This window comes from Salmo salar, chromosome 01 (genome assembly GCF_965601325.2).
Source record: "Salmo salar chromosome 01, fSalSal1, whole genome shotgun sequence".
NCBI lineage: Eukaryota > Metazoa > Chordata > Actinopteri > Salmoniformes > Salmonidae > Salmo > Salmo salar.
The window spans coordinates 168,885,162-169,017,913 of NC_138291.1; the positions used below are offsets into that span (position 1 = coordinate 168,885,162).

Consider the following 132,752-nt stretch of genomic DNA (forward strand, 5'->3'; position numbering starts at 1 on the left):
CACTTTACAAAGTACACTAACGTCTCTACATACAAAATCACATTGTGGGTGACACTATCAAACAAATCTTAACTGCAGCGAATGAACAACACTGTGGGTGACAATCAAAATAAGTAATGTGAACAATATTGAATGGAATGACTAATCAGTCAGGGATATGGAGTAAATAGCAGGAGCTTAGAGCTACGTAGAAGAAACTGGCAGAGGCATTGGCTGTGCTGTATGTTGAGGCACCCATAGGGAAGCAGCTAACTAGCAGACAATCATTCTGTCAATGAGCAGAGCGCTCTCCTGTCCTGACAGGATAGTCTCTGCTCAGGAACTCACTGTTCCGTTTTTCCTCTCTGGGATTTCACCATAACCCCTGAAAATGCATTCCAAACACAGTGTACACACACACACACACACACACACACACACACACACACACACACACTACCTACCTAAAGTCAGAAGGCAGACCTGCTGCCTGTGACTTAGTACACTCTTCTCACATTGCAAATATATCTGCTGCAATTACAATTGGCACCACACATTGATAGGACAATGTACTATAACTCAACAGTGATATACCAGAAATGCCGAAGATTTGAGAGAAAAGCTTGAGTCATGTCCATGTCAACCTCTCAGCTTGAGGTCCAAGATTCCACTCCATTCTTCTTCCCTGGCCCCTCAGGAGATCAGCGGGTGGGTACAGGATGACCCAGATAACTCAACACTGACAGGATGGAACGCAGATCCACTCTGCCAGTCATATAAATTATTCAGAACAAGAAGATAAGGGCATCCTCACACTGACTACTTCATAATATGCCAGACTGCTTTGTGAGTGCTTTAATGTATGCACTAAACCAGGATTATGTCCTTTAAGTAGGCATATGATTGTGTGTTAGGACCACCAGGGTTGACAGACACTGAGAAACCACATATAGTATATTTTATGATTTATAATACATAATACTTAGACTTTACAAAATATCCAGTAGAGGGCACTCTGACAACAGTTATATATACAGCCAAGGTTGACTTTCTAAAGATTTCAAATTAACCAAAATACAAATGTATACGCCTATTGTATTTGGTCGGAGTGTTGTTATATTGTATTGGTCAGCTCTGACCAGCCCAAAATGCTTCACAGATTGTTGCCACAGGGGGCACTTTCCACTGACATCCTTCTCGTTGAAAGAATGACGTAGCTAATTCCGTGCAGTTGTGCATCATGCCGAGGACGCGCGGGGTCAAGGCAGCGCTCCTGTGTTGGACTCTCCGCTCAGTTAAAATTGCTTGGAGACCGACAGAAACAGTTTCACAAATCGATGTGTGTGCCACAAATCTGGTCTCGTACCTGCAGCGAATTCATCTTACTGACACATGTGAGCAAAGAATACAGGAATAATCGAGGGAGACGCGTTGGTTTCTGGCTCGTTAAGTTGTTTTTTTTTTTACAGCGAGTGAAAATCACTGCTGGTTACGACATGTCGGGGAAAATAGAGAGTAAGCAAGGTAAGCAGCCCAGACGACTGGCCTCTCATCATACCCCTGCACAAAGTCAGGTACTGGTATATCACACATTGGGGATGGGTAGGCCCGGTTTGAGAGTCTCGTTCAGGGGTCTTCAAATGTTGTCCGGCACACATAGGACAAGCTTTTTGCTAGCCGTGCTTGTGTGCAGGAGATTGGTCTTCTGTCTTATCCAGTCGAACAAACGGGTGTTCCGTGCTAAAGATGTGAGTCGGGATAGCGGCGTAGAAAAGCTAGCTAGTTAGCCAACATTCCAGCTAGCCAGTGCGAACTCTTTTCCTTATCTTAAGCAGTAAGTTTATATTTGGCTAAGTAGTCGAAGTAATGACTGTAAACATTAGTTCTCAGCTTCATCAATTTACCCTTTCAGATGTTTCATACCTAAGGTTAGTTTAGCCCGTTGAAGAAAACGGTGGTAATCCGCTGCCTGGATGGATGATAAAAACATTGGGACCACACAGCTGGCAAGCGTGTCTCGTGTGGTAGCCAATTACCCTGCAAGCTGGCTCAGTAACTTTAGCGCTCAATTTAACCCACCAGCTGGAACTGGGGTTTCAATCAAATCGGAGTAATATCACACGCTCCCTGTGTTGTCAGATTGACTTTCCATTGTGAACGTGGCATATCTGCTTTGCAATTACATTTGTGGCAGCGGTGTCTGGCACACTATTGACGGTATATCCACATTGGGATGAAAACGTTAACAGTATGCAATATAAAGCATATCAATACACAAGGTGTTCAGTGCAATGGGATGTAAACAGATGGGGGTCTGACGCCACTTTTGAAACTATTTCCCTACTAGTATCCCACCCCTCCAGTTGTCTCCCGGTTTCACCTCTCAGCCTTGGGCGGTGATGCCTGCAGCTCACTGGGCGGAGGTGTGAGTGTTGTCCATGGAGCGAGTACTCCAAACAGACGTAAAGTTTCCGATTGTTGATCAATTAGTTGTTATGCCAGTAGCCATGGATTAGCTGAGCTGCCGTGATGTGCGCACACAGAGAGAGATATGACTTTAAAGGTAGCATTTTGTCCACAAATAAAGTATAGTCATTGTTTTCTGGCCTATGAGTGAATGCCGTAAGTGGGGGGCTGTCTGGCTGGTCTCTTGGGCTTTTGCTACCTGCTCGTGTTTACCGGGTCACCTGTTTGAGCCTCACTTTCTGTTCCACGTGTGCCCATCGATCCCAGACACTGTATGTCCGTCCCCCCCCCCCCCCCCCCCCCCAGGGGCAACAGACTATGATGGAAACGGGGACTAGGCCTGGCCCGTGCACCATGAAAACAATGGAGGCAGATGCACACCAGTGGCATAAGGACTGGGTGTGTAGCAGAGCTGGAGAAAACTAAGCGTATGTTTTGTTTGAGAGAGAATTTAAAGGAAGGGTTTATGTTGTGTGGGCTCTAAGGAGACTTCAGATAGCTCTGTCTCATGGTTAAGAGGAGATCATTTAACCAATTCCTTGACAGACAGGGCAATACTTGAACTGAAACAGATAGGAAGAGTGTGTGCTTACATATGACACTGGGGTAGTTTGATGTTTCCGTTTACATTTGAGTTCCCCCTTAGGCTAGGTAGGCTGTGTGCCTGATCTGCGTGCGTCTGTGCTTGTGTACATTTCTATCTAGCCTATTATTATTCCGACAGATTCGTTGTCACTGGTATTTGCACTGATGTCACAGGCCACATCAACACGCTCCGTTTTTGCCATGGTCACAGTGTTCTGCTGCTGCTGTCTCAGGCCCAGTGGGTAGAAACACCATCACCTGTTTGGAAATGTTCTGTGTTTTTGTCTGCTGAAGGCACTAGGGATGGCATCCAGAGGGTGGCTGTCCTGACTGCAACCCAATCTTACACACACCACCCCGTTCACTAGGAGGGCTTCAACAGTAACAAATACTGTGCCTCTGGTGTCGCCCAAAAGCTAACAACAGCCGGAAGCCAATCTCACATCCTAGTGTTTTCTTCCCACAGTGAGAAAATGAACTGGGTGGAGGAAGAATTAAGTGTGTGTGTGTTGTGTTCTACTTTTTTCTATTTCTTGTGTTTTTGTTGTACTCAACTTTTTTTTAATGCAGTACTACATTGTTGGCAAAGAGCGAGCAAGAAATGCATTGCACTGTACTGGTGCACGTGACAATAAAACTTGAAACTTGTCTTAGCACTCAGAAGAATTTAGGGTAAACTGATGAAGGAAAGGGGTCCTCAAGGCTGTTTTGAAGTGCTTTCGAATGAATGGGGATCCATTGTACAAGCTGTGTGTGTGTGACGGCTTGTTGATTTTTTCCTTTTTGCACCTGTAAATGTTTGTTGCTGTGACAGTTGTTCTCAAGGCTATATTTTTAGTTTTTTACTATCATCCCTGGGGTGGAGGGGAACAGTGAAATAGGCCAGCAAGGGATTTCAACATCCTTCACCGTATAAAGAGACTTGTAGTTTGGGTCCGGTTTGTCACAGACTAGGTGGGGGTGGTGAGCAGCATTGGGCCGGACCGTTCGTTTGACTCTATCTACGAGTGGGTTGTTTCAGGCTATTTCCCCCATAGAGACAGCTGATATGAGTGGGTAGTAGGACTGGGAATTGCCAGCGACTTCACCATACGATATTATCATGATACTTAGGTGCCAATATGATATGTACTGCGATTCGATAACGTGAGTTTATTGCGATTTGATGTTCCAAACATATTGCTCATATGTCTGCTGCATCCACCACTACCCCCACAGGCTTTATAATTAGCTCAGTGACTTCTTTCTGATTGGACAGAGCCAATGGAGTAGCCGGCCTCAGCGGAACATCAGTTCCTTATTTTAGCCACTCTGCCTGCCTTACCCCCCAGGTAGGTAGGTGTGTGTGCGTGTGCGTGCGTGCACGCCTTACAGGCCAGACCACAAGTCGTCTGGAGGAGCAGGTAGCGCAGCGACTGCTGACTGCATAAAAAAATCAATCACAGTTATTTTGCCTCTTTGCTGCACTATATAGACAGACACAGACAGTATTCTCCCATCTCTAGTGTTCTACAAACAAACGGGGTACAGAGTATCTGTTATTGTTATGACCAGAGTCATGTATTTTGAAGCTCTGGTTATGACTATAAGGTCTCTCACAGGGTTCATGTACATGTTGCTGACTAACAGAGTCCTCGGCTATAAGCCCTGGTGCTGCAATGTTGAGGTTTGGTGGAAATGAAGTATTTTTACTCACCCTTGGAATGAGACTTGCATTTACGCTATAGACCTACATGGGCTATAATTATGTGTTTAGGAGCGCACAAGTGTGTTGAGGGGGAGACCGAGAGGGTGGAGACTGGAGGCCTGGTGGGAATGGAGTTACCAACAAAGGTTGAGACAAACAAATGGATGGAGAGCGATGCAGAGCTGAATACTACATTGGAGGAAAGCAGTCTTTCTCCAACAGAACATTTTCATGACAAATGTTTTCTAGTAGCTATTGAAGGACACACTCACTGTTGCATTGCTGGCATCAGTTGTGGAGCCCTATAATAAATGTTTCCAGGAGTTACAACCATCTTCTCTTTATGGAACCACTCTTGTACAGAAACTTTTAGCACTGAAGTGACTTCTCAAAGGGGTTGTGCAACATCCAGCATCCACCCTTGTTCCAGTGACTTCCTGGTTCTCCGGGGTGTTCTGTCATCTGATGCAGCAGGGCATGTGATTTGATCACTTGTGTTTACATCATGGACCCGGTCCTTGCGACCCCTGTGGTCTAAATGTCAATCAATATTCAATCAAGCCTTCTCTGGACGTCACTGATACAGACGGTCATGGACTAGCTTACCTTGGTGATGATTGTCCTGACTTGTTTATTGAGAAACACTGCTGAAGGAGACGAGAGTACGTGACTGCGGACATATTTCTCAAGACTTTAACTAGATTATTCTTCAACCTCTTGTGATTGGAGGACACTTTTGATCCAGATCATCGTTAAGCCTGTTCTATTTTTGATATTTCCGCCCATGTTATGTGGTCTGAGTCAAGCAGAGTCATGGGACGCCAGTTCAGTGACTGATTAATATGACTGACAGTCATAGACAGAAGATTGGCCAATTCACATTCTAAATGAACTGTGGAGTTCATCACACAGCGGTGGCTTGACTGTAAACAACAGTTGTGAAATGATTTCTACTCTGTAAATTGGTTGGTGATCATCATCTAGCCTAGGTTGCCTACATTCCATTGAGGTGACTGCAAGCAGTGGTTGGACAGAACAAGCTCACAGTTGAATCAAACTGGACGACCTGGACCAAGTGTCTGATCAGAGGACTTCGGGTCTCCTGGATGGGAAACTTAAGCTGGAAGAGCCAAGGCTCTTCTGAAGATACAGAGTCCTCTTTACAGGGAGAACTAGATAAGGAACCGCCAGGTAAACCAACACACATGGTCGCATCAACAGGGATTGCTGTCATTTGACAACTACAGTGACGTGTATGGTTAAATTATGTTTCAGTTTCAAGAGTTTGGCGGTACTGAACACAAGATAAACTCACTGCACATTGATCTGGTACTGTATATAGCTTGATTCTGGTGTATTTTATTCCTTGTTTGACTATTTTTACATACTTTTTTTTTTAGAACTCTGCATTTTTGGGAAGGGCTCTTAAGCAAGCCTTTCATGGTAAATTCTACACCCGTTGTATTTGGCTCACGTGACAAATAAAACTAGATTTGATTTGAAACTCTGACTGACCGTGTTTCATATTGGAAGGTTTTTGCTATCTATATAAAATGGTTGTTGAATGGTTTTATTTTACCTGACAAGTGAGGCAGGTAGCCTAGCAGTTAAGAGCGTTGGGCCAGTAATATAAATGTCACTGGTTCGAATCCCCTAGCCGACTATGCAAAAAAAAAAAAAAATGTTACCTTGAGCGAGACACTTAATCCTAATTGCTCCTGTAAATTGCTTTGGAAAAGTTTCTGCTAAATGACTTAAATATAAAGCCAAATGAAAAATACTTCACCATTGCACCTCAGCAGGCCTATTTGTTCTTGCGCTAAATGTATCCATGCTTGCATTTGTTTTCTTTTTTGGGGATAGATGGACAAACCTGGCTCGTGTGTTATTTTCCTCTCAAAGACCAGCCTGTCAAAGCCATCCTGTTTTAGAGCTTTTATGTAAAGAAAAATAGAAGTGCTGGCAGGACTGAAGCGCTGGGGATATTCCTTCCTAGGTTTTTTGTGTAGTGTGGCTTTTGTGAAGGTGCTCATTTGCTGTGCTGAAGTCTAGGGTGGACCCAGCCAGCCAGAGGAGGCCACTAGCCACAGCTCTCTACAGCCTGCCCAGACTAGACTGCATGGGCCTAGGCTCTCAACCCTGAGTTGTCTCACTGTTTCACCCATCTGTACATCCACCAACTTCAGAAACTGTTTTTTGGTTTAAATTTTGCTTAGGCTATTCTAAAAAAATATAAACTGAAAACCATTGATTTTGCTTGTTCTTGGTCAGCTTTGTTTGGGGAGTCTCAAACTCTTAGTTGGTGGCCTTGTCCATCTGTGTCATGTGAAAAGTAGCAGCAACATTTACAATATTTAGCGCTAGCCACATTAGCCCTATTTATTTAGCTTCGTAATCACTTCCTCTTCGGCTCAGCCAGTTAGCAGTGTGTGAACCGAGAGACCCAGGTGTGCTGCTAGGCTTGCGTGGAGAGAAGAGAGGCTCCATGATTGAGGTGGTTGAGTCCATCGTGTAATTACATAGCACAGAGTGGCGTAATGCCATGTTTTGAAAACGCGCCATCGAGCCTAATGAAACTTTGCTGCTCCGTTTAACCTGGCAGGTGGTAAAGAGTGTCTGAGGACCCCAGTTTGTTTGTTTGTGTGTGTGTGTGCCCATCATGGCCTGTGCAGTCACCTCAGCTGTGGTGATGAGGCTAATTGGGGCTCAGCAGTGTGTGAGTAATAGTCTGTGTCTGACAGACTGGTGGGTGATCTGAAAACCCGCTAGCTAGTACAGTAGTTTGACAGTCACTATAGGCCTCACGGCAACCAAAGCTGAGCCACACAGCAGTACAGGTGGGTCCCTGCCTGCAAATATCTTGGCAGCAAGTGCTGATATAGGTGCATAACCACTAATTCACTTTGTGCTTTTTGCTCAGGAAATGTTACCATTTCTATCACTTTTGACCTTCACCACTCTGTCTTTGGATAATCAGTCATTTACTTGGTTTGGGTCCACATTGAGTGCGCACATACTCTGACTGTACATAACATGAGTTGAGTTGCACCCCCCTTTGCCCTCAGAACAGCCTCAATTCGCCGGGGCCTTGGAATCTACAACGTAGGGCTGGGCGACATGGCAGATATATAGATATCGTAATAATTCATTTTTTTCAATCGATAAAGATAATTATCACAATATTAATCAAATAATGTTTAAAAGGTGCATATCTGCTTCAAACTCAAGAATGCCTGAACAAACTGGTTAGAGCGTTGGGCCAGTAACCGAAAGGTTGCTAGATCGAATCCCCGAGCTGACAAGGTAAAAATGTGTCATTCTACCCCTGAACAAGGCCGTCATTGTAAATAAGAAGTTGTTCTTAACTGACTTGCCTAGTTAAATAAAGGTTACATTTTTTTTAAATGATGTGAGCTACACATAAAATTATACTTGAAGGAAAATTGTTCCATGTTTGCGGCCAGGGAGCACGTACCTGGGGTCAATGAAATTGATAAGCCTCTTGAAACCTTCCTTTTTGACTGTGCTAATTGGTAGCATGTCCTTAGCAATGCAATGCATATTAGCATTTGTGACGTCTTTTCGATGTTTGCTTGTCAGTGTTTGCTTGTCATAAGCGCTGTCAGTGTTGACTGCTTTGGGCAAACATCCCTAGATTGGCAGGTGCTTGAGGGGCGTTTATCAATACCGTGGCTCAAACTTCCAGCATGTTCCAAAGAGTGATTTTGCTTCAGATGTTGAAAAAGGTGTGTCGTATTACCAGACTTCGTAGCCACCTGTCTACGGCACAATTTGCACCGAACATTGCTCTGCTCTTTGTCAGACTTCAAAAAGCCAAACCACTTCCAAATTACTGAAACAGTTGAACCCTTTTTATCAATAATTTCTTCGTTGGAAGCTGCTCTTTCTCCATGCCTATCACTGCCACTGTTTTGGCCTACATCCCTCATTTTTCGTGGTTAACAGTGGCTACTCCATCACTCGAGGTGCTAAGTGGTTTTTAGTGAGCGTATACTTCTCCACGTGCATTTTGTCACTTCTCAGCACGTTCCTGCTGCGTCAGAGGTGAAATGGACTGCTGTACCTAATTATTCTATATCGACATTATCGAAAATGAATCTAAACGTTTTTATATGGTTATTGAGGGAAGTAATTACCTCTAATTATTGATATTGATTTATCGCCCAGCCCTACTACGTGCCAAGCGTTCCACAGCAATGTTGACTCCAATGCTTCCCACAGTTGGCTGGAAGTCCTTTGGGTGGTGGACCACTCTTGATACACACGGGAAACTGTTGAGCAGGAAAAACCCAGCAGCGTTGCAGTTCTGACACAAACTGGTGCGCCTACTACCACACCCCGTTCAGAGGCATTTCAATATTTTGTCTTGCCCATTCATCTTCCAAATGGCACACATACACTCCATGTCTCACTCCATGTCTGAATGCTTTAAAATCCTTCTTTTAACCTGTCTCCTCCCCTTCATCTCCTGATGTGGTTTGACTTTGTTGTTGTCATTTATCCAGAGAGACTTACAGGAGCAGTTAGGGTTAAGCGTCTTGCTCAACGGCACATCGACAGATTGTTCACCTAGTCGGTTCGGCGATTCGAACTAGCAACCTTTCGATTACTTTCCCAGCGCTCTTAACCACTAGGCTACATGCCGCCCTGTATTGATTTAACAAGTGACATCGATAAGGGTTCATAGCTTTCACCTGGATTCACTTGGTCTGTCTGTCATGGAAAGAGCAGGTGTTCATAATGTTTCGTACACTGAGTGTACGTGCCTTTGTTGTCCTGCAGCAGACCCGCCACCAGGATAAAGTGACTAAAAGCTCTGCATGCTTCCCATTCGGAACAGTTCATGCGTATATTATGATGACGTTTTTGTTCATTTTGGTCTTTGGCAAGAGTTTTTTTTCTCCGCTGTTCATGAACACTATGTTTTTTCTCGAGGCAACGTGAAGTTGTGTAGCCAAAGTCTACGCCCCTATGTCAGTCATTGGTCAACAGTAGGGATTATTCAATGAAGTGTTTGTTGACATTCAATGATGGACGACTCGTTTTATGCACATTTTTTTCACTTGAGAAATACTGCACCAAATACTATTTTAGTTAGATGTAAAATCTCCTTGGTAAAAATTAGTTGTCTTAGATTTATTCTGACTATTTTGAAGAAGTGTATACTGACTACGGCATCTCAAGATGGACAAAGTAATATTGCCGCCTTTTCTCAAGCAAAGGTCTTTTAAGGGAGTATGTGAGCGCACTCGTTCGTCTAGGCGCCAGCCGAACCGAAAGCATGCGGAGGTAAGGGGGCAATTGAATTTAGGGAGGGAGTAAAGCTATTGCTGAGGTTCTTGCGTTGGAATTATTGAATTCTGATTAAATCACGCAATACCACAATAAACAAGGTTAAAATGTTGAGACTCCGGGGTCATTGGTTACTGAATAGCAGTTTGGCTTAGAATACCGACACAACTGTGAATGCGAACGAATTAATGTGAACAGAACAAAACAGAGCTACCAAATAGTAGGCCAAGTCAAAAAAATCTCAGCTCGATAAAGGCATGACACAATCTATATTTAGGCTAGTTACATTAACAGTAAACGTAAGGTGAATGGAGATGTAGTCTACAGCCTACTACAGTGAGATGGAGCCTACTACAGTGAGATGGAGCCTAAGCGCAAACCAGATGGTGTATCGCTGCAAAATCCTGTGGTAGCCAGGCTGGTTAAGTGTGCCTTGAACTCTAAATAAATCAGACAGTGTCACCAGCAAAGCACCCCCACACAATCACACCTCCTCCTCCATGCTTCATGGTGGGAACCACACATGCAGAGATCATCCGTTCACCTACTCTGTGTCTCACAAAGACATGGCGGTTAGAACCAAACATCTCAAATTTGGACTCATCAGATCAAAGGATGGATTTCCACCGGTCTAATGTCCATTGCTCGTGTTTCTTGGCCCAAGCAAGTCTCTTGTTCTTATTGGTGTCCTTTAGTAGTGGTTTCTTTGCAGCAATTTGACCAAGAAGGCCTGATTCATGCAGTCTCTTCTGTACAGCTGCAATCTGAGGTGCAGTTAACTCTAATGAATATATCATCTGCAGCAGAGGTAACTCTGGGTCTTTCCTGTTGCAGTCCTCATGAGAGCCAGTTTTCTCATAGCGCTTGATGGTTTTTGTTACTGCACTTGAAAAAACTTTCAAAGTTCTTGAAATGTTCCAGATTGACTGGCTGTCATGTCTTAAAGTAATGATGGACTGTCGTTTCTCTGCTTATTTGAGCTGTTCTTGCCATAATATGGGCTTGGTCTTTTACCAAATATAAGTTGCTAACACAACTGATTGTCTGAAATGCATTTAGAAGGAAAGAAATTCCACAAATTAACTTTTAACAAGGCACACCTGTTAATTGAAATGCATTCCAGGTGACTACCTCATGAAGCTGGTTGACAGAATGCCCAGAGTGTGCAAAGCTGTCATCAAGGCAAAGGGTGGCTGTTTTGAAGATTGCCAAATATAAAACATATTTTTTTGTTTAACACTTTTTTGGTTTCGACATGATTCAATATGTGTTATTTCATAGTTTTGATGTCTTCACTGTTACTCTAGAAAATAGTAAAAATAAAGAGAACTCTTTTAATGAATAGGTGTGTCCAAACTTTTGGCTGGTACTGTGTGTGTGTGTTTTATTTATATATGTGTGTATATGTTATGTTATGGAAGAGAAGCTAAGTCCTAGCCCCAGAGAGCGGGAGATATGCTGCCTGCATGATATGACACTGCCATTAATTTCTTTATACCTGTCAGATAAGCTTCTGCATCTGCTATACAGATATAAGTGTAAAACAGTCTTCCATGCCTCAAGTTCAACTGTCAGAGTAAGTTGGAGTGCCTGTGAGCACTACCTTCATCAGGAATGCAAACTAGTCACCTTTCGGCGAAATTCGCCGTTTTGAATCCAAAATGGGTGACCTACATGATTTGTGTAGATTCGATGAGAAAAGTTTGAGAGGGGGGCTTTGGATCACTACTGGCTCTAATCGAACGAGTGATGCGCATTTGTTGCAATACTGGCTGTATCCAAGGCTCAGCTAATCGTTTACATAACAACAGAATGCAGCACACGACTGAGGAGAGAAGAGACAACCAATTTGCTATTTACAGCATCAGTGCGTGCTCTGGAACGACAGCAGAAAGTGCAAAGTCAGTTTGCCAGTTACAGCAGCGCGTCCCCTGAACGATAACAAAGAGGTAGGTGAGAAGCCTGACCACGGAGACGGGAGAGAAGGCCATGAAGCGTACTTCATGAGCTGTAACCAAAAAACAACTGACATTTTAGAAAGTTTAGGTGAGGGAGAAAGTGTGGTGGAACAAGTTGTTAGCATTATTAAGTATCTTGCTAGCTGGATTGAATTCTCCGTTAGTTAGCCAGAGAAATGTTGAGCAACATTAGCCAACTTAACCGATCAAATAATTGAGGCTAATAAAGTAAAAAAAATACAAATAATAATCTGATGTTAATAACCTAACGTTAGTAACCTAACCAATTCGCTATAGTATTAACGTAAACTCACTCACTTTTGTACATCGCCTTGGTCCGTACAGTTGACCTTATTTTAGCGCCCCAAAAACGTAATACTTCCAGATCAACTGTAATGTCAATACCATTGTAAAGCACAATTTCTTCCCTTTCCAGCGGAACTAATGCGTGATAGTGAGAAGGAGAGATGTCGTGTGGGAAAACTGCTTTTTTTTCACTCCATCTGTCCAACTTATCGCCTCTAAAATGTAAATAAAACACTATAAAGAGTTTATGTAATGTATCATTACATACCTATTTGAAGGTTTGTGTAGAATTTGAATCGGGTTTTTAGGGCGGTGCTAAAGTGATCTTCAGAAGTAAACATTGTCTTTTGAAAGTCATGATCGCTTGCAGTAACAACGCAAAAAATGACTAGGTATCCCCCCCTTACCCCCGTCACTGTCCATTTCTTGTTTTTAAACGATGAGAGAAGTGCTACACCTGGTGGAGAGAGATTGTAAGACAGAAATAGTTGCTTTATGCATGCTGTTACGGCATGACACGTCACGATGTAACTGAGGGTCAGTTTTTTTCAACTTTTCTCCAATACTATAGTGCCATTACCATGTCAATCAACGCTTGAATAGAAACGTAGTTCACACCCCAGATGTTGAAGTCAACACAGTCGCTACAGTCACATTCGTTTTCTTTGCAGCCTGGTTTGAATGTCGCGGTTGGAATGGGGTGAGTTCACGTTAACTGGTATACGACTCCTTGCCATTCCTCAAGTTATAACGCGTTAGTTGCTTTCTGGAACCTGACAATCTGTGTGAAATGTTAACTAGCTAACAAACTTAACTACTATTTCTGAACTAATGTTTTACATTTACATTTAAGACATTTAGCAGACGCTCTTATCAAGAGCGACTTACAAATTGGTGCATTCACCTTATAATATCCAGTGGAACAACCACTTTACAATAGTGCATCTAAATCTTTTAAGGGGGGGGGGGGGGGGTTAGAAGGATTACTTTATCTTATCCCAGGTATTACTTAAAGAGGTGGGGTTTCAGGTGTCTCCGGAAGGTGGTGATTGACTCCGCTGTCCTGGCGTCGTGAGGGAGCTTGTTCCACCATTGGGGTGCCAGAGCAGCGAACAGTTTTGACTGGGCTGAGCGGGAACTGTGCTTCCTCAGAGGTAGGGAGGCGAGCAGGCCAGAGGTGGATGAACGCAGTGCCCTTGTTTGGGTGTAGGGCCTGATCAGAGCCTGAAGGTACGGAGGTGCCGTTCCCCTCACAGCTCCGTAGGCAAGCACCATGGTCTTGTAGCGGATGCGAGCTTCAACTGGAAGCCAGTGGAGAGAGCGGAGGAGCGGGGTGACGTGAGAGAACTTGGGAAGGTTGAACACCAGACGGGCTGCGGCGTTCTGGATGAGTTGTAGGGGTTTAGTGGCACAGGCAGGGAGCCCAGCCAACAGCGAGTTGCAGTAATCCAGGCGGGAGATGACAAGTGCCTGGATTAGGACCTGCGCCGCTTCCTGTGTGAGGCAGGGTCGTACTCTGCGAATGTTGTGGAGCATGAACCTACAGGATCGGGTCACCGCCTTGATGTTAGTGGAGAACGACAGGGTGTTGTCCAGGGTCACGCCGAGGCTCTTAGCACTCTGGTAGGAGGACACAAGGGAGTTGTCAACCGTGATGGCGAGATCATGGAACGGGCAGTCCTTCCCCGGGAGGAAGAGCAGCTCCGTCTTGCCGAGGTTCAGCTTGAGGTGGTGATCTGTCATCCACACAGATATGTCTGCCAGACATGCAGAGATGCGATTCGCCACCTGGTTGTCAGAAGGGGGAAAGGAGAAGATTAATTGTGTGTCGTCTGCATAGCAATGATAGGAGAGACCATGTGAGGATATGACAGAGCCAAGAGACTTGGTGTATAGCGAGAATAGGAGAGGGCCTAGAACAGAGCCCTGCGGGACACCAGTGGTGAGAGCACGTGGTGCGGAGACAGATTCTCGCCACGCCACCTGGTAGGAGCGACCTGTCAGGTAGGACGCAATCCAAGCGTGGGCCGCGCCGGAGATGCCAAGCTCGGAGAGGGTGGAGAGGAGGATCTGATGGTTCACAGTATCAAAGGCAGCAGATAGGTCTAGAAGGATGAGAGCAGAGGAGAGAGGGTTAGCTTTAGCAGTGCGGAGAGCCTCCGTGACACAGAGAAGAGCAGTCTCAGTTGAATGCCCAGTCTTGAAACCTGACTGATTAGGATCAAGAAGGTCATTCTGAGAGAGATAGCAAGAGAGCTGGCCAAGGATGGCACATTCAAGAGTTTTGGAGAGAAAAGAAAGAAGGGATACTGGTCTGTAGTTGTTGACATCGGAGGGATCGAGTGTAGGTTTTTTCAGAAGGGGTGCAACTCTCGCTCTCTTGAAGACGGAAGGGACGTAGCCAGCGGTCAAGGATGAGTTGATGAGCGAGGTGAGGTAGGGGAGAAGGTCTCCGGAAATGGTCCGGAGAAGAGAGGAGGGGATAGGGTCAAGTGGGCAGGTTGTTGGGCGGCCGGCCGTCACAAGACGCGAGATTTCATCTGGAGAGAGAGGGGAGAAAGAGGTCAAAGCACAGGGTAGGGCAGTGTGAGCAGGGCCAGCGGTGTCGTTTGACTTAGCAAACGAGGATCGGATGTCGTCAACCTTCTTTTCAAAATGGTTGACGAAGTCATCCGCAGAGAGGGAGGAGGGGGAGGAGGATTCAGGAGGGAGGAGAAGGTAGCAAAGAGCTTCCTAGGGTTAGAGGCAGATGCTTGGAATTTAGAGTGGTAGAAAGTGGCTTTAGCAGCAGAGACAGAAGAGGAGAATGTAGAGAGGAGGGAGTGAAAGGATGCCAGGTCCACAGGGAGGCGAGTTTTCCTCCATTTCCGCTCGGCTGCCCGGAGCCCTGTTCTGTGTGCTCGCAGTGAGTCGTCGAGCCACGGAGCAGGAGGGGAGGACCGAGCCGGCCTGGAGGATAGGGGACAGAGAAAATCAAAGGATGCAGAGAGGGAGGAGAGGAGGGTTGAGGAGGCAGAATCAGGAGATGGGTTGGAGAAGGTTTGAGCAGAGGGAAGAGATGATAGGATGGAAGAGGCGAGAGTAGCGGGAGAGAGAGAGCGAAGGTTGGGACGGCGCAATACCATCCGAGTAGGGGCAGAGTGAGAAGTGTTGGATGAGAGCGAGAGGGAAAAGGATACAAGGTAGTGGTCAGAGACTTGGAGGGGAGTTGAGATTAGTGGAAGAACAGCATCTAGTAAAGATGAGGTCAAGCGTATTGCCTGCCTTGTGAGTAAGGGGGGAAGGTGAGAGGGTGAGGTCAAAAGAGGAGAGGAGTGGAAAGATGGAGGCAGAGAGGAATGAGTCAAAGGTAGACGTGGGGAGGTTAAAGTCACCCAGAACTGTGAGAGGTGAGCCATCCTCGGGAAAGGAACTTATCAAGGCGTCAAGCTCATTGATGAACTCTCCAAGGGAACCTGGAGGGCGATAAATGATAAGGATGTTAAGCTTGAAAGGGCTGGTAACTGTGACAGCATGGAATTCAAATGAGGAGATAGACAGATGGGTCAGGGGAGAAAGAGAGAATGTCCACTTGGGAGAAATGAGGATTCCAGTGCCACCACCCCGCTGGCTCGATGCTCTAGGGGTATGCGAGAACACGTGGGCAGACGAGGAGAGAGCAGTAGGAGTAGTAGTGTTATCTGTGTTAATCCATGTTTCCGTCAGCGCCAGGAAGTCTAGGGACTGGAGGGTAGCATACAGTATGTGGTTAATTTTCAGAACGAGAGAATTAGGTGAAAATGAGGCGTTGCTTGTTAAACAAGTGGATTCAGGGATCAAGTGTAGCTGGAGCTGGGCCTGGCTTATGCTGGATGCCACTGTAGAGGTGAAAGGAACACCACACACTTTCCCTGTTTCTCACTTTTTCAATACAGTGGATAAAAGGGGTATGCCAGGTGTACTCTCTGCCTGAAAGAGATCAATTATGCCAACAAAGGGTATCATGCTCCGCTGCTGGCACATTATAGAACAGATGTCCACAGGCAGAAAGTGTGCAGTGTAGCCCAAAGATATTGCTTTTGTTGTGTTGAAATTGACAGTAACACTTGTGTGAGTGAGGGGCATTATTATATTTTTTTACTCAGTGAATGCTATTTTTGCACATATGTAGCCTTGTTCACTTGATCGATGTCTACTATAGTGGCCACTATTATAGCATGCCTGTTTTTCATTCTATTTCTGCTTTAAGATGGGTTTTTTCTCCCAAGTGCTGTGTGTGTGTTTGTGTGTGTGGGTGGTCACAAGCGTTCTATTATAATGGCTCTCATGGCTAACTGCTATATTAGTGTATTATCAAGACTTGAGTGTCATTTGCAGTAAAGTCTAGGCAACAAATAACATTGGATTGCTTTATTTACATTTTATATTGATATTTATTTTACAGCGGGCCTACTGATATTTATTTTACAACGGGCCTACTGATATTTATTTTACAGCGGGACTACTGATATTTATTTTACAACGGGCCTACTGATATTTATTTTACAACGGGCCTACTGATATTTATTTTACAACGGGACTACTGATATTTATTTTACAACGGGACTACTGATATTTATTTTACAACGGGACTACTGATATTTATTTTACAACGGGACTACTGATATTTATTTTACAGCGGGCCTACTGATATTTATTTTACAACGGGACTACTGATATTTATTTTACAGCGGGACTACTGATATTTATTTTACAGCGGGACTACTGATATTTATTTTACAGCGGGACTACTGATATTTATTTTACAGCGGGACTACTGATATTTATTTTACAACGGGACTACTGATATTTATTTTACAACGGGACTACTTATAACCATTTTTACAACGGGCCTAAGTCCTAGCCCCAGAGAGACATAGCACTGGCTTAGGCTGACTATGGGATGGGACGAGGCATGTGGGGACGAGGCGTGTGGAGAATGTGGAACTTCAGGGCTCCCTGTTTAGGCATGTCAGAGGAGGGGGTGTGAAAAGGGGTATTCCTTCCTCCACTAATCCATTTCCGAACCAAGTTGAAATAGGAAGCAGAGAAGGGTGTGTGAACTCTCTCCCTCCTCTCTTCCCTTCCCAACCCCACGGCAGCCCTGTGCCCGCTCACCAATCCCTAAGACACCTGTGTCACACAGTATGACACACAACCACGCACACACCTAGTCATCCCATCAGACAGTGCGGAGGTTGGTTGCTTTTAGCCCCTCTAGGCAGTGTGTGGGCTTTCTGCTTGAGTACATCAGGCTTAGCCTGACCCACTTCCTCATGTCCTCTTCCTCTCCTGTTGCAACAGGCCGTCTGGAGGCTAGACCACAGCAGGGATCTCTCCTGGCCAGTCCTGCCCACTCAGAACATCTCATATGTGGAAGGATTCCTGGCTGATGCCCCCTATCTCTCCATAGTCCTCATCTCTCTCAGCACTTAGAGTGTGAGCTGAATGAACAGAGGAGGATTGTATAGGGAGCGAGGGAGAGAAAGAAATAGGCTAGTAGTACTCTCTTCTCTCCAGTGTGCTAAAGGTCATTTACTCATATCATCATCAGTGCTTGCTCACACTTAAGCAGCGCTGAAGTACTTGGCTGATCTGGGGCTGTATGTGCTTTGAGTGTCTCTATCTGAAGAGCTTTAGAGGCTGCCGCTCTCGCTCGCTCTCCACCACTAAACAACAGTGGTTCACGTCATACAGAGCTGCTACTGCCATAGGGCCTAGTGTTTATCTCCCTGGATCAGATGGTATATGTATCTCTGCTCTTAGCTACTGTTAGATCTACTGACAGTATTTATATCAATACAGAAAAGGCCCTAAAGTCCATAAACAAGAGGAAAGATGGCTAAAAAAGTGGCACCATTTCAGAATAAGAGACAAGAAGGACGGGGTCATCACATTTTTCACCTCTCATTCATTTTCCTGCCATGTAGCTGACGTATGGACACTTCTATCTGTAGCTGACGTATGGACACTTCTATCTGTAGCTGACGTATGGACACTTCTATCTGTAGCTGACGTATGGACACTTCTATCTGTAGCTGACGTATGGACATTTCTGTCAGTCTGTAGCTGACGTATGGACACTTCTATCTGTAGCTGACGTATGGACATTTCTGTCAGTCTGTAGCTGACGTATGGACATTTCTGTCAGTCTGTAGCTGACGTATGGACACTTCTGTCAGTCTGTAGCTGACGTACGGACATTTCTGTCAGTCTGTAGCTGACGTACGGACACTTCTGTCAGCCTGTAGCTGACGTACGGACACTTCTGTCAGTCTGTAGCTGACGTACGGACACTTCTGTCAGTCTGTAGCTGACGTACGGACACTTCTGTCAGTCTGTAGCTGACGTACGGACACTTCTGTCAGTCTGTAGCTGACGTACGGACACTTCTGTCAGTCTGTAGCTGACGTACGGAACGGACATTTCTGTTCGCTTGAATTTCATGTTCTGGTTCACTTTTTTAGGACAATGTAAACTCAAAGCTCTCAAGGTTTGATTGTCATTATTCCTGCACCACACACTAGACTACTGCAACACCATTTCCCCTGCCATAAACCCTCACATTGGTGCCACAAAAGAGAAGAAGAAAAAAAATTGGGTATTGATTAGCGATTGTCAAGGACGCACAGACATTTTTAGTTCAGATTATTTGTTTGCAGTATATGTGATCTATATACAGTACCAGTCAAAAGTTTGGACCCACCTACTCATTCAATGGTTTTTCTTTATTTTTACTTTTAATGAAGTTATCCTCTGCAGCAGAGGTAACTCTGGGTCTTCCTTTCCTGTGGCTGTCCTCATAAGAGCCAGTTTCATCATAGTACTTGATGGTTTTTACGACTGCACTTGAAGAAATTTTCAAAGTCATTGACATTTTCCTGGTTGACTGACCTTCATGTCTTAAAGTAATGATGGACTGTCATTTCTCTTTGCTTATTTGAGCTGTTCTTGCCATAATATGGGCTATCTTCTGTATACCACCCCTACATGTCACAACACAACTGATTGGCTCAAACACATTAAGAAAATAAATTCCACAAATTAACTTTTAACAAAGCACACCTGTTAATTGACTTGTTAAACACTTTTTTGGTTACTACATGATTCCATATGTGTTATTTCATAGTTTTGATGTCTTCACTATTATTCTACAATGTAGAAAATAGTAAAAATAAAGAAAAACCCTTGAATGAGTAGGTGTGTCCAAAGGTTTGACTGGTACTGTATATGTGATCTATAGGCTAAGAGCTTCATAAACTCTCTCTCTCTCTCTCTCTCTCTCTCTCTCTCTCTCTCTCTCTCTCTCTCTCTCTCTCTCTCTCTCTCTCTCTCTCTCCTCTCTCTCTCTCTCTCTCTCTCTCTGAAACACAAAGCAGGGCCGGCGGCCAAAATACATGCAGAAAAATGCACCAAACTACAGTAACAGTACACAGAAGGTCACTTGAAGTGTGTGCATTGTGAGCTTGGCGATCCTAGGTTAGTCAGCATGTTGTGAAGCCAGGTAGAGAGGATGGGAGGGAGCCGGCGGGGGGAGGGGCAGGAAATAGTGGCAGTGACCTGGCTGGCGTCAGGGGGGAAGGAACAGGAGGGGTACCCAGGCTGGAATGACACACAACCAGGCCCCACACGCACACACACATGTACATCCAGCTAGAACGGTAGAAAACGTGACCACGTGACAGGGTTTAGGCCTAATCATATCCTTGCCTATGGCTCTGTGGACATCATGGCGTGAAGGAGTTTAGGCCTACATGTATGTAATGTATGGTCTGTCTGTCTGAGAGAGTGTGCTTGTTGTGTTTATGCTAGCATTTGGGTCACAGACTCAATAGTAAAAGCTCTCTGCAAAGGTTTGTGACTGCAGTCCAGTTGGTTCATTCTTTCTTGTATTTTAGTCTTTCTGTTGAGTCAGGATGAATAGCCTCATGAATAGCCTAGATAGGTAGGTGTGTGTGTGTGTGTGTGTGTGTGTGTACAGGACAATTGAATGACCCAGCACCCGTGCTGTCCCCATGGACACCCATACTGCCTCACTTAGCTGGTGGCGTGCCAAGTGTTCCCATAAACGAATACGCCCCTCCATCCCTACTGTCCACGCCCCCCCATCCCTACTGTCCACGCCCCCCCATCCCTACTGTCCACGCCCCCCCCATCCCTACTGTCCACGCCCCCCCATCCTTACTGTCCACGCCCCCCCCATCCCTACTGTCCACGCCCCCAACCATCCCTACTGTCCACGCCCCCCCCATCCCTACTGTCCACGCCCCCCCCATCCCTACTGTCCACGCCCCCCCCATCCCTACTGTCCACGCCCCCCCCCATCCCTACTGTCCACGCCCCCCCCATCCCTACTGTCCACGCCCCCCCCCATCCCTACTGTCCACGCCCCCCCCCCATCCCTACTGTCCACGCCCCCCCCATCCCTACTGTCCACGCCCCCCCCATCCCTACTGTCCACGCCCCCCCCCCCATCCCTACTGTCCACGCCCCCCCCCCCCATCCCTACTGTCCACGCCCCCCCCCCCCCATCCCTACTGTCCACGCCCCCCCCCCCCCCCATCCCTACTGTCCACGCCCCCCCCATCCCTACTGTCCACGCCCCCCCCATCCCTACTGTCCACGCCCCCCCCATCCCTACTGTCCACGCCCCCCCCATCCCTACTGTCCATGATAAGACCTCAACCCAGATCTGATCATCCATATCAATAGATGGATGAACATTCAAGAGAACACAAAGACCCTCAAAAGGATCTGTCTTAAAAAGTACATTTGACATGGATTTTATGTCGGAGTACACACACAATGCCTGGGATGCCCACTGCGCTTGGGAGCATTCAATCCAATTCATTTAACTTTATTGGGAGCATGTCGAAAAGTGTAAAGTCCTTTTGGAACTTTAGTTTCATCCCTGCTATGGAATATAAATAGTTGGCAGATAATCTGACCTAGTGTTTTTCCAGTCAGTTGCATATGGATTGGTTATAGGCCCAGGAGGCTTGCTGTTAGTTGCTGGGCTGGTTGAAAATGCTGGATAGGCTACACAGGACACACACAGGTCTTTCGTTTGGAGCACCAGGCTATTCTCTTTGATTGTGTGTGGAGAGATGCATAGATTTCATGTGTTTTGTGTATTTGTTTTTTTCCTCACCTCCGGGCCCTCGTGGTGTAGTAGTATGTTAATACAGCTTGTGCCTTGCACCATTCAACCATATAATCAACACGCCGTTAGTGAGAAATGACACTCCCCAAGGCAGAGAGAGCGATCGCGACTTTTGTTGGCTCCATACTTAGTTGAACAGAGGAGGCATTGAGGCATGTCTCGGTCAATGTTTATGTGTGCCCCACACAATGTACACACAAGTCCTTATCCCAGCCTTTTCCTTACTGTCAAAGTGCTGCTGTCCTACATTTTACACAGAATGGCTCCTCTGAGTCTGAATAGGTGTTCAAGCATGTTTCTTAAGACTGTCTTGATGATAATACAATAGGCCTGTATTACCCTCAAGCACACGTCTCATAGTTCCACTCTTCCAGACTTATGATTAAATGGGAGCATTTAGTCCGAACACTGTTTATTGGAATGTAATTAGTGGGCTATGGCTCAGTCTTTATACAACATGTAGCTTAAGTTACTTATTTTATTAACCTTATAAAGTTCTGTGGCGGTGGTTTCTTGATGTCAAATAATATATTATCCAAGAGCTTTTAATTTCCTGTTTTAGAGTAGGGATGTGAAAGTTTAAACAATCAAACTTTTTAAAGGAAGTTGGGATCCTTTACGTTAGGAAAAATCCTTAACCGGAAACAATGTTTTTTACTGCCACAAAGTTTAGTTCTGAGTGCACTTATCACAAAACATTATTTTTCATGTTATATCCTAGCTAGACGATAGGCTATAAAGGCCTGGGGAAAGTGGTGTAATTTTAAATAAAACCAGAGGGGAAGAGGTGAACTTTAGGCTACTTTGGTGAATTTGTGAGGCATCAAGACAAGCCATTGTGAGATACAGAGTACCAAGATATTGTTTGTCTGCCCCCCTCTTCTCTCCCTCGCGCTGACTCGGCTGCTCTTGCTCTTTGCTAATGATGCGAGTGTGTGTTCTGTCTTCGGTCGGTTGCGTGTTGAATATTCTAGCCTATTCATTGATGATAAGCTTTGTTTTACTGAAGTTGCAAGACATTGCAAGCCCAAAAATGTAAAGATACAGCATTCCATTGCAAGATACAGCTTTTAATAGGCCTAGTGCACGGTTTTGACTGTCTGTCTGGTGGCCTACCTGCATATACAGTTGAAGTCGGAAGTTTGCATACACCTTTGCCAAACACATTTAAACTCAGTTTTTCACAATTCCTGACATTTAATCCTAGTAAAAATTCCCTGTCTTAGATCAGTTAGGATCACCGCTTTATTTTAAGAATGTGAAATGTCAGAATAATAGTAGAGAGAATGATTTATTTCAGCTTTTATTTCTTTCATCACATTCCCAGTGGGTCAGAAGTTTACATACACTCAATTAAATTAAATCTAATTTTATTGGTCACATACACATGGTTAGCAGATGTTAATGCGAGGGTAGCGAAATGCTTGTGCTTCTAGTTTCGACCATGCAATAATATCTAACAAGTAATCTAACAATTTCACAATAACTACCGTTTACATACAAGTGTAAAGGAATGAATAAGAATATGTACATATAAATATATGGATGAGCGATGGCCGAACGGCATAGGCAAGATGCAGTAGATGGTATAGAGTACAGTATATGAGATGAGTAATGTAGTGTATGTAAACGTTATATGAAGCGGCATTGTTTAAAGTGACTAGTGATACATTTATTACATCCTATTTTTAATTATTAAAGTGGCTAGAGATTTGAGTCAGTATGTTGGCAGTAGCCACTCAATGTTAGTGATGGCTGTTTAACAGTCTGATGGCCTTGTGGTAGAAGCTGTTTTTCAGTCTCTCGGTCCCAGCTTTGATGCACCTGTACTGACCTCGCCTTCTGAATGATAGCAGGCTCGGGTGGTTGTTGTCCTTGATGATCTTTTTGGCCTTCCTGTTGACATTGGGTGGTGTAGGTGTCCTGGAGGGCAGGTAGTTTACCCCCAGTGATGCGTTGTGCAGACCTCACTACCCTCTAGATAGCCTTACGGTTGTGGGTGGAGCTGTTGCCGTACCAGGCGGTGATACAGCCCGACAGGATGCTCTCGATTGTGCATCTGTAAAAGTTAGAGTTTTTTGGTGACGAGCCAAATTTCTTCAGCCTCCTGAGGTTGAAGAGGTGCTGTTGCGCCTTCTTCACCACGCTGTCTGTGTGGGTGGACCATTTCAGTTTGTCCGTGATGTGTATGCCGAGGAACTTAAAACTTTCCACGTTCTCCACCACTGTCCCGTCGACGTGGATAGGGGGGCTGCTCCCTCTGCTGTTTCCTGAAGTCCACGATCATCGCCTTTGTTTTGTTGATGTTGAGTGTGAGGTTATTTTCCTGACACCACACTCCGAGGGCCCTCACCTCCTCCCTGTACGCCGTCTTGTCGTTGTTGGTAATCAAGCCTACCACTGTAGTGTCGTCTGCAAACTTGATGATTGAGTTGGAGGCGTGCATGGCCATGCAGTCATGGGTGCACAGGGAGTACAGGAGAGGGCTGAGAACGCACCCTTGTGGGGCCCCATTGTTGAGGATCAGCGGGGTGGAGATGTTTATTTCCTACCCTCACCACCTGGGTGCGTCCCGTCAAAGTCCAGGACCCAGTTGCACAGGCCGGGGTCGAGACCCAGGGTCTCATGCGTAATGACGAGTTTGGAGGGTACTATGGTGTTAAATGCTGAGCTGTAGTCGATGAACAGCATTCTTACATAGGTATTCTTCTTGTCCAGATGGGTTAGGGCAGTGTGATTGTGATTGCGTTGTCTGTGGACCTATTGGGGCGGTAAGCAAATTGGAGTGGGTCTAGGGTGTCAGGTAGGGTGGAGGTGATATGATCCTTGACTAGTCTCTCAAAGCACTTCATGATGATGGAAGTGAGTGCTATGGGGCGATAGTCGTTTAGCTCAGTTACCTTAGCTTTCTTGGGAACTGGAACAGTGGTGGCCCTCTTGAAGCATGTGGGAACAGCAGACTGGGATAGGGATTGATTGAATATGTCTGAAAACACCAGCCAGCCAGCATGTCTGCGCATGCTCTGAGGACGTGGCTAGGGATGTCGTCTTGGCCGGCAGCCTTGCGAGGGTTAACACGTTTAAATGTGTTTAAACCTGCGGAGAGCCCGCAGGTTTTGGTAGCGGGCCGTGTCGGTGGCACTGTATTGTCCTCAAAGCGAGCAAAGAAGTTGTTTAGTTTGTCTGGGAGCAAGACATCGGGGTCTGCGAGGGGGCTGGTTTTATTTTCGTAGTCCGTGATTGACTGTAGACCCTGCCACATACCTCTCGTGTCTGAGCCGTTGAATTGCGACTCTACTTTGTCTCTATACTGACACTTAGCTTGTTTGATTGCCTTGCGGAGGGAATAGCTACACTGTTTGTATTCGGTCATGTTTCCGGTCGCCTTGCCCTGATTAAAAGCAGTGGTTTGCGCTTTCAGTTTTGCGCGAATGCTGCCATCAATCCACGGTTTCTGGTTGGGGAAGGTTTTAGTAGTCGCCGTGGGTACAACATCACCGATGCACTTGCTAATAAACTCGCTCACCGAATCAGCCTATACATCAATGTTGTTGTTCGACGCTGTCCGGAACATATCCCAGTCCACATGATCGAAGCAATCTTGAAACGTGGAATCAGATTGGTCGGACCAGCATTGAACAGACCTGAGCACGGGCGTTTCCTGTCGCGGAAGGTAGGTTAACAAGGATCCAGAATTTTGCCAGCCTGGGTCGCGCATTCGATATGCTGATAAAATTTAGGGAGCCTTGTTTTCAGATTAGCCTTGTTAAAATCCCCAGCTACAATAAATGCAGCCTCAGGATATGTGGTTTTCAGTTTACATAGAGTCCAATGAAGTTCTTTCAGGGCCGTTGAGGTGTCTGCTTGGGGGGATATACACGACTGTGATTATAATCTAAGAGACTCCTCTTGGTAGATAATGCGGTCGGCATTTGATTGTAAGGAATTCTAGGTCAGGTGAACAACAGGACTTGAGTTCCTGTATGTTGTTATGATCACACCATGACTCGTTTATCATAAGGCATACACCACCGCCCTTCTTCTTACCAGATATCCTGGTAAGAAGAATATAGATACCTTTGTACCTGTTTCCTCCATTATCTTCATAAGGTCCTTTGCTGTTGTTTTGGGATTGATTTGCACTTTTCACACCAATGAACGTTCATCTCCTGAGCAGTATGACGGCTGCGTGGTCCCATGGTGTTTATACTTGTGTAATATTGTTTGTTAACAAGAAACATGGCAACTAATCGTTCCAAAAATACTTAATCTTAGGAGTTGATTCCTAGCGGAATCTTACCTTAGTACTTAGAAATGGGTCGACACCCGGAGTTGACGGACACGGAGTCAAATAATTAATTCTGTTGAGTCGACTCTCCACCACTACGGCATTGTCGTTAACAGTTGGAAAAATGGCAGAGAAAGGCAAGTGACAGCAGCTAAGTCCTGTATGGTAATACTTTGAGAAGGAAATGCTAACTTTGCGAGGTGAAATTGAGTTACAGTAATGGTAGTACAGGTGTAATGCTTAACCATCTGAAAGGGATGCTCCATGAGAGCAAAACCGTTGCTGGCAACAGTGCAGCTGCATTGTGATTTCACGTGGATTTTTTTTACATTTTTCATATTGCTTTAATGGAAACCCCCCCCCCCCCCCCCCCCCCAAAGTATGTTTAAATGTTAAGAACAATTGTACATTTGTCACAGTCGTAGTTTACATTCTGTTTCTTTTTTATCTTGAAACACCCCCTGTTCTTAATGATTACAAGCATACCCATAACATGATGCAACCACCACTATGCTTGAAATTATAGAGAGTGGTACTCGTTAATGTGTTGTATTGGATTTGCCCCAAATATAACTTTGTATAACTTTGCTTTGCCACACTTTTTGCAGTATTACTTTAGTGCCTTTTTATTCTCTGCATGCTTCCTCCTTCTCATTCTGTCAATTACGTTAGTATTGTGGAGTAACTACAATGTTGTCGATCCATCCTCAGTTTTCTCCCATCACAGCCATTAAACTCTGTTTAAAAGTCACCATTGGCCTCATGATGACATACTGTATTTTGCTATCGGTATTGATGCAACTCTGGTGGGTATAATGTCAGTTTTTATAGTTCACTCTGTTTGCTACTTGAGTCAACTCTCTCTTTCTTCTCTTGCTGCTGCATGCCGCTAACCAATCCAAGCACTGCCCCGTCACTCAAAGGGATAGCAGTTGCTCGACCACAGAGTCACAAGCACTTTATTGCCGTTTGCTCTGCATGGTTAGATGGATGCAGCAATGTTGGTGACATGCTGATTTCCACAAGCGTTCTATACACTTAGTTTGTATCTTACTGTCTGCAAACTACTCTTTGCTAGTTTGTCTTTTTTTTTAGCAAGGTGTTGCTAAAATAATTTGTGTTAGCAGCTAATGCTAATCACTAGTTAGCTTGGTAAATGTACTAAGAGTCAGAGCAAGCGTAGCTAGTTAGCTAATACTGACTGGTATCAGTGCTGGTGTAGCCCTAAATAAGCATGTTTGTGCAATGGTATCCTATCAGAGAGGAATATGCGAAGCATGAATATGTTGACTGGCAATCTAGCTAGCTACATGAAGTAAGAAAACGGGATATAACATATAATTGGGGTCACCTGGAAACACTGACCAACACTTTGGTTCCTACCCTGTCAATAATTCCTCCCTGGTTTATTCATTTGTTGTCAGGTCAAACAGCAATGTATTCAATGTGCTGCCCACTATATTCCAACTATTGAATTCGAATAATCCTTATATTTCCATGATTCCAACACTTCACCAATTAACTAGGCTTATATTATTTGCCCTCATCATACAGCGTGGCACAGTGTGGAAATGATAATAAAAGTACAGGAAATTTAGAAATTGATCAATATCCTGAAAAATTATGTTTGTTTGGAGTTGGCTTGAACAGTATAAATGGAAAAAGACCAATTTTTAAAAAATCACTTATTTGTGTTTCCATCCTTGGGTCATGAACTACTCATAAAGCGTATTTAGAATTTTTATTATTCAAGAACTGGCTTCCTTCTTCTCCGGCAACTGAGTTAGGAAGGACGCCTTTATCTTTGTAGTGACTGGGTATATAGATACACCATCCAAAGTGTAATTAATAACTTCAATGTCTGCTTTTTTTATATTTGTTTTATACCCATCTACCAATAGTTGCCCTTCTTTGCAAGGCATTGGAATAACTCCCTGGTCTTTTGTGGTTGAGTCTGTGTTGGAAATTCACTGCTCGACTGAGGGACCTTACAATTATCTGTATGTGTGGGGTACAGAGATGATGTAGTCATTCAAAAATCTTGTTAAACACTATTATTGCACACAGAGTGAGTCCATGCAACTGATGTGACTTGTTAAGCACATGTTTACTCATGAACTTAGGCTTACCATAAAGGCTTTGAATACTTATCGACTAAAGACATTTCAGCTTTGAATTTTTTATTTATTTGTACAAATTTCAACAACAACAAGAATGATTCCACTTTGACATTATGGGGTAATGTGTGTAGGCCAGTGACAAAAAAAAAATCGAATTGTAATCGGCAAATTTTTTTGGAAAAAGTCAGGGCCTCCCGAGTGGCGCAGTGGTCTAAGGCTCTGCATCGCAGTGCAAGAGGCATCACAACAGGTGACACAACAGGTGACAACAGGTTTGATCCCGGGCTGTGTTGCAGCCAGCCGCGGCCGGGAGACCCATGAGGCGGCACACAATTGGCCCAGCGTTGTCCGGGTTAGGGGAGGGTTTGGCCGGCTGGGATGTCCTTGTCCCATCGCACTCTAGCGACTCCTTGTGGCGGCCGGGCGCATGCACAATGACTTCGGTCACCAGCTGTACGGTGTTTCCTCCAACACATTGGTGTGGCTGGCTTCCAGGTTAAGCAAGCAGTGTGGCTTGGGGGAGGGGGGGTGTGTGACCTTCGCCTCTCCTGAGTCCATACGAGAGTTGCAGTGATGGGACAGGACTGTAACAACCAATTGGATATCACGAAATTGTGGAGAAAAATAAAAAGGGGTAATAAAATAAAAGTGGAAAAAGTCAAGGGGTTTGAATACTTTCTGAAGGCAATGTAACTGACAGAGCTGGATTTCCCCCTGATAGTCACATGATAGGCGTACTCCCGTCAGACTTGGGCATCTCCTCTTGTAGACATCTGCAGGCCTTATAGTTGTCATCTCTGAAACTTGAGGTTAGAGCCAAAGCATTTCAGGTTTGTCAAAAATAGATTGTATGGGGACATCACAGCCATAGAGGGACATCAAAAGACCGTAACACACGTGTCCATTATAATATTATACAACGGGTAGGTCTAATCCTGGATGCTGATTGGTTAAATCCGTAATCCAGCCAGTGTCTATTCCACAAGTTACCCCTGACTGAAGCTATGACGTTGAAATGCCTATTTACTCTGTTCCATCTCATTGCGCAATCCACTGTCTCATCAGCCCAGCCAGACAATTTATATCTAGACAATATCTCCCATTTCTTTTAGACTAACATTTAGTTTTCAACAGTGGAGATTTGTATAATCCAAACACTGGCTTCTCGGGCATTATCACTTCAGTACGATAGATCCACACAGTATTAGTAGATCTATCTGTGGTTTACATTCTCACTATGCTCTGTTAGACATGGTCCACCAATCCGTCAGCTCCCAGTGTATTGATATTTACTCGCTGTCAAATGTTGAACTGCATTAATACTCATTGACGAACGGAGACGGTGTGTGTGTGTGAGTGCATGTCACGTAGCCTGCGAATAATGAGAGCGTGTGACGGATGGAGGACATAACAGAGATGGAAAAGGAGAGGTTGTCCTGCACATGTTCTAAAGCAAGGTCTGTATGGGTGTTGTAGTTTGGGTAAATAAATGAAAATGTAGTCCTGAGTTGTTATGGTGCATCGTTGGTAATTCTGTAGGGGAATAGAGTTCACTTACACAGTCAGGGTGTTGTTTTTTTGTTTATTTCAATATAACATTTATATAACCAGGCAAGTGAGTTAAAAACATTAAAGGGGCACAGTCCATACTAAGGGGAGGGATCGAGGAATGGGTAGACACACTGGAGGAAGACTTCCCATTCACATGCCTACAAGTCATTTAGTTGATATGTGGCATAGTCACACTAGTCTCCTTCTCTACTATATGGGAGTGGGTGGAGAGTGGTTGGTCACTGGAGTCCCAAAGGGGTGTGTACCGATGCCACACCCCTTAACACAATCTGACTTCCTGTCTGCACCAGTGCTCCTTCCTGTGGCTCATTGTTCTGGAGCGTGGCTCGAACCGGAAGCCCACCAGGAAAAACCTCACCAATCACTGGACAGGACCCAGTCCTCCATGATCCCTGCCAAGCCTACCCCAATATGAGGCAACACATGTATAGACATCAAAACAATGGTGATGCATAAATCATTCACTCAGCATTCAACTTTTTTGGGGGTCTCACACATGCCTTGAGAAGTCTTGCATTCCATTCCATTTCTCTGTAGGTCTCTTATTTTAAACTTCACATCTGTTACTCGGTGGGGTCTTCATCTGTGACTAGAACAGCTTGAGTCTAACTGCAAATAGCAGCCTAGCGTTAGCCTCTGTTCCACCAGGTCACACAGAACTATTTCAGTAATATACTTCATATATCCTGTAGGGTATCATGATACCCCTATCGCGATACTACGATACCTGATTTTCCTTGGCAAAAAGGAAAACACAAAGTAGACTAAACTCTTTGGTCCTTTAAAAACCCACTGTATGTAACATATGGTGTGCTATAGCTTGGAAAAGAAACATGGGATTCTGGGTGACAACATCAGGCTGCCTGTTACCAGCTTTAGGACTGTTTTCCTCAGGAAATTCAGTACGGGTCATGTTTTGTTTCCTTGCCATGATACCTCAGAGTATCGCAATACTGTTATCGTGACAACCCTAATATCCTGTATTCATTTATCCATGAATATCTATACTGCATGTCAGGTCCATGAATTATGTGGTACACCCATGATGGTAGCATTCCTGTTCTATCCACTTCTAAGAAGAGTAGCGTGTTTATTAAGTTGTGGTGAGAGCAGATGCTGCTCTCGTAACCACACATCTAGCTGGGTTCATTTTCAGCTGACAGACTTTCCCTCCCTCGGCCTGCAACGTTTCAGATCCGGGAGGACGACTGCAACAGCTGATTTATCTTCTCAATAGTCAGAAATAAGAGTGTTTGTGTGTGTAGTCTCGTTATGTCAGTCACTTAGTGAAGCTGTTTTTAATGCTACTTATCGTGGACTTTTAATTATGCATGTTTCTAAATCACTTGTGTTTTTATACAGTGTGACACACACACACACACAGAGAGAGAGAGAGTCTGTAGCTCCCCGAAGAAGAGAACACTCCCCGGGAAGTGATCAGTAACTCTCTTAGTCATTCACCATGCATCATTTCTGCTAATATGTGCTTTGAGGAAATGAAGGGAGTCCCACTTTGTTAAGCAGATGATTCACTCATTTAATCATCACCCAATCCTCTCTACTGCTTTTAGCTGATGTTCTCTCTCCATCTCTCTTCTCTGTGTTGCTTCACTTGCTCTCCTTCCCATTCTCTCTCTGTATATTTGCTCTCGCTCTCTCGCGCTCTCTCTCGCTCTCTCTGTGTGTGTGTGTGGGCTGCTTTGAACTCTTCCCATTATTTAACAGCTGGCACTGAGACTGTGACTTACTGCTGTCATTTAGCCTAGCAACCTCCAATTCCACACATACACTTCCATTGAACATTCGAGTCCGACTGATAAATCGGTTGACTGATGTCATCGGCCGATGTTAGCCTTTCACAGAAATATTTGTATCGGTCTTTATTCCACAGATAAAGCGCCAATTTTATTATATACATAGAATAAACAAATGCGTTTGTTCATTTGCGGTCATTTTTTGGAAATGTTCAATGGTTGCCTGAAGAGGGTAGTTAGCTTAGCTAGTTAGCAACCTGTGTGACTTTTGTGCTAACACTGGACTGGCGCCAAAGTGAACACTCGTCCTTGATACAAAAAGAACACTGCTACTGTCTGGGCCTATTACGTTAGCTGGTGGGATTATTTAGTTAGTTTCTACAAATCTGCAAAAAGCAAGACAGTTGGTGCAGAGCTATCATTCAGGCCATGTGCTTGCATTCATGAGATAAGTAACTAATGTTAATTAGCCGAATTAAAACATGTGACTAAAACCAGTGCTTGCATAAACATTTTCAGAGCATGCAATTTGCAGTTGAAATGTATAGCCAATACATTTTGTGATGAATACATATGGTTTCTGTAAGAAAAACATTGTCGTAATGAACAGATAGTTTGTGCATGTCATAATGTACTCTCATTGCAAGGTTGCCAAAAAGTGTTTATTTACGTGACCTTTGACTGTTGTAAACACTGTAGTAAATCTACTCAAGACAAATCCTGATGCTGACACCTAGTGGTGACATTATGAACGGCATGTTACTGCATTTCAACGCTCATTTGTGAACAGTACCGTTTCAGATTTACTTCGAGACAAATTTTTATTTGTTCATCCAGCCACCCCTTGTGGTGGTTTAGCGCAAACACTTTTGCATACTTCTTATCCACTGCCATAGATGCACATCTTTAAGTTGTACCTATGAAGGTAAACTAAGTTTTACTGTCATTAGTAGAGGATATAGTTGCTTTTTTGGTGGATATCCTGTAAACCCAAAATGTTCTTAATGTTAATTTTAATATTTTGTTAAGAAATAATCTTGAGCAGAATTTGTAAAAATGTACTTTAAAAAAAGTATTTTTCATTCTTTATAAAAAAAACTACAGTTGAAGTCTGAAGTTTACGTACACTTAGGTTGGAATCATTAAAACTCATTTTCTACCACTCCACAAATTTCTTGTCCTAACCGACTTGCCAAAACTATACTTTGTTAACATCTACTTTGTGCATGACACAGATAATGTTTCCAACATTTGTTTACAGACAGATTATTTCACTTATAATTCACTGTATCACAACCAAGTTTACTGTGCCTTTAAACAGCTTGGAAATTCCAGAAAATGATGTCATGGCTTTAGAAGCTTCTTATAGGCTAATTGACATCATTTGAGTCAATTGGAGGTGTACCTGTGGATGTATTTCAAGGCCTACTTTCAAACTCAGTGCCTCTTTGCTTGACATCTTGGTAAAATCAAAAGAAATCAGCCAAGACCTCAGAAAAAAATGGTAGACCTCCACAAGTCTGGTTCATCCTTGGGAGCAATTTCCAAACGCCTGAAGGTACCACATTCATCTGTACAAACAATAGTACGCAAGTATAAACACCATGGGACCACGCAGCGTCATACCGCTCAGGAAGGAGACGCGTTCTGTCTCCTAGAGATGAACGTACTTTTGGTGCGAAAAGTGCAAATCAATCCCAGAACAATAGCAAAGGACCTTGTGGAGATGCTGGCGGAAACAGGTACAAAAATATCTATATCCACAGTAAAATGAGTCCTACATCGACAACCTGAAAGGCCGCTCAGCAAGGAAGAAGCCACTGCTCCAACACCACCATAAAAAAGCCAGACTATGGTTTAAAACTGCACATGGGGACAAAGATCATACTTTTTGGAGAAATGTCCTCTGGTTTGATGAAACAAAAATAGAACTCTTTGTCCATAATGACCATCATTATTTTTGGAGGAAAAAGGGGAAGGCTTGCAAGCCGAAGAACACCATCCCAACCGTGAAGCACGGGGGTGGCAGCATCATGTTGTGGGGGTGCTTTGCTGTAGGAGGGACTGGTGCACTTCACAAAATAGATGGCATCATGAGGGAGGAAAATGATGTGTATATATTGAAGCAACATCTCAAGACATCAGTCAGGAAGTTAAAGCTTGGTCGCAAATGGGTCTTCCAAGTGGACAAGGACCCCAAGCATACCTCCAAAGTTGTAGCCAAATGGCTTAAGGACAACAAAGTCAAGGTATTAGAGTGGCCATCACAAAGCCCTGACCTCAATCCTATAAAAAATCTGTGGGCAGAACTGAAAACGTGTGTGTGTGTGTGTGTGTGTGTGTGTGTGAGCAAGGAGGCCTACAAACCTGACTCAGTTACACCAGCTCTGTCAGGAGGAATGGGCCAAAATTCACCCAACTTATTGTGGGAAGCTTGTGGAAGGCTACCCAAAATGTTTGACCCAAGTTAAACAATTTAAAGGCAATGCTACCAAATACTAATTGAGTGTATGTAAACTTCTGACCCACTGGGAATGTGATGAAAGAAATCAAAGCTGAAATAAATCTCTATTATTCTGACATTTCACATTCTTAAAATTAAGTTGTGATCCTAACTGACCTAAAACAGGGAATTTTTACTAGGATTAAATGTCAGGAATTGTGAAAAACTGAGTTTAAATGTATTTGGCTAAGGTGTATGTAAACTTCCGACTTCAACTGTATATATCGAGGGAGGAATGGGAGGTGATGCAGCTGTCATGTAGAGATCACACCTGTACATACCATGCCAAGAATGTGCAAAGCTCTCAAGGCAAAGAGTGGCTACTTTGAAGAATCTAAAATATACATATAATTATTTTAACACTTTTTTTTGTTTACTTCATGATTCCATATGTGTTATTTCATAGTTCTTATTTCTTCACTCTTATTCTACAGTGTAGAAAATAGTAAAAATGAAGAAAAGCTCTTGAATGACTAGGTGTGTCCAAACTTTTTACTGGTGTGTACTACCGTTCAAAAGTTTGGAGTCACTTCGAAATGTCCTTGTTTTTGAAAGAATAGCAAAAAAAATATTGTCCATTTTAAAATAACATGAAATTGATCAGAAATACAGTGTAGACATTGTTAATGTTGTAAATGACTATTGTAGCTGGAAACGGCTGATTTTTAATGGAATATCTACGTAGGCGTACAGAGGCCCATTATCAGCAACCATCACTCCTGTGTTCCAATGGCATGTTGTGTTAACTAATCCAAGTTTATCATTTTAAAAGGCTAATTGATCATTAGAAAACCCTTTTGCAATTGTTAGCATAGCTGAAAACTGTAGTTCTGATTTAAAGAAGGAATACAACTGGCCTTAAGACTAGTTGAGTATCTTGGATCAAATCAAAGTTTATTTGCCACGTGCGCCGAATACAGCAGGTGTAGACCTTACAGTGAAATGCTTACTTACAGGCTCTAACTAATAGTGCAAAAAAGGTGTTAGGTGAACAATGGGTAAGTAAAGAAATAAACAACAGTAAAAAGACAGGCTATATACAGTAGCGAGGCTATAAAAGTAGCGAGGCTACATACAGACACCGGTTAGTCAGGCTGATTGAGGTAGTATGTACATGTAGATATGGTTAAAGTGACTATGCATATATGATGAACAGAGAGTAGCAGTAGTGTAAAAGAGGGGTTGGCGGGTGGTGGGACACAATGCAGATAGCCCGGCGAGCCAATGTGTGGGAGCACTGGTTGGTCGGTCCAATTGCGGTAGTATGTACATGAATGTATAGTTAAAGTGACTATGCATATATGATAAACAGAGAGTAGCATCAGTGTAAAAAAAGGGTTTGGGGGGGCACACAATGCAAATAGTCCGGGTAGCCATTTGATTACCTGTTCGGGAGTCTTATGGCTTGGTGGTATAAACTGTTGAGAAGCCTTTTTGTACTAGACTTGGCACTCCGGTGCCGCTTGCCATGTGGTAGTAGAGAAAACAGTCTGTGGTTGGGGTCTTTGACAATTTTTAGGGCCTTCCACTGACACCGACTGGTGTAGAGGTCCTGGATGGCAGGCAGCTTAGCCCCAGTGATGTACTGGGCCGTACGCACTACCCTCTGTAGTGCCTTGCGGTTAGAGGCCGAGCAATTGCCGTACCAGGCAGTGATGCAACCCGTCAGGATGCTCGATGTTGCAGCTGTAGAACCTTTTGAGGATCTCAGGACCCATGCCAAATCTTTTTAGTTTCCTGAGGGGGAATAGGCTTTGTTGTACCCTCTTCACGACTGTCTTGGTGTGTTTGGACCATTCTAGTTTGTTGTTGTGGACACCAAGGAACTTGAAGCTCTCAACCTGCTCCACTACAGCCCCGTCGATGAGAATGGGGGTGTGCTCGGTCCTCCTTTTCCTGTAGTCCACAATCATCTCCTTAGTCTTGGTTACGTTGAGGGATAGGTTGTTATTCTGGCACCACCCGGCCAGATCTCTGACCACCTCCCTATAGGCTGTCTCGTCGTTGTCGGTGATCAGGCCTACCACTGTTGTCTAGTCTGCCAACTTAATGATGGTGTTGGAGTCGTGCCTGGCCATGCAGTCGTGGTTGAACGGAGAGTACAGGAGGGGACTGAGCACGCACCCCTGTGGAGCTCCAGTGTTGAGGATCAGCGTGGCAGATGTGTTGCTAGCTACATCAGCGTTTGTGGGTTCGATTACAGGCTCAAAATGGCCAGAAACAAATAACTTCCTTCTGAAACTCGTCAATCTTTTCTTGTTCTGAGAAATGAATGCTATTCCATGCGAGAAATTGCCAAGAAACTGAAGCTCTCATACAATGCTGTGTACTACTCCCTTCACAGAACAGTGCATACTGGATCCAACAGAATAGAAAGAGTGGGAGGCCCCAGTGCACAACTGAGCAAGAGGAAAAGTATATTAGAGTGTCTAGTTTGAGAAACGGACGCCTCACAAGTCCTCAACTGGCAGCTTCATTAAATAGTACTCGCAAAACACCAGTCTCAACGTCAACAGTGAAGAGGCGACTCCGGAAATCTCCCTTTTTCAGGACCCTGTCTTTCAAAGATAATTCGTAAAAATCCAAATAACTATACAGGGACACTAAAGAGGCCTTTCTACTGGCTCTGAAAAACACCAAAAGAAAGATGCCCAGAGTCCCTGCTCATCTGCGTGAACGTGCTTTAGGCATGCTGCAAGCAGGCATGAGGACTGCAGATGTGGCCATGGCAATAAATTGCAATGTCCGTACTGTGAGACGCCTAAGACAGCGCTACAGGGAGGCAGGACGGACAGCTGATCGTCCTCACAGTGGCAGACCACGTGCAACAACACCTGCACAGGATCGGTACATCCAAACATCACACCTGCGGGACAGGTACAGGATGGCGGCAGCAACAACTGCCCGAGTTACACCAGGAACACACAATCCCTCCATCAGTGCTCAGACTGTCCGCAATAGGCTGAGAGAGGCTGGACTGAGGGCTTGTAGGCCTGTTGTACGGCAGGTCCTCACCAGACATCACTGGCAACAACGTCGCCCATGGGCACAAACCCACCGTCGCTAGACCAGACAGGATTGGCAAAAAGTGCTCTTCACTGACAAGTCGCGGTTTTGTCTCACCAGGGGTGATGGTCAGATTCACGTTTATTGTCGAAGGAATGAGCATTACACCGACACCTGTACTCTGGAGCGGGATCGATTTGGAGGTGGAGGGTCCGTCATGGTCTGGGGCGGTGTGTCACAGCATCATCGGACTGAGCTTGTTGTCATTGCAGGCAATCTCAACACTGTGTTACAGGGAAGACATCCTCCTCCCTCATGTGGGACCCTTCCTGCAGGCTCATCCTGACATGACCCTCCAGCATGACAATGCCACACTGCTCGATCTGTGTGTGATTTCCTACAAGACAGGAATGTCAGTGTTCTTCCATGGCCAGCGAATAGCCCGGATCTCAATCCCATTGAGCACGTCTGGGACCTGTTGGATCGGAGGGTGAGCGCAAGGGCCATTCCCCACAGAAATGTCCGGGAACTTGCAGGTGCCTTAGTAGAAGAGTGGGGTAACATCTCACAGCAAGAACTGGCAAATCTGGTGCAGTCCATGAGGAGGAGATGCACTGCAGTACACACCAGATACTGACTGTTACTTTTGATTTTGACCCCCCCCACCCCTTTGTTCAGGGACACATTATTCAATTTCTGTTAGTCACGTCTGTGGAACTTGTTCAGTTTATATCTCAGTTGTTGAATCTTGTTATGTTCATACAAATATTTACACATGTATGTAAATATTTACACATGTATATGTGTCCTAGCCTACCTACCTACGCCGATATCAATCTAGATCAGGATGATCTATTTTGAATTGATTTGAGAAAGGTTGCAAGAGTCCTAGGCTGTTTTTAAAACTGCAGCTGCAATTAAAACATGTATAATAATAATCTCTAGAATTAAAATATGTATAATAATAGTCTCTACAATTAAAACATAAGGTGGCCCCCGAAAGCCAGATGGACATGTGTAAATGTGACACACATTCGGGACTTATTTTACTGTAGAATAGGCTGTGCTGCAGCAAATGTAGGGCCAACCTGTCACAAGAAAACAAGTTCCCATGATGAGATGATAGGTCTACATGCATTGTGAACTGCGCTCCATACTGAAATGGGTTGTCTGTCCCAGCCTGAGCGTTGATGATTGATCATGTAGAGAGAAGGTCGTAGAGAAGCCACATTTAGACATTGCCTATAATTTAACGGTTTCATTTCACGTCAAGCTGTTCATATAAATATTTTTTTATAATTTATTGGTTTCTTGCAGTTATTTGTCCCGGGAAAAGGGAGTGGTTTTGAGCGGTAAATCTCGATAACCAATTTCCTGCCATTCAACACTGAAGTGCGTGTTTTTTTTGTTGTTGACTGGAGGAAAAAGAGACAACACACTGAATGGAGGCCTATGTTCTGCAGTGGTTCTGCAGTGGTTCTGCAGTGATGATGGTCCACAGCCAGATGTCTGTCACTACCATAGAAGTCAAGTCTGGATCTATTAATATGGTCACTACATTGTACAGGGGATTACATCAGCTAGAAGAGCAGCTCTGTCTAGCCTCCATCTCTTCTCTTTCTCTCTCGCCTGTCTTTCTCTTCTCTCATTCATTCTCTGGTTCTCTTTTTTATAACAAGGCTGTTTAGTATTTATCTCCTACCTCTGTCTGTCTGTGTGTCTGTGTGTGTGCAGCGCAGAGATGGAGTTAGAGGGAGAGGGGAGGTTCTCCGGGGGAAGAGAGAAACGGGGAGCACTCTCTTCTCCCAAATATCTTCAACACTCCGGCAGCAGCTTGGGGAAACTCCGCTGAATGACGCTGCTATTATGAAGCTGCTGGCAATTATGCAGCATAAAGCGATTTTCATCTCTCCATCTCTTCTCCCACTAACCAGCCTATTCTCAATGCACAGTGGAGATTGGAGTGTGTGTGCATGTTTTCGTGTGTGTGTGTCTATCTGTCAGCTCCTGTATGTGTGTGTGTGTGTACTCCCGATCTGCCTGGCCTCTCAGAGATAGGAGCGACCAGACCAACAGTAATGTTATCATCCGAGGGAAGTCTGTGGACAGACAGTGGAAATGAGAAGGTGATAAGACCTGATAGCATCTCTGTTGCACCCTCAGCTGAACACAGACAGATAGGCCAACACCAGCCTGCCTGCTGGGCCAATGCTAGTACAACCTCTAGGACCTTCTGCACTGACAGAAACACTGCTACTGCAATGCCATTTTGTCAGGGTTATGATCATTTGATTGGCACTGTCTCTTATTGATCTCCCTCAGACTCTTATGGTTTCTCTATTTTAGCCTGGGCTGTGTTCATTAGGGTAAAGCATTAGATATTGAAATGTAGCGTTTCTCCCCATTTCCGTCTGTTTCAAAACATTTCCTTCCATTTTGTGCTGGGTTTTTCCATGGTTTTTGCTTTAGCCTACTTCTCTGACATTCACTGTGGTGCTAGAGTCCTACATATCTACCAGGCTACTTCTATTCCCCCTCTCTGCCATTCTTTCTCCTCTGACTGACGTCTCATCTCTCTCTTCCTCTCCTCCTCAGACTCGCAGCGCTCCCACCTCTCCTCCTTCACCATGAAGCTGATGGACAAGTTCCATTCGCCCAAGGTCAAGAGGACGCCATCGAAGAAGGGCAAGCAGTTGCAGGTCGAACCAGTGGTCAAGAACCAAGAGAAACCCGTCAACAAGGTGTGTGCGTGTGCGTGTGCGTGTGCGCGTGCGTGCGTGTTTGCTTGCTTGCTGTCGGAAACCCAGCTCTCCCACCTATCCCATGCTCTTGTTTACCTACGTGTGTGTGGTTTTCCGTCCAGTACCTTGCTTTGTATTGTATTGCTCTGCCCTATTGTGTGTGTTTGTGTGAGAGTTTCCTGTGGTTTCTGAGTTGTTGTGAGTGCTGCCTTTGGCTGGGTAACAGGTGCTACCACCAGTAGGTGTCCCCCCCAAATGGCACCCTATCCCCTATATAGTGCACTATTACCCATTAATTACCCTGGTCTAAAGTAGTGCACTACATAGGGGATAGGGTGCCATTTGAGGGACACACCCATACACACATGAATGGAACTGAAGTTGGCCAGTTTCCTGAATAAACTCCTCTCACTCCCAAGGCTTTAGTGTAATGACTTCAATTCCCTGACAGTTTTGTATGTACACTGAGTGTACAAAGCATTAGGAACACCGTACTAATATTTAGTTGCACCCCCTTTTGCCCTCAGAATAGCCTCAATTTGTCGCGGCATGGACTCTTCATGCCGTGACAAACATTCCACAGGGATGCTGGCCCATGTTGACTCCAATGCTTCCCACAGTTGTGCGAGATGTCCTTTGAGTGGTGGACCATTCTTGATACACACGGGAAACTGTTGAGCGTGAAAACCCAGGAGCTTTGCAGTTCTTGACACACTCAAACCAGTGTCCCTGGCGCCCACTACCATACTCTGTTCAAAGGCACTTAAATATTTTGTCTTGTCTGTTCACCCTCTGAATGGCACACATACATAATCCATGTCTCAATTGTCTCAAGGCTTAAAAATACACAGTCCATGTCTCCTCCCCTTCATCTACACTGATTTGAAGTGGATTTAACAAGTGACATCAGTAAGGGATAACAGCTTTCACCTGGATTCACCTAATGTTCCGAATGTTTTGTACACTCGGTGTATGTAGGATCTTAATTTGAGCCAGTTTGCTCCAACAGGAAAATAATCCAACAACAGCGTCAAATGTGAATTATTATGTGGATTATAATTAATATACATTTATTTTAGATTTTTGGACAATGCTAAATTACAATGTTGTTTTCGTCAAAAGGTGTGCTTTAATTTTAAACCCTGGACGAAGCTCTCTTTGGAAATGGCATTTTCTCCACCCATCAATTATTATGTCACATAGACAGCTGATTTCCTCTGAGCTTACCATGTTTCATTGTGTTCGTTAGGGCCATTTTGCAACAGGAAACGACTGAGCGTTTCTCATTGGACAAGTTCAAATAGTACCTCCCTGTTTCACTCTGTTTCCATCCTTTTGGTGCCTACTGAACACAACCCAAGCTGAACATGTCGTTCTATTCTATTTCTTTCTGTTCTGTAGAAGGTGAGTCGGCTGGAGGAGCAGGAGAAGGAGGTAGTGAGCGCGCTGCGCTACTTCAAGACCATCGTGGACAAGATGGTGGTGGAGAAGAAGGTGCTGGAGATGCTGCCTGGCTCGGCCAGCAAGGTGCTGGAGGCCATTCTACCTCTGGTGCAGGTGGAGGCCCGGATAACACACAGGTACGTGAGCTGAGACGGGACAGGAGAAAGGCTAGTGTTCAAGATGGTATGTGCAGTACCACTCAACAAGTTTGGACACACCTACTCATTCAAGGGTTTTTATTTTTTATTATTTTCTACATTGTAGAATAATAGTGAAGACATCAAAACTATGAAATAACACATATGGAATCATGTAGTAAACAAATCAAAATATACATTAGATTTTACATTCTTCAAAGTAGCCACCCTTTGCCTTGATGACAGCTTTGCACACTCTTGGCATTCTCTCAACCAGCTTCATGAAGGAGTCACCTGGAATGCATTTCAATTAACAGGTGTGCCTTGTTAATTTGAGTTTGAGCCAATCAGTTGTGTTGTGACAAGGTAGGGGTGGTATACAGAAGATAGCCCTATTTGGTAAAAGACCAAGAACAGCTCAAATAAGCAAATAGAAACGAACGTCAGTCAATCCGGAAATTTTCAAGAACTTTGAACATTTCTTCAAGTGCAGTCGCAAAAACCATCAAGCGCTATGATGAAAATGGCTCTCATGAGGACTGCCACTGGAAAGGAAGACCCAGAGTTACCTCCGCTGCAGAGGATAAGTTCATTAGAGTTAACTGCACCTCAGATTGCAGCCCAAATAAATGCTTCACAGAGTTCAAGTAACAGACCCATCTCAATATCAACTGTTCAGAGGAGACTGCCTTCATGGTCGAATTGCTGCAAAGAAACCACTACTAAAGGACACCAATAAGAACAAGCGACTTGCTTGGGCCAAGAAACACGAGCAATGGACATTAGACCGGTGGAAATCTGTACTTAGTTCTGATGAGTCTAATTTTAAGGTTTTTGGTTCCAACCACCGTATCTTTGTGAGACGCAGAGTAGGTGAACGGATGATCTCCACGTGTGGTTCCAACCATGAAGCATGGTGTGATGGTGCTTTGCTGGTGACACTGTCTGTGATTTATTTTGAATTCAAGGCACACTTAACCAGCATGGCTACCACAGAATTTTGCAGCGATACGCCATCCTACCTGGTTTGCGCATAGTGGGACGATCACTTATTTTTCAACAGGACAATGACCCAAAACACACCTCCAGGCTGTGTAAGGGCTATTTGACCAAGAAGGAGAGTGATGGAGTGCTGCATCAGATGACCTGGCCTCCACAATCACCTGACCTCAACCCAATTGAAATGGTTTGGGATCAGTTGGACTGCAGAGTGGATGAAAAGCAGTCAACAAGTGCTCAGCATATGTGGGAACTCTTTTAAGACTGTTGGAAAAGCATTCCAGGTGAAGCTGGTTGAGAGAATGCCAAGAGTGTGCAAAGCTGTCATCAAGGCAAAGGGTGGCTACATTGAAGAATCAAAAATCTAATGTATATTTTGATTTGTTTAACACTTTTTTTTTTGTTACTACATGATTCCATGTGCTATTTCATAGTTTTGATGTCTTCACTATTATTCTACAATGTAGAAAATAGTACAAATAAAGAAACCTTTGAATGAGTAGGTGTCTCCAAACTTTTGACTGGTACTTTAGGTAAAAGGAAATGGGTTTTGGTTAGCATTCAGCATTGGTGAGGGATCTTTGGCCCAGTATATGATCATACCGTATTTTGTTTTTATTTTTGTGAGGTTTTTTTGTTAACAAATTTCTATTCACTTTGTTGTTTGTTTTGTCATATATACACTTTTGAGCATTTAGGAGAGACCGTTGGTCATTCCTTACATATTGTTACCCAGTCATAGCCTAGGCATGTTGCCCCTTAGTGAGATGGGCTGCGTACTACATCCTCACAGAATGTTCTTGCTGTTTTGCCACAAAATAATGTAAACAAATGGTGTCTTCATTCCCCAAGACGTTATGTAACAACCTCATTGAAGTGGTTTGATCATCAACTGCTATCTAGTTGCTTTTGACGTGTCCTGTTGGAACGTTGCTCAAAAAGGAGAACGGATGTTGTGACATCATCAGGAGCTACACTTGGTGACATCATAGTGAGACATAATCACCTCAGGCTTCCTGGAGTTTTCAGTGTGAGTGTTCAATCCCGAGTGCTCTGGTATTTCATATCTGGAAAGAGCTCCTGTTATTCTGACTGAGTTAATGTTTACCTATTTATTCAGCACTGTCAACACTTTATTCAACACTTTTATGAGCCACACGCTTCTTATCCACTCGTGCTACAAAGTGTATCGATAGGCTTGTTTTGTTATTATTAGCGGCTTGTGTCTTTTTTAATATCAAGGAATATTTCCTGTTCTTTGGTCATAGGAGTAACAACATGAATTGGTCTGTAAGGTACAAATAATGAAGTGCTAACTCGAGTTTCACCACAAACCGGAAGACGTTGTCTCCTTTTTGGTCAGTCTCCCACCACTGAGACTGACCATCAGATGCAGGCACCATCAGTCCTGTAAAATAAAGAATTAAGGAAATTATTTCAATTTCTACTCACTCAGCTCTGCCCCACAAGTCATACAACGCATTTCAACGTCATAGATTTAGCGGGTGGTAAGTTGTGAAATAGACACCGGCTGGATTGCGGTTTTAACCACTCCGCATTCAGGATTAGACCCACCCATTTTATAATACCAGTGTGATCATATACCTCAAGTTTTGAAATATAATAAAAACATCTGAGAAGAACAACATTGCAATGCCATTGGCAGGGAAATTCAAGCATTGTATTGGGCCTATAGCCTACTGCACACACCATTGCTACAGAACTGGTTTTAATAGGTTAATGTTGCATAGGCTTATGTTTTTTATGTCATGTTTTTTAAATTCTGAGTGAAAGATCTCAGCCTGCGTTTTGACTCAGAAACTGATCTCGGCTCAGAAAAGGTTGGTGACAACCGTCCCAGATCACAACCCGCCTCAGGGACTCAAGTCCTACGCCTCTGCTTCTGGAACCACCTGGGTCCAGTGCCTGTATTCATAAAGTGTCTTAGACTAGGAGTGCTGATCTAGGATCAGGTCCCCACTGTCCATGTTATCTTATTCATTGTGATCTAAAAATCAAATCTGATCCTAGATCAGCTGCACTTCTACTTTGAGATGCTTTAATATGACCCCAGTTGTTATTGCTCAATGGTCTTTTGCTTGGCTCTCTTGCCCACTTAGTTTGTTCATCGTGGCCATGAGCCTTAGCCACAGTCTTAGGCTCCATTTTGCCCATACAGCCCGTAGCTCTACTGTAACAGTATCATAGAAATAGAATCTATAGAAACGGCTTGGAACCTGTAACCCTTGAAATTTGACTGGTAAACTCACGGGGAGGACTGTTGTATAGATGCTATTTCTCTGAGCTGTATCCTGTAGAGACAGGAGGGATATTCCAGAGTTGTGAATCAGCTGCAGCGTGTTGTGACTGGTCTGAACCTCCACCACGCCCTACTGTTTCTCAAAGGTCCATTCAGCACAGCCACATACATCTAGACCAGAACAGACACACATTCTCCACTTAATACCACCACAAACACACTTTTTCCAGTCTCACACACACACACACACTTCCTCAAAAAATGTCCTCAGGGGAGACATTGAGTTAACGCATATGGCTGTCACAGTGCGGGAGAAGAGAGGTAGTCCTTTAGTCTAGCTAGTTGTCCGTATTCTCAATCTATAGAACCTGACATTAAATGTTGTATCCCTCGCTCCTCTTCCCTACACCCCCACTCTGTTCCCCTCTTCCATTCTCTGTTCCCCTCTTCCATTCTCTGTTCCCCTCTTCCATTCTCTGTTCCCCTCTTCCATTCTCTGTTCCCCTCTTCCATTCTCTGTTCCCCTCTTCCATTCTCTGTTCCCCTCTTCCATTCTCTGTTCCCCTCTTCCATTCTCTGTTCCCCTCTTCCCTGTAACACTGCCATCACTCTACTGTTCTACGCCCTCCCCCTTTATCTTCATCTGTGCTTTTCCATTCCCCCCCCAGCCTCCCCTTTCTGTCCATCTCTTCCTTCCTGTCATTTACTGTCACTTCTCTCTCTTCTTTCTCCTCAGTTCGGCTGTGTCGTCGTGTCACAACCGGGTGTACCAGAGCCTTGCCAACCTGATCCGCTGGTCCGACCACGTCATGCTGGACGGCATCGACCTGGATGACAAGGACAACGTGGTCACGGTCACCACAGTCATCAAGGCCGTCCTGGATGGGGTCAAGGTAAGAGGGACAGTCGGTGGGTCTGTGAAACGATAGCTTGCAGCTTTCCACGGCTCTCAGAGAGGGTCATAGTGTCTGTTTCTCCCTTGCCGAGCTGGGGCAAATACATTTGTCAAATAGGCCTACTTTCAAATACGTATGCTGTGGTTTGGTTAGCTTGCCTGGTACAATGGCACCAAATGGAATGGTCCTGAAAGTGCAAATACTTCAAAAGTCTTTGCAACTGAATGTATTTGACCCAGGTCTGCTCTCTGACCACTCAGTTTTTGTCTAAATGATGTAATGAACACATCTTAATCTGATTGAAAACAGTTTACTGTACACATTGAAGCTGTGTGGTTCTAACAGGAGCTGGTCAAACTCACCATAGAGAAACAGGAGCAACCCTCCCCCACCACACCCAACAAACCCCCACCACCGCCTGTCACTACACCAGAGAGGTGAGTGAACGCCCACAAACAACCCTACATACACCAGCCTTTTTCCTGTCAGTCTATCTCTTGTCACACACACTGACTCTCTCTCCTGTTCTGTTCCCAGCAGGTCAGAGTTGCCACTGACAGAACGGGAGAGGGAGATCCTGAGTAAGACCCCGCCCACCGAGGCTGTGACGGACATGGCAGAGGAGGACATAGCTCCGCCCAAACCCCCCCTCCCTGGCCTGAAGATGGATGCGCTCAGGTGAGGAACACTGGACTCCATCTTTGGATATAATCGACAGTGGCATACCAATAGTATGCACCAGGGCCCACTAGACCAGACCGACTCTTTAGGGCCTTTTAGTTTTAGGGCCCAGAGTTTTTCCCTGGGTCTTAAATATGGTGTATTCAACATTTTCAGTTGTAAAGGGCTTCATCTTCTCATCGCCCTGTCCTCATCTGCAATTCATTGAATTGGCTTCTTCCAGATATTTTGAGTGAGATATTTATTTAACTTGGAAGAAGGTGAAGAAATGAGGAGATGAAGCTACTTGAGACTATTGAGATGCACCCATGTAGCGTGAGAGTGGTTTTTCAGTACTGTCCCGCTCAGACTCTCTTTACCTTAGTGAAACAAAAACCAATAATATTTCACTCTCTGCATGAGTTGTCGCACACTGATTTCAATGAGTGAAATTGTCATTCTATCGCTTTCAAGTTCCTGTTTCTGACTGTCTTAAAGCGGTCATGTTTGTTACTGTAAGTTCCCAGTGGAAAGAGAAGTTACCCCTTGTCACAGTAATGAGAAGGAACCTGCAGTCTCGACTGTCTGCAGTCAGAAAAAAAGCAGAAGCGGTCCAGTGCCACATGGTGTAAGTGACCGCTTCTGTGGTGCTGTTGCGTGAGCACTTCTGGAAGTTTTTTCTTTTTAGAATTCTGCCAAAGAGGAAGTGAAGTGAAGTGAAGATGATAAAACTGAAATGTTTGCGCTGGTCAGCATAAATCATTTTTGGTGCTGTTACATGAGAACTTCTGAATGTTTTATTTTAGAATTCTGCCAGAGAGGAGGTGAAGTGTAGATAAACTGAAATGTTGATGCAAGTCAGCATTAATCATTTTTGATTGACATGAGGTCAGGGTCTATTTATGAACTTGGTCTAATTGAGTCTGAAACATTTTATGGTATCTCGCAAATAGCACCCTATTCCCACTTCTTTTGACCAGGGCTGTAGTCTCTTTATCCATCATTTTCAAACAAATTTGGTAGAAAACTTTTAGCTTAAAGAGGAATTGTATTAATCTACAACATACAGTGCCTTCAGAAAGTATTCACACACCTTGAATTTTTCCACATTCTGTTGTTACAGCCTGAATTTAACGTTTTAAATGGATTAAATTGAGATTTTGTGCCGCTGATCCACATACACAGAATTTCCCACAATGTCAAAGTGGATTTTTTTTTTTTATGATTAAAAAAAAAAAAAATTACAAATTATTTAAAAAAATATATGTTTTAAGTCTAACTATTCAACCCCTTTGTTATGGCAAGCCTAAATACATTCAAGAGTAAACATTTGCTTAACAAGTCACAAAATAAGTTGCATGGACTCACTCTGTGTGCAATAATAGTGTCTAACATGATTTTTGAATGACTACCTCATCTCTGGACCCCACACATACAATTATCTGTAAGGTCCCTCAGTCAAGCAGTGAATTTCAAACAGATTCAACCACAAGGACCAGGGAGGTTTTCCAATACCTCGAAAAGAGGGGCACCTATTGTTAGATGGGTAAAAATAATTAAAGCAGACAGTGAATATCCCTTTGAGCATGGTGAAGTTATTAATTACACTTTGGATAGTGTATCAATACACCCAGTCACTACAAAGATACAGGCATCCTTGCTAACTCAGTTGCTGGAGAGGAAGTTAGTTGAATGGCTGTGATAGCAGAAAACTGAGGATGGATCAACAACATTGTAGTTACTCCACAATACTAACCTAAATGAGAGTAAAAAGAAGGAAGCCTGTGCAGAATTTTTTTTTCTCTAAAACATGCATCCTGTTTGCAATAAGGCACTGAAGTAATACTGCAAAAAGTGTGGCAAAGAAATTAACTTTGTCTTGAATCAAAGCATTATGTTTGGGGCAAGCACATCACTGACTACCACTCTTCATATTTTCAAGCATGGAGGTGGCTGCATCGTGTTATGGATATGTTCATCATCATCAAGGGCAAAATCCTAGAGGAAAACCTGGTTCAGTCTGCTTTCCAACATACACTGGGAGACAAGTTCACCTTTCAGCAGGACAATAACCTGAAACTCAAAGCCAAATATACACTGGAGTTGCTTACCTAGACAACATTGAATGTTCCTCAGTGGCCTAGTTAAGGTTTTGACCTAAATCAGCTTGAAAATCTATGGCAAGACTTGAAATTGGCTGTCTAGCAATGATCAAATGATCAAATTTCTTCCATTCATCAAAAATAAATAAATTTGTGTGTAGATAAAAAATTAAATAAAGACAATTAAATGCATTTTAATTGCAATTCGTAACATCAAAATGTGGAAAAGGTCAAGGGGTGTGAATACTTTCTGAAGGCACTGTATGCCTAGAGCAGGTATTCCCAAACTGGGGTACGCGCAATGCCATTGGGGGTACGCCAAATAAAAATGTGATTCACATTTTCAAACAGTACATTTATTTTCCAACTGGGCTATACATTTTGGTGAGTTTTTTTTCTCACCTGAGTAGCCTCGTTTCACTGCCAAAATAAAATTAAACCATCTAGTGTTCAGCGAAATAACAACACAATGTCAAATACAGGTAGCCTAGTCAAACAATTACCATCCAATCACATTAACTGTTACTCTCTCGCAGGAAACCTTCACTCTTGCGCAGACATTTAGAAACTAAACATGACTATTTGAAAAATAAGCCACAGGAGTTTTTTAAGCGAGAATAAAGACGACTTTCGAGTAGTAAGACATGTATAAAAGCAACAGATACCATTAATAAGAAGGGTCTAGAAGTGGTGAGCTACCGAGTGGCTAGGACAGGCAAGTCCCATACTATTGTGGAGGACTTAGTTCTTCCTGCTGCCGCGGATATGGCTGGGACAATGTTTGGGGAAAAGGCCCCAAAAAACTATACAGACAATGCTTTTGTTTTGAAACAATTACTGCTTCGCATACAAGCCAGTGAATTATATGCATTACAGCTGAATGAGTCAACAGACGTGGCGGGCCTGGCACAGCTCCTGGTATATGTCGGTTACGTTTATGGGGGGGTCAATTAAGGAAGACAACCTCTTCTGAAAACTACTGGAGACGATATTTTTAAATTACTGGACAGCTTTGTGACATCAAATGGACTTTGGTGGTCAAGATGTGTTGGTATCTGTACTGATGGTGGAAAAGCCATGACAGGGAGACATCATGGAGTGGTAACGCGCGTGCAAGCAGTTGCTCCCGACGCCACTTGGGTACACTGCAGCATCCACCGAGAGGCTCTTGCTGCCATGGGAATGCCTTACAGCTTGAAAGATGTTTTGGACACTACAGTGAAAATGGTTAACTTTGTTAAAGCAAGGCCCCTGACTCTTGTGTATTTTCTGCATTACGCAATGATATGGGCAGCGACCATGTAACGCTTTTATAACATACAGAAGTGCGCTGGTTGTCAAGGGGCAAAGTATTGACACGTTTCTTTGAATTGAGAGACGAGCTTAAAGTTTTCTTTATTGACCATCATTTTCACTTGTCTGACCGCTTGCATGATGACGAGTTTCTCACACGACTGGCCTATCTGGGTGATGTTTTTTCTCGCCTGAATGATCTGAATCTAGGATTACAGGGACTCTCCGCAACTACAGTGGGGGAAAAAAGTATTTGATCCCCTGCTGATTTTGTACGTTTGCCCACTGACAAAGAAATGATCAATCTATAATTTTAATAGTAGGTTTATATGAACAGTGAGAGACAGAATAACAACAAAAAAATCCAGAAAAACGCATGGCAAAAATGTTATAAAATGATTTGTATTTTAATGAGGGAAATAAGTATTTGACCCCTCTGCAAAACATGACTTAGTACTTGGTGGCAAAATCCTTGTCGGCAATCACAGAGGTCAGACGTTTCTTGTAGTTGGCCACCAGGTTTGCACACATCTCAGGAGGGATTTTGTCCCACTCCTCTTTGCAGATCTTCTCCAAGTCATTAAGGTTTTGAGGCTGATGTTTGGCAACTCGAACCTTCATCTCCCTCCACAGATTTTCTATGGGATTAAGGTCTGGAGACTGGCTAGGCCACTCCAGGACCTTAATGTGCTTCTTCTTGAGCCACTCCTTTGTTGCCTTGGCCGTGTGTTTTGGGTCATTGTCATGCTGGAATACCCATCCACGACCCATTTTAAATGCCCTGGCTGAGGGAAGGAGGTTCTCACCCAAGATTTGACGGGACATGGCCCCGTCCATCGTCCCTTTGATGCGGTGAAGTTGTCCTGTCCCCTTAGCAGAAAAACACCCCCAAAGCATAATGTTTCCACCTCCATGTTTGACGGTGGAGATTGTGTTCTTGGGGTCATAGGCAGCATTCCTCCTCCTCTAAACACGGCGAGTTGAGTTGATGCCAAAGAGATCCATTTTGGTCTCATCTGACCACAACACACTAACCAGTTGTCCTCTGAATCATTCAGATGTTCATTGGCAAACTTCAGACGGGCATGTATATGTATTCTTGAGCAGGGGGACCTTGCGGGCGCTGCAGGATTTCAGTCCTTCACAGCGTAGTGTGTTACCAATTGTTTTCTTGGTGACTATGGTCCCAGCTGCCTTGAGATCATTGACAAGATCCTCCCGTGCAGTTCTGGGCTGATTCCTCACCGTTCTCATGATCATTGCAACTCCACGAGGTGAGATCTTGCATGGAGCCCCAGGCCGAGGGATATTGACAGTTCTTTTGTGTTTCTTCAATTTGCGAATAATCGCACCAAATGTTGTCACCTTTTCACCAAGCTGCTTGGCGATGGTCTTGTAGCCCATTCCAGCCTTGTGTAGGTCTACAATCTTGTCCCTGACATCCTTGGAGAGCTCTTTGGTCTTGGCCATGGTGGAGAGTTTGGAATCTGATTAATTGATTGCTTCTGTGGACAGGTGTCTTTTTTACAGGTAACAAGGTGCGGTTAGGAGCACTCCCTTTAAGATTGTGCTCCTAATCTCAGCTCGTTACCTGTTTAAAAGACACCTGGGAGCCAGAAATCTTTCTGATTGAGAGGGGGTCAAATACTTATTTCCCTCATTAAAATGCTAATCAATTTATAACATTTCTGACATGCATTTTTCTGGATATTTTTGTTGTTATTCTGTCTCTCACTGTTCAAATAAACCTACCATTAAAATTATAGACTGATCCTTTCTTTGTCAGTGGGCAAACGTACAAAATCAGCAGGGGATCAAATACTTTTCCCCCCACTGTATATTCAATGTGCTGGACAAAAGTCAGGCTATGATTAAGAAGTTGGAGCTCTTTTCTGTCTGCATTAACAAGGACAACACACAGGTCTTTCCATCATTGTATGATTGTTTTGTGTGCAAATGAACTAAAGCTTACGGACAATGTTAATTGTGATATAGCGAAGCACCTGAGTGAGCTGGGTGCGCAATTACACTTGTACTTTCCTGAAACGGACGACACAAACAACTGGGTTCGTTATCCCTTTCATGCCCTGTCTCCAGTCCATTTACCGATATCTGAACGAGAGCCTCATCGAAATTGCAACAAGCGTTTCTGTGAAATTTTTATTTAATTAGAAGCCACTGCCAGATTTCTGGATAGGGCTGCGCTTATAGTTTCTTGCCTTGGCAAATCGCGCTGTTAAGACACTGATGCCCTTTGCAACCACGTACCTATGTGAGAGTGGATTCTCGGCCCTCACTAGCATGAACACTAAATACAGGCACAGACTGTGTGGAAAATTATTTAAGACTGAGACTCTCTCCAATACAACCAAACATTGCAGAGCTATGTACATCCGTTCAAGCACACCCTACTCATTAACCTGTGGTGAGTTATTCACAATTGTTGATGAACAAATAAGGTTTTATATGTAAGATGGCTAAATAAAGAGCTAAATTATTAAATATTATTTGTGCCCTGGTCCTATAAGAGCTCTTCGTCACTTCCCATGAGCCGGGTTGTGACGACGAACTCGCACTCATTTTTATGTTTAATAAATGTATCGTATAGTGTGTGTGTGTGGCAGGCTTACAATGATGTCAAAAAACAACATTTGAGAGTGCCCTGACCCTGGTGCTAGAGGGAGTACACAGCTGGAGGTTGAACGTTCGAAGGGGTACGGGACTATAAAAAGTTTGGGAACCACTGGCCTAGATGATCTTCTCCTCCAGTGGAAAAGGGATTGTCATAAGAGGTGGTGAAACAGAAGGTGGTAGACGGGCATTCATTTTCTGTGGGCTTAAGGAAATGGAGCTATGAAAAATGCATAGGCCTTGGACTTAGCCGGAAGATTAGGTCAAAACCTTAAATACTACTACTAGGCTTTTGAGGTGCACTGCTGTCTGTCTCTCTTTACGTTTTCTTCCCCTCTCTCATTCACTCTCATTCACTCTGTCTCTCAACTCTCATTTCATACTTTCCATCCCTCTCTCCATGTTGTCTGGGAACAGAGCACACTTGGCTACTGACCCCACTTTCGCTGGCCAAAGGAGATCCACGAAGACTGACATGTATGTTAGCCAGTAGGGTCATCCCCCTGCATTGTGACATCCTGCTTCCTTAATAACTGTCCAATCCCGTCCCGGAAGAGTCTTGATAGGTGGAGTGCCTGATTGGTGGAATGTCTTGTCTTGCATGCTTGAGTTCCTAATTATGCGTCATTGCATCACGCCGTACAATGAAGCCCTCATCCAATCAGGAGAAAGCTTGGTGCATGAGTGTGTACCAATGATGTCATATAAACATTCATGTATGTATCTGTTTGGTGTGTACATATCATAACTGTCATCACTTTCCCAGTCATGGTCCCACATGTATCCTTGACCTGCTGATTTTATGTGCCTTTAAATCTGCCATTGACTTGTGATGATTGCAGTGTGATAACCTGGAAAGCCCAACTTCTGTTTGGGCTACTCCAGAGGTGATCGAAAAAGAGGCATTAAGCAGGAAATGCTGATATTACCATAACAACCCCTCAGTGTCATATCCCACAATCTTGCTCAAGGAGCAGTAAACTGTGTGTTTTTTTTGTCAGCCTGGTTGGGTATCAGAAGCCTAAAAACCTCCATTCTCACTGATAGTCCTACATCCTACTTCTCTCTCTCCAGTCTTCCTCCAGCTTTGCCCCCAAAGAAGCGTCAGTCGGCCTCGTCGCCCACCCGGGTGGCAGTGGTGGCCCCCATGAACCGCGGCTCCAGCCTGCCCTGCAGCGTCCACAGACAGGTACCACCAACCCACACCAAGGGTTATGGTTGAATAACACCCACTTACTCGATAGTAATACTGTGGTCTTGTACACTGGTCTACGATAGAGCATCTGCATCAGAGTATGATCAGGGTGGATTACCAGACTATAGTGAAATAACGTGATACAGTGATGGATACATAACTAGTGACTGACTAAATCAGACTTGATTAGGCCGGCCATTACCGCATCATATATCCACAAACTTTTCTATTGTTTGATGAAACTGACTGTGTAGCCAACTTAACTGGTTTCTCCTTTAATTATCTGTCTGTGTATATGTGCCTGCCTGTCTCTGTCTGTCTGTGTCTCTGTCTGTCTGTGTGTGCAGCAGCAGGACTATGAGCAGGAGTTCCTCCAGAGGCGTTTCTCAGGGGGCAGCCAGTCGTACGGGTGCGACTCTCCGCGCCTCTCGCCCTACAGCAGCATGGGGAAGCTCAGCAGGTCTGAAGAGCAGCTCTGCTCCATGGAACAGGACAGTGGACAGTGCTCCAGAAATACTAGCTGTGAGACACTGGGTAGGGGCACAAACACATATACATACAATTAGACAGTCATCATAGTCACGGTTGATCTTTATACACTGTCTGTACCGAAATAGAAAAAAAACAACATTTTTGAACATGTGCGTACTTTCTCGCACACAATGAAAATACACACAATACAATGCACACAATTGTTTTAGTAAAGATGGACAGAAATACATAGACTGAACAAACACCCACTTTACATGTCAACAGCCTCACCTAACCACAAACACTTATTTTCTCTACAAATGTCCCCCTCTCTAACCTCTTGTCTCTCTCTTTTACAACACATTTCACTGTACCTATCTGGTGTATGTGACAATAAAAACATATATATTTTTTTCTCCAGACAACACAGAGAGTTACGACCCCGACTATGACTTTCTCCACCAGGACCTCGCTGTCTTCATGGGGGACACCCACCTGCCCTCCACCGCCACCCCCTCAGGGGTCATGTCCCTGTCCCCCCTCCCCGAGTCCCACAGTGAGTGCTCCTCCCCCGTCCCTCCTCACCCCCGGTTCAGGTCACCACCCGCCCCCCACCACCAACAACCCCACCCACCCCAGTCTGAGTACTGGACCCCTCAGCCCGGTTCCCACATCATCCCCTTACAACCATCCCGCATCAGTGCTCCTCCAGCATTACCCCAGAAGAAGCGGCGCAGCTCCCAGGTTTCGCCCTATCAGGACGGGTGTGGCTCCTCGGGGGGCCCCCTCAACGAGAGGTCCCCTTCCCAATACAATAACCTGTCGGAGGAGGAGCTGCTGCACCCCACGCCCCCCTTCCCCCTCTTCACGCCCAACTCGCCCATGCCCCAGAGCAACGGGGGGGTGTTCGTGGCCCAGTACCTGGCTAGCGAGAACGCCGACCTGCCCTCTAGTCCACCTCCACTGCCTGAGAAGAGGAACAAGCACGGTGAGTGGCAGAGAGGGGGGGTGTGCTGGAGAAAGGAAGGGATAGGACTGGAAGAGAGAGGGAAAGAAAATTGAGGCTGGTAGTGTGCGTGTTTAATGTTTCACTTTAATCACTTTTAATCTCCTATGTAATCTCCCTCCAGTCCTGGCGTACATGCAGTTTGTGGAGGACTACTCAGAGCCCCAGCCCTCAGTGTTCTACCAGACCCCACAGAATGAGAGCATCTATGAGCAGAGGAACAAACGCTTCCAGGACGTCTACGGCCTCAACGACTCCTTCAGTAGCACCGACTCGGTCCACGAGCCCCTTCCCATACCCCTCTTCCCGCCCCCCGCCCTGCCCCCCAAGCAGAGGCAGCTGGTGAGTGTGTGTATTCACCATCAAGTCTTCACCCCCCACTCAACCATTTTGGGAGCCCTTATTGGCTACGCCACCTCAGAATTTGTCAATCCTCTGTAGAGGTCTTGTTTCAGAAGGACACTAGAGATGATGCATTGGTTATGAAGGTGGAGCCTGCCAGTGCACACTATGGGAAAAGTGGGAAGAATCGGGGCCCACGGTTCTTTGTGTGAGGTCTCCTCTCCAGGTGGACATCCATGTGGTCATGGTTGAGTTCTGAACGGTTAAATGTTTTACTCGTAGGGGTTTAAGGTTGATGATTTAACACTTCTAACTTAGTTCCATGTCAACAATTAAACATGGTAATCTAAAAGGTGAAAGTTTAACCCCCCTGTGGTGAAACCAAAACAGTGAGGTCATGGTCGTGCAACATTAGTTATTGCCTAGGGGTCAAAGTTGAGGCATCGGATTTCCACGGGGGTCATTTATGCTGTATGACACCCCAGAAGACAGTTGACTGTCTATAGGTCATTTGCAACCAGAACACGTGTCAATGTAGATTAGGGCATGTGATGGAACATGTTTTAAAATGTGGAACAGGAAAGGAAAAGGGACCTTTCTTATTGGACCCTCTCTGTTTCAGTCTTTTTTGAACACGACCTGGAAGAAAAACTCTGAGGTTATTTGTACTCGTCAGGTTGGTTATAGGCTGGTTGGCTGGAAAGGACAAGTCCAAAGCTGCATTCTTGCAGGAAGCCATTCCTCCATCTCTCGCTGGTATCTCGCTGGTTTTGTTCAGTCTGCCTAGTCTCTCGTTCTCTTGTTTTTTCTTCTTGCGCTCTCATTTTTCTTCTTTTCTCGGTCAATCAGTCTATAAAGGGGGGAGCTGTGGGGGAGTGGCTAGGGAAGCCAGATCGATTTTCAGGTTAATGGGGATTGGTTCAACATAACTGGGGATTGAGGTGTCAAGTGGTGAGGTTAGACTATGCATTAACCTGTAGAGATAAAACCTTTATGGTGTCACCAGTTAGACACTTGTGTCATTTGATTTGTCAGACTAGACCTGGGTAGAGGCTAGCAGAGGCTGGTGGGAGGAGCTATAGGAGGAAGGGTTCATTGTAATATCTGTAATCGTATAAATGGAACAGAGTCAAACATGTGGTTTCCATATGTTTGATGTGTTTGATACCGTTCCATTCCAGCCATTACAATGAGTCAGTTGGTTGTATTTTTCCTTCATAGCTTGTTCTCCATCTTTTTAAATAGGGAGCCAATTTGGTTTCAGCACTTTTATTTCCATGACTGATCAAAACTTGTTTTCTCATGACTCTCTTGTCCCTCTGCAGGAGACATGGGTTTAGCAATATGTTTGGAACATCGAACCGCAATAAAATCACAGTATAGAATCGCTATACATATAGAATTGTGAGAATTGCAATACATATCCTATTGGCACCTAAGTATTGTGAGGCAATTCCCAGCCCTAACAGTAAGCTGACGTCACTTCATACAGTAGGACGCCACTGAGAGAGACCATCTGCGGTCTTCTGCCGTCCACTAACAACTCTCTAGTTTAACACTTTCCAGACCTTTGTTTTGATGATTTCTGTTGTAAAGTATTATTTTCCTCCAACTGTATTTCTCTCCATCTCCTCACCCTCCTCCCTCTCTCTCTCCTGGTAATCTGGTGGTGTAGTGGACTTAATGAGGTCGAGGCCCGGGTGGGATAAGCCTGTTTACCTCCTCATCCTATTCCTCTTGTCCAATAAGCCACCATGTTACAGGATTTACACGGCTTTGTGAAAAAAATGCCATTTTGACAGTCTGCCAGTGCCAGTCAGATAAGAAGACTGATGGGGAAGGTGAATCATATTCCAAGTGTGTTTTGGGCCTTGTAGTTGACCTGGTTTCTTTGAAGCTGTAGAGTTTGGACCGTAATCAGACCATGAGAGCTTGGTAGGTTTAGCGTGCCGCAGTCAGATCTGAACACTGAGCGAATGCAGCTGTCTGGACTATTTGGTGACTTCTATGCTTCTGACCCCTAATGATGACCCTAGCAATGCCCTTTGACTTTTGCTGACCGTGTGGCTGAACTAATTACACTGGATTCATGTTCAGAGTCTTCTCCATTGATTCCCTTCTTCTGTGGTAGATTTCTGCATGTCTGACAGTCACCATCATTACTGGTGCTGTCCTCTGCTTAACTCTCTTTTCTGGCTCTGGTTCTAAAACGGCTGCTCCATCTGTTCTATATCTAGGGTAATAAACTTTACTACTTTTCTTTCTTTGTCTCTTCTTAATCTCTTTCATGTATTTTTTCTTCCCCTATTCCTTTTTGCTCCCTATTCTCACTGCTTCTGTCTCTTTCTTATCTATCTTTCCCCATTCCTTTTTTCTTCCATTTTCTCCTTCCTCTCCTCCTCAGGCCTCCCACTCTTCCTCCCCCTCTTCCTCCTCATCCTCCTCTCTGTCGTGCCACCTCCAGCCGTCATTGGTGGTGGCGGCGGAGGAGGCGGGCTCTGGCCTAGGCCTCAGCCTATCGGTTTCTAGCTCCTCCTACCTGAGTGGACATGCCTCGCTGACCACGCCTATGGTGAGTCTACCTGATTGGCCCTGACGGCCCAAATTGGCAGGCCTCCAGGGCTGTGTTGTCTGGATCTGACTGTTGATAGCCCTGAATGATGTGGTTGTGTTTCTCCTGAGGCAACATCCGCGCTGTTATGTTTCGCCTGTTTTGATGCATTTTGTTGTTCGTCTCTGGGCATGGTTCCAACATTGATTATGATAAAGGTGTGCTCATGATGAACAGGTAACTGCCAAAATAATGGAAACACCAACATAAAGTGTCTTAATAAGGCATTGGGTCACCACGAGCCACCACAACAGCTTCAATGCACCTTGGCATAGATTCTGCAAGTGTCTGGAATCTATACCATTCTTCCACCAGAAATTCCATCATTTGGTGTTTTGTTGATGGTGGTGTAAAACACTGTCTCAGGTGCCGATCCATAATCTCCCATAAGTGTTTAATTGTATTGAGCTCTGGTGACTGACACACACACACACACACACTTTAATTTGATGGGATGCTGATTGCTTAATTAAGATTGCGCCAGAGAAGAAGTCTGATGTTTTACGTGTTCCTATTTTTTTTTTTGTTGCAACAATTGTTTTTTTTTTACTTATTTTGTACATAATGTTGCTGCTACTGTCGCTTATGACCGAAAATATAGTCTGCACATCAGAACTGCATTACTCACCACAAACTGGCAGAATCATTTTTTTTCTTTAACAAATCTGAGGAGGCCGACATGAATGACATACTGCTTTCCCGGGAACAGGCCCAGATCCCCATCATTAGCGTCAAGAAAAGGCGGAGAAAAAGGGACTGGAGGGCGGGCTACCTTCTGAGAATTCGTAGGCGATCGAATAAACCCCTACTGCCTTCCATTCTTCTAGCAAACGTACAATCTTTGGAAAATAAAATCGATGACCTACGTGGAAGATTAAACTACCAACTTGACATTCAAAACTGTAATATCTTATGCTTCACGGAGTTGTGACTGAACGACGACATTATCAACATACAGCTGGCTGGTAATACGCTGTATTGGCAGGATAGAACAGCAGAGTCTAGTAAGACAAGGGGCGGAGGACTATGTATTTTTGTAAATAACAGATAGTGCATGATATCTAAGGAAGTTTTGAGGTTTTGCTTGCCTGAGATAGTGTGGTCTACAGCTTATCATGAGATACTCTATCTACCTAGAGAGTTTATCTGTATTTTTCGTACCCCCACAGACTGATGCTGGCACTAAGACCGTACTAAATGAGCTGTATTCTGCCATAAGCAAATAGGAAACCGCTCATCCAGAGGCGGCGCTCCTAGTGACCGGGGACTTTAATGCAGGGAAACTTAAATCAGTCTTACCAAATTTCTATCAGCATGTTAAATGTGCAAACCGGGGGGGAAAAAACTCTGGACCATCTTTACTCCACACAGAGACGCATACAAAGCTCTCCCTCGCCCATTTGGCATATCTGACCATAATTCTATCCTCCTGATTTCTGCTTTACAAGCAAAAATTAAAGCAGGGAGCACCAGTGACTTGATCAATAAAAAAGTGGTCAGATGAAGCAGATGCTAAGCTACAGGACTGTTTTGCTAGCACATACTGGAATATGTTCCGGGATTCCTCCAATGGCATTGAGGAGTACGCCACATCAGTCATTTGCTTCAACAATACGTGCATTGATGACGTCGTCCTCACAGTGACCATACGTAGATACCCCAACCAGAAGCCAAGGTTTACAGGCAACATCCGCACTGAGCTAAAGGCTAGAGCTGCCACTTTCAAGGAGCGGGACTCTAACCCAGAAGCTTATAAGAAATCCCGCTATGCCCTCCGATGAACCATCAAACAGGCAAATACAGGACTAAGATCGAATCGTGCTACACCGGTTCTGACGCTTGTCGGATGTGGCAGGGCTTGCAAACCATTACAGGCTACAAAGGGAAGCACAGATGAGAGCTGCCCAGTGACATGAGCCTATCAGACGAGCTAAACTACTTCTATGCTCGCTTCGAGGCAAGTAACACTGAAAAATGCATGAGAGCATGTTCTGTTCCGGAAGACTGTGTGATCGCGCTCTCCGCAGCTGATGTGAGTAAGACCTTTAGACAGGTCAACATTCACAAGGCCGCAGGGCCAGACGGATTACCAGGACGTGTACTGTGTGCATGCGCTGAACAACTGGCAAGTGTCTTCACTGACATTTTCAACCTCTCCCTGTCTGAGTCTGTAATACCAACATGTTTTAAGCAGACCACCATAGTCCCTGTGCCCGAGAACACTAAGGTAACCTGCCTAAATGACTACCGACCCATAGCACTCACGTCTGTAGCCATGCAGTGCTTTGAAAGGCTGGTCATGGCTCACATCAACAACATTATCCCAGAAACGATAGACCCACTCCAATTTGCATACCGCCCTAACAGATCTACAGATGATGCTATCTCTATTGCATTCCACACTGCCCTTTCCCACCTGGACAAAAGGAACACCTATGGGAGAATGCTATTCATTGACTACAGCTCAGCGTTCAACACCATAGTGCCCTCAAAGCTCACCAATAAGCTAAGGACCCTGGGACTAAACACCTCCCACTGCAACTGGATCCTGGACTTCCTGACGGGCCGCCCCCAGGTGGTAAGGGTAGATAACAACACATCCGCCATGCTGATCCTCAACACAGGGGCCCCTCAGGGGGGCATGCTCAGCCCCCTCCTGTACTCCCTGTTCACTCATGACTGCACAGCCAGGCACGACTCCAACGCCATCATTTAAGTTTGCAGATGACACAACAGTGGTAGGCCTGATCACCGACAACAACGAGACAGCCTATAGGGAGGAGGTCAGAGACCTGGCCGTGTGGTGCCAGGACAACAACCTCTCCCTCAACGTGATCAAGACAAAGGAGATGATTGTGGACTACAGGAAAAAGAGGACCGAGCACGCCCCCATTCTCATTGACGGGGCTGTAGTGGAGCAGGTTGAGAGTTTCAAGTTCCTTGGCGTCCACATCACTAACAAACTAATATGGTCCAAGCACACCAAGACAGTCATGAAGAGGGCACGACAAAACCTATTCCCCCTCAGGAGACTTTAAATATTTGGCATGGGTCCTCAGCTCCTCAAAAAGTTTTGGCAGTGATGCAACCAGTCAGGATGCTCTCGATGGTGCAGCGATAAAACCAAGATGGCGGAGCAGTAAGATGTGCTTGTTTTCATCCCATGTAAATATTGTCTTTTTCGTTTGTCTTTTTGTGTACATTTCATTATCTCAATCTCTTTTTTTCCATTTTCAAATTAAATATACCTTCCTGCAACTCGCCTCACCCTCCAAAAGAAGCTAGCCAGCTAATTAGCTACTAGCTTTTCAGTCATTGTTAGCTACTGTTAGTGGTTTTTATCTTTTAGCTCAAACTCCAGCCGCTTTAGCCTGGATAGTACCTGCCAGTCTGCACAGCATGATATCAGCCCTGAGCATATCGGACTGCTTTTTTCCCCCCACTACATCACCGGATTCCTGCCGCAAGCTCTGGACCATCACACCAGATCTTCGCAGCTAGCTAGTTGCTACTGTGGCTAACACCCTTGTCCAGAAGCATGCACCAGCTAGCCTCAAGCTTGGCCCATTTCCCAGCTAGCAAACGAAGTAAACCAACTACAATACCTCTCTTGCCAATTGGCCTGGACCCTTTGTCAACACGGAGCCCCGCCGATCCATCACGACTGGTCTGCTGACGTAATTCGGCCGATGTGCGCTCAACTGGCCTCCGCGTCGTGGATGTTGGTGTTGATCCATCTGCTAGCCCCAGCCTGCTAGCTTCCTGAATGCCGTGTCTCCTGCTCGCCTTACGTAGTAATCGACTACCGAACGGCTCCCTGTCTCATCTTTGCTCCTCATTGGACCATATGATCACTCGGCTACACAGCTGATGCCTGCTGGACTGTTCATTAACACGGTACTTCATTTTGTTTATCTGTCGGCCCGGCCCCAGCCTTGAACTCAGGGCCTGTGTGTAGCTAACTGAACCTCTCTGCCCATTCATCGCCATTTACCTGTTGTGGTTGTCCTAGCTGTTTACCCGTTGTTGTCTCACCCGTTGTTGTCATAGCTCTCCCAATGAACACCTGTGATTGCTTTATGCCTTTCTCTAATGTCAATATGCCTTGCATACTGTTTTTCAGGCAGCTCTCATTGTTTTATTTTACTGCGGCGCCCCTAGTTCTGCTCAACATGCCTCAGATAACCCCCTTGTCCCACCCCCCACACATGCGGAGACCGCACCTAGCTTAACAGGCACCTCCAGAGATGAAACCTCTCTCATCGTCACTCAATGCCTAGGTTTACCCCCCACTGTACTCGCACCCTACCATACCCTTGTCTGTACACTATGCCCTGAATCTATTCTACCACGCCCAGAAATCGGCTCCTTTTATTCTCTGTTCCCAAAGCACTGGGCGACCAGTTTTCATAGCCTTCATCCTACTCCTCTTCTGTTCCTCTGGTGATGTAGAGGTTAACCCAGGCCCTGTGTGTCCCCAGGCGCTCTCATTTGTTGACTTCTGCAGACATAAAAGCGATGGGTTCATGCATGTTAACATCAGAAGCCGCCTTCCTAAGTTTGCTTTATTCACTGCTTTAGCACACTCCATCAACCTTGATGTCCTAGCCGTGTCTGAATCCTGGCTTAGGAAGGCCACCAAAAATTCCATCCCCAATTACAACATTTTCCATCAAGACAGAACTGCTAAAGGGGGCGGAATTGCAATCTACTGTAGAGAGAGCCTGCAGAGTTCTGTCATACTATCCTGGTCTATGCCCAAACAGTTCGACCTTCTACTTTTAAAGATCCATCTCTCCAGAAATAAGTCCCTCACTGTTGCCACTTGTTATAGACCCCCCCTCAGCTCCCAGCTGTGCCCTGGACACCATATGTGAATTGATTGCCCCCCATCTATCGTCAGAGTTCGTACTGCTAGGTGACCTAAATTGGGATATGCTTAACCTGTTAGGGCAAGGGGGCTGTATTTGCACGGCTGGATAAAAAAATGTACCCGATTTAATCTGGTTACTAATCCTACCCAGTAACTAGAATATGCATATACTTATTATATATGGATAGAAAACACCCTAAAGTTTCTAAAACTGTTTGAATGGTGTCTGTGAGTATAACAGAACTCATTTGGCAGGCAAAACCCTGAGACAGATTCTGACAGGAAGTGGATATCTGATGTGTTGTATTACCTTTAAACCTATGCCATTGAAAAACACAGGGGCTGAGGAATATTTTGGCACTTCCTATTGCTTCCACTAGATGTCACCAGCCTTTACAACGTGTTTTGAGTCTTCTGGAGGGAGATCTGACCGAACAAGAGCCATGGAACGATGATGTCCCATTAGACACATGGCGCGCGAGTTCATGTTGGGTACCCTCGTTCCAATACGTTATAAAAGAGAATGCATTCGTCCACCTTGAATATTATTCATGTTCTGGTTAAAAAAGGCCCTAATGATTTATGCTATACAACGTTTGACATGTTTGAACGAACGTAAATATATTTTTTCCCCTCGTTCATGAAGTGAAGTCCGGCGGGCTTAGATCATGTGCTAACAAGACGGAGATTTTTGGACATAAATGTTGAGCTTTTTTGAACAAAACTACATTCGTTATGGACCTGTGATACCTGGAAGTGACATCTGATGAAGAGAATCAAAGGTAATGGATTATTTACATAGTATTTTCGATTTTAGATCTCCCCAACATGGCGGCTAGTCTGTATCGCAACGCGTATTTTTCTGGGCGCAGTGCTCAGATTATTGCAAAGTGTGATTTCCCAGTAAGGTTATTTTTAAATCTGGCAAGTTGATTGCGTTCAAGAGATGTAAATCTATAATTCTTTAAATGACAATATAATATTTTACCAATGTTTTCTAATTTTAATTATTTAATTTGTGGTGCTGACTTGAATGCCGGTTATTGGAGGGAAACGATTTCCTGAACATCAACGCCACAGTAAAACGCTGTTTTTGGATATAAATATGAACTTGATAGAACTAAAAATGCATGCATTGTCTAACACAATGTCCTAGGAGTGTCATCTGTTGGAGATTGTAAAAGGTTAGTGCATCATTTTAGCTGATTTTATGGTTTTGGTGACGCCTGTCTTTGAATTGGCACAACATTACACACAACTCTTGTAAATGTACTGTCCTAACATACTCTAAATTTATGCTTTCGCCGTAAAACCTTTTTGAAATCGTAAAACGTGGTTAGATTAAGGAGATGTTTATCTTTCAAAGGGTGTAAAATAGTTGTATGTTTGAAAAATTTGAATTTTGACATTTATTTGGATTCAAATTTGCCGCTCTTGAAATGCACCTGCTGTTGATGGAGTGCACCACGAGTGGGACGCTTGCGTCCCACCTAGCCCATAGAGGTTAACACCCCGGCCGTCCTACAATCTAAGCTACAATCTCACACAAATTATCAAGGAACCTACCAGGTACAACCCCAAATCCGTAGACATGGGCACCCTCATATCATCCTGACCAACCTGCCCTCTAAATACACCTCTGCTGTTTTTAACCAGGATCTCATCGATCACTGCCTCATTGCCTGCGTCCGTTATGGGGCCGCTGTCAAACGACCACCCCTCATCACTGTCAAGCGCTCTCTAAAACACTTCTGCGAGCAGGCCATTCTAATCAACCTGGCCCGGGTATCCTGGAAGGATATTGACCTCATCGCGTCAGTAAAGGATCCCTGGTTATTCTTTAAAAGTGCTTTCCTCACCATCTTAAATAAGCATGCCCCTTTCAAAAATGTAGAACTAAGAACAGATATGGGCCTTGCTTCACTCCTGACTTGACTGCCCTTTACCAGCACAAAAACACCCTGTGGCGGACTGCAAAAGCATCGAATAGTCCCCGCAATAAGCAACTTTTCAGGGTTGTCAGGAACCAATATACACAGGCAGTTAGGAAAGCAAAGTCTAGCTTTTTCAAACAGAAATGTGCATCCTGCAGCACTACTTCCAAAATGATTTGGGACACTGTAAAGTCCATGGAGAATAAGAGCACCTCCTCCCAGCTGCCCACTGCACTGAGACTAGAAAACACTGTCACCCCTGATAAATCCATGATAATAGAGAATTTCAATAAGCATTTCTTTACGACTGGTCATGCTTTCCACCTGGCTACCCCAACCCCGGCCAACAGCTCTGCACCCCCCGCAGCAACTGGCCCAAGGCCCCCCCCCTCCCCGCTTCTCCTTCACCCAAATCCAGACAGATGATGTTCTGAAAGAGCTGCAATATCTGGATATCTACAAATCAGCTGGGCTAGACAATCTGGACCCTCTCTTCCTAAAATAATCCGCCGCCATTGTCGCATCCCCTATTACTAGTCTATTCAACTTCTCTTTTGTATCGTCTGAGATTGCTAAAGATTGGAGGCGGTGATCTGCCTCTTCAAAGGGGGAGACACTCTTGACCCAAACTTTTACAGACCTATATCCATCCTGCCCTGCCTTTCTAAAGTCTTCGAAAGCCAAGTGAACAAACAGATCACCGACCATCTCAAATCCCACCGTACCTTCTCCGCTATGCAATCTGGTTTCCGAGCTGGTCACAGGTGCACCTCAGCCACGCTCAAGGTCCTAAATTATATCATAACTGCCATCGATAAAAGACAGTACTGTGCAGCCGTCTTCATCGACCTGGCCAAGGCTTTCGACTCTGTCAATCACCGTATTCTTATCGGCAGACTTAACCTCTATGGGCTAGGTGGGACGCTTGCGTCCCACCTACGTAACAGCCACTGCCAGCCTGTGGCGCGATTTTCAAAACCTTAAAAATCCTATTACTTCAATTTCTCAAACATATGACTATTTTACAGCCATTTAAAGACAAGACTCTCGTTAATCTAACCACACTGTCCGATTTCAAAAAGGCTTTACAACGAAAGCAAAACATTAGATTATGTCAGCAGAGTACCAAGCCAGAAATAATCAGACACCCATTTTTCAAGCCAGCATATAATGTCACCAAAACCCAGAAGACAGCTAAATGCAGCACTCACCTTTGATGATCTTCATCAGATGACAACCCTAGGACATTATGTTATACAATACATGCATGTTTTGTTCAATCAAGTTCATATTTATATCAAAAACCAGCTTTTTACATTAGCATGTGACGTTCAGAACTAGCATACCCCCCGCAAACTTCCGGGGAATTCGCTAACATTTTACTAAATTACTCACGATAAACGTTCACAAAAAGCATAACAATTATTTTAAGAATTATAGATACAGACCTCCTCTATGCACTCGATATGTCCGATTTTAAAATAGCTTTTTGGTGAAAGCACATTTTGCAATATTCTAAGTACATAGCCCAGGCATCACGGGCTCGCTATTTAGACACCCGGCAAGTTTAGCACTCACCATAATCATATTTACTATTATAAAAGTTTGATTACCTTTTGTTGTCTTCGTCAGAATGCACACCCAGGACTGCTACTTCAATAACAAATGTTGGTTTGGTCCAAAATAATCCATCGTTATATCCGAATAGCGGCGTTTTGTTCGTGCGTTCCAGACACTATCCGAAATAGTAAAGAAGTGTCGCGCGCATGGCGCAATTCGTGACAATAAAATTCTAAATATTCCATTACCGTACTTCGAAGCATGTCAACCGCTGTTTAAAATCAATTTTTACGACATTTTTCTCGTAGAAAAGCGATAATATTCCGACAGGGAATCTCCTTTTCGGCAAACAGAGGAAAAAATCCCAAAGCCCAGTGTCCCTTGATCGGCCACTTGAGAAAGGCGATAATGTGTTTCAGCCTGGGGCTGGAATGACGACATTCTGTTTTTTCCCGGGCTCTGAGCGCCTATGGACGACGTGGGAAGTGTCACGTTAGAGCAGATATCCTTAGTAAATGATAGAGATGGAAAACAAGTTCAAGAAATGGTCAGACAGGCCACTTCCTGTAAAGGAATCTCTCAGGTTTTGACCTGCCATTTGAGTTCTGTTATACTCACAGACACCATTCAAACAGTTTTAGAAAATTTAGGGTGTTTTCTATCCATATGTAATAAGTATATGCATAGTCTAGTTACTGGGTAGGAGTGGTAACCAGATTAAATCGGGTATGCTTTTTATCCAGCCGTGTCAATACTGCCCCCTAGCCCTAACAGGTTAACAGCCTTGGTCTCTCAAATGACTGCCTCGCCTGGTTCACTAACAACTTCTCACAGAGTTCAGCGTGTCAATTTCGGAGGGCCTGTTGTCCAGACCTCTGGCAGTCTCTATGGGGGTGCCACAGGGTTCAATTCTCGGGTCAACTATTTTTTCTCTGTATATATCAAATGATCTTTGATCCACCTCTACACAGACGACACCATTCTGTATACATTTGGCCCTTCTTTGGACACTGTGTTAACAAACCTCCAAACAAGCTTCAATGCTGTACAACACTCCTTCCATGGCCTCTGACTGCTCTTAAATGCAAGTAAAACTAAATGCATGCTCTTCAACCGATCGCTGCCCGCACCCGCCTGCCCGACTAGCATCACTACTCTGGACGGTTCGAACTTAGAATATGTGGACAACTATAAATACCTAGGTGTCTGGTTAGAATGTAAACTCTCCTTCCAGTCTCACATTAAGCATCTCCAATCCAAAGTTAAATCTAGAATTGGCTTCCTATTTCGCAACAAAGCCTCCTTCACTCATGTTGCCAAACATACCCTCGTAAAACTGACCATCCTACCGATCCTTGCTCCAACACTCTACTCAGCAAATTGGATGCAGTCTATCACAGTGCCATCCATTTTGTCACCAAAGCCAAATATACTACCCAGCACTGCGACCTGAATGCTCTCGTTGGCTGGTCCTCGCTACATATTCTTCGCCAAACCCACTGGCTCCAGGTCATCTATAAGTCTTTGCGAGGTAAAGCTCTGCCTTATATCAGCTCACTGGTCACCATAGCAACTTCCACCCGTAGCAGGCGCTCTAGCAGGTATATTTCACTGGTCATCCCCAAAGCCAACTCCTGCTTTTCCCGCCTTTCCTTCCAGTTCTCTGCTGCCAATGACTGGAACGAATTGCAAAAATCACTGAAGTTGGAGACTAATATCTCCCTCACTAACTTTAAGCGTCAGCTGTCAGGGCAGCTTTCTGACGCTGCAGCTGTACACAGCCCGTCTGTAAATAGCCCATCCAACCAACTACCTACCTACCTACCTACCTACCAACTATCCCCATATTTGTTTTAGTTTTTCTGCTCTTTTGCACACCAGTATTTCGACTTGCACATCCTCACATCCTCACTACAGTGTAAATTGCTAAATTGTAATTACTAAGCCACTATTGGCCTTTTTATTTCCTTACCTCCTTACTTCATTTGCACACATTGTATACAGATTTTTCTATTGTGTTATTGACTGTACGTTTGTTTGTCCCATTTGTAGCTCTGTGTTGCTTTTGTCGCACTGCTTTGCTTTATCTTGGCCAGGTCGCAGTTGTAAATGAGAACTTGTTCTCAACTGGCCAACCTGGTAAAATAAAGGTGAAATACATTTTTAAAAACTTCTCGGCCCCCCGACTGCAAGGCACTACAGAGGGTAGTGTGTACGGGCCAGTACATCACTGGGGCAAAGCTTCCTGCCATCCAGGACCTCCATACCAGGCGTTGTCAGAGGAAGGCCCTAAAAATTGTCAAACTCCAGCCACCCTAGTCATAGACTGTTCTCTCTGCTACCGCACGGCAAGCGTTACCGGAGCGCCAAGTCTATGTCCAAGAGGCTTCTAAACAGCTTCTATCCCCAAGCCATAAGACTCCTGAACAGCTAATCAAATGGCTACCCAGACTATTTGCATAGCCCTCCACCACCCGCTTTTACACCGCTGCTACGCTCTGTTGTTATCATCTATGCATAGTCACTTTAATAACTCTACCTACATGTACACATTACCTCAATTACCGCAACTAACCGGTGCCCCCGCACATTGACTCTGTACCGGTACCACCCTGTATATAGTCTTGCTATTGTTATTTTACTGCTGCTCTTTAATTACTTGTTAATTAAAAAAAAAAAAAATTTTTTTAACTGCATTGTTGCTTAAGAGCTCGTAAGTAAGCTTTTCACTGTAAGGTCTACACCTGTTGTGTTCGGCTCATGGGACTAATACAATTTGATTCGTTTTTTTTATTAACTCAGGAACCACAGCTTTGTGGAAGCACCTGCTTTCAATATTCTTTCTATTCCTCATTTACTTAAGTGTTTCCTTTATTTTGGCAGTTACCTGTAAGTGTGCGTGTACGTACTACGTGTGCATTTGTTGCAGTGTGTTCTAAGCCACCTCAGGCTTTGTATCATAGGATACAAAGTAATGCGTTTTGACTAATGAAACAACTGACACAGAAGTGGGTGCATACTGTGGAACAAAGTGGAGACAAAGAGGAGTCCCAAATTTCATTCATACAAAGCAAGCTACCTTACGTGAGCAAGTGATAGTACTGTACTGTCTTTGCGCCAGGGACCTCCACAGCAGATGGACTATACCTGGTGATGAATGAGGTTGAGGTGGTTAGCTGCACGCATGATAAACGCGTTTATTTTGTTCTCAATGGCTCCAAGTTTCAACTTTAATGTCCCAGAGTGCAATTGGTTTTGTAGCAAAGGAGCATAAAAACAACTTTGAACATATAGAATCCACAATGACACAGAGTTAAGTCAATACAATGGGCTAGTCCATCAAGTCATAGGGCTGACAGACATCAATACTAGTATATACAGTAGGCCTACTAGTGATAAAAAAAATATATATATTATTTCACCTTTATTTAACCAGGTAAGCTAGTTGAGAACAAGTTCTCATTTACAACTGCGACCTGGCCAAGATAAAGCAAAGCAGTGCGACAGAAACAACAGAGTTACACATGGAATAAACACGCGCACAGTCAATAACACAATAGGAAAAAAAGAAAGTCTATATACAGTGTGTGCAAATGGCATGAGGAGGTAAGGCAATAAATAAGCCATAGTAGAAAAGTAATTACAATTTAGCAGATTAACACTGTGGTGATAGATGAGCAGATGATGATGAGCAGATGGTGTGTAACTAGTGATACTGGTGTGCAAAAGAGCAGCAAAGTAAATAAAAACAATATGGGGATGAGGTAGGTAGATTGGGTGGACTATTTACAGATGGACTATGTACAGCTGCAGCGATCGGTTAGCTGCTCAGATAGCTGATGTTTAAAGTTAGTGAGGGAAATGTAAGTCTCCAGCTTCAGCGATTTTTGCAATTCGTTCCAGTCACTGGCAGCAGAGAACTGTAAGGAAAGGTGGCCAAAGGAGGTGTTGGATTTGGGGATGACCAGTGAGATATACCTCCTGGAGCGCGTGTTATCGTGACCAGTGAACTGAGATAAGGCAGAGCTTTACATAACATAGACTTATAGATAACCTGGAGCCAGTGGGTCTGGCGACGAATATGTAGCGAGGGCCAGCCAACTAGAGCATACAGGTCGCAGTGGTGGGTGGTATAAGGCGCTTTGGTAACAAAACAGATGGCACTGTGATAGACTGCATCCAATTTGCTGAGTAGAGTATTGGAAGCTATTTTGTAGATGACATCGCCAAAGTCGAGGATCGGTAGGATAGTCGGTTTTACTAGGGTAAGTTTGGCGGCGTGAGTGAAGGAGGCTTTGTTGCGAAATAGAAAGCCGATTCTAGATTTGATTTTGGATTGGAGATGTTTGATATGAGTCTGGAAGGAGAGTTTACAGTCTAGCCAGACACCTAGGTATTTGTAGTTGTCCACGTATTCTAGGTCAGAACCGTCCAGAGTAGTGATGCTAGTCGGGCGGGTGCGGGCAGCGAACGGTTAAAAAGGATGCATTTGGTTTTGCTAGCGTTTAAGAGCAGTTGGAGGCCACGGAAGGAGTGTTGTATGGCGTTGAAGCTCGTTTTGGAGGTTAGTTAACACCGTGTCCAAAGAAGGGCCAGATGTATACAGAATGGTGTCGTCTGCGTAGAGGTGAATCAGGGAATCACCCGCAGCAAGAGCGTTGATATATAAAGAGAAAAGAAAGTCTATATACAGTGTGTGCAAATGGCATGAGGAGGTAAGGCAATAAATAAGCCATAGTAGAAAAGTAATTACAATTTAGCAGATTAACACTGGAGTGATAGATGAGCAGATGATGATGAGCAGATGGTGTGTAACTAGTGATAAAGGAGTCGGCCCAAGAATTGAACCCTGTGGTACCCCCATAGAGACTGCCAGAGGTCTGGACAACAAGCCGGATTGCACAGCGGAGAAGGTACGGTGGGATTCGAAATGGTCAGTGATCTGTTTATTAACTTGGCTTTCAAAGACTAGAAAGGCAGGGCAGGATGGATATAGGTCTGTAACAGTTTGGTTCTAGAGTGTCACCTCCTTTGAAGAGGGGGATGACCCGCGGCAGCTTTCCAATCTTTAGGGATCTCGGACGAAACGAAAGATGTTGAACAGACTGGTAATAGGGGTTGCAACAATGGCGGCGGATAATTTTAGAAAGAGAGGGTCCAGATTGTCTAGCCCAGCTGATTTGTACGGGTCCAGGTTTTTCTGCTCTTTCAGAACATTTGCGATCTGGATTTGGGTGAAGGAGAAGCTGGGGAGGCTCGGGCAAGTAGCTGCGAGGGGTGCGGAGCTGTTGGCCGGGGTTGGGGTAGCCAGGAGGAAAGCATGGCCAGCCGTAGAGATGCTTACTGAAATTTTCGATTATCATGAATTTATTGGTGGTGACAGTGTTACCTAGCCTCAGTGCAGTGGGCAGCTGGGAGGAGGTGCTCTTGTTCTCCATGGACTTTACAGTGTCCCAAAACTTTTTGGAGTTAGAGCTACAGGATGCAAATTTCTGTTTGAAAAAGTTAGCCTTTGCTTTCCTGACTGACTGTGTGTATTGGTTCCTGACTTCCCTGAACAGTTGCATATCGCGGGGACTATTCGATGCTTTTGCAGTCCGCCACAGGATGTTTTTGTGCTGGTCAAGGGCAGTCAGGTCTGGAGTGAAGCAAGGCCCATATCTGTTCTTAGTTCTACATTTTTGAAAGGGGCATGCCTATTTAAGATGGTGAGGAAATTACTTTTAAAGAACGACCAGGCATCCTCGACTGACGGGATGAGGTCAATATTCTTCCAGGATATCTGGGCCAGGTCGATTAGAAAGGCCTGCTCGCAGAAGTGTTTTAGGGAGTGTTTGACAGTGATGAGGGGTGGTCGTTTGACTGCGGACCCATAGCGGATGCAGGCAATGAGGCAGTGATCGCTGAGATCTTGTTTGAAAACAGCAGAGGTGTATTTGGAGGGCAAGTTGGTCAGGATAATATCTATGAGGGTGCCCATGTTTACGGATTTAGGGTTGTACCTCGTGGTTTCCATGATAATTTGTGTGAGATTGAGGGCATCAAGCTTAGATTGTAGGACTGCTGGGGTGTTAAGCATATCCCAGTTTATGTCACCTAACAGAACGAACTCTGAAGATAGATGGGGGGCAATCAATTCACATATGGTGTCCAGGGCACAGCTGGGAGCTGAGGGAGGTCTATAACAGGCGGCAACAGTGAGAGACTTATTTCTGGAGAGATTCATTTTTAAAAGTAGAAGCTCGAACTGTTTGGGCATAGACCTGGAAAGTATGACAGAACTTTGCAAGCTATCTCTGCAGTAGATTGCAACTCCTCCCCCTTTGGAAGTTCTATCTTGATGGAAAATGTAGTTGGGTATGGAAATCTCAGAATTTTTGGTGGCCCTCCTAAGCCACGATTCAGACATGGCAAGGACATCAGGGTTGGCGGAGTGTGCTAAAGCAATGAGTAAAACAAACTTAGGGAGGCGGCTTCTGATGTTAACATGCATGAAACCAAGGCTTTTTCAATTACAGAAGCCAACAAATGAGAGTGCCTGGGGACACACAGGGCCTGGGTTAGCCTCCACATCACCCGAGGAACAGAGGAGGAGTAGGATGAGGGTACAGCTAAAGGCTAGCAAAACTGGACGTCTAGTGCGTTGGGGACTGAGAATAAAAGGAGCAGATTTCTGGGCGTGGTAGAATAGATTCGGGGCATAATGTGCAGACGGGTATGGTGGGGTGCGGGTACAGTGGAGGTAAGCCCAGGCACTGAGTGATGATAAGAGAGGTTGCATCTCTGGACACGCTGGTTATACTGAGTGAGGTCACCGCATGTGTGGGAGATGGGACAAAGGAGGTATCTAATGCATGTACAGTGGGACTAGGGGCTCCGCAGTAAACTAAAACAATGATAATTATCCTAAACAACAGTATACAAGGCATATTGAAATTTGAGAGAGACATAAAGCGAGGCATAAAGCAATCACAGGTGTTGATTGGGAGAGCTAGCAGGCATCAGCAATGTAGCCAAGTGATCATAGGGTCCAGTGTACAGCAATAGATGGAACAGGGAAGCCGCGGGGTAGTCGTTACTGTGCTAGCACGCGGGAGACACAGCGTTTAAAGTTAGCAGTCCGGGGTAAGTTGAAGCGCCTGCTCCGTCGTCCGGCAAAGGCTGGTTGGAGGCACAGCTGATGGAATTACGTCTGCGGACCAGTCGTGGTGGTACGGCGGGGCGCCGTGTCGACAAAGGGACCGGGTCAGATGGCGAAAGAGGTATTGTAGTTGTGGTAATTTCGTTTGCTAGCTGGGAGATGTGCCTGGCTCAGGGCTAGCTTCGGGGCTGGGTCACTCAGTGGCAGCTAGCTAGCTGTGATGATCAATGGTCCAGGGTTTACGGCAGGCATCTGGCATTGTAGTGGAGAAAAACAGTCCGAGGCTGGCAGGTATTATCCAGGCTAAAAAACCAGCTGGTGCCTGAGCAGAGGGTAAAGGCCGCTAGCAGTGGCTAACAATGACTAAATAGCTAATTAGCTGGCTACCTTCTGATGAAAGTTTTGGCTATAGGGTCTAAAAAAAATAGCGGATCCGTGTCACATTGAGTGAGGCGGGTTACCAGAAGGTATATTTAATTGAAAATTGAAAAAGAGATTGAAAAATAAATTGGAATATATATATACAAAAAAGACAAAAAAGACAAAAAGTAAATGAGAGGACAACAAATCACGTCTGCACTGCTACGCCATCTTGGAATGATCCACATTAGAAGTAGCACAAAAGTATAGCAAGCCAAAGTTGTGCTCTGTGCATTCTTAGATCATCTGGTCAACAACATATGATCAATGTGCTGACAAAAACATAAAGCAACATCACCATCCTTAACATATTGCTCCTCAATTGTTCATCAAGCGAATCACGGATTCCCATCAGACCAACTCCTTGAATGCCCTACTTTTGAAGTTTTGCAGTTGTCTAAAAACTAAATGTTGCCCAAAACTCTTCCCCCCTTTGTGTACTTTACTGTATTTATACTTGGGATATCACTTTTCAACACTAAAAAAATCACTGGAGGACATCTAACACTTGCTGCTGTTATCCCCTGACCCTTGATCTCTAATGGATATGAGGCAGATGATCTTGGTCTTCGGGAGTGGGCTGACTGCGTATGGCCCCTGGGTGTGGGGGCCACGCTGAGGAGGTCGGGATCTCCCTGTGGAATCACTCCATTTGGACCCGGCCTGATGCAAAACAGATTCCCTCTCCTGCTCTTCTTCTTCCCCCTCTACCCTTCTTCCTCTACCGCTCTTCTCCCTTTCTAAGTCCTCTTCACCTCTACCCATTTTTGCCCACTAAATCAAATCCAACTTCATTTACACGTTAAACATTACAGTACACTTTACAATTTAAATCCACCCTTCTCCCGCTCCCTGTCTACTTCACCCTCCCCCTCCTCTCACTCTTACACCTCTCATGCCTCCCCCAACCCCTCAATCCCCTCCCAGTGTTTGTGCCAATGGAATGTTCACATTCCTCAAGTCCTCGGGGCGTGATGTTTTGGGGGGATGCCATGAGGATGGGAGGTCTGGAAGGAAATAGAAAATATATGCAATATATATGATTTAGTAATTAAATTTAGTGCCAACAATGCCATTTCAGTGGAAAATCTTTCTTCTCCGCTCTCTCTCGTGTGTGTGTGTGTGTGTGTGTGTGTGTGTGTGTGTGTGTGTGTTTAGTAGGTTTTATGGTTGTACATTTGTGGGGAATAGTATGTTGGAACATTTTGTTGGGTGGAAAGAATATAAACTGTCCTTAGTCGTCAGTGGAAACATCCTCATTCGTTCTCACTACACTTTTGCATACCCATGTTGCCTTAGGTTTAGTGTCTTTTATATATACACTGCTCAAAAATAAAGGGAACACTTAAACAACACAATGTAACTCCAAGTCAATCACACTTCTGTGAAATCAATCTGTCCACTTAGGAAGCAACACTGATTGATAATAAATTTCACATGCTGTTGTGCAAATAGAATAGACAACAGGTGGAAATTATAGGCAATTAGCAAGACACCCCCCAATAAAGGAGTGGTTCTGCAGATGGGGACCACAGACCACTTCTCAGTTCCTATGCTTCCTGGCTGATGTTTTGGTCACTTTTGAATGCTGGCAATGCTTTCACTCTAGTGATAGCATGAGACGGAGTCTACAACCCACACAAGTGGCTCAGGTAGTGCAGCTCATCCAGGATGGCACATCAATGCGAGCTGTGGCAAGAAGGTTTGCTGTGTCTGTCAGCGTAGTGTCCAGAGCATGGAGGCGCTACCAGGAGACAGGCCAGTACATCAGGAGACGTGGAGGAGGCCGTAGGAGGGCAACAACCCAGCAGCAGGACCGCTACCTCCGCCTTTGTGCAAGGAGGAGCAGGAGAAGCACTGCCAGAGCCCTGCAAAATGACCTCCAGCAGGCCACAAATGTGCATGTGTCTGCTCAAATGGTCAGAAACAGACTCCATGAGGGTGGTATGAGGGCCCGACGTCCACAGGTGGGGGTTGTGCTTACAGCCCAACACCGTGCAGGACGTTTGGCATTTGCCAGAGAACACCAAGATTGGCAAATTCGCCACTGGCGCCCTGTGCTCTTCACAGATGAAAGCAGGTTCACACTGAGCACGTGACAGACGTGACAGAGTCTGGAGACGCCGTGGAGAACATTCCGCTGCCTGCAACATCCTCCAGCATGACCGGTTAGGCGGTGGGTCAGTCATGGTGTGGGGTGGCATTTCTTTGGGGGGCTGCACAGCCCTCCATGTGCTCGCCAGAGGTAGCCTGACTGCCATTAGGTACCGAGATGAGATCCTCAGACCCGTTGTGAGACCATATGCTGGTGCGGTTGGCCCTGGGTTCCTCCTAATGCAAGACAATGCTAGACCTCATGTGGCTGGAGTGTGTCAGCAGTTCCTGCAAGAGGAAGGCATTGATGTTATGGACTGGCCCGCCTGTTCCCCAGACCTGAATCCAATTGAGCACATCTGGGACATCATGTCTCGCTCCATCCACCAACGCCACGTTGCACCACAGACTGTCCAGGAGTTGCTTTAGTCCAGGTCTGGGAGGAGATCCCTCAGGAGACCATCCGCCATCAGGAGCTTGCCCAGGCGTTGTAGGGAGGTCATACAGGCACGTGGAGGCCACACACACTACTGAGCCTCATTTTGACTTGTTTTAAGGACATTACATCAAAGTTGGATCAGCCTGTAGTGTGGTTTTCCACTTTAATTTTGAGTGTGACTCCAAATCCAGACCTCCATGGGTTGATAAATTGGATTTCTATTGATTATTTTTGTGTGATTTTGTTGTCAGCACATTCAACTATGTAAAGAAAAAAGTATTTAATAAGATTATTTCTTTCATTCAGATCTAGGATGTGTTGTTTAAGTGTTCCCCTTATTTTTTTGAGCAGTGTATATATATATATATATATATATATATATATATATAGAGATATATATATATAGATAGATAGATAGATAGATGGTGTGTACACGCCCGCCTGTGTGTGGTGTTTATCAGTGATCTATGTAGGGTTGACCCCATTTAGTCGATTGTTTGGTTTGTGGGGCGGCAGGTAGCCTAGTGGTTAGAGGGTTGGGCCAGAAACCGGAAGGTTGCTAGATCGAATCCCCGAGCTGACAAGGAAAAAATCTGTCGTTCTGCCCCTGAACAAGGCAGTTAACCCACTGTTCCTAGGCCGTCATTGTAAATAAGAATTTGTTCTTAACTGACTTGCCTAGTTAAATAAAGGTTAAATAAAAACATTAAAAAAATAAAAAATATTGGTTGATGGGCTATTAGTCGGCCGAGACAAAATTATGGCACGTCTTGATTGACGCCTGTCTCAGTGGACTAATTCATTGCTTAGGCTACAGGGCTGGCACCAGTATCACCAGAAGTATACTACCGTTTAAAGTTTGGGGTCACTTAGAAATGTCCTTGATTTTGAAAGAAAAGCTAATTCGTTGCCCATTTAAAATCGCATCAAATTGATCAGAAATATACATTGTTAATGTTGTAAATGACATTTGTAGCTGGAAACGGCAGATTTTTTATGGAATATCTACATATTCCATTAAAATAAATCAGCCGTTTCCAGCTACAATAGTCATTTACAACATTAACAATGTCTACACTGTATTTCTGATCAATTTGATGTGATTTTAATGGACAACAAATTAGCTTTTCTTTCAAAAAAATACATTTCTAAGTGACCCCAAACTTTTGAATGGTAGTGTACATAATTTCTCATCTACAATGGTTGTTTGGTTACTGTAATTTCTAGTAGTGCATTCAATATATTATTATTATTATTATTATTATTATTATTATTATTCCAGTCTTTTACAGTTCTCATTGTCGGAATGGACACGTTGTTTTTAGAGCACACAACCTAGGCTACACTTGTGAGAAACAAGTTTTGATTTATTTCATTCCATGTACGAGTTGTCAATGTATTAATTGTTTTGTTTGGAGCGCTCCCATCAATGTTGAGTAAGAACACACACCTGATTACACATAGAAGTTGGCTACCAGGCCTGCGCGCAAATGTAGGCTTATACATTTGCCCATTTGTGGATCTGATTGTCTTAATTCACCACCAATAATGAGCTGTGCAGCTTCTCAAAATACACATTTTCTTCACCTCAAACAGCAAGTAAACAGTCTGTTTTTACATCCATTGAGAATGACAATAGTTCCTGAATGTTGCCTATTTCAAAAATCTTTCTGTCTCTCTCCCTTTGATAACCACTAGGCGTAAAACCAAAAAACATGTCATGCTTTGATCAGTCCAGAATATTTTATACAATGTTGCAAGTTTGTTAGTGCAAGCTTCCTGCTGGACCAAGTTGATAGTTGATGCAATGTTTCAAGTTGCTTTTATTATATTTTATTTCACCTTTATTTAACCAGGTAGGTCAGTTGAGAACAAGTTCTCATTTACAACTGTGACCTGGCCAAGATCAAGCAAAGCAGTGCGACAAAAACAACAACAACAGAGTTACAAATAAACAAACATACAGACAATAACACAATAGAAAATCTATGTACAGTGTGTGCAAATGTAGAAGATTAGGTAGGTAAGGCAATAAATAGGCCATAGAGGGAAAATAATTACAATTTAGCATTAACACTTGAGTGATAGATGTGCAGATGAGGATGTGCAAGTAGAGATACTGGGGTGCAAAGAGCAAGAGGATAAATAACAATATGGGGATGAGGTAGTTGGGTGTGCTACTTACATACAGGTCACAGTGGTGGGTAGTATATGGGGCTTTGATGACAAAACGGATGGCACTGGGATTAGACTACATCCAGTTTGCTGAGTAGAGTGTTGGAGGCTATTTTGTAAATGACATCGCCGAAGTCAAGGATCGGTAGGATGGTCAGTTTTACGAGGGTACGTTTGGCAGCATGAGTGAAGGAGGCTTTGTTGCGAAATAGGAAGCCAATTCTAGATTTAACTTTGGATTGGAGATGCTTAATGTGAGACTGGAAGGAGAGTTTACAGTCTAACCAGACACCTAGGTATTTATAGTTGTCCACATATTCTAAGTCAGAACCATCCAGAGTAGAGGTCGACCGATTAATCGGAATGGCTGATTAATTAGGGCCGATTTCAAGTTTTCATAACAATCGGTAATCGGAATTTTTGGACACCGATTTGCGATATATATTTTTTTTACACACCTTTTATTTAACTAGACAAATCAGTTAAGAACACATTCTTATTTTCAATGACGGCCTAGGAACGGTGGGTTAACTGCCTTGTTCAGGGGCAGAATGACAGATTTTTACCTTGTTAGCTCGGGGATTCAATCTTGCAACCTTACGGTTAACTAGTCCAACGCTCTAACCACTTGCTTTACATTGCACTCCACAAGGAGCCTGCCTGTTACGCGAATGCAGTAAGAAGCCAAGGTAAGTTGCTAGCTACCATTAAACTTATCTTATAAAAAACAATCAATCGATCATAATCACTAGTTAACTACACATGGTTGATGATATTACTAGTTTATCTAGCCTGTCCTGCGTTGCATATAGTCGATGCGGTGCGCATTCGCGAAAAAGGACTGTCATTACTCCAACGTGTACCTAAACATCAATGTCTTTCTTAAAATCAATACACAAGTATATATTTTTAAACCTGCATATTTAGCTAAAAGAAATCCAGGTTAGCAGGCAATATTAACCAGGTGAAATTGTGTCACTTCTCTTGCGTTCATTGCACGCAGAGTCAGGGTATATGCAACAGTTTGGGCCGCCTGGCTCGTTGCGAACTAATTTGCCCGAATTTTACGTAATTATGACATAACATTGAAGGTTGTGCAATGTAACAGGTATATTTAGACTTAGGGATGCCACCCGTTAGATAAAATACGGAACGGTTCCGTATTTCACTGAAAGAAAAAACGTTTTGTTTTCGAGATGATAGTTTCCAGATTCGACCATATTAATGACCTAAGGCTCATATTTCTGTGTGTTTATTATAATTATGTCTATGATTTGATAGAGCAGTCTGACTAAGCGGTGGTAGGCACCAGCAGGTTTGTAAGCATTCATTCAAACAGCACTTTCGTGCGTTTTGCCAGCAGCTCTTCGCAATGCTTCAAGCATTGCGCTGTTTATGACTTCAAGCCTATCAACTCCCAAGATTAGGCTGGTGTAACCGATATGAAATGGCTAGCTAGTTAGCGGGGTGCGCGCTAATAGCGTTTCAAACGTCACTCGCTCTGAGACTTGGAGTAGTTGTTCCCCTTGCTCTGCACGCCGCTTCGAGGGTGGATGTTGTCGATGTGTTCCTGGTTCGAGCCCAGGTAGGAGCGAGGAGAGGGACGGAAGCTACACTGGCAATACTAAAGTGCCTATAAGAACATCCAAAGGTATATGAAATACAAATCATATAGAGAGAAATAGTCCTATAATTCCTATAATAACTACAACCTAAAACTTCTTACCTGGGAATATTGAAGACTCATGTTAAAAGGAACCACCAGCTTTCATATGTTCTCATGTTCTGAGCAAGGCACTTAAACGTTAGCTTTCTTACATGGCACATATTGCACTTTTACTTTCTTCTCCAACACTTTGTTTTTGCATTATTTAAACCAAATTGAACATGTTTCATTATTTATTTGAGGCTAAATTGATTTTATTGATGTATTATGTTAAGTTAAAATAAGTGTTCATTCAGTATTGTTGTAATTGTCATTATTACAAATAAACAAAACAAATCGGCCGATTAATCGGTATCGGGGTTGGAAAATCATAATCGGTCAACCTCTAGTCCAGAGTAGTGATGCTAGTCTGGCAGGCAGGTGTGGGCAGCGATCGGTTGAAGAGCATGCATTTAGTTATACTTCCATTTAAGAGCAGTTGGAGGCCACGGAAGGAGTGTTGTACGGCGTTGAAGCTTGTTTGGAGGTTTGTTAACACAGTGTCCAAATATGGGCCAGATGTATACAGAATGGTGTCGTCTGGGTAGAGGTGGATCAGAGAATCAACAGCAGCAAGAGCGACATCATTGATATATACAGAGAAAAGAGTTAACCCGAGAATTGAACCCTGTGGCACCCCCATGGAGACTGCCAGAGGTCCGGACAACAGGCCCTCCGATTTGAACTCTATCTGAGAAGTAGTTAGTGAACCAGGCGAGGCATTTGAGAAACCAAGGCTATTGAGTCTGCAGAAAAGAATGCGGTGATTGACAGAGTCGAAAGCCTTGGCCAGGTCGATGAAGACGGCTGCACAGTACTGTCTTTTATCGATGGTTATGATATCTTTAAGGACCTTGAGCGTGGCTGAGGTGCACCCATGACCAACTCGGAAACCAGATTGCATAGTGGAGAAGGTAAGGTGGGATTCGAAATGGTTGGTGATCTGTTTGTTCACTTGGCTTTCGAGGGCTTTAGACAGGCAGTGCAGGATGGATATACAGTTGAAGTCGGAAGTTTACATACACTTAGGTTGGAGTCATTAAAACTCGTTTTTTAACCACTCCACACATTTCTTGTTAAACAAACTATCGTTTTGGCAAGTCGGTTAGGTCATCTACTTTGTGCATGACACAAGTAATTTTTCCAACAATTGTTTACAAACAGATTATTTCACTTATAATTCACTGTATCACAATTCCAGTGGGTCAGAAGTTTACATACACTAAGCTGACTGTGCCTTTAAACAGCTTGGAAAATTCCAAAAAAGGATGTCATGGCTTTAGAAGCTTCTGGCTAATTGACATCTTTTGAGTCAATTGGAGGTGTTCCTGTGGATGTATTTCAAGGCCTACCTTCAAACTCAGTGCCTCTTTGCTTGACATCATGGGAAAATGAAAAGAAATCAGCCAAGACCTCAGGGGAAAAAATGTAGGCCTCCACAAGTCTGCTTCATCCTTGGGAGCAATTTCCAAACTCCTGAAGGTACCATGTTCATCTGTACAAACAATAGTATTCAAGTATAAACACCATGGAACCACACAGCCGTCACTTCTCAGGAAGGAGACACATTCTGTCTCTTAGAGATTAACTGAAATACCTTATTTATATAAGTATTGAGACCCTTTGATATGAGACTCGAAATTGAGCTCAGGTGCATCCTGTTTCCATTGATCATCCTTGATGTTTTTACAACTTGACTGGTAAATTCAATTGATTGGACATGATTTGGAAAGGCACACACCTGTCTATACAAGGTCCCACAATTGACCGTGCATGTCAGAACAAAAACCAAGCCATGAGGTCGAAGGAATTGTCTGTAGAGCTCCGAGACAGGATTGTGTCGAGGTACAGATCTGGGGAAGGGTACCAAAACATTTCTGCAGCATTGAAGGTTCCCAAGAACACCGTGGCCTCCATCATTCTTAAATGGAAGAAGTTTGAACCACTAAGACTCTTCCTAGAGCTGGCTGCCCAGCCAAACTAAGCAATTGGGGGGAGAAGGACCTTGGTCAGGGAGTTGACCAAGAACCCAATGGTCACTGACAAAGCTCCAGAGTTCCTCTGTGGAAATGGGATTACCTTCCAGATGGACAACCATCTCTGCAGCACTCCACCAATCAGGCCTTTATGGTAGAGTGGCCAGACGGAAGCCACTCCTCAGTAAAAGGCACATGACAGCCCACTTGGAGTTTTCCAGAAGGCACCTAAAGGACTCTGACCATGAGAAACAAGATTATCTGGTCTGATGAAACCAAGATTTAACTCTTTGGACTGAATGCCAAGCGTCACGTCTGGAGGAAACCTGGCATCATACCTACGGTGAAGCATGGTGGTGGCAGCATCATGCTGTGGGGACTGGGAGACGAGTCAGGATCGAGGGGAAAGATGACTGGAACAAAGTACAGAGAGATCCTTGATGAAAACCTGCTCCAGAGTACTCAGGACCTCAGACTGGGGCGAAGGTTCACCTTCCAACAGGACAACAACCCTAAGCACACAGCCAAGACAACACAGGAGAGGCTTCAGGATAAGTCTCTGAATGTCCTTGAGTGGCCCAGCCAGAGCCCGGACTTGAACCCGATCGAACATCTCTGGAGAGACCTGAAAATAGCTGTGCAGCGACGCTCCCCATCCAACTTGACAGAGCTTGAGAGGATCTGCAGAGAAGAATGGGAGAAACTCCCAAAATACAGTTGTACCAAGCTTGTAGCGTCATACCAAAGAAGACTCAAGGCTGTAATCACTGCCAAAAGTAAATCAACTAAGTACTGAGTAAAGGGTCTGAATTCTTATGTACATATATTATATATTATATTTCTGTTTTTTATTTGTAATAAATTAGCAAAAATGTATAAAAACCTGTTTTTGCTTTGTTATGATGGGGCATCGTGTGTAGATTGACAGGATTTAAAAAAAAATCTATTTTAGAATAAGGCGTAACAAAATGTGGAAAATATCAAGGGGTCTGAATACTTTCTGAATGCACTGTATTAGCCTTGTTGATGTTTTAAATGTTTAAGTTGATATGTAGCTGGGATAGCAGGGGCAGTGCTCCTGTTGTCTGTGCTGCCTTGCGGTAACTCTGTGCTTCTAAATCACTAGTTTATAGTAAGAGTAAGCTATTTTAAAACATGAACTTGCTTGACCATGCTGCAGGTGATCTGTTTGTTAAATGCAGTATTTGCTTTGTGGACTTCACTGGATAGTCGTTGCTCTACAGTTTTGTGATGAAACAAGCCTATGTGTAGTTGAATTTATTCTGCCACTGTGTGACTGTTGTCTTTTTGTTGTATACCTTGGTGGCGTATGAACGAATGGGTTATAGAGCAAACAACACAATTATCACACCATAGGTTGTAATATGGCTTTTCACTGGCTTGGCTTCCTCTCTGATTTGGCCCATATACCGCTACTGAACATAACAGGGTTGGTAGACAGTGCACAGCGTGTTACAGCAGGTTACTAGCTTTCTGCTTCTCCTCCTCACAGGAATCTGCTCACCTGGTCGCCATGACTACACAATCTCAGACAAACACACACTCTGATTCACACTTACACACATACAGTCACATGGAAGGCATGGAAAGATTGATATCAGTCCATTCATTGTTACAGTATGTTGAACCATACATCCACTTTAGTCCAGGAGAGGAGGTGCTGATGGGGACTTTTTTTCTTTCTACTTTTCAGCTTTGATTCTGCCTGATTTATTTTCTCAAACTGTCATAACACTGTCCTTCTTTCCTGATTCCTGGTTTCCTTTCCTACTTCCCACCAATCGCAGAGTTCAGACCAGGTCGCCTTGACCAATGCCACTATATTGGATGGCAGCAGGGGCGGGCCCAACGGTTCCCTGGCCGACTCATTGGGCTCTGTGGCCGTCTGTCTTCCTCCTCCTGAGACCACTTCTCTTCTAACTGACTCTCTCCTCCGCACCTCGGCAGTGGTGAGCTGACGGACGGACGGACGGAAGGGCGGGCGGGCAGACACAGACAGACAGACAGACAGACAGACGGATAGACAGACAGACGGATAGACAGACAGACGGATAGGCAGACAGACGGATAGGCAGACAGACGGATGGGCAGACAGACGGATGGGCAGACAGACGGATGGGCAGACAGACGGATGGGCAGACAGACAGACAGACGGATGGGCAGACAGACGGATGGGCAGACAGACGGATGGGCGGGCAGACAGACAGACAGACAGACAGACGGATGGGCGGGCAGATACAGACAGACAGACGGATGGGCGGGCAGACATGGAAGGGCGGGCGGGCAGACACAGACAGACAGACGGACGGACGGGCAGACACAGACAGACAGATAAACAGACAGATGTAGCCTGACTCAGACAGACAGGTGATATTGGTAGACAGAGACAGACAGACAGAAGATGATAAAGGGGCGATATGTTTCAGTAATAAGGAGTCATTTTAAGGTGGATGCCCGTCAGACAATAACATTGTTGGTGACTCATTGATTTCCAGGACCATTTATCTTGTCATACCAGTAATCACAAAGCATCTAAACTGTGGACCATAGTGAAAGATGTCCTCCTGTTTTGGTGATTCTTGACTACTGCTTATTGTATTATCCAGACTGATTGTAGTTGTGGGTCTAAATGGAACCCATAGAACTTTTGACTGTGTTTCACCTGTTCACCGTCATGTGTAACAGACACTCATTATACTGAAATACTGTACACTCATTAAACACTAAACATGTACACCAGTGCCACCTGGTGGCCAATTATTGACACTTCCACCCAGTAAAAACCATACAACTCAATGTAGAAGTGCTTCTCCATACCTCACCGTAGCCCTGAGTTTGCTGTCCCCACAGTATGTTATATGCTAAGTTATTTTGTGGCCGTCCCTCTCAACCATGGTGTCCCTCTTCTCTTCCCGTAGAGCGCCGACGAGGGTGGCGAGGGCGAGTATGTCAACCTGTACTCATCCAGCCAGGCCAATGGGGAGCTGGAGCTGCCTCCCTGCCTCAGAGTAAATAACTAATGCACTCAACCTAGTAGGATTGTCACGATACCAGTATCACGATACTACAATACTCTATTTTCCATGGCAAAAAAATGAAAGCACAAAGCAGACTAAACTCGTTGATCCTTTAAAAACCTGCTTTATGCCAAACGTTGTGTGCTAAAGCTTGGGAAAATAAACACATGACTACGTAAGGCAGTTTAGGACTGTTTTCCTTAAGAAATTACAGCTCTAGGATCAGATTTTTTGCAACAATACTAACTGTAACCATTAAGCGGATGAGCAAATATCTGTATCAGTGGTTAATGACAACTTCTACCTATTACATTAGGGGGAGCAAACTCCATTTCAACTCTTTTGATGGAGACAGCCTTTGTGTAAATAATGTGTTGGTGTTCCATGATTACTGCTGCTCAACCTACCTTGACAGAGATTACTCTGCCCCTCACAGCCAATCGCTGCTGACGATGTCATTCAAGACCCCGCCCCACAAATGCACTCCTCCAATAGCAAGAAGGCTCTGGACAAGGACAGGTATGAGATAAAGTGACCATTCAGGTCACATTGCATAAACACTCCCTCTCCCCTTCAGGCGTAATGTCTTTACTTGATCCGGTGATCCTAGAAGGTAAATCCGCAATTGAATGAAATGGATACTGATTAATGACCAATGCTAGGTCTATGTAAGCATAGAGAGAGAATTACTAGAAGAGACTAAGCCCCTTCTGACCAGTGCAATTTGAATGGAACATTTATCATGGGTAACAATTTTATTCTAGGTAATCATTCGATGTCTATGTATGTAAGTTTAGGTAAACAGACCTAATGGTGCTTCCATCGGTCTTTCTGTCAGCAGGAGGCAGAAGTCTACAGACTCGGTCCAGAGCGATGAGGAGGAAGTGGATGAGCTCTCTCTCATCGACCACAAGGAGATCATGTCCCGGATAACACTCAAACAGGAGGTAATTCTGCCTTCATTCATGACTGAACTAACATTATTACCCATGTCTATTGGCTAAGTAAGCATTGTCTCTAGAACGCTTGTGGTTGTCTTTGGCTACAATTTCTTTAAATGCTATTTTGTTCATGTTACATACTGTATGTGAAACTCTGACATAAGAAACCTTCACACTGGTGATATTCACATTTCACTCACATTCCTTCTATCTCTTAGTCTACTACTGACCTCTAGAGGAACTGCAGGGGATGTTTCTCCATTCAAATTATTTTTCCTTTCCTTTTTTCGGTTTGGTGCAGTCTGACAGACGTGTGCGTGTGTGTGTGTGTGCTGGTCCCCATTCTGCAAGGTCAGAAAGGGATAAAGAGAGAGGGAGGTCTGGTTAAACAACAAAGGACAACTGTAGCGGTAAATTAGAGTTTTATTGTTGGGGATCTGTCTGCTTGTGTGATCAGTGTATGTCCTGCGTATAGCAGCCCTCTCCCCCCCCCCCACTCTCTCATTCTCGCTCTCTCGTCAGTGGAGCTGGTGCAGGGCTGGGAGGGAGAGAGAGCATGGACAGAGAGGAGTGAGCTGCATTTTGGACTAGACTGCATTCCTGCCTTAATCCTCATAAAATCTCTCCCTAACCCTCTTTCTCTCTATCTCTCTATCTGCCTCGCTCCCCCATCTCTCTATCTGCCTCACTCCCCTCTATCTGCCTCACCCCTCTCTATCGATCTGCCTTGCCTCCCTTTTTCTCCATCTATTCATCTCTCTCGTTCTCTCTCTCTCTCAGAATGACGATGGTCCTGATGTGCGTGCTGGATCAAGGGATATTCTGTTAGTCCACGCCACAGAGACAGACCGCAAAGGTAGGTAGCATTTATCACCGTTCGACATCAGCCCCTATTAAAATGTGTGTTACTGTGGTTCTGGGTCAGTGGCAGAGTGTGAGTGTGTGTGTGTGTGTGTGTGTGTGTGTATTGTAGATGTAGTTCAAACCAGAGGGATCTGATCATGCTTTTTGTCTGTTAAATTGGTCTACAGTGAAATGTTAAGTTGTAGAATAGCTACAGTATGTCTTGACTTACAGTATGTCTTGACCAGCTTATTTCTCTGAATATCAGAGGTTACCAGAGGTGTCCCATCTATTCATGTCATCCATGTTCTCTAAAGTTGAGATGATCCATCTTTAGTTGTCAACCTCAGATGATTTGTGGTGGACTTTTAAAGGGGTGGACTTTTAAAGGGGTGGACTTTTAAAGGGGTGGACTTTTAAAGGGGTGGACTTTTAAACGGGTGGACTAAAGGGGTGGTGTTCTCCTCTGCTCCCTTACAGATCTGGTGTTGTACTGTGAGGTCTTCCTGACCACATACAGGACCTTTATCAGCCCAGAGGACCTCATTAAGAAGCTCCACTACAGATATCCTTTTTTGGTCGCCTCGAGTGTCTCAACACCAGCTAGAATATTGTGTGTTGGAATACTAACAACTGAATGGATTTGGCTTGTGGTGATGAGATAAATACAGAAAAGGTGTGTAGGTAAACCTGATTGTGTCCCAACTATGTTGTCACCTAAAGTGACTTCTGTGAGAGTGGAAAATATATTCACCGTTTTGTGAATGTGGGACGTAATACTTGAGAGTGCAGGTCATTTCAGTCATTTCTCCTTGACCACAGACCACATACACCAGGTTCTGTCACAGTCCAGACACGTTTAAGAAGCGGGTCAGCAAGAACACCTTCTTTGTGCTCGTTAGACTGGTGGACGAACTGTGGTGAGTATGGATGGACATATTCTATAGAATCTATACAGTACCTTACTCAGACTCTCAGTACAGCCACATATTATATACAGTACCTTACTCAGACTCTCAGTACAGCCACATATTATATACAGTACCTTACTCAGACTCTCAATACAGCCACATATTATATACAGTACCTTACTCAGACTCTCAGTACAGCCACATATTATATACAGTACCTTACTCAGACTCTCAGTACTGCCACATATTATATACAGTACCTTACTCAGACTCTCAGTACAGCCACATATTATATACAGTACCTTACTCAGACTCTCAGTACAGCCACATATTATATACAGTACCTTACTCAGACTCTCAGTACAGCCCCATATTATATACAGTACCTTACTCAGACTCTCAGTACAGCCACATATTATATACAGTACCTTACTCAGACTCTCAGTACAGCCCCATATTATATACAGTACCTTACTCAGACTCTCAGTACAGCCCCATATTATATACAGTACCTTACTCAGACTCTCAGTACAGCCACATATTATATACAGTACCTTACTCAGACTCTCAGTACAGCCACAGAAGTGGCTTTTTACTGTTTAAGCTCCAATTTTTCTAGGCAGTAGATAGCCCTGGGGATCCAACAGAATAGAAATGACTTCCAAAGAGTGTGTTGGAAGCAGACAACCCTCAATGTTAACTTACCTTTCAGTGTTAAGTGAATTAACTTCTCCTCCCTTTAATCTTCTCCTCTCCCCCCTTTCCATCAGTCTGGTGGAGTTAACAGAGGACATCCTGAAGCAGCTGATGGACCTGGTGTTCAGGCTGGTGTGTAACGGCGAGCTGAGTCTGGCCCGCGTGCTCCGCAAGAACATCCTGGACAAGGTCTGTCCAACAACACCACTACCTTCCCCTCAACACCTTCACCTCCCTCAACACCTTCACCTCAACACTCTTAGCAGTTGATGTTATTCTTTAATAACGCAGACCCCAAAGCAAATCAGGGGGAGGAAAATAGGTTTATTGAAAGAGGATAAATCATAATGTTATGCTAAGAGGTAGATGGTCGTTCCTTCCTTGTCCTCAGTGATTCTCTCCAGTGATTCTCTCCACACAACAAAGGGACAGGATGCTCATTATAGCCCAACCCTAGCATGTGTTGGCCAATTACAATTCCTTGCAATAAAACTGGGCCGATGGCCAAATAACAAGTATCCTATTTCAGGTTGGACCAATGAGAATGTGCCACACGTAGCTATGAGTTCAGGACTGACATTCCTAACAGACGTTGAACTGAAAACCCAACTATTTCCATTGATAATTCCCTGTTAACTGTTAGTACTCTATTGACCGTTACTACGCTATTGACTTTTAGCACTCTTGACCTCTCGTCTTCTGCGTTGTGTATTTATCTTCAACATATTCTTACAACACCTTCACCTCCCTCAACACCTTCACCTCTCAACACCTTCACCTACCTTAACAGTTTCACCTCAACACCAGCACCTACCTCAACAGCTTCCTCAACACCTTCACCTACCTCAACAGCTTCCTCAACACCTTCACCTACCTCAACACCTTCACCTACCTCAACAGCTTCACCTCAACAGCTTTACCTCAACACCTTCACCTACCTCAACAGCTTCACCTCAACACCTTCACCTACCTCAACAGCTTCACCTCAACACCTTCACCTACCTCAACAGCTTCACCTCAACACCTTCACCTACCTCAACAGCTTCACCTACCTCAACAGCTTCACCCACCTCAACACCTTCACCTACCTCAACAGCTTCACCCACCTCAACACCTTCACCTACCTCAACACCTTCACCTACCTCAACACCTTCACCCACCTCAACAGCTTCACCCACCTCAACAGCTTCACCCACCTCAACAGCTTCACCCACCTCAACACCTTCACCTACCTCAACAGCTTCACCCACCTCAACACCTTCACCTCAACACCTTCACCTACCTCAACAGCTTCACCTCAACACCTTCACCTACCTCAACAGCTTCACCTCAACACCTTCACCTACCTCAACAGCTTCACCCACCTCAACACCTTCACCTACCTCAACAGCTTCACCTCAACACCTTCACCTACCTCAACAGCTTCACCCACCTCAACACCTTCACCTACCTCAACACCTTCACCTACCTCAACACCTTCACCCACCTCAACAGCTTCACCCACCTCAACAGCTTCACCCACCTCAACAGCTTCACCCACCTCAACAGCTTCACCCACCTCAACAGCTTCACCCACCTCAACACCTTCACCCACCTCAACACCTTCACCTTAACACCTATCCCCTTTAACACCTTCACACTGTGTTGCACTTAATAAAAGTGCTGTGGTGTATAGATCTATTGTTAATGTCAATTAGAATATTCAGGAAAGGCTCTCATTCTGCAGTAGCTTGTGATTGGGAGGCATTTTGAATGTTATGTCTGTAAATGAATTGTTATTGTTTTGAAGGTGGAGCAGAAGAAGCTGCTGCGCTGCACCAACTCGCTCAAGCCGCTGGCCGCCCGGGGCGTGTCCGCCAGGTAGGCGTCAACCAGGGGTTAAGGGTCAGGAGACAATGGGAGGGGCTATGACAACCTCTTCTTGCACCATCCATGTTTACTTTCTGTCATTAAGTGTTTTTGTGTGTGTGACCACAGGCCCGGAACGCTGCATGACTTCCGCAGCCATGAAATCGCCGATCAGCTCACGCTCCTGGATGCAGAACTTTTCTACAACATCGAGGTACCAGAGAGCCCTTTACTGTCCTTGTTTTGCTTCCAATTCTCATTGTGCTCCAGTTATCTAACCCTATATCTCTCCTTCTTTCTCTGTCTCTCCTTAGATTCCTGAGATGTTGGTGTTATTGACTATCCTAACTCTATATCTCCCTCTCTGTCTCTGCTTAGATTCCTGAGATGTTGGTGTTATTGACTATCCTAACTCTATATCTCCCTCTCTGTCTCTGCTTAGATTCCTGAGGTGTTGGTGTTATTGACTATCCTAACTCTATATCTCCCTCTCTGTCTCTGCTTAGATTCCTGAGATGTTGGTGTTATTGACTATCCTAACTCTATATCTTCCTCTCTGTCTCTGCTTAGATTCCTGAGGTGTTGGTGTTATTGACTATCCTAACTCTATATCTCCCTCTCTGTCTCTGCTTAGATTCCTGAGGTGTTGGTGTTATTGACTATCCTAACTCTATATCTCCCTCTCTGTCTCTGCTTAGATTCCTGAGGTGTTGCTTTGGGCCAAGGAACAGAACGAGGAAAAGAGTCCCAATCTGACTCAGTTCACAGAGCACTTTAACAATATGAGCTACTGGTGAGAGCTGGACCTGAGCCTATACTTACAGGCTGTCTATGCTTTACATAACTCCCACCAGATAGACCTTATCACTCCTAAGTCACCTAGCTTTGCAATGGCTGTTCAACACCTCAAAATGGCAAAAGAAATTACACACAGTCTCACTTTCTCTCTCACAGAACACTGTTTGTGTTTGTCCTCTAGGGTGCGCTCTCTAATCATTCAGCAGGAGAAAGGCCAGGACAGAGAGAAGCTGCTCCTCAAGTTCATTAAGATCATGAAGGTGACCAACCTCAACGTTCATACAACCACAGTTCTTCCTGTTAACTAAATATATATATATATATATATATAACTAAATATATAACAAAATATATGTATATATTTATTTTACCTTTATTTAACTATTTATTTAACTAGGCAAGTCAGTTCAGAACAAATTCTTATTTACAATGACGGCCTTACTATATCTAGTTAATGACTAACTCTCTGGACAACTGTTCTTATCCTGTTTCTCCTCTTCTTATGTAGCACTTAAGAAAGTTGAACAATTTCAACTCGTACTTGGCAATACTGTCTGCCCTGGACTCAGCCCCCATCCGCAGACTGGAGTGGCAGAAACAGACATCAGAGGTGAGTCAAACAGTAGTGTATTAAGTCTAACAAACATGTGATATAGCTATACTAGATATCCACACTCACATTTTTGAATTGTATTTCTATGGCATGTCTTTTTAATATACTATGGGTATAACACATTGTGACACACTGTTGGTCTCTCCCAGGGATTGGAGGAATACTGCACTTTGATTGACAGCTCGTCGTCTTTCCGAGCGTACCGGGCGGCTCTGGCCGACGTGGAGCCTCCATGCATCCCATACCTGTAAGTCTGTGTACATGTACACCTGAGCCGGGTGATTTTTCATCACATTGGGTTTTAGTCTACTCTTCATAGGACTGTCTGTCTTTATCTCTCTATTCTTCTCTCCTCTCTAAACTCATCCTCCTCTCTTCTCCCAGCGGTCTAATCCTGCAGGACCTGACCTTCGTCCACCTGGGGAACCCTGATCTCATCGATGGGAAGGTCAACTTCTCTAAGCGCTGGCAGCAGTTCAACATCCTGGACAGCATGAGGCGCTTCCAGCAAATGTGAGTAGAAAGGTCATCCCAGGAGAAAAGCATCCACAAATCTCCAAACAGATAGAGCGCATGGTATAAATATGGTCTATTTCAGGGATGGGCAACTGGCAGCGCCCCCCCCCCCCCCCCCCCCCCTTTGTAGGCTTGCGGAGCCACTGTGGCTCATCATGAGTTCCGATTTTTTTTGTGGCATCCATCAGTTGCCTTCCTTGGTCTATTTCATATCAATCAATAAGACTACAATAGTCATCCCACGTGAGGTAAGCAGTGAACCAAATCTTATATGAAAACCTTCATATTAACCCCCATACAACAAAAGGTGGACCATTTCCAGCGTTCATATTTGTATCGCTTATCCATTGGCATCTAGTTGATCAACTCGTTATGTCTGTCTTTCCGACCCACCCCAGGCATTATGAGCTGAAGCGCAATGACGACATTGTGTGCTTCTTCAACGACTTCAGCGACCACCTGGCCGAGGAGGCGCTGTGGGAGCTCTCGCTGAAGATCAAGCCTCGAAACATCACCCGGAGGCGGACAGAGCGTGAAGAGAAGACCTAGGGGATGTAGGGGCACGGCGTGGTGCCCAAACCCGGGACCAGGTCCCGCTGAGGGACCTCCACTGTGCTACAGACACTAACTCCACTTTACTATGGACGGACAGACGGACGGGATAGATGGATGGACACAATCAGTTGGACCTAACTAACATGGGAAGAGTGACTGACTAGGGCCGGACCAGAGCACATACAGTAGGCTAGTAGGGAGGAAAAGACTGGTTTAAAATGACTCTGCACTGCTCTGCTACACTGGGATATTATGGGGGGTTTTATGATTGACATGGGATTCTCTCCACCCTGAACTGCTGTTGGCAGGGGAGAAACTCCTAGCCAATGGGAGGAGAGGAGAAAGACTTGTATAAAGGATGTTATGTAAGGAGGATGTGGAGATACCGCTCACTGTCCTCTCCCATTTTAGTGTGTAAGTGTGAGGTGAAAGCTCCTCTACACCCTGATACCAACACCCTATTCCCTTCTCTTCCTCCCTACATAGTGTGTGCCACCATTGGGTCAGCCCCTACTGCCCCCTTCCCCTGACTTAACTTCCCTCCAACATTGAAGGAAGATAAAGTTCCTTGTATCCATGGAATCCTCAGTATTCTGGACTGCAGTCTAGGGAATGGGAATCTGAGGGTTGGTAGAGGTGGACTGGACTTGTAGCAAGAGTGTATTTTTGTTATTATTAATCATGTGTGGTTGTGATGTATTATACAGTGCTCCTTTTGTTCTTAAAAAGGATGTTTATTATGCTATTAAGAGAAGTGCTTAGCTTCTACCCAAGTGCCATAATAATGTGCACTCTAAAAAGCAACGCAACAAAAAAAAGACCCAAAAAGTGACTAAAGATGCTGTGATCTATGTACGTCATAGTCAATCATTGTGTGCCATGTTTGAGTGAGAGAACTGCCAGGCAATCAGAAGGTGTGTGTGTGTGTGTGTGTGTGTGTGTGTGTGTGTGTGTGTGTGTGTGTGTGTGTGTGTGTGTGTGTGTGTGATCTGTGTTTGTCTGTCCATTGTGTGCTGTAGTTCTTCATTCTGATTCCTTTGGAATAATCCTGTCATCCTCATCACACTATGCAATAAAACTGCTCAGTTTCTATACATCAAGGCATCACCATCTTAAGAGGTTTGACAGACTGCTACTTATATGTTCCTTATGGGCAAAATCCCAACAAGATCGGCGCTCCTAACTTTGACTTTTGCATTATCATGCATTGATATCAATGGAAGACTTGTTGCGCTCGAAAGTTAGGATTCAGCCCCAACTGGTCATTCTGGTTGGACAATAACAACCACAAGCCACTGATAGTGAACGTAATATTTGTAATATTTCTTAAATATCATGGTCATTGGAAAATGCTTTACAAAATAAAGGCAAGTTAAGGCATGAATTTACCTTGGCATCAAGGAATGATCCAACAAATATACAGTTCATGAAGCAAAGTCTAAAGAATACTTAAAATGTGATACATATTGTATGAAATCCTTCATTTGTCTATAATATTCGATGCATATATTATAATCTGATTTCTACATGTATTGCATTTATATATTTGTTCAGTATGAAACAAAGACACTGAATCATGGTCGTACATGAAGTCTACTACATTACTAGTTATTCATTGTTGGCTGTGAAAGCCCAACAGGTAAAACAATGTGCAAAGCCAAAATCAAAACAGACATTAACTTCAAACTAACATTAAAAGGACAGTTTTCCTTCATCTCACCCTCACTCCTATTTCAGTCACAGAGGTAGTCAAGCCACCACAGGGTAAAAAGTCACATAGAAGGCAGTGATTAAAAAGTGGAAGAGTTGTTGTGTACCTGTGATTGCTCTGTTTCAATGATGCTTGCAATTTCAGTGGTATCTATTTCAGTAATATACTAATGAATCATTACTGATGTGTCAGACTCATTTTCCTCCAGACTTCCCTATCTGACTGGATGCTCTGCAGTCTGCACGTGACAAGGGTGAGTTAAGGGCAGGCTCCCCATCTCTCTCCTAGACCATGTCAGGATATATATATATATATATATATATATATATATATATATATATATATATATATGGTGTGTTGGATTTGAGCATTGATGCTTTTACTGACATGGTCTAGGAGAGAGATGGGGAGCCTAGCCTGCCCTTAACTCACCCTTGTCACACACATTAATATATATATATATATACATATTCACACACATTAATATATATATATACATATTCACACACAGTGCCTTCAGAAAGTATTCACACCCCTCGACTTTTTCCACATTTTGTTAAAGCACGTGTCAAACTCATTCCATTGAGGGCTGAGTGTCTGTGGGTTTTCACTCCTCCCTTGTACTTGATTGATGAATTAAGGTCACTGATTAGTAAGGAACTCCCCTCACCTGGTTATCTTAACTGAAAGGAAAAACTAAAAACCAGCAGACACTAGGCCCTCCATGGAATGAGTTGGACACCCCTGTGTTACAGCCTACATTTTAAATTGTCTCACTGGCCTAAAAATGTACTTAATTCACATACGTTGCATGGATTCATTGTGTGCAATAAGTGTCTAGTATATATATTTTTATTGACTACCTCTCTGTACCCCACACATATAATTACCACAAAGACCAAGGATGTTTTCCAATGCCTTGCAAAGGAGGGCACCTATTGGTAGATGGGTAAACATTTTAAAAGCAGACAAATATCATTTTGAGCATGGCGAAGTTATTAATTACAATTTGGATGGTGTACCAATACACCCAGTCACTACAAAGATACAGGCGTCCTTCCAAACTCAATAGGCAGAGGGGAAGGAAACCGCTCAGGGATTTCACCATGAGGCCAATGGTGACTTTAAAACAGTTTAATGGCTGTGAAAGCAGAATTTAGGATGGATCAACATTAGTTACTCCACAATACTAACCTATATGAGAGTGAAAAGAAGGAAGCCTGTGCAGAATAAAAATATTCTAAAACATGCATCCTGTTTGCAGTCAGGCACTAAAGTAAAACTGCGGCAAACTAATGAACTTTGTGTTGAATACAAAACATGTTTGGAGTAAATCCAACACAGTACATCACTCACTACCACTATTCATACACTGAACAAAAACGCTAAATGTAGGTCCCTTGTTTCATGAGATGAAATAGAAGATCTCAATGTGGTGCACAAATTTGTTTAAATCCCTGTTAGTAAACATTTCTCCTTTGCCAAGATAATCCATCCACCTGACAGGTCTGGCATATCAAGAAGCTGTTTAAACAGCATAATCATTACAAAGATGCACCTTGTGCTGGGGATAATAAAAGGCCACAACACAATGCCACAGATGTCTCAAGTTGAGGGAGAGTGCAATTGGCAAGCTGACTGCAGGAATGTCCAACAGAGCTGTTGCCAGAGAATTTAATGTTCATATCTCTACCGTAGACGAGCGGTTTCCTGAACGTTGTGAACAGAGTGCCCCGTGGTGGCAGTGGGGTTATGGAATGGGCAGGCATAACCTACAAACACAATTGCATTTTATCGATGGCAATTTGAATGCACAGAGATACCGTAATGAGATCCTAAGGCCCGTTGTCATGCCATTCATCCGCCGTCATCACCTCATGTTTCAGCATTGATAATGCATGGCCCTATGGCGCAAGGATCTGTACATAATTCCTGGAAGCTGAAAATGTCCCAGTTCTTCCATGGCCTGCATACTCACCAGACATGTCACCCATTGAGCATGTTTCGGTTGCTCTGGATCGAAGTGTACGAAAACGTGTTCCTGCCCCCACCAATATCCAGCAACTTTGCACAGCCATTGATGAGGAGTGGCACAACATTCCATAGGCCACAATCAACAGTCAACTCTATTCAAAGGAGAGGCAAATGGTCACACCAGACCACTGACTGGTTTTCTGATCCACGCTGCTACCTTTTTTTTTTTTAGGTATCTATGACCAACAGATGCATATCTGTATTCCCAGTTGTGAAATCCATAGATGAGGGCCTAATGAATTTATTTCAAGTGACTGCTTTCCTTATATGAACTGTAAATCCATCATCTTTAAAAGTGTTGCATGTTACGTTTGTATTTTTTCAAGCATATTGTGGCTGAATTATGTTATGGGTATGCTTGTCATTGGCAAGGACTAGGGATTTTTTTTAGGACAAAATAAAAACTGAATAGAGCTAAGCAGACAAAATCCTAGAGGAAAACCTGTTTTAGTCTGCTTTCCAACAGATATTGGGAGACAAATTCACCTTTCAGCAGGACAATAACTTTAAACAAGGCTAAATATTCACTAGAGTTGCTTACCAAAATGATATTGAATGTTCCTGAGTAGCCTAGTTATATTTGACTTAAATTGCTTAAATCTATGGCAAGACTTAAATTAATACTTATGTACATGAGATTTCTGTATTTCATTTTCAATACACTTGTAAACATGTTTTCACTTTGTCCTTTTGGGGTGTTGTGTGTAGAATTTAATCAATTTTGAATTCAGGCTGTAACAACAAATGTGGAATAAATCAAGGGGTATGAGTACTTTCTGTATATACACTGAGTGTACAAAACATTAGGAACACCTGCTCTTTAAATGACACTGACCAGGTGAATCCAGGTTAAAAACTATGATCCATTATTGATGTCACTTGTTAATTCCACTTCAATCAGTGTAGATGAAGGGGAGGAGTCAGGTTAAAGAAGGATTTAAGCCTTGAGGCAATTGAGACAGATTGTGTGTGTGCCATTCAGAGGGTGAATGGGCAAGACAAAATATTTAAGTGCCTCTGAACGGGGTATGGTAGTAGGGGCTGTGCGCACCGGTTTAAGTGTGTCGAGCTGCAACGCTGCTGGGTTTTTCAAGCTCAACAGTTTCCTGTGTGTATCAAGAATGGTCCACCACCCAAAGGACATCCAGCCAACTTAGCACAACTGTGGGAAGCATTGGAGTCAATATGGGCCAGCATCCCTGTGGAATGCTTACAACACCTTGTAGAGTCCATGCTCCAATGAATTGAGGCTGTTCTGAGGGCAAAAGGGGGTGCAACTCAATATTAGGAAAGTGTATGTAGAAGTAGACTGTCAGTCTGAGAGTAAACACACACACACGGCTGCCTCAGTGGGGGCGACTGCTCGGCTCCAGTAAAACCCTCTTCCCTAGGGGAAGGTTGGAGGTGGCGTTGTCCAGGTCCCCCTGCTCCGAGAAGGCCCGCTTGATGCCCCGGCTGTGCCCGTTCACCACTCCTCCATGCTGCCACTTACAGAGGTCCCCATTCAGGATGTCCTGGATGTGCTGCACGATGAGGTTGATGGCCACTGAGAATGAGAGGCAGATTAATAAGAGGGAGGGATATGGAGAGAGAGAGGGAGGGATATGGAGAGAGTCTATAGGCTTCATCAGTGCTATAACTTACCCATGTTGTCAACTCCTCTAGGAATAATTACATCTGCATATTTCTTGGTCTGGGGAAAAATAACTCAATGTAAATTTGGTAGCTAATGCTTTCAAAAGACTGCATTTAGAACAGAATATACATTTGTCACAAATTAGTCACTGGGTGTTAAATGTGTCATATTTTAAGTGTCCATAATTAGCCCTATTAATAAAGAACGAAAGTGTCCATTATCTGTTATCGGTGTGTGGTTCTGCTGGACATTTACAGGTAAACAGAACTCCTCGAAGGCTGGCTTGACGAACGTGGTGTACTGGTTAAGGATCTGCTCCAGGTCTCTGTCCCTCTTCATGTCCCGCAGAACTGCAGGTCAAAATCACAACCAGGTCAGGATCAAGACAAATGTGACAATTCAGTATATACATCAAATATGTTAGAAAAATGTGTGTATGCATAGTTGGTGCATCCCCTTGTTAAGGATTAGTTGTGTTTGTCAGTAGTACCTCTGTGGGAAAGCCTGACATCAGAGTCAGTGTCCACAAAGAGCTTCATGTGAAACATGTCCCTCACTTCCTGAGAGTAGAATACCAGAATGCCCTCAAACAGAACCACATCAGCCGGGTACACCGTGATCCTGTCCTGCAGCCTGGAACACACGTACACACACATTAAGCACCAAATGTATAGTACACAGAGGTATTCTATAGACAGACTAAGTTTCACCTGAATGCATGATTGGCATGGGTTAGTTCATCTGCAAATGCAATGACATGTCTGAGGCTGCACACATCAGGACGATGAACGGCTGTTCACACCCTTGAGCCAAATAAGCCAGAGTAGTAGGGTGCTCTTCCCCAGCGAAAACTAAAGTGAAGCTTAAGAAATACAAAGAGGCCTCCCCAGTGGCACTAGAGGCATCACTACAGACCCAGGTTCCATTCTGGACTGTATCACAACCCGGTCGTGATCTAGATTCCCATAGGGTGCGCTCAATTGGCCCAGCGTCGTCTGGGTTAGGGGAGGGGTTTGCTGGGGGGCGCTTTACCTGACTCATCGCGCTCTAGCGACTCCTTGTGGCTGGCCAGGCGCCTGCGGGCTGACCTCAGTCGTCAGGTGAACGGCGTTTCCTCCGACACATTGGTGCGGCTGGCTTCCGGTTTAAGCCGGGGGGGGGGGGGGGGGGGTGTTAAGAAACGCGGTTTGGCGGGCCATGTTTCGGAGCCCATTGGGGAGTTGCCGCGATGAGACAAGATTGAAATTGGTTAGAAAAGGGGGGAAAAAATTACTAATAAAAGAAATACAAATAGCTTGAGTCTGTAGTCTGGGCAGTGCGTAAAGTGGGGCTGACCCCATTTAGTCGACTTGTCGATTGTTAGGTTGATAGGCTGTATATTTTTTTTGTCGGAGTGGCAAATATATACAAAAAAATGTATGGCACACGACACCTGTCTGATACACACCTGTCTCAGTGGACTAATCCATTGGAGATCGCAGGGATGGCTCACCAGTAGTACACTTACCATTAATTCCCATCATTTCTAATTACAATGTTTTTTTTTTTAGGTAGTTTCTGTTAAATCTGTTTTTATGTTAATGCATTCAATATATTATTATTACAGTCTTAGCGTTGTCATTGTAGGAGTGGACACGTTGTTTACAGAGTGCACAACCCAGGTTTATTTCTGAGTTGTCAATTTATTCATTGTCTTTTGTTTGGAGTGCTCCTATCAATCTTGAGTAAGGACATGCACCTGGTAACTCATAGAAGTAGGCCCAGGCTACCTGGCCTGCACGCAAATGTAGGCCTATAAATGTGCCTATTTAGGGATCTGATACTATTTCTGATTGTCTTAACTCACCATCACTGTGGAGCTTCTCAAAGTCATTTTTTCTTCTCCTCAAACAAAGCAAATGAAGTATTTTACATCCATTGAGAACCACTCAGCATGAAAGGCAAAAGAAAATGTAATCCTCTGATCAGTGGAAACGTCAAAATATAGGCCTACCTGATTATTTCTTATCCCCTGCGCAAAATAGCCTACAGCCTACATCTAGTTTACTTTATTCAAACATCGGGTGCGTCTATCTAAGGAAAAATACACATTTTAAAATATCAACCAATTGATTGTCGAAAGAACAGACGACTCTCGGTCAACCAAGATTTGTTTTCCTCAGGAACTGCCCTAGTGTGCAGTGCATCAAAAAACATGTAAGAGATTGCAGCAGACAACTCAGACAGAGGCACTCTGTAGCAGGAGTGTATTCATTAGTCTGATTCCATTGCAAAACGTTTTGCAACAATAACCATTTACTTTAGGGACCAAACAAAAAGGGGAAAGACCTATCTGAATTAAATTGTTTTCATTGCACAAAGTTTTCCATTTGGAGTAAACGCTTTCCATTGCAAAACGATTTCCAATGGACTAATGCAATGAAATCAGACTTGAATACACCTAGTTATTTTGGTTTTTCTTTTCAGTCAAGGGTCATCTATCTGGGCTCTGTGGAATGTGGGCATTTTTTATCCCGTCTGTCTGAATTCAAGAATGGGATTTCTAACTCTGTTACACTGGGTCTGGATGGAATGTTTCCTTCTCACCTGGAATGCGTGACAAAGTCATATGTTGGCACCTCCACCACACTCCCCTCCACAATATCCTTCAGGGTTTGGTACATCAACTCGTTGTCAAAAGCGTCTGTAATAAACATTAAGGTTATTAACTCAATTACACTGTTCGGCCAGAACATTAGCCATTTATAATTCTAGCTAAGATGAATTAAACACCATGATGAATTAAATCCACATTATCTAAGTGATAAGTGACTGATGAAGAGCTTATGTTATTACAACGATCATACTTATATTATTACAATATTCATACAGGCCTGTAGTACATTTTACATTTAAGTTAGTCATTTAGCAGACGCTCTTATCAAGAACGACTTACAGGAGCAATTCTGGGATTCGAACCAGCGACCTTTCGGTCCAACGCTCTTAACCGCTAAGCTACCTGCCACCCCTACCTGGGTGGTCAAAGTTGTACTGGCCCTTGAGTGCCTTGGCCTTCTGGTCAAGTGTCAAGACTCTGTAGAAACTGTCTTGGCTGACGATAGCAACTTTCCTCTGATGATGGTCCACCTTGTTCTGGCCCAGTAACTCCATGATTTTGGCACATACGGTGGACTAAAAAAAAAAAACATACAGGTTTATTATTTCCTAGATTAGCACAATTTAGCTAAATCTATCACATAGAAAGTTTCCATGAATTGTGTGTAATATGCCATGTGAAAGACCTGTCACACGCAGAAAATGTATTGACATTTGGCATATTTTCAGTTTGAGGTTGGAGCAGAGAGCGGTAGTTGGCACATTTCAAAATAATCTCAGACAGAAAACAAGACACTAGTTGAATTGGTGGCAAGAGACATCCTGACACACACCCCCCCCCCCCCCCCCCCCTCATTCAGTGATGCCAATTTAGCAACTTTTCAGACTACCCTGGCAACTTTATTTTCAAACAGCACCTAGCAACAAATTTAGCTCCTTTTAACAACTTTTGAAAAGTGACTCAAACGCTAAAATGCATGCTTTTTCCCTCTAAATGACAAAAACTATTTATTCTGTCAAACACAGTCACAACACACGTGACTGGCTGCAAAAGTGCCTTGTGAGTGACGTCAGCAGCAGGCGCTCAGCTCGTGCACAGCCAGCAGCAATTTCAACAGAACTTACAACATCAATCAACAAGTTTCAATCAAAATTATACAGCCAGAAGTACAAAAAAAAGAGTGGGAGTCTGTACCTGAACAAATGTCAAATCATATTTTTTGCAATTTGAGTAACGTCATTGTGTATTCTACGTAATGACATCACAACGTCATTTAGCAACCTTTAGCAACAAATCAACCTGCCTCTAGAAACTACCCCTGAAAATGAGTTGGCAACACTGATCTCATTAGCGAAGTCACATCAAGAGTTATCCTATTCCTGCATGACAACCAAGCTAAGAGGACGCAATAATTCTAACTAGATAGCTGCATACCATTAGCTAGCTAACTTTAAGTGCGTTAAATGAATGAAAATAGACGTTCGTCAATTATTAGGCCAAAGAAAAAAATATATACAAATTCTTATCACGTTTTGGTACAGGGGCGTGTCTGCTCTCAGTTCACGGGGAAACGAAAGCTAACGTTTGTACTCTAATGTTACTGGTTGTTGACACGACCTAACGTTAAAGGCGTTTGATGGTCAATTTGTTATCTGCAATGGCCGTGCAGAATTTACGGTGATATGGCCTCTACGGAAGTCAAGACATTAATTATTCTTGCTCTTAGCGGAGCAGAGCTGATGTGAAGAAGTTAAGGAAGTGAGTTTGTGTTTACACAGGACCTTCCGCCCTCAATAATGTCAATGCGGAGCAATACGACTCCTTCAGCATTATTACATTTGAGAGACGCAAAGCGATGCGGTACAGAGCTCAATTTGGCCTCTAAGTGCCTCCAGAGGCTCCGCGATTGCTTCACACCATCAATACGGCGCCCCAGACCACATTTTTAGATCGAGCATAATAAACTGGCTCTTACTAACCCATACAGCTACATACGGTACACTAGTTACTATTAGTTACCTACCTTGCCACTGGCAGTTCCTCCGCTAACACCAATCAGAAACGGACGGTGTCTTGGACGCTCCATCTCGAACGGTCTGATAGTAGTCATATCGCGCCAATTTGTCGATTAACAGCAGGCTTATCGTCGCTTGTTTAGAAAGCTTCCTTCTTGAAAGTTCTATGGCAGACCACCAATTGGTGTATTGCAGTACGGGGACTAATTCTTTGATATTATGGCGGTCCGCAAAGAAAATATATTGGTGTATGCCGCCACCTACTGCTTTGGCTGTATATCTGGCCAAACAATTAACAAAATAAAACAGAACAAAAACAAAACTCGATGTACACCTTTATTCCGATTCAACTGCCAACGCCCATCACTACAGGCCCTGGGGCTAGAGAAAAAAGAGCATCTTCGGGCAGTATTCTTTGCACTGTTTGAGCAGTGTAGACCTTAAAACCCCAAAACCTTTCAGCTGCAGATACTATTATGTCCAGTTTCTTAGTTCGTTTGTGCATTACAATTAATCACATGCGCGATAAACACCATATAATCCACCTTCTTCACAATCAGCCTATCAGTTTCCCTCAACTGTTAAACAATACTGAATCTCCCCAGTCCACCTGCTTTACAAAACAATAATCTGTTCACGTTCATATGTGTTACAACGCGAGAACACGGACATCAGTTCCTTCAGAAAAATAATGTTTGTAAAAACGTCAAAATAAGGATGGAATAAGTGTGTAAAAAATCTGTAATGTTGCAATTATACATTGAATTGGCCACCATGTCGTTTTTGTAATAATGTTCTATTGCATAGGCCGACTGGTTCTCTGAAGCATGCAGGAGAGGCCTACAATGATTGCACTAGTGCATATGAATGAAAGTGGTCTTTTCGGGCCCAAATACACACAGGAGACCACTCAGAAAATAAAAACAATTATTTATTTTTATATATATATATATATATGTGTATATATGTATATATGTATATATATATGTATATATATATGTATATATGTATATATATATGTATATATATATATGTATATATATGTATATATATGTGTATATATGTATATATATATGTATATATGTATGTATATATATATATATATATATGTGTGTGTGTGTGTGTATATATATATATATATGTATATATGTGTATGTGTATATATGTATATGTGTGTGTGTGTATTTTTTTTAACTTATGAATACATTTCTTTCTTGTTGTCCCAGAATGTTCACTTAGCAAAAAATATTTCATATCAACACAAAACTGATTGTGTGGACGAACAAAGGTAATTTTTACATAGTCCTATGTGTATCCCAAATGGCACCCTGTTGTAGTACACTACGTAGATAATAGGGTGCCATTTTAGGACACAGCCCTAGAGATATCCTGGCTATCAGAGGACACCCACTCATGATGCATTATGGACAGTAGCTGTAAAGTGACACACATTGCTACGGTGTGGTTTTTACTATGTTTATGAGCTTACTAGTACTAAATATACTGTATTTCAAACATAGAAGTGGATTAATTGGATAATAGGCCTATGTGGCTCTGGTGATTTGTTGTCTGTCAGGGTGGGTGTGGTCTCCCATGGCACCACATTACATCACAATCGTGATGTCATAAATAATTGTATTCTGAAATGATGACAGCCTAAATGGTTTGCCATTTACGGCAACACTTACAAGTTCAATTCAGGGTCAAAATCATTGCTATATTTTGGATGGTTATTTCTGAACTGATTGATTGGTGGTAAGTAGTTGTGACCACTTGTGATTTAGTGTGAAAAGGCCTACTTTGTGACACAATTTAATTGTGATGATTTAAATAATATAATAATATTTTTAAGCCATATTGTACCTTTTTCAGGATTACTGTAATTGAAGGAACTATGGGAAAGTTCTCCTTCCCAAGGCTCATCATAAGAATGGTTAGAATCTCTTTTCTCTCACCACCCTCATAGTCAAAACTCCAGTGATTTAAAATCATCACTTTGACATACAGGTCTATGAGCTTTTCTAAGATTGAAAATAACAATAACCTCATTACTAACTGCATGTTTGTCATCATTTTCATTTCTAGCCATGGGCAAATCGGACTGCACAGGACGATTTCTGCACAGGAACTACTGAACTCCACAGGCCCAGAACACACCAGCCTCACAACTCCTCACAACTCCCCAGCCTTAATGTAAGTCCCATCTGCAGGCTAAATCTACGACCCACTAAAGTGGTCCAGACTAATCATGTATGGACAATCAGTGTAAACGTTGTACTAACTACGGCTTGATCGAGTGTCAACATTATACCTTATTGATATTCTATATCAATGAAATACAATGGAAGGTACATAATAATCCAATGCGTAAAATAAAATATACCATGTTCTATTCTCAATATCCCTACTGCCCCAAAGGTTTGTAGGCAGGGCAAGGAGGACACCGATTCAACCCAGAAGAAGAGGAAAAAGAAGAGGCTAAATGAGAAGGGAACCCAGGTTGAACTAGGCATGCGGGAGGATATCCGTGACCTTGACCTCGCCCATTGGAGATTGGCTAGAGAGACATGGAGAACTGAGCGAGGAAACATGAGGGAGATTAAGGCGCTGTATGGAGAAATATTTAGGCTGCACCAACTCTTGGAGGAGGTAACAAGAGCAGTTTTCTTCAACAGACTTTCATAACAGTAGATATACTGTAGTTGCTTTAGATGTTTCCAATCCTGATAAACAGAAGAGAGATCTAAATAGATAGAATAGTGAAATAAGAAGGCAAGAAAAAAACTGCACATTGGAAGTATTCTGAGGAAGGTCTGCAATCTGCACTGGTAGTATTCTGAGGAAGGTCTGCATTCTGCACTGGTAGTATTCTGAGGAAGGTCTGCATTCTGCACTGGTAGTATTCTCAGGAAGCTCTGAATTCTGCACTGGTAGTATTATTAAGAAGGTCTGCATTCTGCACTGATAGTGTTCTGAGGAAGGTCTGCATTTTGCACTGGTAGTATTATTAAGAAGATCTGCATTATGCACTAGTAGTATTCTTAAGAAGGTCTTCATTCTGCACTGATAGTGTTCTGAGGAACGTCTGCGTTTTGCACTGGTAGTATTCTGAGGAAGGTCTAGAACCTGCACTTGTAGTATTATTAAGAAGGTCTGCATTCTGCACTGGTAGTATTCTAAGGAAGTCCTGCGTTCTTCACTGGTAGTATTCTTAAGAAGGTCTGCATTCTGCACTGATACTGTTCTGAGGAACGTCTGCGTTTTGCACTGGTTGTATTCTTAAGAAAGTCTGCATTCTGCACTGGTAGTATTCTGAGGAAGGTCTGCATTCTGCACTGGTAGTATTATGAGTTCTGTCGGCATTATGCTCTGGTAGTATTCTGAGGAAGGTCTGTATTCTGCACTGGTAGTATTCTGAGGAAGGTCTGCATTCTTAAAATAAAGTTGAAAAAGAATGGAAGAATTCCTGAGTTGGAACGATTCCAAAAGTGTTCCCATTATCCTAATAGGCTAATATACAGTAATAAAACGTGTTTTCTCTATGATATTTATTACCCATACACATGTAATTGTATTAAGATAGTAATAACAATGACCATCAAGCTATTAAGTAATAAAAATGTGTCTGTCATCATACAGATTGGGGTGGATAAAGGGGTGATCAAGCAGCGCTCCACCTCCTCCATTCTTTGTCCCGTCTCACCGACACTGCCAGCTTTCCCCTGGTACAACCTCCACAGGTACCTCGCCAACAGCCAATCGGAGCCAGACCAGCATGCTGCCGGCACCCAGAAGGACCAATCTAAGAAACATTCAATCTTTCCCCCTCTGGACACACAGAGCTGCACCTCCCCTGAAAGATGGCCTCATTCAACGTCCAAGACGTCACACCCACACGCTTCACACCGATTTGCTGTCCCATCCCACCCCCTGGTTTCCGGCCCTCCTGCCCGGATGAGACAGACCCTTCCGCATGTCCACCCCAGGTCCCCATTGACTGGCCAGGCAAAGGTCAAGGATGAGGTCAAGAGGCCAGAGATTGCATCGTCTGAGGAATTGTCTGAGGAAGTTCAACGGAGAGGTGCAGAAATTGCGAATATGTATAAAGCACAGCTGATTGAGAGGATGGCCCAAAAGAGAAAGGAAGAGATTCTGAAGAAAAGGGTAGACAACGATGACAAGAACGATGACACTGAGGCCTCCTGCTCCTCTGCAGTAGAACAATCCAATACCCTTGCCACAGCCCCCGAGCGCCCAGCCAGCCCAGACGCCACGCCAGTGGCCGCCCGAGAGGACACTCAGGGGGACACCCAGCAGGACCTGGTAGAGGTTGTGAATGTGCTCAAGAGGCAATCATCTGATCTATACCTGCCTGACGACGTACGTGAGGAGTCACTCACATGGAAATCCATTTACGAGGAGCTGTGCCCGCTCGCTCACAGGGTGAACACAGAAGCTGACTACATCAAGGCGCTCCGCGTCATCACTGAGAAGGCTGTGACTCCCTCGTGCTCGTCTGAGGATGATGTGTCTCAGAGTGTGAGTGAGGACACAAGTCAGGAGGGGAGTAGTGAAAGTGAGGAGAGCATGAGTGGACAACAGCAGAGATGTCTACACAGGGATCCTTATGGTGAGAGGGACAGGAAGGAGATTGATAGTGGTAAAATGGAAGGGAGATATGCAACCGCCAATGCAATGTCTATGATGGCGAGCCGAGGGAAAGAAGAACTTAATGCCATGAGCTACGCAGACAGGATCAAATATTTCAAGGATGAGGCTAAGAGAAATGAAGAGATGATGAAGATCGAAAGGAGGAAGGAAAAAGCCAGGGTTGAAGAGCTCAAGAAGTGGGAAAAGAGACAGAAGAAATTGAATGAGGAGGAAAGGAAAAGGACAGAAAATATGGAAAAAAACAAGTCAGAGGAGCAGAGGAAAAGGGAGAATGCAGAGATGAAACTAAAGATCGAACATGAGAAAAAGAGACGAGAACAAGAGAAAAAGAGAGAGAAAAAAGAAAGAAAGAAGCTGGAGATGCAACAGAAGGCCCGTGAAAAAGAAGAGAAAAAGAGGGCAGAGGAAGAGAAAAAGATGGAGAAAAAGAGGGAAGAGAAGTTGAAAAAGATTGAGAAACAGAGGATGGAGGAGGAGAGGAACAGGGAAAAGGAGAGAATGAAGGTGTTGGAGATGCAGCAAAAGGCACGAGAGAAAGAAGAGAAGAGGAGGAAAGTGGAACAGAAAAGAAGATTGAAGATACAGCAGGAACAAGAGAAGGAGGAACAGAAAAGGCAGACAAGGATACGAGACGAGGATAAGAAGAGAGCAGAGCTTCAAAAAATAAAAGATCACGAGGCCAGGTTCAAGATGGAGATGGAGAAACTGTATGAGAGAGAAGAGAGGAATGCACAGATTGAAAGAGAAAAGAGGCGTGCGCTGTGTCAGAAAAAAGGGCAGACACAGAGAGCAAAACAGGTGGTGGCATACGAGGTCACATCGTCTACATCTGACGCCTCTGTGCGGAGGGAAGAGAGGGAGCAGCGTCCAGAGACCGCTCTGCGAAGAGAAGAACAAGGAAGAAGCAGAAGAAATTGGCGGACGAGTCAATGACAACTTTTGAGTAGATTATAAAAGAAAGGGAGCAGACAAAAGAAGAAATGTACAAGTCAATGCTCCTAGGTATGTTAATAGATGTAAATAAACAAAAACAAATTAGATTTTTTAAAGAGAAAAAACAAACAACAAAACGAGAAAATGAGCAAAAGCAGGAAAAAATCATAAGGAAGCCAGGCATGAGGGTGAAGAGGAGGAAACATGAGAGAGGAGGAAGGGAGACCAGAGTGGTTTATCAGGAGGGAAGTAGGATATATAGAATTCAAGTTCTGAGGACAGAATCGGGAAGGACCATGGGATAAAAGGTAAATGAGATCAGCAGTAAAGGAGAGCTGAGTGGATCAAAAGAAAGTTATGGAAAACACAAGGGGTGGCAAGATAAACAGAGACCCAGAGAAAAGAGGTGAAAACATTTTCTAACAGTAATAGAGAGGAGATGGAACTAGAATTCCAATGTACGAATGGCCAAAATAACTATCTAAATAACTAAGGATGAGCAGAAAAGGAGAAGACCAAGAGCACAGGAAAAAGAGCCAACAAACATGTCAAAAAGAAATGAAGTCTGCCTCTTCTACTTCTCTTTTAAAGTTGCTTTGGTTTCCTTTTGTCCTCTTTCTAAGCCTGTTCAAGTCTGAGATAGATGAGAAGAGCAGCCAAAGAAACAGATCTGTTGAAGCATCAATTGGAAAGGATGGGAGGGTTGGAGGAGGAGCACAGCTCCATGACTACATTAGGTAAGTGTTTACTATCAAAGCCTGTTCTCTGTAGACAACTGTATTAGTGTTGATAGAAGTTAATTTATGCAATGTCTTTCAACTCAAACACTACAATTCCTGATCTCATGTGATTATTCACCTCATGTGAGCGGGCTTTCGGATGTTTTTTTCTTGAAACAGATTGTGGCATATGAGGTCACTTTATCTGTTGAAGCATCAATAGGAAAGGATGAAAGGGAGGGAGGCAGGAAGAGGAAAACACAGAAGAGCAGATGAGGTAAGTGCTTGGGCTTGTGATGAGAGGATCGGGGCTCCAGAACTGGGGTTTATGATTGAAAATTCTCAGACAAATGTATTACTGTGAATCCCATTCGTTCAATGACTATTTGATGAATTCCTGACGGGATAATTGTTTTACAGGAGCACTCTATGTTCTGCTTCCATGTGGATTGACAACATTGCTTTCAGGAGCTGCTGGAGGACACCCTGGAAGAAGAGGGAGAGGGTCTATGATAGGCAGTTTGCCATGGGCCATAAATGGGCGTTTGGGTGTTAATTCTTCCTGCTTTATATCATACAACTTTACAATAAAAATGAATTGCAAGCATCAGCCTTTTCTGTTTGAGTGTGATCAGTGCAGTAGTAGTAAGATTGGTGTAAACCCAAGGAATATTCTGGCCTTCTAGGCAGAGTTCCTCTGTCCAGTGTCTGTGTTCTATTGCCAAGTGTCTGTGTTCTTTTGCCCATCTTAATCTTTTTATTGGCCAGTCAGATATGGCTTTTTCTTTGCAACTTTGCCTAGAATGCCAGCATCACGGAGTCGCCTCTTCACTGTTGACGTTGAGACTGGTGTTTTGCGGGTACTATTTAATGAAGCTGCCAGTTGAGGCATCTATTTCTCAAACTAGACACTCTAATGTACTCTTGCTTAGTTGTGCACCGGGGCCTCCCACTCTTTCTATTCTGGTTATTGCCGGTTTGCACTGTTCTGTGGAGTAGTACACAGCGTTGTACGAGATTTTCAGTTTCCGGGCAATTTCTCGCACGGAATAGCCTTAATTTCTCAGAACAAGAATAGGCTGACGAGTTTCAGAATAAAGTTCTTTGTTTCTGGCCATTTTGAGACTGTAATCGAATCCACAAATGCTGATGCTCCAGATACCCAACTAGTCTAAAGGCCAGTTTTATTGCTTCTTCAATCAGAACAGTTTTCAGCTGTGCTAATGTAATTGCAAAAGGGTTTTCTGATGATCAATTTTCCTTTTAAAATGACACATTTGCATTAGCTAACAATGTGCCATTGGAACGCAGAAGTTATGGTTGCTGATAATGGACCTCTGTACAACTATGTACAATTGAATTCGGAAGTTTACGTACACTTAGGTTAGAGTCATTAAAACTCATTTTTCAACCACTCCACACATTTCTTGTTAACAAACTATAGTTTTAACAAGTCGGTTAGGACACCTACTGTGTGCATGACACAAGTAATTTCTGTATCACAATTCCAGTGGGTCAGAAGTTAACATACACTAAGTTGACTGTGCCTTTAATAAACAGCTTGTAAAATTCCAGAAAATGATGTCATGGCTTTAGAAGCTTCTGATAGGCTAATTGACATCATTTTATTCAATTGGAGGTGTACCTGTACATATATTTCAAGGCATACCTTCAAACTCAGTGCCTCTTTGCTTGACATCATGGGAAAATCAAAAGAAATCAGCCAAGACCTCGTAAAAAAATGGTAGGCCTCCACAAGTCTGGTTCATCCTTGGGAGTATTTTCCAAACGCCAGAAGGTACCACGTTCACCTGTACAAGCAATAGTATGCAAGTACAAACACCATCGGACCATGCAGCGTCATACCGCTCAGGAAGGAGACGCGTTCTGTCTCCTAGAGATGAGCGTACTTTGGTGCGAAAAGTGCAAATCAATCCCAGAACAACAGCAAAGGACCATGTGAAAATGCTGGAGGAAACATGTACAACGTATCTATATCCACAGTAAAACGAGTTCTATATCAACATAACCTGAAAGGCCGCTCACCAAGGAAGAAGCCACTTCTCCAAAACCGCCATAAAAAAGCCAACTGCACATGGGGACAAAGACAATACTATTTAAATAAATGTCTTCTGCTCTGATGAAAAAATAAATAAACTGTTTGGCCATAATGACAATCATTATGTTTGGAGGAAAAAGGGGGAGGCTTGCAAGCCAAAGAACACCATCCCAACCGTGAAGTACGGGGGTTGCAGCATCATGTTGTGGGGGTGCTTTGCTGCAGGAGAGACTGGTGAACTTCACAACATAGATGGCATCATGAGTAGGGAAAGTCATGTGGACATATTGAAGCAACATCAAGACATCAGTCAGGAAGTTAAAGCTTGGTCCCAAATGGACAACGACTCCAAGCATACTTCCAAAGTTGTGGCAAAATGGCTGAAGGACAACAAAGTTAAGGTATTGGAGTGGCCATCACAAAGCCCTGACTTCAATCCTATAGAGAATTTGTGGGCAGAACTGAAAAAGCGTGTGAGCGCAAGTAGGCCTACAAACCTGACTCTGTTACAACAGTAGGAATGGGCCAAAATTCACCCAACTTATTGTGGGAAGCTTGTGGAAGGCTACCCAAAATGTTTGACCCAAGTTAAACAATTTAAAGGCAATGCTACCAAATACTGATTGAGTGTATGTAAACTTCTGACCCACTGGGAATGTGATGAAAGATATAGAAGCTGAAATAAATCTTGATTATTCTGACATTTCGTTCTTAAAATATAGTTGTGACCTAAGACAGGGAATTTTTACAACTGAGTTTAAATGTATTTGGCTAAGGCGTATGTAAACTTCTGACTTCAACTGTAGATATTCCACAAAAAAAAAAGAAAGCCTGATCCAGCTACAATAGTTACATTGTCAACACCATTTCTGATCAAGTTGATATTATAATGGACAAAAAAGGCATTCAAAAACAAAGACATTTCTAAGTGACCCCAAACTTTTGAACGGTTGTGTTTATACATCTTTATGTATATTGGTTTAGCATTCCTTGCATAAAGGTGGGCCACTTCCATGGTACCGGTTATCCTGAGTTGAGCTCAAGAGTTCAAAGTTACCTCGCCAACTAAAGCCTGTTTCGTAGTACACCCTTCGAGAGGGCGAAATTGTTATTTTGGTGAGTCTATGATCCCTGCTCTCCAAGTCCTGTTACAGCATCATCGTTAAATCATTTGTTGCCTAGGTTGTCGGCCAAGTTTAAGGACTAACTCACCATTAATTTAAGTCTCTCCTGCTATGCTAGATCTACTTCTTCTCTGATCCCACCTTGGGATGTATGATGAGCATAGCTGAGAAGGTCCATTATAGAACGAAACAGAACACTGCAAGCAACATCACACTGACTGGATTCTTTTCAGTCTAGGTCATTTTATTTATTTCCAAGACAAGTGCAGTGGTATAGGCTTAATTTAAGGCAGCAAGAGCACACAGGAGAAAATAAACTACTGCCAGACACACGTATAATCCATCAGAAAGCTTTAAGGGACTTGTTCAACTTATTCATTGTTGAGAAGTTAAAATGTCAGTGCCATTTGTGTTGGAATCTTCAGTCGACAGCAGCGGTGTTGAAATCTTCTTCGATGGTGTCAAATGCTAAACTGTGCATTGTTATTCTGTGAAAGACAGGACATGAACATGGTTAGAATACAGTGCGATAATGACTGCATTTACAAAGGCAGCCCAACTCTGATATTTTTCCTGTCTCTGTGTGTGCGCGCATGTCTTTACCACATTGATAGAGTTTGTTAAGGCGTGTTATGTCCAGGGGGCTCAGGTGATTTCTCTGTCCAATCTGGACTCCCCTCTTCTTGGAGTGAATAGTGGGGTTACGGTTTGATGAGAAGTAGTATCTGCCAGGAGAAACCCAACAATGGGGGATTAGAGGACTTGCTACTTTAACACAAGGACTGCGTCACAAAGCCACCAGAATCCCAATATAGTGCACATAGTTTGACCAGAGCCCAGGTAAACAATAGTGACCTAAATAGGGAACCATTTGGTACACACAGGGAAATGTTACTGGAGCTGGATACTGTACAGTCGTGGCCAAAAGTTGAGAGAATGACACAAATATTAATTTCTACAAAGTTTGCTGCTTCAGTGTCTTTAGATATTTTTGTCAGATGTTACTATGGAACACGGAAGTATAATTACAAGCATTTCATAAGTGTCAAAGGCTTTTATTAACAATTACATTCAAGTTGATGCAAAGAGTCAATATTTGCAGTGTTGACCCTTCTTTTTCAAGACCTCTGCAATCCGCCCTGGCATGCTGTCAATGAACTTCTGGGCCATATCCTGACTGATGGCAGCCCATTCTTGCATAATCAATGCTTGGAGTTTGTCAGAATTTGTGGGGTTTTGTTTGTCCACCCGCCTCTTGAGGATTGACCACAAGTTGTCAATGGGATTAGGGTCTGGGGAGTTTCCTGAACATGGACCCAAATTAGCGATATTTTGTTCCCCGAGCCACTTAGTTATCACTTTTGCCTTATGGCAAGGTGCTCCATCATGCTGGAAAAGGCATTGTTCGTCACCAAACAGTTCCTGGATGGTTGGTACCATTCTTTATTCATGGCTGTGTTCTTAGGCAAAATTGTGAGTGAGCCCACTACCTTGGCTGAGAAGCAACCCCACACGTGAATGGTCTCAGGATGCTTTACTGTTGGCATGACACAGGACTGATGGTAGCGCTCACCTTGTCTTCTCCGGACAAGCTTTTTTCCGGATGCCCCAAACAATCGGAAAGGGGATTGATCAGAGAAAATGACTTTACCCCAGTCCTCAGCAGTCCAATCCCTGTACCTTTTGCAGAATATCAGTCTGTCCCTGATGTTTTTCCTGGAGAGAAGTGGCTTCTTTGCTGCCCTTCTTGACATCCTCCAAAAGTCTTCGCCTCACTGTGCATGCAGATGCACTCACACCTGCCTGCTGCCATTCCTGTACTGGTGGTGCCCCGATCCCGCAGCTGAATCAACTTTAGGAGACAGTCCTGGCGCTTGCTGGGCTTCAGGGCACCCAAGAAAGTCTTCTTCACAACAATTGAACCGCTCTCCTTGAAGTTCTTGATGATGCGATAAATGGTTGATTTAGGTGCAATCTTGCTGGCAGCAATATCCTTGCCTGCGAAGCCCTTTTTGTGCAAAGTAATGATGACGGCACGTGTTTCCTTGCAGGTAACAATGGTTGACAGAGGAAGAACAATGATTCCAAGCACCACCCTCCTTTTGAAGCTTCCAGTCTGTTATTCGAACTCAATCAGCATGACAGAGTGATCTCCAGCCTTGTCCTCATCAACACTCACACCTGTGTTAACGAGAGAATCACTGACATGAGATCAGCTGGTCCTTTTGTGGCAGGGCTGATATGCAGCGGAAATGTTTTTGGGGGATTCAGTTCATTTTCATGGCAAAGAGGGACTTTGCAATTAATTGCAATTCATCTGATCACTCTTTATAACATTCTGGAGTATATGCAAATTGCCATCATACAAACTGAGGCAGCAGACTGAAAATGTTGAGAATGACACAAATATACTTTTGCCCACGACTGTACACAGTCACAAAACTAATATTTACTTATTGCTAGCAGTTTAAAAACAAGGTGAGTAAAATTAGGACTTTAGTGGGAATAAGGAGGAGAGGAGTATGACTGACGTTCCGTAGTGCATTATGGAGTCGTAGTCATAGGGCAGGTCCTGAGTGTCTCCTTTCTTCACCTTAAAATTATTTTCTTTTCCTGGAAGTTAAAAGAGGCAGATGTGACTGGTGGACACTGCTGGGTGTGAATGTGATATAGGGGAATGAAAATGGAAATGTAGACAAGTTGAGATGGAAACCATTAAGTTGAACCTCTAGCAGGAGGAAACTCTACAGGATTCAAGGCATGAATATTTCATCTTACCTAATGAAACCCATTGCGGGTGGTAATGTAACAAAACTGCCTTCAAAACGAGCTTACATGTTATCCCAGGATACCCATTACGGGTGGCAACTGTAAAAGGTATATTTTACACCAGGATACCCATTACGGGTGGTAACTGTAGATGACAACGTAGTGTTATTCGCGTCAGGCAAATTTAGCGAACAAGGTTGCTGCGTTCACGCCAGGGAAAATTCACAGGAGTAAACGAATTCAGTTTAATTCTACATAATTGGAAATGAGTCTGAAATACATAGTTATGCATAGTATTGGTCTCAAACTGAAGAACACTGATGGTTACTGGTGTAAGATTCTCTGGTGTTTACAGAACTGGTGCTGTGAGATTAGGATATCAGGATTCAAGGTAGCTCTGATATTAGGCTATCAGGACCTGCTTAGACAAAGCAACTTCAACAGTAGAGAAAAGGGTTGCAATGTATGGGGAAATGAATGGCTGCAGTATTTCCGTTATAATAAGTACATGATAAATGGAACGTTAAGGCATAAATGTATGAAAGACTATTCTTATTTTAAACTAAAGTGGTTCTGTCCTTGTGGTATGTAGTGTTTCATGTTGTGTGGACCCCAGGAAGAGTAACTGCTGCTTAGGCAGTACCTAATAAAATACTAAATGTCAATAGTTATTCTATACGGTCTTCACTCCAGACCACAAAAAGCTGAATCAGGTATGTTAGTGTTGGGCTGCTACTAAAGCCTGCACACTGCAGCTCATGGGACAAATTGACCAGCCCTGCCCCTGATCCACATGCACTGCCCCTGAGGTGGTTTAGTATGTTGTGTTGGTGTGAGTTACCTGGGACCACGTTGTCCCACTGTATGGTGACGTATTGGTCACGGTCTGGCCGTGTGTGCTCGTGGTGCAGGCCCAGGGCATGCATCAGCTCATGACACAGGTTCCCCACGTTACAGGCTCTACCGAAGTACACAGACTGGGCCCCGCCCTGGAAACCTACATACGACGCACAGCTAGAGTTAAGCGAAGAGAGATAAAGGTGAGAGAAGCGGGAGGAGAGAAATGGAGGAGAAAGAGGGGATATGACAGGAAGAGAGGAAAAATAAAGGATTGAACACAGGAAAAGGAAGGAGAGGTTGTGAGTTAACTGGAAACTGCTGGGAAGGAGAGAATGTGTTAATGTGCCCACTTTGGACTCACCCTGTCCCAGAGATGAACTCTATGTAGTTCATCTCATTGGTGTATTCGTGGAAGCGGATACACGTCTGGTCTGAAATAAGCTTGAACGCTGCTAGTATAGTTTCCTTTCTGTCCACTGTGTGGATCAGAGACAATCTACCATTAGACGGTGCATATCATTCTCACTGTATTAGAAAACATCTAGTGTTACAGTGTTCATCTCTCCTACTGTATTCGACACTCACCCAGATAATCGTTGATCTTGTAGGGGATAGAAGCGACGCCTTCATTCTCATGCCAAAGTGACTTCACAGCTAATCGGTCTTCCTGTAGGACAAACACCTAGTCTTAAATCCAGCTGTCGCTAGAGAGTATAGGCCTCAGATTAATTCAATTGTTATTTCCGCGTTTCCCCTATGAATGTTTTTAAGTTCTAAAATGGTCAAACTATTTCAGTATTCACTTAAATGACTAAAACCAGACTAAGTATGTAGAAAAAAAAGAATGGAGCAATATACAGTGTACTTTCCATGACAGACTGACCAGGTGAATGCTATGATCCTTATTGAGGTCACCTGTTCAAATCAGTGTATATGAAGAGACCATGGATCATGTCTATATGCCATTCAGAGGGTGAATGGGCAGGACAAAATATTGAAGTACCTTTGATCAGGGTATGGTAGGTACCAGACTCACCAGTTTGAGTGTGTCAAGAACTGCAACGTTGCTGGGTATTTCACACTCAGTTTCCCGTGTGTGTGTTAAGAATGGTCCACCACCCAAAGGACATCCAGCCAATGGCAGTCCAGTGGTCGAAAATGGGTGACACGAATTGTGCAGAGCAACAGACGGGCTACAGTTATAGTCAATTGACAGTCCAGTAAAACATTTGTTCCCAAAGACCCCAAAAATGCTCAGCTCGTAGAACCTTGACACAAATGGGGTATGGCAGAGTTCCACTTCTTTCAGCAAAAAACTTGTTGCAGTGGACTAAGGAAACACTGGACACAGGAGAATTGGAAAAACGTCTGGTATGATAAATGCCGTTTTTTTGCAATTTCACGCTGATGGGAGGACTAGGGTATGAAGAAAACCACATGCATCCATCATGCCGTTTGTCAACATTACAGGCTGGTGAGTGGCAGTGGTATGCTTTGGGGTGCCTTTTCATGGCACACGTTGGGCCCCATGATAAAAGTTGAGCAACGTTTGAATGTCTTAACATAATTGAAAATCAGGTGCATCCCTTCCTGGCAGCAGTGCTTGCCTACGGAGCCGTGAGGGGAACGGCACCTCTGTACCTTCAGGCTCTGATCAGTCCCTACACCCAAAGGGCACTGCGTTCATCCACCTCTGGCCTGCTCGCCTCCCTACCTCTGCTTAAGCACAGTTCCCGCTCAGCCCAGTCAAAACTGTTCACTGCTCTGGCACCCCAATGGTGGAACAAGCTCCCTCACGACGCCAGGACAGCGGAGTCAATCACCACCTTCCGGAGACACCTGAAACCCCACCTCTTTAAGGAATACCTGGGATAGGATAAAGTAATCCTTCTAACCCTCCTCCCCCCCTAAAAAAGATAGATGTACTATTGTGAGGTGATTGCACCAATTTTTAAGTCATTTAGTCTGCTAAATGACGTAAATGTAATGTAAATGCAGTGTATCCATCTGTGAATTGATTTTTTCAGCAGGATAATGCCCCATGCCACAAGGCTAGGATTGTCCAGGAATGGTTCCTTGAAATTTACAGTGAATTCAGCTTAGTGCAGTGGCCTGACCAGTCACCAGATCTCAATCCAATTAAGCATCTGTGGGATGAGATGGAACGAGCCATTTCGGATTAGAGATCCACTACCAGCCAACTGGGCACAATGGTGGGAAGCATTGAGGAAATCATGGGGCCAGCATTCCTGTGGAATGCTTGACACCTTGTAGAGTCCATGCCCTGACGAACTGAGGCTTTTCTGAGGGCAAAGGGCGGTGCAACTCAATGTTAGGTGTTCCGAATGTTTTGTAGACAAAATATATATATATTTTAAGATCTTTTATTTAAAAAAGAGGGGGGAAAAAAATCACCTAAATAAATGAACTAAAACCGTGCAATTGGCAACGCTCACTACGATATAAAGTGAGATTGTCGTCACTGGCCGACACACAAATCTATTATTTGCATGACTCACTGTGCAATAGTGTTTAACATGAATTTTGAATGACTACCTCGTCTCTGTAACCCACACATACAATTCTCTGTAAGGTCTCCAACAAGCAGTGAATTTCAAACAGATTTAACTACAACGACCTATTGGTTTTCAAATAACTTGCATAAGGCACCTATTGGTAGATGGGTAAAAAAAGCAGACATTGAATATCCCTTCGAGCGTGGTGAAGTTAATTACACTTTGGATGGTGTTTCAATACACCCAGTCCATACAAAGATACAGGTGTCTTAAGTCAGTTGCCAGAGAAGAAGGAAACCGCTCAGGGATTTCACCATGAGCCCAATGGTGACTTTAAAACAGGTAGACTTTAATGGCTGTGATAGGAGAACTGAGAATGGAACTACATTTTAGTTACAAATTGACAGTGAAAAGGAAGCCTGTACAGAATAAAATTATTCCAAAACATGCATCCTGTTTGCGTCAAGGCACTAAAGTAATACTGCAGAAAATGTGGCAAAGCAATTCTCTTTTTGTCCTGAATACAAAGTGTAATGAGAGGCAAATCCAAAAGATTACAGAGTACCACTTCATATTTTCAAGCATGGTGGATGCATCATGTTATGGGTATGCTTGTAATCGTTGCGGACTGGGGAGTTCCAGGATAAAAAAAGAAACGGAATGAGATGAGCACAAGCAAGAGCCTAGAGGAAATCCTGGTTTAGTCTGCTCTCTACCAGACACTGGGAGCATAATTCACCTTTCTGCAGGACACGAAACTAAAACACAAGGGCAAATCTGCACTGGAGTTGCTTAGCAAGAAGACAGAATGTTCCCGAGTGGCCGAGGTACAGTTTTGACAAATCTACGGTAAGACCTGAAAATGGTTGTTTAGTAGTGATCAACAACCAATTTGACAGCTTGAATAAGGCACTGTACCAGCTTCTGGTATACACAGACTGAAACTAATGACTGCAAAATCGTTCAAGGTTTCTTTACAAGACAGAATGTTGAATAAAACGACATTGAAACTTACTCTACTGGTGGTCCGTGGTGTTGATCCTTCAGATGGTCAAAATATCCACAGGAAAGTACTGTTAACACAACTTTTTAGAGTGGCGGTACTGAAGTTGAAATTTCTATCACCTGGCACTTCAGTTAGTATGCATGCATTGTATATTTTTCCTGTGGATATTTTGGCTCAAATTTCAACCATCTGAAGGACCAACACCATGGACAACCGGTAGAGCAAGTTCAAATGTAATTCTGTTCAACAATCTGGCTTGAATGATTTTGCAGTCATTAGCTTCAGGCTGTGTATACCAGAAGGTGGTATCAATCTGATTCATCAGCCTAAAAAAAGATGCAGTAACAGGACAGAAAGCAGGGATAATAGACTCACCGAAACCAGAATGTCTCCCTCCACGATAGCAATGGCGAACTGTAAGTCCTCTGTAACAGAGAGAGTGGGTCTGAAAAAACCACACTGACACAACATGTACTAGTTACAAGTCACTACCTCCAGTGCCATTAAAGTCCAGACCTCGCAGTAGAGGTCCAGGATTGTGCGCTTCATCTAATGAATGCGTTACCTTCTCTGGTTTCAGGCATTTTAACCCAATCATTTTCTCTGTGGCGTGGTCCCATTGAGGCAGTAGAACCTAAAGGCAATTGTTAACATTAAACACATTTTGCAAAATTTTATTTTTGATAGATAAGCCATGAACTTGAAGAAAACCAATGGAATTGTTTCTTTAGGCCCATCACACCAAGAGATTGACTTGAGAATCACAGTAGAGGCCTACCTGTGGCAGTGAAAGTCACATTTGTAGAATTGTTGATGGGGTTTGTAGAATTGTCCACTGAAATACAGAAAGAAAATATAAAGAGGAACAGAACAACAGTTTTGCAGTGGGGCTGGCCTACATGAACTAAAAATGGTAAACAGGCCTAGTTTTCAGTCTGTAACCTTACGAAATGAGTGGTCCCCAATGCAGGCCTGCTTACCTGTGGCAGGGAAAGTAGAATTTGAAGTAGTAGCATTTGTCAAATTGGTGATGGGAACACTGCCCACTGAAATACACAAGGGTAACATAATACATGTTAAATAATAACATGGTGAACCAATTGGCGTCTACAGTGGAACTGGCCTGGCCTAACTGAAATGGAAAACACTCAAAAGTAGGATGTCACAAAAACAAAATGACTGGTCCTACCTTGGACAACCCAGATGAGAATCAGAAACCAAACCATGTTGAAACAACGATTGTCCCCCAAGATTTGGGAGAAAAAAAACAACCAGAGAAACAGCACAAACAAATGTGTTCAATAGCTCTCCTTCCAGTCAAATAGTGGGTAGGGCAGCAATCACAAAAGAACAGGTGTGTTCTCCTTCTCCTTCTTCGGTGAGGTTTAAAGACGGTTGGCATCCAATATGTTGCATTATCGCCCTCTACTGAACTATCGTATGAATCCATTACCTTTGTGATACAAAATGGGAAAAGGGGAAACGTGAAAATGTTTAAATATATATATATTTAATGACTCTACTAACTAACCCGACACTCATTAAAACCCATCACCTTATTCCACTACTTTAACCCTATCTTAACCTACCCCGGGCCAATGACCCGAGAGGACGAGACACTACCACTCAACACACCCTGTAACTCTTCTGAAATCAAATCTCGTACCCCCAAGTACTTCTCTGCAGCTGCCACCACAACATCTATTTTCTATGACTTACGTGTCATCTCTGCGGTACAGCAGATAACAATTGCTATGAATGCTAAGCCAACCTCACTGAAACATATATCACTCATTGGCCTATCCCTCTGTTCTGGCAAAGATCTACTATTCACAGGGATTCTCTCTGAATCCCTCACCCTCCACTACCTTCTTCACTTCCTCCGCATACAACATCTTCTGCACTACAATGACCCTGGCCACCTAAACCTGCCTCTCTCGCACCAGACACCTCCACTTAGGGTTACCTTCACCGACTCAACGGCACCCACCATCTTTTCCACCCAACTTGAAACCGACCATGGATCAGACAAAAGGCCTGGTTCCACCTTCTTCAAAAATCTTACTCCCACTGAACCAATCGTATCTTTATCATAACCATGCCCATCAATGGAAGAATTGGGCTCCAAGCTCCTCACAACAACTTCTACCCCTTCCACTCTGTTTGAAATTGATAGCAATCTTCCTCGACATACCCTCTCCCTTGTCATTGCTATCTTCAACAGATACAAACCCATCCTCTGCCTCCTTCAGTCTTTTCAACCTCCTCTCTCTTTCCCTCCAATCCTCCTCCCTTGACCAGTATAGACAGTGTTAATGTGCATCCATAGTATATAGTGAGCAGTACTGTGCATAATGTAGCAGATATAGGAATGCCCTCATGCAGGAACACCCCGAAATGTGGGCTGCAGTTGCACACTATTGACAGAAAGACACATCAACCTCAGATAAAGCATCCGAGACAGCAAAACAGCGCTCCTCTGTCTTAGTATGTGTAGGCCATGTATCTGATGCCGTCTGGTCAAAAAGCATATAGCATGTCATACAGCCACAGTTATAGAGCGGTCAGACTTTCTGGATGTTTAGTTCAGTCCTATGTGTTCTCTGGCAAATCTCTGATATCTTGTCGTGGATCTTGGCTATGATGGTGGGCTCCCCATTGACAGAAAATAAATATCTGCTGTGGGAAACCGTGTAGACAGTGTTAGTGTTCATGTATAGTGCAGTATAGACAGTGGTAATGTGCGTCCATAGTATAGAGTAGTGAACAGTACTGTCCATAATGTAGCATAGAGCCCATGTCGTATGTCCAGAGTGTTCCCAGAGTGGTATACCAAGAAGCAAGCTAGATCTACTCAGGGTCTTTTAAATCTAGCCAGCTTCAGTTAGCTTCACATTCCAGCTCAGGCTTCATCCGTACTACGATGGTGGATTTTGCTTGTCCACCTGACGCAAAAGGCTGTCACATGCTTCCCAGTCGAAACAGTTTAAGCTTATACATTTTGTGAAGTTCATTTTGGTGTTTGGTAGGTTTTTTTCAGCTGTTTGCGTACACCAATTTTTTTGTTGAGGCAAGTCGAAGTTTGGTAGTCAAAGTCTACACCCCTTCATCAGTGATTGGTTCACAGTAGGGGTGGGAACTATGGACGGGATTCTTCAATGAAGTGTTTGCTATCATTCACTTGAGAATTACTGCACTAAACTGATGTGTAATTGCGCGTCTAAGACCTCCTCTGCAAAAATATAAAAAATTCAATACAGATTTCTTGATGTATCTACTTTGAGGAAGTGTTTCTGGCTATATTGTTACTACGGTGGCTCAAGAGAGACAAACAGTAATATTGCCTCTTTCTCCTAGTTTTTCAAGCCAAGGTCTTTAGGAAGTGTGAGCACAGAAGTTTGCATCGCCTAGCCGAGTTCTGCTAGGAACAAACTGAACCTATGTATGGGGACGTCTTTACTCTAGAATAGTTATTGCAAATTTTATCAGGCTATGGTGTAAAATAGTCCAAATTAGAGCCATCTTATGGGCAAAAGTGCCATATTTTATTATCTATTGTTAACGTCTTTGATATGCTTATCAATGCACAAGCCCCTTCCTCCCCCACTCCTATCGATCTTATTTCATTGGTCCTCGCAAATCAGACACTTCATTCAGGATATATGAGAAAGCTCCGAGTTAGCCTACCCCAGAGAAGGTTCGTTTTAGAGGATTTGTTGCCTTGGAAATGTACACTGAAAAGAAATATACACACATGTAAAGTGTTGGTCCCATGTTTCATGAGCTGAAATAAAAAATCTCAAAAATATTCCATATGCAAAAAAAGCTTATTTCTCTCATTTTGTGCACAAATTTGTTTACATCGCTGTTAGTGAGCGTTTCTCCGTAATCCATCCACCTGACAGGTGTGGCATATCAAGAAGCTGATTAAATAGCATGATCATTACACAGGTGCACCTTGTGCTGGGGACAATACAAATCCCCTAAAATGCGCAGTTGTGTCACAATACAATGCCACAGATGCCTCAAGTTTTGAGGGATTGTGCAATTGGCATGCTGACTGCAGGAATGTCCACCAGAGCTGTTGCTAGATAATTGAATGTTAATTTTTCAACCATAAGGTTCCTCAAACATCATTTTAGAGAATTTGTAGCCACGCTGGGAGGGAGGCTGACAAGTATTTGCATATAATAATGCCTTTTTGTGGGGACAAACTCATTCTGATTGGCTGGGCCTGGATGCAAGTGGGTGCGCCCTCCAAGGCCCACCCAATGGCTGTGCCCCTGTACAGTCATGTGAAATCCATAGATTAGGGACTAATGAATTCATTTCAATTGACCTCCTTATATGGACTGTAACTCAGTAAATTCTTTGAAGTTGCATTTATATTGGTCTTCCGAGTGGCGAAGCGGTCTGAAGCACTGCATCTCAGTGCAAGAGGCGTCACTAAAGTCCCTGGTTTGAATCCAGGCTGTATCACATTCGGCCGTGATTGGGAGTCCCATAGGGTGACGCACAATTGTAAAAAAATCTGTAATGTTGCAATTATACATTCATGCAGGAGGAAATACAATGATTGCACTAGTGCATATGCGTGAAAGTGGTCTGCACACAGCACATTATCCCCGGAGATGCCAAACTCGGGCAAAGTGTCCCCCATATGACGTCACAGTGATGTCATAATGAGTGGGGGGAAAAAACACCTGCATCAGAGACAGTGCAAAGATTTTCATACTCTGCCACATCCTGAAGAGTTACCTTGTTGTACAATGTCTACCATTTACAACTGGAATCTACATTGAAATTACAACACGTACAGTTTTTATTATGAATACATTTCTTTCTTGTTGTCCCATGATTTTCACTTAGCAAAAAGAGTTAATGTCAACGCGAAACTGAATGTGAGGACGAACAAAGGTACTTTTTACATAGTCCTATGTGCATCCCAAATCAACCCTATAAAGTACATTATCAGCCATGGTCAAAAGTAGTACACTATGTAGGGAATAGGGTCCCATCAGAGGACAAACACTCATGATGCATCATGGACAGTAGCTGTGAAGTGATACACATTGCTACAGTGTGGTTTTTACTATGTTTATGAGCTTACTAGTACTAAAAATACTGTATTTCAAAAATAGAAGTGGATTAATTGGTTAATAGGCCTATGTGGCTCTGGTGATTTGTTGTCTGTCAGGGTGGGTGTGGTCTCCCATGGCACCACATTACATCACAATTGTGATGTCATAAATAATTGTATTCTGATGACAGCCTAAATGGTTTGCCATTTACGGCAACACTTACAAGTTCAATTCAGGGTCAAAATCATTGCTATATTTTGGATGGTTATTTTTGAAGTGATTGATTGGTGGTAAGTAGTTGTGACCACTTGTGATTTAGTGTGAAAAGGCCTACTTTGTGACACAATTTAATTGTGATGATTTAAATAATATAATAATATTTTTAAGCCATATTGTACCTTTTTCAGGATTACTGTAATTGAAGGAACTATGGGAAAGTTCTCCTTCCCAAGGCTCATCATAAGAATGGTTAGAATCTCTTTTCTCTCACCACCCTCATAGTCAAAACTCCAGTGATTTAAAATCATCACTTTGACATACAGGTCTATGAGCTTTTCTAAGATTGAAAATAACAATAACCTCATTACTAACTGCATGTTTGTCATCATTTTCATTTCTAGCCATGGGCAAATCGGACTGCACAGGACGATTTCTGCACAGGAACTACTGAACTCCACAGGCCCAGAACACACCAGCCTCACAACTCCTCACAACTCCCCAGCCTTAATGTAAGTCCCATCTGCAGGCTAAATCTACGACCCACTAAAGTGGTCCAGACTAATCATGTATGGACAATCAGTGTAAACGTTGTACTAACTACGGCTTGATCGAGTGTCAACATTATACCTTATTGATATTCTATATCAATGAAATACAATGGAAGGTACATAATAATCCAATGCGTAAAATAAAATATACCATGTTCTATTCTCAATATCCCTACTGCCCCAAAGGTTTGTAGGCAGGGCAAGGAGGACACCGATTCAACCCAGAAGAAGAGGAAAAAGAAGAGGCTAAATGAGAAGGGAACCCAGGTTGAACTAGGCATGCGGGAGGATATCCGTGACCTTGACCTCGCCCATTGGAGATTGGCTAGAGAGACATGGAGAACTGAGCGAGGAAACATGAGGGAGATTAAGGCGCTGTATGGAGAAATATTTAGGCTGCACCAACTCTTGGAGGAGGTAACAAGAGCAGTTTTCTTTAATCAGACTTTCATATCAGTAGGTATACTGTAGTTGCTTTAGATGTTCCCAATCCTGATAAACAGAAATTAGATCTAAATAGATAGAATAGTGAAATAAGAAGGCAAGAAAAAAACTGCACATTGGAAGTATTCTGAGGAAGGTCTGCAATCTGCACTGGTAGTATTCTGAGGAAGGTCTGCATTCTGCACTGGTTGTATTCTCAGGAAGCTCTGAATTCTGCACTGGTAGTATTATTAAGAAGGTCTGCATTCTGCACTGATAGTGTTCTGAGGAAGGTCTGCGTTTTGCACTGGTAGTATTCTTAAGAAGGTCTGCATTCTGCACTGGTAGTATTCTTAGGAAGGTCTGCATTCTGCACTGGTAGTATTCTTAAGAAGGTCTGCATTCTGCACTGATAGTGTTCTGAGGAACGTCTGCGTTTTGCACTGGTAGTATTCTGAGGAAGGTCTGCATTCTGCACTGGTAGTATTCTAAGGAAGTCCTGCGTCTTCACTGGTAGTATTCTTAAGAAGGTCTGCATTCTGCACTGATAGTGTTCTGAGGAACGTCTGCGTTTTGCACTGGTTGTATTCTTAAGAAGGTCTGCATTCTGCACTGATAGTATTCTGAGGAAGGCCTGCATTCTGTACTGGTAGTATTCTGAGGAAGGCCTGCATTCTGCACTGGTAGTATTCTTAGGAAGGTCTGCATTCTTAGAATAAAGTTGAAAAGAATGGAGGAATTTCTGAATTGGAATGATTCCAAAAGTGTTCCCATTTTCCTAATAGGCTAATATACAGTAATAAAATGTGTTTTCTTTATGATATTTATTACCCATACACATGTAATTGTTTTAAGATAGTAATAACAATGACCATCAAGCTATTAAGTAATAAAAATGTGTCTGTCATCATATCTGAGGAAGGTCTGCATTCTGCACTGGTAGTATTCTTAAGAAGGTCTGCATTCTGCACTGATAGTGTTCTGAGGAACGTCTGCGTTTTGCACTGGTTGTATTCTTAAGAAGGTCTGCATTCTGCACTGATAGTGTTCTTAAGAAGGTCTAGAATCTGCACTGGTAGTATTCTGAGGAAGGTCTGCATTCTGCACTGGTAGTATTCTCAGGAAGCTCTGAATTCTGCACTGGTAGTATTATTAAGAAGGTCTGCATTCTGCACTGATAGTGTTCTCCTTGCTGTCCCCAGTCCACCTGGCCGTGCTGCTGCTCCAGTTTCAACTGTTCTGCCTGCGGCTATGGAACCCTGACCTGTTCACCGGACGTGCTTGTTGCACCCTCGACAACTACTATGATTATTATTATTTGACCATGCTGGTCATTTATGAACATTTTCACATTTTAACATCTTGACCATGTTCTGTTATAATATCCACCCTGCACAGCCAGAAGAGGACTGGCCACCCCTCATAGCCTGGTTCCTCTCTAGGTTTCTTCCTAGGTTTTTGGCCTTTCTAGGGAGTTTTTCCTAGGGAGATTTTCCTAGCCACCGTGCTTCTTTCACATGCTTTGTTTGCTGTTTGGGGTTTTAGGCTGGGTTTCTGTACAGCACTTTGAGAATATCAGCTGATGTACGAAGGGCTATATAAAAATACATTTGATTTGATTTGATTCTGAGGAAGGTCTGCGTTTTGCACTGGTAGTATTCTTAAGAAGGCCTGCATTATGCACTGGTAGTATTCTTAAGAAGGTCTAGAATCTGCACTTCTAGTATTCTGAGGAAGGTCTGCATTCTGCACTGGTAGTATTATTAAGAAGGTCTGCATTATGCACTGGTAGTATTCTTAAGAAGGTCTGCATTCTGCACTGATAGTGTTCTGAGGAACGTCTGCGTTTTGCACTGGTAGTATTCTGAGGAAGGTCTGCATTCTGCACTGGTAGTATTCTAAGGAAGGTCCTGCGTCTTGCACTGGTAGTATTCTTAAGAAGGTCTGCATTCTGCACTGATAGTGTTCTGAGGAACGTCTGCGTTTTGCACTGGTTGTATTCTTAAGAAGGTCTGCATTCTGCACTGATAGTGTTCTGAGGAAGGTCTGCGTTCTGCACTGGTAGTATTATGAGTTCTGTCGGCATTATGCTCTGGTAGTATTCTGAGGAAGGTCTGTATTCTGAACTGATAGTATTCTGAGGAAGAACTGCATTCTGCACTGGTAGTATTCTTAGGAAGGTCTGCATTCTTAGAATAAAGTTGAAATAGAATGGAAGAATTTCTGAATTGGAATGATTCCAAAAGTGTTCCCATTTTCCTAATAGGCTAATATACAGTAATAAAACGTGTTTTCTTTATGATATTTATTACCCATACACATGTAATTGTTTTAAGATAGTAATAACAATGACCATCAAGCTATTAAGTAATAAAAATGTGTCTGTCATCATACAGATTGGGGTGGATAAAGGGGTGATAAAGCAGCGCTCCACCTCCATTCTTTGTCCCGTCTCCCCGACACTGCCAGCTTTCCCCTGGTACAACCTCCACAGGTTCCTCGCCAACAGCCATTCGGAGCCAGACCAGCATGCTGCCGGCACCCAGAAGGACCCATCTAAGAAACATTCAATCTTTCCCCCTCTGGACACACAGAGCTGCACCTCCCCTGAAAGATGGCCTCATTCAACGTCCAAGACGTCACACCCACACGCTTCACACCGATTTGCTGTCCCATCCCACCCCCTGGTTTCCGGCCCTCCTGCCCGGATGAGACAGACCCATCCGCATGTCCACCCCAGGTCCCCATTGACTGGCCAGGCAAAGGTCAAGGATGAGGTCAAGAGGCCAGAGATTGCATCGTCTGAGGAATTGTCTGAGGAAGTTCAACGGAGAGGTGCAGAAATTGCGAATATGTATAAAGCACAGCTGATTGAGAGGATGGCCCAAAAGAGAAAGGAAGAGATTCTGAAGAAAAGGGTAAACAACGATGACAAGAACGATGACACTGAGGCCTCCTGCTCCTCTGCAGTAGAACAATCCAATACCCCTGCCACAGCCCCCGAGCGCCCAGCCAGCCCAGACGCCACGCCAGTGGCCGCCCGAGAGGACACTCAGGGGGACACCCAGCAGGACCTGGTAGAGGTTGTGAATGTGCTCAAGAGGCAATCATCTGATCTATACCTGCCTGACGACGTACGTGAGGGGTCACTCACATGGAAATCCATTTACGAGGAGCTGTGCCCACTCGCTCACAGGGTGAACACAGAAGCTGACTACATCAAGGCGCTCCGCGTCATCACTGAGAAGGCTGTGACTCCCTCGTGCTCGTCTGAGGATGATGTGTCTCAGAGTGTGAGTGAGGACACAAGTCAGGAGGGGAGTAGTGAAAGTGAGGAGAGCATGAGTGGACAACAGCAGAGATGTCTACACAGGGATCCTTATGGTGAGAGGGACAGGAAGGAGATTGATAGTGGTAAAATGGAAGGGAGATATGCAACCGCCAATGCAATGTCTATGATGGCGAGCCGAGGGAAAGAAGAACTTAATGCCATGAGCTACGCAGACAGGATCAAATATTTCAAGGATGAGGCTAAGAGAAATGAAGAGATGATGAAGATCGAAAGGAGGAAGGAAAAAGCCAGGGTTGAAGAGCTCAAGAAGTGGGAAAAGAGACAGAAGAAATTGAATGAGGAGGAAAGGAAAAGGACAGAAAATATGGAAAAAAACAAGTCAGAGGAGCAGAGGAAAAGGGAGAATGCAGAGATGAAACTAAAGATCGAACATGAGAAAAAGAGACGAGAACAAGAGAAAAAGAGAGAGAAAAAAGAAAGAAAGAAGCTGGAGATGCAACAGAAGGCCCGTGAAAAAGAAGAGAAAAAGAGGGCAGAGGAAGAGAAAAAGATGGAGAAAAAGAGGGAAGAGAAGTTGAAAAAGATTGAGAAACAGAGGATGGAGGAGGAGAGGAACAGGGAAAAGGAGAGAATGAAGGTGTTGGAGATGCAGCAAAAGGCACGAGAGAAAGAAGAGAAGAGGAGGAAAGTGGAACAGAAAAGAAGATTGAAGATACAGCAGGAACAAGAGAAGGAGGAACAGAAAAGGCAGACAAGGATACGAGACGAGGATAAGAAGAGAGCAGAGCTTCAAAAAATAAAAGATCACGAGGCCAGGTTCAAGATGGAGATGGAGAAACTGTATGAGAGAGAAGAGAGGAATGCACAGATTGAAAGAGAAAAGAGGCGTGCGCTGTGTCAGAAAAAAGGGCAGACACAGAGAGCAAAACAGGTGGTGGCATACGAGGTCACATCGTCTACATCTGACGCCTCTGTGCGGAGGGAAGAGAGGGAGCAGCGTCCAGAGACCGCTCTGCGAAGAGAAGAACAAGGAAGAAGCAGAAGAAATTGGCGGACGAGTCAATGACAACTTTTGAGTAGATTATAAAAGAAAGGGAGCAGACAAAAGAAGAAATGTACAAGTCAATGCTCCTAGGTATGTTAATAGATGTAAATAAACAAAAACAAATTAGATTTTTTAAAGAGAAAAAACAAACAACAAAACGAGAAAATGAGCAAAAGCAGGAAAAAATCATAAGGAAGCCAGGCATGAGGGTGAAGAGGAGGAAACATGAGAGAGGAGGAAGGGAGACCAGAGTGGTTTATCAGGAGGGAAGTAGGATATATAGAATTCAAGTTCTGAGGACAGAATCGGGAAGGACCATGGGATAAAAGGTAAATGAGATCAGCAGTAAAGGAGAGCTGAGTGGATCAAAAGAAAGTTATGGAAAACACAAGGGGTGGCAAGATAAACAGAGACCCAGAGAAAAGAGGTGAAAACATTTTCTAACAGTAATAGAGAGGAGATGGAACTAGAATTCCAATGTACGAATGGCCAAAATAACTATCTAAATAACTAAGGATGAGCAGAAAAGGAGAAGACCAAGAGCACAGGAAAAAGAGCCAACAAACATGTCAAAAAGAAATGAAGTCTGCCTCTTCTACTTCTCTTTTAAAGTTGCTTTGGTTTCCTTTTGTCCTCTTTCTAAGCCTGTTCAAGTCTGAGATAGATGAGAAGAGCAGCCAAAGAAACAGATCTGTTGAAGCATCAATTGGAAAGGATGGGAGGGTTGGAGGAGGAGCACAGCTCCATGACTACATTAGGTAAGTGTTTACTATCAAAGCCTGTTCTCTGTAGACAACTGTATTAGTGTTGATAGAAGTTAATTTATGCAATGTCTTTCAACTCAAACACTACAATTCCTGATCTCATGTGATTATTCACCTCATGTGAGCGGGCTTTCGGATGTTTTTTTCTTGAAACAGATTGTGGCATATGAGGTCACTTTATCTGTTGAAGCATCAATAGGAAAGGATGAAAGGGAGGGAGGCAGGAAGAGGAAAACACAGAAGAGCAGATGAGGTAAGTGCTTGGGCTTGTGATGAGAGGATCGGGGCTCCAGAACTGGGGTTTATGATTGAAAATTCTCAGACAAATGTATTACTGTGAATCCCATTCGTTCAATGACTATTTGATGAATTCCTGACGGGATAATTGTTTTACAGGAGCACTCTATGTTCTGCTTCCATGTGGATTGACAACATTGCTTTCAGGAGCTGCTGGAGGACACCCTGGAAGAAGAGGGAGAGGGTCTATGATAGGCAGTTTGCCATGGGCCATAAATGGGCGTTTGGGTGTTAATTCTTCCTGCTTTATATCATACAACTTTACAATAAAAATGAATTGCAAGCATCAGCCTTTTCTGTTTGAGTGTGATCAGTGCAGTAGTAGTAAGATTGGTGTAAACCCAAGGAATATTCTGGCCTTCTAGGCAGAGTTCCTCTGTCCAGTGTCTGTGTTCTTTTGCCAAGTGTCTGTGTTCTTTTGCCCATCTTAATCTTTTTATTGGCCAGTCAGATATGGCTTTTTCTTTGCAACTTTGCCTAGAATGCCAGCATCACGGAGTCGCCTCTTCACTGTTGACGTTGAGACTGGTGTTTTGCGGGTACTATTTAATGAAGCTGCCAGTTGAGGCATCTATTTCTCAAACTAGACACTCTAATGTACTCTTGCTTAGTTGTGCACCGGGGCCTCCCACTCTTTCTATTCTGGTTATTGCCCGGTTTGCACTGTTCTGTGGAGTAGTACACAGCGTTGTACGAGATTTTCAGTTTCCGGGCAATTTCTCGCACGGAATAGCCTTAATTTCTCAGAACAAGAATAGGCTGACGAGTTTCAGAATAAAGTTCTTTGTTTCTGGCCATTTTGAGACTGTAATCGAATCCACAAATGCTGACGCTCCAGATACCCAACTAGTCTAAAGGCCAGTTTTATTGCTTCTTTAATCAGAACAGTTTTCAGCTGTGCTAACGTAATTGCAAAAGGGTTTTCTGATGATCAATTTGCCTTTTAAAATGACACATTTGCATTAGCTAACAATGTGCCATTGGAACACAGAAGTTATGGTTGCTGATAATGGGCCTCTGTACAACTATGTACAGTTGAAGTCAGAAGTTTACGTACACTTAGGTTGGAGTCATTAAAACTCGTTTTTCAACCACTCCACAAATTTCTTGTTAACAAACTAAAGTTTTGACAAGTCGGTTAGGACACCTACTGTGTGCATGACACAAGTAATTTCTCCAATAATTGTTTACAAACTGATTATTTCACTTATAATTCACTGTATCACAATTCCAGTGGTTCAGAAGTTAACATACACTAAGTTGACTGTGCCTTTAATAAACAGCTTGTAAAATTCCAGAAAATGATGTCATGGCTTTAGAAGCTTCTGATAGGCCAATTGACATCATTTTATTCAATTGGAGGTGTACCTGTAGATATACACTGCTCAAAAAATTAAAGGGAACACTTAAACAACACAATGTAACTCCAAGTCAATCACACAAGTGGCTCAGGTAGTGCAGCTCATCCAGGATGGCACATCAATGCGAGCTGTGGCAAGAAGGTTTGCTGTGTCTGTCAGAGTAGTGTCCAGAGCATGGAGGCGCTACCAGGAGACAGGCTAGTACATCAGGAGACGTGGAGGAGGCCGTAGGAGGGCAACAACCCAGCAGCAGGACCGCTACCTCCGCCTTTGTGCAAGGAGGAGCACTGCCAGAACCCTGCAAAATGACCTCCAGCAGGCCACAAATGTGCATGTGTCTGCTCAAATGGTCAGAAACAGACTCCATGAGGGTGGTATGAGGCCCAGACGTCCACAGGTGGGGGTTATGCTTACAGCCCAACACCGTGCAGGACGTTTGGCATTTGCCAGAGAACACCAAGATTGGCAAATTCGCCACTGGTGCCCTGTGCTCTTCACAGATGAAAGCAGGT

At 43.8% G+C, this 132,752-nt stretch overlaps 3 protein-coding genes across 5 annotated transcripts; 1 reads left to right on the forward strand and 2 right to left on the reverse strand.

Annotated features, from left to right (window-relative positions):
- The first annotated feature begins 993 nt into the window (after positions 1–993).
- rapgef1b (Rap guanine nucleotide exchange factor (GEF) 1b) lies at positions 994–94,472 on the forward strand. 3 transcript variants are annotated; one of them, XM_045693053.2, is made up of 25 exons: positions 994–1,503; positions 39,314–39,459; positions 40,861–41,039; positions 45,035–45,191; positions 45,540–45,631; positions 45,735–45,872; positions 52,955–53,069; positions 53,423–53,609; positions 53,968–54,534; positions 54,677–54,894; positions 84,762–84,851; positions 85,297–85,379; positions 85,699–85,807; positions 86,582–86,657; positions 87,125–87,209; positions 87,472–87,564; positions 88,326–88,440; positions 90,041–90,111; positions 90,229–90,313; positions 90,798–90,892; positions 91,079–91,157; positions 91,406–91,507; positions 91,660–91,757; positions 91,895–92,023; positions 92,425–94,472. In XM_045693053.2, the coding sequence occupies exons 1-25, from the start codon at positions 1,317–1,319 to the stop codon at positions 92,573–92,575; spliced, it is 3,447 nt and encodes a 1,148-aa protein (XP_045549009.2). In that variant the 5' UTR covers positions 994–1,316; the 3' UTR covers positions 92,576–94,472. The 3 variants fall into 3 exon arrangements, with proteins under 3 accessions (XP_045549009.2, XP_013997184.2, XP_045549006.2); XM_014141709.3 differs by having other exon boundaries at positions 995–1,503; positions 45,732–45,872; XM_045693050.2 differs by having other exon boundaries at positions 996–1,503; positions 45,732–45,872; positions 85,702–85,807.
- A 656-nt stretch (positions 94,473–95,128) lies between these two features.
- Positions 95,129–102,796, reverse strand: uck1 (uridine-cytidine kinase 1). Its single transcript, XM_014141720.3, has 7 exons — positions 102,582–102,796; positions 100,974–101,133; positions 100,549–100,645; positions 98,453–98,595; positions 98,218–98,312; positions 97,971–98,019; positions 95,129–97,872 (listed from the first exon to the last, which is right to left on the reverse strand). Exons 1-7 carry the CDS (start codon positions 102,666–102,668, stop codon positions 97,673–97,675), a joined length of 831 nt encoding a protein of 276 aa, XP_013997195.1. The 5' UTR covers positions 102,669–102,796; the 3' UTR covers positions 95,129–97,672.
- A 9,487-nt stretch (positions 102,797–112,283) lies between these two features.
- LOC106596183 (hatching enzyme 1.2) lies at positions 112,284–120,530 on the reverse strand. The gene is made up of 11 exons (XM_082956200.1): positions 120,400–120,530; positions 120,191–120,256; positions 119,989–120,045; positions 119,776–119,844; positions 119,586–119,635; positions 116,274–116,355; positions 116,050–116,164; positions 115,690–115,862; positions 114,611–114,692; positions 112,683–112,804; positions 112,284–112,567 (listed from the first exon to the last, which is right to left on the reverse strand). The coding sequence occupies exons 1-11, from the start codon at positions 120,434–120,436 to the stop codon at positions 112,563–112,565; spliced, it is 858 nt and encodes a 285-aa protein (XP_082812326.1). The 5' UTR covers positions 120,437–120,530; the 3' UTR covers positions 112,284–112,562.
- Between the last annotated feature and the right edge of the window lie 12,222 nt (positions 120,531–132,752).

Coding starts and splice junctions, on each gene's coding strand:
- rapgef1b (XM_014141709.3), top strand. CDS start 1,317: ATGTGTGTGCCACAAATCTGGTCTCGTACCTGCAGCGAATTCATCTTA. Junction 84,852..85,296: donor AGCTGCCTCCCTGCCTCAGA/GTAAATAACTAA, acceptor TGCCCCTCACAG/CCAATCGCTGCTGACGATGT. Junction 86,658..87,124: donor CACAGAGACAGACCGCAAAG/GTAGGTAGCATT, acceptor GCTCCCTTACAG/ATCTGGTGTTGTACTGTGAG.
- uck1 (XM_014141720.3), bottom strand. CDS start 102,668: ATGACTACTATCAGACCGTTCGAGATGGAGCGTCCAAGACACCGTCCG. Junction 101,134..102,581: donor GAGGAACTGCCAGTGGCAAG/GTAGGTAACTAA, acceptor TTTTTTTTTTAG/TCCACCGTATGTGCCAAAAT. Junction 98,313..98,452: donor TGTCAGGCTTTCCCACAGAG/GTACTACTGACA, acceptor TTTGACCTGCAG/TTCTGCGGGACATGAAGAGG.
- LOC106596183 (XM_082956200.1), bottom strand. CDS start 120,436: ATGGTTTGGTTTCTGATTCTCATCTGGGTTGTCCAAG. Junction 119,845..119,988: donor TGTGACTTTCACTGCCACAG/GTAGGCCTCTAC, acceptor AATTGCCTTTAG/GTTCTACTGCCTCAATGGGA. Junction 115,863..116,049: donor GAGTTCATCTCTGGGACAGG/GTGAGTCCAAAG, acceptor GCTTAACTCTAG/CTGTGCGTCGTATGTAGGTT.